Source organism: Tamandua tetradactyla, chromosome X, assembly GCF_023851605.1.
Source record: "Tamandua tetradactyla isolate mTamTet1 chromosome X, mTamTet1.pri, whole genome shotgun sequence".
Taxonomy (NCBI): domain Eukaryota; kingdom Metazoa; phylum Chordata; class Mammalia; order Pilosa; family Myrmecophagidae; genus Tamandua; species Tamandua tetradactyla.
The window spans coordinates 94,322,374-94,466,552 of NC_135353.1; the positions used below are offsets into that span (position 1 = coordinate 94,322,374).

The 144,179-nt window shown below is 38.3% G+C and overlaps 1 long non-coding RNA gene across 8 annotated transcripts; it reads left to right on the forward strand.

Moving 5' to 3' along the window:
- The first annotated feature begins 7,047 nt into the window (after positions 1–7,047).
- LOC143671519 (uncharacterized) lies at positions 7,048–77,344 on the forward strand. Of its 8 annotated transcripts, XR_013169578.1 has the most exons (8): positions 7,048–7,192; positions 7,289–7,354; positions 9,681–9,744; positions 12,558–12,677; positions 18,818–18,997; positions 45,800–45,844; positions 67,896–67,928; positions 77,058–77,344. It is a non-coding gene; the product is annotated as an uncharacterized LOC143671519 (long non-coding RNA). The 8 variants fall into 8 exon arrangements; XR_013169579.1 differs by lacking the exon at positions 67,896–67,928; XR_013169576.1 differs by lacking the exon at positions 77,058–77,344 and having other exon boundaries at positions 67,896–69,290.
- The last annotated feature ends 66,835 nt before the right edge of the window (positions 77,345–144,179 follow it).

Below are 144,179 nucleotides of genomic sequence, written 5' to 3' on the forward strand. Positions count from 1 at the left end.
TCAGTAAAGAGTACTTAAGAGAAAGGGCAACTTGGAAAATAAAGACTTCAGAGTCCATAATCCAATTTCAGAGCATTTTAGTTATTAGCAGTGGTTACCAAATAAGCTGAAGGTACATCTCTTCAAGGAGCTGCTCATAATTTGCATTGTTGAGAAGAGGTGAGGAACTATGTGATTAACCCACTCTAAGATGATGCAAGTTTTTTTTATCCTTGAAAGGGTTTTCTGAGGTTGGAATCCCTATCAGCAAAGGGCACTCCTGGCATGCTCTTCACAGTAGGACATGCGGTCCGAAGAGGCCTTTGAAACCTTTATTCTTTTAATAGAAGCCTCTGTCTTAACTGCTGCACAGTTCTCCTTGCCTGGGCTGTGTTGTTGGTGCTTGCTATTTTGCTGGTCATCTTCAATGACTGTTTTCACCTGAAATCAGAAAGACTTTGAGTGACTCAGTGTTTCAGGTTTTACGTGGTAGGATAAATCTACTAGCGTGCTGCCCCTGCTACCACCTCAGCCATTGAGGACTCTGTCTCTAAGGGCTCCTGGAGACCATACAACAGTATTATCTTAAGTTTCTTTCATCAACAGTAAGAAATGTACCAAATAACCTGAAGGTATATCATGCCTTCAAGGATAAACCTTATCTTGAGCAATGCTAGGGATCAAGGATGGAAGGTGGGGTAAGGGGTATAGCTTGTTTTGGATTTTCTCTTGTTTTTTTGTAGTAATGAATATATTCTAAAATTGACTGTAGTGATAAATGTACAACTAGGTGATGATAATATGAACCATTGACTGGTACTTTATATGCTGTATGAATATCTCAATAAAATTGCACTAAAAAAGGTCAGGAAAATATTCTGTTGCTTTAGTCATCTATAATGTGGTTCAATTATCTCAGAAACAAGATTTTGTTGGAAGTTAAGTTGATCTCAATTTGACTAGGGTAGAGTGAGTGGAGGGGAGCAGGGAGAGTATAGGAGGGGAATTAAATTGGATAGGTTCTTAGGTTTTATTCTGCGTGAAATCAAAAGGCATTGGAGGGCTTTGAGCTGAGGAATCACACATCTTACAAAGTGCATCAGTACATCAATACGAAATCAATACCAAAATCAAAGTTTTAAACTCAAATCTTAAATTAAAAAAAAATATATATATATATAAGGTGAAGCAATCTAGTCCAAATTAAAATGAAGAAGTCTAATCAGATGACTGATTAGATCACAAAGTGATAACCATAAGGTTCTATACACTTATCACTGGCCTGGCCACAGATGTGGGTCTAAGCATTCCAGCCGTCAAAAATGTAAAGAGGGAAATGTGATCACCTCTGGGAGTCACAGTGTCCCCGAGCTCCAACCTGAGTAACTGCTCAGGTTTTCCCCAAGGTAAGTTTTCTTTATGATTCATCCCAAGGAGGATACTCTGTAATGAGTGAACTTCCTTTTCACCATTGTCTTTAACACTAAAATACAACAGCGAGATTCATGGAGATAATTTTTACAACACCCTCAGTGTGAGCACAGTTAAGCAAAAGCAGTTTCTTTCTTTATCCTCACCATGCCACCAAATCATGGACATTGTTCTTTGATTTACGGGTGTCTTAATGTTTTTGTCATTGTTGTTTTGCTGTTTGCTGTGTTATCTATTGTTTGTCTTTGGTTCTTAGGGTTATTTACGTTTTGCCTGCTATACATGTTAGGAACATATTTTTCTTTGTCTTGGGGTTTTGTTGTTGATGTCTAAGCTATATTTCAAACTATATTTGAAAACAGGGTCTGGCACCTGATTTCTCTCTTCATCACCTTTATGTTTAGGTAAGTATTTGAGAATGATAAACAGAGTGGGGGGGGGGACTTAATTCTATGGCCTGTCAGCTCTCAGGAATCAGGACGTAAATAGGCTGAAACAGCATCTATTCAAACAGCCCTGCTAACCAAACACACACGCAGAACTGCATTATGGTATAGAACCAGGGTGCTTGAAGTATGCTCACGGACAAGCACCCTGACTCTGCAGGTGATTTTTTAAGCATATTGAAGTTTGAAAAAGTCAGCTTCAGTGATTGAGAGCTGGGGCATTGACTACAGCAGTGGTTCGCAAACTTGAATATGGATCAGAATCACCTGGGACATATTTTAAAACAGAGCTTTCTGGTCCCCAACCCCAAAGTTTCTGCTTTGTTAGTCCTGGGGTAGGGCCTGTGGATTTGCATTTCTAACAAGTTCCCAGGTGATGCAGATGCTGCCAGTGGGGGGACCACACTTTCAGAAACACTGGGCTAGAGACAAAGTTGGAATGAAATTATGACATTAGTTTAATCTTGGCTATGTCACTTACACTAGTTAAGTCTTCGTTTCCTCATGTGTAAAATGGAAATAAACAACAGATGTTTCCATGTTTCTGTGTGTATTAAATAAGGAAATATAGAGAAGGCCCTTGGCACAAGATCTGGCACATGGTAAATATCAAATGAATGTAGGCAATAAATATCATTATGGACCAAAACATACCCTGACAGACATTTTATCCTCTTTCCTGTCTCTACAGGGAATTCTGACCACAAAATAACATACCTAGATTACATGCAGATTATAGATAATCAAAATCTCAGTACTCAGACCAGAGAGGCCAAATCCTGTCATGGCCTGTGCTGGGAGAATAGACAGGTGCTGATGGTAGAAAGAACTGAAGATCATAGTCACCTGCAACCCACCAACCAGTATAACAGGATAAAGACTTCCCATGGGCCTAGCCGAAACCAGCTGGGCGTCCTCAATATTCCCACTCAAGGCAAGGTGGTAAGTGCTTACCTTTTGTCTAGTTACTATTATTTTATCTCAGGTCCAATTAGAGCAAGTCACTCTGGATATTGCCTTAGACAGTCAAACTCTGATCTTATTGTGGCCATTGTTTCTGGAGGCCCATTTTCCCAATTTCCTTCAATGCGCACCCCCTCCCCTCATTTACAAAGCAGAACCACAGCTACGGATGGATCTATAGCTTTTCAACTCCCCTCTTTCCTCCAGGCCCAGGATAACTGAGGGAACCCTATCGCTGTCCACCACAGAATATGCTTTAAAAAAAAAATCCTAGTAGTGATGTTGTTGTCATCATGATTTCAGCCTTGTGCTAAACTATAGGATTCCTCAAAATGGCACCACTTGGTCACTTGTACCAATTCTATGAATCCTTCAAAACTAAGTAGGACATACTGTACCATGTAGTGCACCATGCCACACTCTTATCCAGAATTAAAATTCCACTGGCATTCCACTGTTAGTACTGGTACATGTACAGTACATGGTAGCAAACTCCCATAGTCACTTCGTCTGAAAGGATAACGTCTGAGGCCCCATAGAGAAAAGAGAGCAGAAGAGAAGGCAGGCCAAAACAATAATGGAACCAAGCGTCCCCACCCTCTAGACATCATGGGGTTCAGTGGAAAGAGGTCTAGACGAAATGCTCAAGGCCAGGGCCTAACAGCTTTTGCTGCCCACACTAGTGCGGGTACTTCCTGATCCTACTAAACCCTTCATTTTTCTATTCTGATGCTAGTTTTGAGAGTCTAGGAGCTACTGCAGGGAACGAAGCCACGTATATATGTGCATTTTGTGGTAATCTAAGTGTCATAATAAGGCATGAAACAGTGTAAAATCAGGAAGAAGGCTTTACCCTTATGTCATCAAAGGCAGATGGGACTATTCCCAAGGTCTTCAAATGTCATTTCCTCAAAGAAACCAGATCCAACCACCTATCCTAAATGAGTGTACATACCCTGTATTTCTTTCTGTCAAATAGCCCCATTTTTTTTCCTGAATATCACTTATCAGTATTTGAAATTAACTGGGTAATTCATTTCATTTTAGTCTTCTGCACTCACTAAAATGAATGAGCCCTGAGAATAGGGAGGCCACTTGTGTTAAGTATCTTGGATCCCCAGGGTTGAAAACTGTTTCTGATACATATGGTTGCTCAATATTTGTTTTATTAATGTACAGACGTATGGATGGCTGACGCCCTTAGAAGGGATTCTACTGATAATTGGCTTTACCTTTCTCCAAAAAGCACACCCAAGTCCTGACCCCCAAAGTAAAGGAGAACAGGGGAAACTTCCCACCAAATACCTTCAAAGCATAGAAGATACAGCTGTCTTGGGAATTCCATACAGTTTCAATGAGCATACCCAGCCAGGGCGTAGCGTGCACAAGTTTGCATTGCTCACCAGGATAACACTTAGAATGGGTCCAAGGACTAACGTCTTCCAACTCCTGACTTTCATTCTTTCTAGTAATGTCCAATTCCATGGGGTACAAAAGAAACGATCTACAAAGAAAACTCAGACCCGGGGTAGAAAAGCCCGTGTCGCATTACATACAGCCCTTCGAACCACGGAATAGTCAGGCTCTGAATAGCAAGAACTTCTTGCCGCTGTTGCTAAGGTTCTGGGGGCTGGAAACCAGGAGACCTGCCTCTCAATTACAAATGGACCCCCGTGACGTCCCCACTAGCTGCACAGTGGGTAACCTGCTTGAACTACTTGTTTTGCCCTTGTCATTTGTCTTGCTTAGTTCCCTTGGTGAACTATTTGGAGTCTAATAGCAGAAATTCTGTCACAAGAACATTGTCCCAGGCTTTTTTCATCACTCAGTTAAACTTTGGCCATTTGGTGGCAGTATGGCTCCATGAAGAACTGCAGTTTCGCTCTTCCCCCGCCCTTCAGGTTTGAAAAAAATAAAATTAAAACCCATTCCTCAGGGTTATAACAAAAATTCCTCTTTCACCAGAGCAGGGCTCTTTAGTGAGGCCTTGTAGCTCTGTTTTTCCTTTTCTTTAAATCTCTTTGTCAATCTGATGAACAAAGAGTGAAAGAAAAGTATTTTAAGGTGCATTTTGTTGTTTACTAGCCTGCTTGTAAATTTTATCATAATGACCTCTTTTAAAAATGTTATAACTTCAAAACATACCTGAAGGTATTTAATGAACAAAAAAAGCACAAGGGCTAAAAAACCAGGCAGATGCAAAAAAATTACAAGCAGGCTACTAATCAACAAAACACACATTAAAAATATTTTTCTTTCACTCTTTATCCATCAGATTGACACAGAGACTTAAGGAACTGAAAAACTGGGAGCTAGAAGGCCTCACTAAAGAGCTGTGTCCCACTGAAGAAAGAATTTTTGTTCTGACACTGAAGAGCACTTTTTATTTTGTTTTTTTCTAAACACAAAAGGCGGGGGAAGAGTGAAGCTGTACTTATTAATGGAGCTCTACTGCCACCCAATGGCCAAAGTTTAACTGAGAGAGGAAGAAAGTCCAGAAGAATGCTCTTGTCACAGTATTTCTGCTATTAGAATAGTCCACTAAGGGAACTGGGCCAGAGAAATGGGAAAGTGAAAAATGACAGTAATTAGAGCAGTAAGTCCACTCGGGAGCTAGTGGGGACACCACAGAAGTCAATTTCCAATCAAATCTCCGCCTGCTTGGTCAACTCTACCTGCATGTCCCAGAAGCTCTTTAAACTCAGCTCTTCACATTAATCTCATCATCTCTCCCCCAAATCTGGCCCTTCTCTGGTGTTTTCTAGCTCACTGATACTCATCTTCCCAAATTCTATTCTGAAACCTGGGAGTCATACTGGAATCCCAATTTTCCTTTATCCTCTGATACTGCACAAATGTGCAGTTGTCTGTCCGATGTACACAACAGCCAATCTATGACCAGGGTTTCAAAGAGAGAAAGAGTTTAATGCTATGCATAAAGCAGGTCAGATGGCCCATGGGCCCCAAAATTTATCTCCTAGAGTCTGAGTTGAGAGGTTTGATGGATTCAAAGCAGGACGGTGGTGGAGTTGTTACCATTACAGTATTAAGTATACACAGTGTTGAGACTAGGCTAGAAAAACCATTAAAGATTAACAGTAAACAGGGTTGAGATCAGGCTATAATAACAATTACAATATTAACTGTGCACAGGACTGAGGCTAGGCTAGAATAACAATTACAATAGTAAGTATATCTAGGCTGAGACTAAGCTAGAATAACCATTATAATAGTAACTGCAAACAGGGCTGAGACAAGTCTATAAAAACCATTACAATATCAAGTATACATATAGGGCTGAGACTCGTTGAGTTTCAGTAATTTCAGGTATTAACTTCTGTCTATTCTACAATATAAAAAAAATCTATAAATGATTCAGTAATCATAATCATTTAATTCTTGACTTCTGTTACACCTCCACATCCAATTAGTCAAAAAGTCCTACTAATTCTATTTCCCTTAGTAATTCTCCAATACCATATCAACTGCCACTGCCTTGGCTTAGGGTTTGATCACCCACTGCCTTCTAGCTGGGCTCTCTGCCTCCAAATTTGTCTTTCTCAAATGCATCTTCCATATTGTGTTAGAATGCTCTTCCTAAAACCTAAGTCAGATCATGAGGCTGACCTTCAGTAGCTTACCATTGCGTTTAGGGTGATGTCTCAAGGCCTTAATAGTCACCATACAATGCCCTTCTCTTCCCCAGAAGAATCATAGATGAGTGCACTATTGCTCTGGCTATGCTACTTTTGCACTGCCCCGCAAGGTGTCATGATGATTAATTCATCAATGCCTTTGCACACCCGGTTCCCTCTGCCTGGAGTGTCTTTCCCAATCTACTTTGGCTACCTGGCTAAATGTCCTTCTCATAAAAGCTTAGGTGTCCCTCCTTGGTGTTGCAGAGCATATATGGTGCTATGCTGTGATCACCACTTTCATTCCCTCACTACATCTAGTTCTTACAAGGCAAGAACTTAGGTTTTCATCCCTCTGCCTCGCCTAGCGCCATGCCTGTTTGTGATGTATTCCTTTATTTCGGGTGTGAATTCAACTCTCTGTGGACAGACTGCGCGCTGGGGCCAGGAAAACCGCATTAAATGAACTCGGGCTCCTCCCGCAGTCTCCCCCCTCCTTCTCTGCGGCAGCAGCGACCGCCCAGGAAAGCAACTCTTCTGCGCCTGCGCAGGGCGCGTGAAGCCGGCCAGCGCCTACCGCCACCCGGCGGGGGAGGGGACGGTGCACGCAGACGCAGCAGCTCCAGAGCGTCCCTTGCCTGTCCCTCCCTTTCCAGGAAAAAAAAAAAATCACTTCCGGAGTTGAAGTCACGCTTTCCGGGCTGCAACATGGAGTCGGCAAGTGGAGCAGATGAGCTGGTGAGACGCTGCTGTGGGGCCGGGTGAGTGGGGAAGTCGAACCGGAGCGGTGCTTGAACTACAACTACCCCCTTCCCATTTTTTTTTCTTTCCCAGGTTTCGGGGGAGCTGGTGTCTGTGGCACAGGCTCTTTCTCTCCCAGCAGAGTCTTATGGCAACGATGTGAGTATCGGTCAACCTCCCGGCCAGCCGGGGGTCTCTGTAGGGCCTGTCACTAAATTAGAATCCCCCTGCTCCGATATCTTCTGCAGACTCTTCCCGGTTCCGCCAAAAACAGCACCGTCTTTCAGTTTATCTTAATCTTTTTGGTCCAATTCATCCTCATCTTTTTGGTCCACAAACGCGGGTCTAATGCCTATGCAAGTGACTTCCAAACTTCCTGCACTTGAGAATCACCAGGGGAGCTTTCAAAAATCCCTGTGTCCAGGTTGTAATCCATACCAATTAAATCACAGTGTCTGGGTGTGAGAACTAGGAATCAGTATTTTTTAAGGTTCCCGGGTGAGTCCCACGTGCAGCAAAATTGCACTGGCTTAAGGTGTGACTGGTTCAGAGCGTTAAGGAGAAAGCACATGATGTATTTTGAGAAACAACACCCAGGGATGTGAGAATAGTAGTAACACCCAAATGAGAATGTCATGCCTGCTAGATGAAGGGGTCAGGCCATAAGATCCAAAGGAGTTTAGCCGAAGGAGAGATCCCTAAGGACTGGGGCAGTAGGGGAAGGCTGCAGGGAGGAACTGGAGCTGGAGCTGGATCCTTAAAATGTAGGTGGACAAAGGATGTGGGTTGGCTGAGAGGAGAGTGGATTGCAGGCAGGAAAAGGCATAGAGGCAGAAATGCAAATGGCCTTTTCTGGCATGAGTGAAATAGAATGGGAGATTTCAGTGGAGCAGGTGGTGGGCCAGGCTTGGTAAAGATTGTTTATAACCTGGCCTGCTTCCTAGCACTGATTTACTGACTTGGTGCTATGGGATGGGGAATTAATTGGCTGTCTGATAAGCACAAACAGATAGGAGGTATAGCAGTCTTGAAGATGAAAGGTAGTTCCACTTCCGTTATCTTCCTTTGTCCTCACAAAACATGAAACATGTCTCTTATTTACTTCCACACATTATTCTTGTGACGGCTAGCTCCATCCTCCCAAAGTACTCTTTTGAAATGTTCCATAGATTTTTTTCATTAGGGTTCCTCCACATACTTGGATATCTCACTGTGTGAAACAGGCTCTGTTGCTGGCTCGTGCTGTGTTTCCAAAGTTTACAGATGTTTAGTTTTATTTCTCTTTAGAGATCAAATATCAGCCCAAGGACCATGTCCTTGGACAGATACAGAATTTTCTCCAAACCCTCCTCCAGATGAAATGTAAATGCTCTTCTCCTGGTTTACAGTTACATAATCGGTCTATTCCACATAAGATTTAGCTTTCACTTTGAAATTTTCCGTAAGCTTTCACTGTGAAATTTGTCCCTCTGAACCCCCATCTACCTAATGAACTCCAGTATACCTTTTGCATCAGGTTTGAAGTCACCCACATTCCCCGCAAAAGCTGAAACAAGGGCCCATACCTTCCGTGGCATCTTTTAGCTACCTGTTCCCAGGCCTTTTTGCTCTTGCTCCTGACATAGTTCAGAATACACTCAGTATTCTGGTTGCGGCCTCAAAGCTGCTCCAGCCTTTTTGTGTTCCCCTTAAAATGTGCTCAGCTTTGAGTACCATACTCCTGCTTTGCCATGATACCTAAGAAACAGAGAGGGCCTATTGCCACACTCTTCCTGGATATGGAATTTCTGTCCATGCAGCCTGTCACAAGGCTGACTGACATTGGCCCTGCTAATTAAGAACTGCTTTAGAAGATGTGCATATAATAGGGAAAACAATTTATGTGCCCTGAGAATGTCACAGTTTACCCAGCCTATTCATTTCTCTGCTTAAGCGATTATCACCCTGAGCAGAATAACTCCCAGTATTGTTAAGCTTTCCTGAGTTACCAAATGTCTAAGCTGGAAGGGGGCTTAAGAAACAGGGGGTCAGGGAGGTGAAGTTTTCTGGCCGAGGTCATGCAGGGAATTAGTGGCTGTCCATAGTCTGTAACTCAGAGTCTTTGAAGTCCAGGCCAAAGCTCCTTTCAAAGCTGGGATCTCTTCTAAGCTTGTAAAAAACATTACATTGGGTGTCAGGGGACTTCTGTAATACTAGTTTACTTTGTGATTTTGTGCAAGTAGCTGCCCCTTTATCTGCTTCAGTGTCCCTATCTGTAAACCATTTCCTTCTCTGACTTCTGAGACTCTGAGGTCAAAGAGGGTAGAATTGGAATTTGGAGGGGCAGTCAAGCATGGGTAGAACTGGATGGGATCACAGAATTTATTTGCTTAAGACACTGGCCCTAGCTGTACCTCCTTTGCCTCTGCTCTGCTTCAGTCCTTCCCCATTGCTTCTGCTCCTTTTTGGACCTATTGCCTGAGCTCCTTTGTTTTTTTTCCATCAGTTGCCGTTTAAAAATCTGGGAGAGCCATGCATGATTGCCAGTCTGTCAAGGAAGTGATATCGTGGTAAGGCTTCGTTTCCCAGGAGGGTTTTGTTTCCTTCCTCTGGTGTCTACTTGAACTTCCTCAAGAGTTAATGATCTTGGAGATTGGGCCTGGCATCACTCTACAAAGCATGGGACCAATTAAGTGCCGTGTGTCCTAAGGAGTATCCACATTCCTGGAGGCAGCACTTTTGGCACAAGCTATGTTTCCCTAGTGTCTGTTAGTCCTTTTATTAATGCAGCCTGAATTTCTCCCATAATTTGGTCCCCGGGGAAGCCAGGCAGTAGTATGCTATGTATAGAGAAATTGTCTAGAGAGAAATATTTGACAGTTTTTGGAATCTGTGGTTTCATTGTGAGCTATGACCTGAAAGACTGGGCTGTTGAGTAACCTGAGGTTGACCTCTTACTATATGGCCATAGGCAAGAAAGTCACTTGAGCTATCTGAACCAGTTTACTTGACAAACAGCTGATAATAACAAAAGGATCATTGTGAAGATAATGGGGAGAAGGTGTGTGTGTATGTATACACATATTTTTCTCCACATTTAGTAATACTTGGAAACTATCTTACTTTAGAGTTATTGGTAATGTTTAATATTCTGACAATGGATTCCTTGTTAGTCCTACTTTTCAGAGTTGTTGCAAACTTTTCTCCTCTTCTAGATCTTAGTCATTTTAGTCAGAAGCTGGGAGTGGCAGCATCAAGGACTACTAATCAAACTCCAATTTAAATTGGAAATCCATAAACAGAAATAAAAGACTGTTTTTTTCCCCCATCGTAGTGACTACAAAATCCAAAAGTTTGATTAACTACCCTATTAGCAAGGTTGTGGGAAACAGTCATGCATTGTTGGGCGTATGAATTGGTGCCCCTGTGGTTGGTAATTTAGGGCACTCTTTCAAAACCATGAATACATTAAGCATCTAGCCCAGCAATTCCATTTCTGGAAATTTATCCTACAGTTTTGTCAGTACTTGTACATGTTTGAAATATATGCCGGATTATTCACTGTAGCATTGTTTGTAATAGCAAAACCCAAATGTTTATCATTAGAGCACTCATGAGAAATAAATTATGGTACAGTCATACAATGAGGCTCTAGAAATAAGTGAGGAAGTGCTCTATATTCTGATGTGGAAAGACTGACAAGATATCGTTAAGTGATTAAAAATGCACAGAAAAGTGATATTGTGTACCACCCTTTGGGCAAAAAGATATGGGGGGTCCATCTTCATATTTGAACATATGTGTGCACTCACACACACGCACACACACACTTGAAGTTTACAGAAGAAACTAAATGATAGTGAACTAGGTGGGGGGACTGGGTAGATGGAGATTAAGTTGGGAGGGATACTTAACTGTATTTTGGTTTTTGGAATAAGTTTCAATAAATTTTGTTTTAAAACACAGTGGTGATATTGAAAATGTGTTTGCAATAAATATGTCAAAAAGTTAAAATCATTATTGTGCAGCTAATATTACAAAATAAATAAAAGTATACCCTAAAAGAATTATTTATAGGTACTATGTTTTATTAATAATAGTAACTTAGAGTGAGTAAATGTGTAATGAGTGATTGAATAAATGAGAATATGTGGATCTTTAGTAGATGGGTTTTTTAAATTAACTTTTTATTGGAGAATTTGTAGGTTTACAGAAATATGTATAAAATATAAAATACAAAGTTCACATATACTACCTTATTATTAACACTTTGCACTAGCGAGGCGTATTTGTTATAATTCATGGACGATTATTTTTATAAATGCACTATTAACTGAGTCCATTATTTAAAATAGGGTTCATAGGGTGGGTCATGGTGGCTCAGCAGGCAGAGTTCTCACCTGCCATGCCAGAAACCCGGGTTTGATTCCCGGTGCCTGCCCATGCAAAAAAAATAAAATAAAAAATAAGGGTTCGTTGTGTTGTACAGTTCATTGTTTTCTCTTTTAATTTTTGTTCTAGTAACATATATATGCTCTAAAATTTCCTTTTGATCATATTGGCAGATATAATTCAGTGATGTTAATTACATTCACAATATTTTGCTACCATTACCACTGTCCACTATCAAAATTTTGCAATATACCCCTGTAGAAATTCTGTACAATTTAAGTATTAACTCCTCATTCCCTGTCCCCATCTCATCCTCTCATAACCTGTATTCTAGATTCTGACTCTTATGAGTTTGTTTATTCTAATAATTTCATATCAGTGAGACCATACAATATTTGTCTTTTTTTTTTTTGCATGGGCAGGCACCGGGAATATTTGTCATTTTGTGTCTGGTTTATTTCATTTAGCATGATGTCTTTAAAGTTCATGTTGTCACATGAACCAGAACATTCCATATACTTTTTAATTCTGGAATTTCTTTTTGGTACTTTTTTATAGTTTCTGTCTCTTTATTGATACTCTTTATTTGGTGAGATATTGTATTATTGTATTATTACTTTTACTTCTTTAGACATAGATTCCTTTAGCTCTTTGAATTATTTAAATTGCCTATTTCGTTTTTTTTAAATTTATTTTATTTATGATACATAACCACATACATACACATTCTTATCATATGATCATTCCATTCTTGTTATATAATCAGTGACTCACACTATGTGATATAGTTGCATTTTCATCATCATGAGCATTTCTTAGAACATCTTCATCAATTCAGAAAAGCAATAGAAAGAAAACAGAAAAAAATTCATACATACCATACCCCTTACCCCTCCCCTTCACCAATCACCAACATTTCAATTTGTTAACATTTGTTCCCCCTATTATTTATTTATTATTAATCCATATGTTTTGCTTGTCTGTCTATAAGGTAGACAAAAGGAGCGTCAGACACAAATACAATTATCTTCAAGAAACATGGCCACCAGAGCACAGCTTCACATTTTCAGGCAGTTCTCTCCAGCCTCTCCATTACAGCTTAACTAAACAGGTGAGGTCTATTTCATCTTGATTGAGTTTTGATAGTTTGTAGTTTTCAAGGAGTTGGTCCATTTTTTTCTGCATGTCAAATTTTGAGCACAAGCCTGTTCATTGTATTATATCATTTTAGTGGTTGCAGTATCTGGAGTGGTATTCCCTGTTTTTTTTTTAAAAAATATTTTTATTGATAAAACTGAACATACAAACATTCTATTCCGTACATGGTATATAATCAGTGGCTCACAATATCATCACATAGTTGTGTATTCATCACCATGATCATTTTTTTTGAACATTTCCATCATTCCAGCAAAAGAAAGAAAAAAGATAAATCTCATACATATTATACCCCTTACCCCTCCCTCTCATTGACCACTAGCATTTCCATCTACCCAGTTTATTTTAACCTTTGTTCCCCCTATTATTTGTTTATTTTTTTATCCATATTGTTTACTCATCTGTCCATACCCTAGATAAAAGGTACATCAGACACAAGGTTTTCACAATCGCACAGTCACAGTGTAAAAGCTAGATCATTATGCAATCATCTTCAAGAAACAAGGCTACTGGAACACAGCTCTACAGTTTCAGTTACTTCCCTCTAGCCACTTCAATACACCATAAACTAAAAAGGGGATATCTGTATAACACGTAAGAATAACCTCCAGGATAGCCTCTTGACTCTGAAATTTCTCAGCCACTGAAACTTTATTTTGTCTCAATTCTCTCTTCCCACTTTTGGTCGAGAAGGTTTTCTCAATCCTTTGAGGCCAGGTCCCAGTTCATCCCAGGATTTCTGTCCCATGTTGCCAGGGAGATTTACACCACTGGGAGTCATGTCCCACATAGAAGGGAGGGCAGGAAATTTGTCTGCTGAATTGGCTTAGAGAGAGAGGCCACATCTGAGCAATCAAAGAGATTATCTGGGGGTGACACTTAGGCATAATTTTAAGTAGGCTTAGCTTTTCCTTTGCAGGAAAAAGTTTCATATGGGCGAACCCCAAAATTGAGGGCTCAGTCTAATGATTTGGTTGTCCCCACTGCTTCTGAGAATATCAGAAATTCTCCAAATGGGGAGTTGAATATTTCCCTTTTCTCCCCATTCTCCCAAGGGGACTTTGCAAATACTTCTTTATTTACCGTCCAAATCACTCTGGAATTTATCAGGGCATCACACTAACCTGAACAAACCAAAAAAGTCTCTTGCCCTATTCAAGTTTCCACGTACTTATTTATAATAAATATAAATATATTCCATGTGTTTAGTTCAACTAAACTGACCATACAAGTTGAATAGGAAACGCATTACCCAAAATATAAATTTTGCATCAAATAAACATCTCTCCCTTTAGTATCACACAGAAGTTGAAATTTTAAAGTATGGATGACATCATCTTTTATCCAGTCTTCTGATATAACTTAGTCCTATCCAGATCAGCTTCATTCATATCTTTAGTCGAAGTCTGATCCCTTTTCAACAGTTCCTGTATGGGGTACTGTTGACTTTCATAGCTTCAGAGCTCTGAGTCTTGGGTGTCACAGAAATACCCAAAGTTTCTGGGAAAGACCAGGTTATATACAAACAGCTCAGTATCTCAGAATTTAGAATTTACAGTTACACCTCCTGAGTATATGTGACGGCTGTGAGAGCTTATATTCTAGGACTTTACAATAAGCTCCAACCTAATAACCCATTCTCTCTACTTTAGTTCACCGAATTTTTATATTATAGTTAGTCTGTATGATTGAGGCCTGATAGTATTTGTCTTTTTGTTCCTAACATTTCATTCAACATACAGCTCTTGAGGTTCATTCATCTAGTTGCATGCCTCACAACTTCATTCCTTCTTGAAGCCACTCAGTAGTCCATTGTATGTATACACCATCCCAATTCCATTCCTCAGTCATTGTACCCTTAGGCCACCTCCATTCATTGTGGACCAGGAACACTGCCACCATAAACCAATGTGCAAATGTCCATTAGCTTCCCCACACTCTGTTCCTCCAGGTATATACTGAGCAATGAGGTTCAGCGTCGTACTGCAAACCCACCCCAGGCTCCTGTGGAACCACCACACTGTCCTCCACGGTGCTGTACCTCTCATTTCCCTACTGACAGTGAATAGGTACATCTATTTCTCTACATTTTGTCTAGTACTTCTTTCTCTCTGTTCATTTTTTTTGTGTGTGCTATATGCCCAGGGTCACATTTCATTCTTTTTCCATGTGAGTATCCCATCATTGCAGCACTATTTGTTGAATTTTTGTTTGTTTGTTTTTTCTTTCTTTCTTTGACTTATTTGTTTTGGGGATGTGCATAGGCTGGGAATTGAACCCAGGTCTCCCATATGGCAGGTGAGATTCTACCACTGAACTACCCTTGCACCTCTCTGTTCATTTTTAAATAGTTTTATTCACATATCATACAATCCAGCCTAAGTGTATAGACATACTGTTCTAGTTTGCTAGCTGCCAGAATGCAATATACCAGAAATGGAATGGCTTTTAAAAAGGGGAATTTAATAAGTTGCTAGTTTATAGTTCTAAGGCCGAGAAAATGTCCCAATTACAGCAAGTCTATAGAAATGTCCAATCAAAGGCATCCAGGGAAAGGTACCTTGGTTCAAGAAGGCCGATGAAGTTCAGGGTTTCTCTCTCAAATGAGAAGGCACATGGCAAATACAGTCACAGTTTCTCTCTCAGCTGGAAGGGCACATGGTGAACAAGGCATCATCTGCTAGCTTTTTCTCCTGGCTTCCTATTTCATGAAGCTCCCCGGGAGGCGTTTTCCTTCTTCATCTCCAAAGGTTGCTGGCTTGTGGGCTCTCTGCTTCTTGTGGCTTTGTCGTTCTGCTCTGCTCTCTCTGAATCTCCTCCATTCTCCAAAATGTTTCCTCTTTTATAGGACTTCAGAAACTAATCAGTACCCACCCAAATGAATGGAGACAGGTTGTCACCTAATCCAGTTTAATAACCACTCTTGATTAAATCATATCTCCAGGGAGATGATCTAATTAGTTTCAAACATGCAGCATCGAATAGGGATTAGAAGAAATGGCTACCTTTGCAAAATGGGATTAAGATTAACACATGGCTTTTCTAGGGTACATACATCATTTCAAACCAGCACATGTGCCTTGGCCACCATAATCTATCTGAAGACATTTCCTTTTTTTCTACAAAGAATCCATACCCTTTTCCCAGTCCCCTGCCTGTTGACATTTTGTTTTGGCATAATGCCTTTGTTACATTCAGTGGAAGCATATTACAATATTGCTGTTGACTGTTGATGATACTTTTTCTATGGTATCCCCTGTTTTATGCCTGGTAATAGTAAATTATACTTCTCTCTCTCTCTTTTTTTTAAATTTGTTTCAATCTTCCTAGTAGTTTATCAATTTTATTTATCTTTTCTTAGAACTAACTTTTGTTTCATTACTTTTCACTATTGTGTTACTGTTTTCTGTTTCGTTGATTTCTGATCATATCTTATGTCTTTCCTTTTACTTATTTTGGGTTTAATTTGTTTTACTAGTTTGTTGTGGTACAAAGTTAAATTATGGATATTAGCTCTTTCCTGTTTCTAATGTAAGCAGTTTGTGATAGAAGTTTCCCGCTCAGCATTTTCATTCTCATTCATGTCTACTTATTCTTCATTTTCTTATAGACTTCCTATTTGACCCCACTGATTATTTATGTTTATTTTTCAAGTGCTTCAGACTTTCCTGTTGTCTGTTAGTTTTCTTCTTCAGTTCCATTCTAGTGAGACAACGTATTCTGTATTATTTCAGTTCTTTTAAATTTGTTGAGGTTTGTTTAATGGCCAAAGAAATGGTCAGTATTGCCTATCCTTAACTATCTTGTTCTTATTTTCTCAGTTCCCTCTTTGCATTAATTTGATAATTGTGCATTTGGAGAATAAATATAAGGACTTTCCAACTCATTATATTCGATTTACTTATTTAGCTACAGGAGAGGCAAGGTGTTTTTTTGTTTGTTTTTCTATTTTATGTTTTATTATTACTTAAAAATATTTTTATTGACAAATCTTCACACATGTACAGTTCATACATAGTATATAATCAATGGCTCACAGTATCATCACATTGTTGTGTATTCATCACCATAATCATTTTTAGAACATTTGCATCACTCTAGAAAAAGTAGTAAAAAACTCATATATCCCATATCCCTTACCTTTCCCTCTCATTGACCCCTAGTATGTCAAACTACCTCATTTATCTTACCTCTTATCTCCCCTATTATTTATTTTTAAGCATATTTTTTTACTCATCTGTCCATACCCTAGATAAAAGGAGCATCACACACAAGGTTGTCACAGTCACACAGTAACATTGTACAAGCTACATCATTATACAGTCATCTTTAAGAATCAAGACTGCTAGAACACAGCTCAACAGATTCAGATACTTACCACTAGCCATTGCAATACACAGTAAACTAAAAAGGTGTATCCATATAATACATAAGTATAACCTCCAGGATAACCTCTAGACTCTGTTTGAGATCTCTCAGCCACTGAAACTTTATTTTGTCTCATTTCTCTCTTTCCCCTTTTGGTCAAGAAGGCTTTCTCAGTCCGTTCATCATGGGTCCCAACTCATCCCGGGAGTTCTGTCCCATGTTGCCAGGGAGAGTTACACCACTGGGAATCATGTCCCACATAGAGGGGAGGGCAGGAAGTTTGTCTGCTGAGTTGGCTTAAAGAGAGAGGCCACATTTGAGCAATCAAAGAGATTATCTGGGGGTGACACTTAGGCATAATTTTAAGTAGGCTTAGCTTTTCCTTTGCAGAAAAAAGTTTCATATGGGTGAACCCCAAAATTGAGGGCTAATGATTTGGTTGTCCCCACTGTTTGTGTGAATATCAGGAATTCTCCAAATGGGGAAATTGAATATTTCCTCCTTTCTCCCCAGTCCCCAAGGTGACTTTGCAAATAGTTCTTTATTCAGTGCCCAAATTACTCTGCGATATATTGGGGCATCACACTAACTTGGACAAACCAACAAGATCTCAGGTCCTAGTCAAAATTCCACTTATTTCTGGTGTTCAACTAAACTGATCATACAAGTTAAATTAGGTAATGCGGCTACCCAAAATATAACTTTTGCACCAAATAAACATCTCTTGCTTTGGTCTCACATAGAAGTTGAAGTTTTAAAATATTGTCTATGTCATGCTTTACCCTGTATTCTAATCTACCTTAGTCATATCCAGATCAGCTTCATTCATATCTCTAGTTGAAGTCTGATCCCTTTTTCAGCTTTTTAAACAGTTCCTATGGGGTGCTGCTGACTTTCATAACTTCAGAGCTCTAACTCTGAGGAGAGACAAGGTATTAAGAGGAGTATCAAGTGTCTTCTGTTGCTTATTTATTTTAAAAATATTTTTATTGAGAAATCTTCACATACATACAGTCCATACATAGTACACAGTCAGTGGCTCACAGTATCATCACACTGTTATGTATTCCTCATGATGATCATTTTTAGAACATTTGCATCACTACAGAAAAAGAAATAAAAAGAAAAAACAAAACTCATCTTTCCATACCGTAGATAAAAGGAGCATCAGACACGAGGTTTTCACAATCACACAGTCACATTGTAAAAGCTATATAGTTATATAATCATCTTCATGAATCAAGGCTACTGGAACACAGCTCAACAGTTTCAGGTACTTCCCTCCAGCCACTCCAATACACCATAAATTTAAAAGGAATCTCTATATAATGCATAATAATAACTTCAGGATAACTTCTTGACTCTGTTGGAAATCTCTCAATCACTGAAACTTTATTTTGTCTCATTTCTCTCATCTCCCTTTTGGTCAAGAAGGTTTTCTCAATCCCATTAATGCCAGGTCTGGCTCTTCTTAGGAGTCCTGTCCCATATTGCCATGAAGATTTACACCCTGGGGAGTCATGTCCCATGTAGTGGGGAGGGCAGTGGCTTAGAGAGAGAGGCCATATCTCTATTGTTGCCTGTTTATTTAGAGGTAGGTTTGCTTGCTGTATCAGATCAAGGGGATTATAAGTGGAGAAGAAAATTATTTCTTAGTTGGTTTTTGTTTTTATTTATTTATTATTTTTTTAAGGAAGTTTTTTTTTTTTTTTTTGGCATGTGCAGGCTCTGGTGATCAAACCTGGGTCTCCAGCATGACAGGTGAAGATTCAAACATTGAGCTACCCTTACATCACAACTTAGTTGTATTTTAAATGACTTCCTATAGATGGCAGCAGAGAATCACAAAAAAGAAAATCAACTCCTGTTCCTCTATTGTGTTTGAAAAAAAAGAAAGGAAGAGAAGTGAGTTTTTTTCTGTTGCCTTGGATCCTAGGATCCTTTTATTTCTTGTTGATCTTCTACCTAGTGCTATCTGTTATTGAAAGTGGGTGTTTAAGTCTTCAAATATTATTGGTGAATTAACTATTTCTATCTTTAAATCAGTTTAAAAAAAATTTTTTTATACATCTTCACACACAAGCATATTATACAACTAATGGCTCACAATATCATCACATAGTTATGTGTTCATTATCATGATCATTTTTTAGAACATTTGCATCACTCCAGAAAAATAAATAAAAAGAAAAACTCATACATACCATATCCCTTACCCCTCCCTCTCATTGACCACTACTATTTCCATCTATCCAATGTATTTTCCTGTGTTACCCCTATTATTTATTTTTTATCCATATTTTATTACCCATCTGTCCCTACCCTAGATAAAAGGAGCAACAAAAGCACGGTTTTCACAATCCCACAGTCACATTGTAAAAGTTATCTTCATACTGAATCAGTTAGTTTTTCTTCATGTGATTTGGGGTTCTGTTTGTTGCATATATGCTTCTGTTCTTTATTCCTAATGATGAATTGACCTTCTTATTGTTATAAAATCCTTTTTTCATGAAGTAAAACATTTATGTCTTAAAGTCTCTTCATTACATATTCGTATAGCCACCACAGCTTTCAGGTTATTGCTTCAAATTACATTGTTTAAATTTTGTTACTTTCAACCTAACAACATCATTGAAAATAAAAATGTGTCTCTTCTGGACAATCTATAGTTGGATTGTTTTTCATGTCAGTCTCCCAATTTCTGCTTTTTAATGAAGATGTTTAATGAATTTGCATTTAATGTAGTTAATAAACTAGGCTTTATGTCTGTCATTGGCAGACAGACAGACATGTTTTTTGCCTTTTTTGTTCTTCAATTTCTGCCTTTTATTTTATATGGATATCTTCTAGTGTACATCTTTAATTCCCTTACTTCTTTTACTATATTTTTTAATGGTTTTTTTTTTTATTTAAAACAACAGGAATTTATTCTCTCACATTTGTAGAAGCTAGGAGTCAGTCCAAAATGAAGGTGTCGGCACAGCTGGTTCCTTCCAGAGTCTCTGAGGGAGACTCTGTTACCTGCCTCTCTTTTCTACCTTGTGGTAGAATGGCCTCCAGAGTCCATTTTTTAATTTTTTTTGTTTATTTTTTTACTATTTAGATCATTCCGTTCTACATATATAATCAGTAATTCACAATATCATCATATACTTGCATATTCATCATCATGATCATTTCTTGGGACATTTGTATCAATTCAGAAAAAGAAATAAAACAGAAAAAAATTCATACATACCCATGCCCCTCCCCCTCCCCCTCACCAGTCACCAGCATTTCAATCTAAATTTATTTTAACATTTGTTCTTCTATTATTCATCTTTATTCCATATGTTTTACTCGTCTGTTGATAAGGTAGATAAAAGGAGCATCAGACACAAGGTTTTCACAATCACACAGTCACATTGTGAAAGCTATATCATTATATAGTCATCTTCAAGAAACATGGCTACTGGAACAGAGCTCCACATTTTCAGGCACTTCCCTCCAGCCTCTCCACTACATCTTGAATAACAAGGTGATATCTATTTAATGTGTAAGAATAACCTCCAGGGTAACCTCTCCACTCTGTTTGGAATCTCTCAGCCATTGACACTTTGTCTCATTTCACTCTTCCCCCTTTTGGTCAAGAAGGTTTTCTCAATCCCTTGATGCTGAGTCTCAGCTCATTCTAGCATTTCTGTCCCACATTGCCAGGAAGGTTCACACCCCTGGGAATCATGTCCCATGTAGACAGTGGGAGGATGGTGAGTTTGTTTATTGTGTTGGCTGGAGAGAGAGGCCACATCTGAGCAAATAAAGAGGTTCTCTTGGGGGTGACTCTTAGGCCTAATTTTAAGTAGGCTTGACCTATCTTTTGTGGGGTTAAGTTTCATATGAACAAACCCCAAGACTGGGGGCTCAACAGCCCCAGTTTTTGTCCTCTATTTTTCCTTCTGATGTCATATATGCCCCTAGCCTTTCTCTTTCAGCCTTACTCACACTCAGCTCTGGTCTTCATACTTAAAATATTAGCTACCATCAGATAGTTTTATGCTATCCATTTCTGGTTCTTTACACTCAGTCATGGTTAACATTCTGTATGCTTTTAGCATCAAATACCCAATCTGTACCCTCTTTTTATCTCCTGATAACCTATGTGCCGGTTTGAAACTGTTGGGTATCCCAGAAAATCCATGCTCTTTAATCCTCATTCGGTATTATTGGATAGAATCTTTTAAATTAAGTTGCTTCACCCACCCAATTTTGGGTGGAACATTTTTTTTTTTGGCATGGGCAGGTACTGGGAATTGAACCTGAGTCTCTGGCATGGCAGGTGAGAATTCTGCGACTGAGCCACCGTCTCACTGCCTGTGGTGGGACATTTTGATTAGGTGGTTTCCACAGAGATGGTATCCACCCATTCAAGATGGGGTCACTTACTGGAGCCGTTTAAGAGGGAACCATTTTGGAAAAAGCTTCAGAAGCCACAGAACTTTCAGAGCCTACATGAAACCCAGACATTTGGAGCTGTAGAAAGAAAATGCCCCTGGGGAAGCTGTTTGAAAGAGAAGCCAAATGATGAGCAAACACCAGCCATGTGCCTTTCCAGGTGACAGAGGTATCTGGACCCATTGGCCTTTCTTTTTCTTTTTTTTTTTTTGGCTTTTAAAAGGGGGAATTTATTAAGCTGCAGGTTTACAGTTCTAAGGCTGTAAAATTGTCCAAACTAAAGCAGGTCTATAGAAATGTCCAAATTAAGGCACCAACAAGAGGTTACCTTCACTCAAGAAAGGTCGATGAAGTTTAGGGTTTCTCTGTCAATTGGAAAGGCATACTGCAAACATGGCGATGTCTGCTAGGCTTCTTGTTTATGAAGGTTTCCCGTGGGCGTTTTCCTTCTTCATCCCCAAAGGTCTCTGGCTGCGCAGGCTCTGTCATGGCTCTAAAAGGGGACTCTTTCTAAAATGTTTCCTCTTTTAAAGGATTCCCACCAATGCCCACCTGGAATGGGTGGAGTCACAACTCCATGGAAGCCATCTAATCAAAAGTTACCACCCATGGGTGCATGGGTGGTTCAGTGGTAGAATGCTTGCCTTTCATGTGGGACACCTGGGTTTGATTCCCTGACCATGCACCCCAAACAACAACAAAATGTTACCACCCACAATTGGGTGGGTCACATCTCCATGTGAACAATCAAAAAGCTCCCAGCCAGCAATATAGAATGAGGATTAAAGGACATGGCTTTTCTGGGGTCCACCACTGATTCAAACTAGCACAATGACCAAGTGAGCTTTATCCCGGGAGTGTAAGAGTGATTAAACATAAAAATCAGTGTAATACTCTACATAAATAGAAGGAAGAAAAATCCACACAGTTATCCAGTAGATCCAGAAAAGGTATTCAACAGAATCCAGTGCCATTTCTTGATAAAAGTACTCATAAAAGTTAGAATAGAAGGGAACTTTCTTACCTTGATAAAGGCTGCTTATGAAAAACCTAAAGCTAATGTAATACTCAATGGTAAATGACTTAAAGCTTTCCCCATAAGATCAAGAATGAGATAAGGATGCCTACTTTCACCATTGCTGGAAATCTTTGCCAGAGGCAATCAGGCAAGAAAAAGAAATGCAAGGTATGAAAAATTGGAAAGGAAGAAATGCTATTCTTAAACATTTTCTAATGTTTAAGATACAGGATTAGACATAAAAGTAAGGTCTGGAATGATTTGAGTGATATCATCCCATTTCCTTAAAAAATGATAAATATCTGTCAATATGCAAGGAAAATTCTGAAAGGATACATAAGAGTTTAATAGTAATTGCTTCTGGAGAGTGGAAATGAGAGGTCAGGAGACAAGTTGGAGAACTTTTACGTTCCACTTTATGCCCTTCCATATGTTGACATATTTTACATCTATTTGTACCGACATAAAAAGATTTCTAAGATATCTTCTTTGGTGAAAAATACATTGTTGCAATGTAATAGCTAAACTATCAGCCCATTTATGAAAACAACTTATATATGTGTGTATATTATGTATATGAGAAAAAAGAAAAGATAGCCTGGAACCAAAGCATCCAATTCCTCTGCTTGTGAGGTCAGCTAACATGTGAGAGACCTCTGAAAAGCCTCCCAGCAGTTTACATAATTTAATTTTTAATAATGGCCATGTTTAATAACCAGTTTACAAAATTTCTAAAAATTTAACAATGGGTTCTCACAAGCCAGTACATGCTGGATCCAGCACATCAAAGGATTTAGAGGAAGAAAAAAGGAAGGACAAAGAGGAAGAGATTTCCTCTGGGTTGATTCCAGGAGACTAGAAATGGGGCCAGGCCTCTGGGGAGACTATAAGGGACAGAAAAGGGACAAATTGAAGGAAAAATTATTTCAGAGGCAGAACACTGGAAGCTAAGGTCTGGAGCCAGGAAACCTTGGGCCAGGAGAGCGAACCTACTTGTTCTAGTTTGCTAGCTGCCAGAATGCAATATACCAGAAACAGAATGACTTTTAAAAAGGGGAATTTAATAAGTTGCTAGTTTACAGTTCTAAGGCCGAGAAAATGTTCCAATTAAAACAAGTCTATAGAAATGTCCAATTTAAGACATCCAGGGAAAGATACCTTGGTTCAAGAAGGCCGACAACGTTCAACGTTTCTTTCGCAGCTGGAAGGGCACATGGCGAACATGGCAGCATCTGCTGGCTTTCTTGTGCCAAAAAGTCTCCGAAAACAGGACTCTCTCCAAAATGTTTCCTCTTTTAAAGAATTCCAGTAAGCAACTCCACCTTTAGTGGGTAGAGACACACCTCCATGGAAATCATCTAATCAAAAGTTACCACCCACAATTGGGTGGGCCACATCTCCATGGAAAATATCAAAATGCTCCCACCCAGCAATGTTGAATGAGGATTAAAGGGCATGGCTTTTCTGGGGTCCACCACAGATTCAAACTGGCACACTACCCATTCACATGGAGAGAGTGAGTTTGCCCTGGAAGCAGAGGGCAGGCCTTCTACTTCATTGCTTAGGAAGAGATTTGGTGCCCCAGGCCTTAAAGAGGGTGGAGCACATAAACCAGGGATTGGGGGGAACCTGGTGATCACCCCATTTTTCTGAAGAGGTTGAGTATATGTCCCAAAGATGGCAGAGAGGCCTGCTGCATAGGCCTTTGGAAATGGCTGCTGTCTAAAGCCCCAAGACTCTCAGTCTTTGAAATCTATTGGAGTTTTCCCTGCAGATTTTTGGAACTGTCTGTTGATGCCTGTTTTCCTTCCAATTTTCCCTTATGGCAGTGCGATTGTCTATCCTATGACTGTTCCTCCTTTTTGTGTTGACAGCAGAGAACTTATTCTGAGTGTTACAGGTCCAGAGCCACAGAATTTTGCCTTAAGACAGACCATGCCTATAGTTGACCTTGATGAGATTTTGTACTGGTTTTAACTTTTTGTTGTATTTGTATTGTTACTGAAATTGTTTAAGGTATTGTGATATTGTGATGGAATGAATGCATTTGGAAAGAACATGTCTTTTGGGGATCCAGAGGGTGGAATATATCAGTTTGAAACTGTTGTGTACCCCAGAAAAGCCGTGTTCTTTAATTTTCATTCAGTATTGCTGGGTGGGATCTTTTTGATTGTTTCCATGGAGATGTGACCCACCCAATTGTGGGTGGTAACTTTTGATTGGATGGTTTCCATGGAGATGTGTCTCTACCCATTCAAAGTGGGATCACTTACTGGAGCTCTTTAAAAGGGAACCATTTTGGAAAAAGCTTCAGAAGCCACAGAGCCAAAAGAGCCAATTTGAGACCCAGACATTTGGAGTTGCAGAAAGAAAATGCCCCTAGGGAAGCTGTTTGAATGAGAAGACAGAGGACCAGCAGATCCTAGCCGTGTGCCTTCCCAGCTGACAGAAGTGTTCCAGACTCATCAGCCTTTCCTTGAATCAAGGTATTACTCTCTGGATGCCTTAATTTGGACATTTTTATAGCCTTAGAACTGTAAACTAGCAACTTAATAAATTTCCTTTTAAAAAACTGTTCCATTTATAGTATATTGCATTCCAGCAGCTTCAACAAACTAAAGCAACCTGTGTTCTCTACTTTAACTCTCAGAGTTTGCTCATTATTATTTGTTCATATTAGTGAGACCACACAGTATTTGTCCTTTTGTTTCTGGATAATTATACTCAACATAGTGTCCTCAAGTTTCTTCCATATTGTTGTATGCATCATGACTTTATTCTGTCTCACAGCTGCATAATATTCCATCATATGTATGTAGTACCCATATATACATATGTATGTATATGCCACCATGAATATATATATATATATGTATATGTAGTATATTCCACCATATGTTTATACCACTCATCCTTTGAAGGACAGTTGGGCTGTGTCCATTTCCTCACAATCACGAATAATGCCACTATAAACATCAGTATGTAAATTTCCATTTGTGTCCCTTTCTTCAGTTTCTCTGAGTATATACCTAGTAATGGTATTATTGGATCATACTGCAATTCTATACTTAGCATCCTAAGGAATCACCAAACTGCTTTCCAGAGCAGTTGCACCATTCTACCTTCCCACCAACAGTAAATAAATGTACCTCTTTCTCTACATCCTCTCCAGGATTTGTAGTTTTCTATTTTTTATTTGTTTATTTGTTTTGATAATGGCCAGTGTAGTAGGTCTGAGATGATGTCTCATTGTGGTTTTGATTTGCATATCCCTCATAACTAGTGAAGTTGAGCATCTCTTCATGTTTTTGAACCATTTGTATTCCTCTTCTGAAAAACATCTGTCCATTTCTTTTGCCCATTTAAAAATTGGTTTTTCTTTTTGTTTTTGAGTTGTAGGATCTCTCTCTATATATTCTGGATATTAAACCTAGCCAAGACTCAGGAGTAGGGTGTAATCAGTATCAAGTTTCCCTCAGTATGGGATGCAACAGGTTGCCAGTCATTCCTCTGAAGTTCTTGACTTTGTGCTTTTTCTATCCTGTCCAGCACGGTGGCACTTGTCGGCCCACAGCTCCCCACAAGTGTGCAGGGGTATGGTACATGTAATTCTCAGCAGACCCTGTCCCTGTCTGGGGCATGGTTGAAACAGAGGCTCAAGTAGAAGGCAGGCTTAAGCTGTTTCTGTTTTCCAGCCCCTGGGGTCTGAATTCTCTGAATGACAGCCACCACTGTGCTGGGCCCTGGCCCCCTTTTCTTTGGGAATATAGACCCTTAAGGGAATTATGTCTTTCACCTGACTAGTTTCTTTGCCTCTCAGAGGTACTTGATATCTGCTCCTGCCCCTTGCTGACAACTGAAAATACCTGAAGCTTTATTTAGTAGAGTTGCTTTAAAAGTTAAAAAAATATTCATTTTCTGAGCTGGTCCCTAGCGCCCCTCCCTCCCGTTTACCAATCATGAGCCAGAGTTGTTACCCAGCTCTCTGTGCCACTTTTCTTGGGGCGCAACCCTTTTCCAATATTCTGAGCTCAGCTGACTCCAAAAGCTTTTTAAAAAAAGATTTAACTAAAGTGAAATTCACATATACATGTTAAAGCCAACAATTCAGTGGCACTTAGTGTATTCACAACATTGTTCAAGTATCTGCTCTCTCTAGTTTAAAAATGTGTTCATCACCCCATAAAAACACTCCAGACCCATGAAGTAATCACTCCTTGTTCCCCCCTTCCCCACCCCCTGATAATCTCTAATCTGCTTCCAGCCTCTATGGATTTAGCTGTTTTCTGCATTTCATCTTTCAGTGGACACATAGGTTGTTTCCACCTTTTGGCTGTTCTCAATAACTGCTATGAACATTTGTGTACAAGGAGCTACATGGATATATGTTTTCAATTCTCTTATGTATTCCAGTGGGATTGCCGGGTCATATGGGAATTCTGTGTTTAACTTCCTGAACAACTGCCTGTATTCCACAGTGACTGCAGCATTTTACGTTCCCACCAGCTATGTACTCTGCAATCTTTGTCTGAGTATGCTCTACATCAGTTTATATGTAGTGGCCATGAAACTTTTTTAATGGCTTAGTGCTTAATTCCAAGTGTCTTCTCCAGCTGCTGAACAAATTCATTGGGGAAGATGAGTTACAAATCTAAATTTCCTGGCTCATATCCTTCCCCTCTCTTTTCACCTGCAAACTGCAGTTATTATACTTCCTGGGAAGGAATCCCACTGAAGAGAAAAGACATCCTTCATCTCGAATCATGCATCTTTTCTGAACAGTATCATATAGAACCCCAAATTCAGAATCAGTCTCAAAAACTCCACACCCAGTAGTCCATTGGATTCTGTAACAATGATCAAGTACTAAATAGGGAGACATTTTGAAGGTCCATGTTGACTTAGACCAATCCAAGTCTTCTAGCTGCATTCCTTATCCCATGGTTACAGACATCCCCCCAAATTCTGCCTCCATCCAGGCTGGAGAGGAATGCACTCATGTACTTTTTTTTGTCAACCAAAATGTTTTATTTTTGTTTTGTAAAAAACTTTGACAATCTTGCTTTCTTTTTTGATATGTAATAAACTAACCATTTATATAACAGCCTCACCTATACAATTAGTCTAATTAAACTGTGTTTCTGGCTCATGATACAGTTGAATTATGATTCAGATAATTATCAAATTCTCAAAGCAGTTACTTTTTTGGGATAGGGACCACTAAACTTCTGTGGGTGTCTCTCTCTTTTTAGCATCTGTGTGTGTTTTATCCTTGTATAAAAGACTCCAGTAAGATAAGACGATTAAGATCCACCTTGAATGAGGTGGGTCACATCTCAATTGGAATAACCTAATCAGAAAGTCCCACGTACAATAGCTCAGCTAAATTAAAAGAAAATGATACTTTCTGGGTCACATAAAGCCTCCAAACTACCCTACCTCCCTATTATTAACACCTTCTAATAGTGACATATCTGTTCTTGTTCATGTAAGAACTTTCTTATATCTGTACAATTAACCATAGTCATCATCCACAATAGGTTTTGCTATGTTATTCAGTCAAATGTTTTATCCTCTAGCTTTCCTTCTAGTGACAGACATGACCCTAGACAACTCCTTTCAGCCATACTCACACTCAGCACTGTTAATTACACTCATGGTATTGTTCTACAGTCACACTTATCAATTTCCAAACATTTACTCAGTTAACCTTAAAATTAAAAATTCTGTATCCTTAAACATCATCTGCCCATTCTCTACCCTCATTATCTCCTGGTAACCTATACTGTAGATTTTTTTCTTTTCTTTTTTTTTTTTACTTTAACATTTGTTCCCCCTATTACTTATTTATTCTTAATCCATATGTTTTACTTGTCCATCAATAAGGTAGACAAAGGGAGCAGCAGACACAAGGCTCTCACAACCACACAGTCACACTGTGACAGCCATATCATCATACAACTATCTTCAAGAAACATGGCCACTGGAGCACAGCTCCACATTTTCAGGCAGTTCCCTCTAGCCTCTCCATTACACCTTAACTAAACAGGTGATATGTATTTAATGCATAAGAATAACCTCCAGGATAACCTCTTGACTCTGTTTGGAATCTCTCAGCCATTGACACTTTATTTTGTCTCATTTTGCTCTTCCCCCTTTTGGTCGAGAAGGTTTTCTCAATCCCTTGATGCTGAGTTCCAACTCATTCTAGGGTTTCTGTCCCATGTTGCCAGGAAGGTCCACACCCCTGGGAGTCATGTCCCATGTAGAGAGGGGGAGGGCAGTGTATATTCTAGATTTTTAACTCCCACAGTTTGCTCATTATAATTACTCCATATTTGAAAGTCCATATAATATTTGTCCTTTTGTGTCTGGCTTATTTCACTCAACGTAATGTCCTCAAAGTTTATCCATGTTGCTTTATGCATTGGAACTTCATCCCTCCTTATAGCTGCAAAATATTCTATTGTATTTATATATCAGTTTGTTTATCCACTTATCAGTTGATGGACACTTGGACTGTTTCCATCTTTTGAAAATTGTGAATCATGCCACTATGAACATTGGTGTGCAAATATCTGCTTGCCTTCTGGCTTTCAGTTCTTCTGAGTATATATGTACTGAGGAGAATTTTGGATCACATGGCAGTTCTATACTTAGCTTCCTGAGGAACTGCCAAACTGCCTTCCAAAGCAGCTGCACCATTCTACATTCCATCTATCAGTGAATAAGTGTTCCTATTCCTCTACATCCTCTTCAGAACTTGTAGGTTTCTGTTGTTTTTTATAATAGCCATTCTGATAGGTGTGAAATGATATCTTATTGTGGTTTTGATTTGCATTTCCCTAATAGTTGGTGACATTGAGTATCTTATCATGTGCTTCTTAGCCATGTGTATTTTCTCTCTGGTAAAATATTCAAGTCTGTTGCCCATTTCTAAAATTTGTTGAGTTATTGCATTTCTTTATATATTCTGGATATTAAAACCTTATCAGATACATGGTTTCCCAATCTTCTCCCATTGAGTAGGTTGTTTTCACTTTCTTGACAAAGTCTTTGAAGTACAAAATTTTTAATTTTGCAAGGCCCCATTTATTTATGTTTTCTTTCATTGCTTGTGCTTTGAGTGTAAAGCCTAAGAAACCATTGCCTACCACAAGATCTTGAAGATGCTTCCTACATATTTTTTTCTAGGAGTTTTATGTTCTGGTTCATATATTTAGGTCTTGGATCCATTTTGAGTTAATTTTTGTGTAAAATATGAGAAAGGGGTCCTCTTTCATTCTTGTGCCTAGGGAGATCCACTTCTCTCAGAACCTTTGTTGATGAAATTATTTTGTCCCAGTTGAGTGGACTTGGTAGTCTTGTCAAATATTAATTGGGTATAGATGTGACAGTCTACTTCTGGACTCTCAGTTTGATTCAATTGTTCAGTATATGTCTTTATGTCAGTATCATGCTGTTTTGACCACTGTAGTTGGTAATATGCTTTAAAGTAAGAATGTTTGAGTCCTACAACTTTGTTCTTCTTTTGCAAAATGTTTTTTGTATATTTGGGGTCCCTTACCCTTCCAGATAAATTTGATAATTGGCTTTTCCATTTCTGCAAGGTATGCTGTTGGAATTTTGATTGGGATTACATTGAATCTGTAAATCAATTGGGTAGAATTGACATCTTGACTATATTTATCTTCTAATCCATGAACATATTACATCCTTCTATTCATTTAGGTCTTGTTTGATTTCTTTTGGCAATGCCTTGTGGTTTTCTGGATATATGTCTTTTACATCCTTGGTTCAATTTAATCCTAGATATTTGAGGCTTTTAGTTGCTATTGCAAATGGAGTTTTTTCTTGGTTTCCTCCTCAGATAGCTCATTCCTAATGTACAGAAGCACGGCCTTTTGCTTGTTGATCTTATATGCTGCCACTTTGGTGAATTCCTTTATTAGCTCTAGTAGCTTTGTTGTAGATTTTTCAGAACTTTCTATGTATAGGATCATGTCATCATTAAAAAGGGAAAGTTTTCTTTCTTTCCAATTTGGATGTCTTTTATTTCTTTCTCTTGTCTACTTTCTCTGGCTAGAACTTCCAGTATAATGTTGAATAATAGTGATCATGCACATTTTTGTCTTGTGCTGGGTCTTAGAGGAAAAGTTTTCAATTTTTCACCATTGAATATAATGTAAGCAGTGGGTTTTACATATATGCTATATATCGTATTGAGGAAATTTCCTTCTTATTTTAAGTTTTCTAAGTTTTTATCAGAAAAGCATGTGGATTTTGTCAAATGCCTTTGGTCAAATGCCTTCACTTGTTCTTGTGGTTTCTTTCCTTCATTAATATGGTATATTACATTAATTGATTTTCTTATTTGAACCACCCTGCATAACAGTGATAAGTCGCATAGGACCATTGTATTTGTTTCCTAGGCTGTTTAAGCAAATACTATGAAATTAGTCAGGTAAACAATGGAAATTTATTCACTCATTGTTTTGAGGCTGCTAATATACTCAAGTCATCATCAAAATGACTTTATCCCCACAGACTGTCATTCTGGACCTGGCTACTGGTGATCCTTGGCTCCTCTGTGTCATTTGGCAAGGCACATGGCAGTGTCTCCTGGTCTTTCCCTTCTCTCCCAGGTTCATTGATTTTAGCTTCTGCCTGTTCCCTCTGTGACTTTCTGGTCTGAATTTCATTCTGCTCACGAGGATGCTAGTAATAGGATTAAGACCCATACTGGTTGTGGTGGGTTACACCTTAATTGAAGTAGCCTTATCAAAAGTCCTATTTACAATGGCTTCACACCCACAGGAATGGACTAAATTTAGTAACATATTTTTCTGGAGTACATACAGATTCAAACCTCAATCATGGATTATAATTCTTTTAATGTGCCTTTTTTTAATATGATGGAATTCTATTTATTTGAGTTTAATATTTTTAAAAGGCTTCCTAACTTATTTTATATTTTAGTATGGGTATATGATTAAATATCATTTAAATTGAAAACCCAAGAAGTGTTTAGATTGTTTTGGAAAACCCAAGAAATATTTTTCTTAGATACTTTGGGCAATATGTAGAGCAATATATATCTCAAAGAAAATTTCAGAGGACACAGCATATAATATGTAACATTCTTATTATAATTTCATGTTTTCTTCCATTCTCCTTTATTGAAACTTGATTGAAATGCACTGAATATAGCATTTGAAAATTTGTGTGTGTGTGACCTGAGGAAACTAATTTGCTTCTCTTTTTTAAAAACTTTTTTATTATATAGTATAACATGTATACAAAGCAAAGGAATAAAAAAGCAATAGTTTTCAAAGCACTCTTTAAAAAAATGGTTACAGGGTGGGCCACGGTGGCTCAGCAGGCAAGAATGCTCACCTGCCATGCCAGAGGACCCGGGTTCAATTCCTACCCATGTAAAAAAATAAAAAAATAAAAATAATTAAAAAATGGTTACAGGATAGATCCCAAAGTTTGTCATGGGCTACCATACAATCGTCTCATATTTTTCATTCTAGCTGCTCCAGAATATACAAGGCTAGAGGGCTTAAATACTTTTTTATCATCACAATCAACTTTTTTTCCTTCTTTTTGTTAACAATAACATATATACAAAAAAGCTATAAATTTCCAAGCACAGCACCACAATTAGTCGTAGAACATATTTCAGACTTTGACATGGGTTACAGTTTCACAATTTTAGGTTTTTTCTTCTAGCTGCTGTAAAATACTGGAGACTAAAAGAGATATCAGTTTAATGATTCAGCATTCATATTTATCTGTTAAGTTGTATCTTCCATGTATAATTCCATCATCATCTTTGATCTTTCCAAACCTCTCACTGGGGTTCTTAGAATGACAATTCTAAACTTTTGATTTTGGAAGGGTCTGTCACTAAAATGGGGTAGGGAGATAGAACTATCTGATGTTCTGGAGAGGCTGGGCTAGGTTTTGGGACTTATCTGAACCAAGGGTCTTTTATTGATCTCTCTCTCTCTCTCTCTCTCTCTATTTATGTATTAAGCATAACAACATACAAACACCAATATTCTTACCATATGATCATTCCATTCTTGATATAATCAGAAACTCACAATATCATCACATAGTGTATATTCATCATGATCATTTCTTAGAACATTTGCATCAATTCAGAAAAAGAAATAAAAAGGAAACAGAAGAAAATTCATACATATCATACCCCTTACCCCTCCCTTTCATTGATCCCTAGTATTTCAATCTACTAAATTTATTTTAACATTTGCTCCCCCATTATTTCTTTATTCTTTAAAAAAATTTTTTTTAATTTTTAAATTAAAAAAATATATATAACAAACAAATGCAAGCATTCTTAACTTTTGATTATTCTGTTCTGCATATATAATCAGTAATTCACAATATCATCACAGTTGCATATTCATCATCATGGTCATTTCTTAGAACATTTGAATCAATTCAGAAAACGAAATAAAAAGGAAACAGAAAAAAATTCATACATACCATACCCCTTACCCCTCCCTTTCATTGATCACTAGCATTTCAATCTACTAAATTTATTTTAACATTTGTTTCCCTTATTATTTATTTATTTTTAATCCATATGTTTTACTCATCTGTCTATAAGGTAGATAAAAGAAGCATCCGACACAAGGCTTTCACAATCACACAGTCACACTGTAAAAGCTGTATCATTATACAATCATTTTCAAGAAACATGGCTACTGGAACACAGGTCTACATTTTCAGGCAGTTCCCTCCAGCCTCTCCATTACATCTTACTAGCAATGTGTAAGAATAACCTCCAGGATAACCTCTTGTCTCTGTTTGGAATCTCTCAGCCATTGATATTTTATTTTGTCTTATTTCGCTCTTCCCCCTTTTGATCGAGAAGGTTTTCTCAATCCCTTGATGCTGAATCCCAGCTCATTCTAGGATTTCTGTCCCACATTGCCAGGAAGGTCCACACCCCTGGGAGTCATGTCCCATGTAGAGAGGGGGAAGGCAATGAGTTTGCTTGTTGTCTTGGCTGAAGAGAGAGGCCACATCTGAGCAACAAAAGAGGTTCACTTGGGGGTGACTCTTAGGCCTAATTTTAAGTAGGCTTAGCCTATCCTTTGCGGGGTTAAATTTCATATATATAAACCCTAAGATTGTGGGCTCAGCCTATTGCTTTGGTTATCCCCACTGCTTGTGAGAACATCAGGAATTCTCCTACTTGGGGAAGTTGAATTTTTCCTGTACCAGGGATCTTTTAATGTGCTTTTGCATTCAATTTTCTAGTATTTTGTTGAGGAATTTTGCATGTGTATTCATAAGGAAAATTCAAGTGTAAGTTTCTTTTCTTGTGGCATACTTTTGGTAATAGGTTGATATTGGCCCGATAGAATGGTAGATAGTGTTCCCTCTTCAATTGTTTGGAAGATTCTGAGTGAATTGGTATTCACTCTTCTTTCCACATTTGATAAAATTCACCAGTGAAGTCATGTGTTCCTGGGATACTTTGGGTATATATTTTTTACTAATTAAATCTCTTTACTATTTATCAGACAGTTGAGATCTTCTATTTCTTCTTGAATCAGTGTAGGTAGTTAATGTGTTCATAGGAATTTATCCATTCCATTTTGGTTATAATTTGTTGGTGAACTGTTTTTCATAGTATCACCTTTTAGTCTTTTCTTATCCTGTGGTGTCAATAGTAATTTCCCCTTTTCATTTCTGAATTTAATTATCTGTGTCTTGTTTCTTTCCTGTCGCTCCTTTTTGTTATTCTAGCTAAATGTTTGTTGATTTTATTGATCTTTTGGCAGAACCAACTCTTGTTATTTTTAATTGTCTCAACTGCTTTTTTGTTCTCTATTTCATTTATTTCTGCTCTACCCTTTGTTATTATTTCCTTCTGTGAGCTTTCACATTAGTTTGCTTCTTGTTTTCTAGATACTACATTTGTGAGGTAGGTCTCTGATTTGAGACACATGTTCTTTTTCAGTGTAAGCATTTAGTTATAAATTTCCCTCTCATTACTGCTTCTGCTGTAAAAGCTTTTGCTATGTCATATTGCCTTAGATATTTCCTAATTTCCCTTGTGCTTTTAAATTTGACTCATTCATTGTTTAAGAATATGTTGTTTAGTTTCCACGTTAGTGAATTTTCCAGTTCTTTCTTTCTATTTATTAATTTCCTAGCTTTACTGTTTGGTATAATTTTTCCATTCTTTTACCTTCAACCTTTTTCTTTCTTTCAATTTAACGTGACTCTTTTGTAAACAGCCCATAATTGGGTCATGCTGTTTAATCCATTCTTCCAACCTATGCCTTTGATGGGAGAGTTTAATCTATGTACATTTAATGTAAAGACTGATGATACAGGAATTTCTCCTTCCATTTTGCTATTTTGTCTTCATAATTTTTATACCTTTTTCCTCCTCAATTCTTATGTTAATTCCTGCTTTCATAATTATTTGACTTTTATAATGTACCATTTTCTGTCTCATGTCTTTAAATACATTTTTCATACGTTTTCTTTGATGTTACCATGGTGTTAAATTTCACATCATAAATCTATAACAATCCTACTTAATTTGATAACAACTTAACTTCAATAGCATATACATATACACTTTTATATCCGTCTGTCCTACCACCTTTTTGTTGTACTTGTTACAAATTTTGCCTTAGACATTATATTTACAAAACCACAGCTTTATCATTACTTTTTTGTCATTGCATTTTAGAACCTGTAAGTAGTACAACATTGAGTTACCTACCAAAAAATACAATACAATAATACTGGCATTTGTAATTACCGCATATGGTTCTCTCTACCGATGGTCTTTATTTCTTTGTGCCACTTTGATTCACCTCATAGTTGCCTTTATTTTCAGTCTGAAGAGAAACTGTTTTCTGCAGTTTTGAAGAAGATGGCTCTGCCAGTTTTTGATAGTTCAGATTCTGTGGGGGAATAGAACCCTAGAGGAGCTTATATTGCCATCTCTGTTGAATTGCAATTAAGGCTTGTTTCCTCAATTTCATCTTGACTCTGTAGGTAATTTGCGTGTGTCTAGGAATTTTTACATTTCATCTAGGTTTTTAAAATTGTTGGTGTATAGTTGTTTTAGTATTCTCTTACAATTTTTTTTTTTTTTCTCTGAGGTCAGTTGTAATGTCCCAAGTTTTTTGTGAGTTTTGTAATTTCCATTCTCTCCCATTTTTTCTTCATTGGTCTAGCTAGAAGTTTGTCAAGTTTTAGTTTCATTGATTTTTCTTTGGATTTTCTATTCTCTATTTCCTTTATCTCTGTTCTAATCTTTATTATTTCTTTCTTTCTCCTCACTTTAAGTTTAGTGTACTCTCTTTTTGTTCTTTCCTTCCAAAGAGGAAAGTTAGGTCTCTGAATTTAGACCTTTCTTGCTTTTTCTGTATAAGCATTTAGAGCTATAAATTTCTCTGCCAGCACAGCCTTTGCTTCATCCAATAAATTTTGGTATGTTTAGCTTTCTCTTTAATTCATTTCAAGATATTTCCTAATTCCCCTCGAGATTTCTTCTCTGACTAATTGATTGTTTTAGAGTCTTTTGTTTGATTTGCATGTATTTATGAATTTTCCAGTTCTCTTTGTATTGATTTCTAACTTCATTCTGCTGTGCTTGGAGAACACTAATTGTATGATTCCAATATTTTAAAATTTATAGACCCACATCTCGTTGCATAAAGTATTCAGTATATGTCTGTTAGGTCTAGTTCATTTATAGTACCATTCAAATCTTCTGTTTCCTTTTTGATCTTAGGTTTAGATGTTATATCCATTATTTAAAGTGGTGTAATGAAATCCCTTAATGTGAGTGTAGAGCTGTTTATTTCTCTCAATATCTGACAATATGTACTTCATATAGTTTTAGCTGTGCTGTTAAGTACATATATATTTACAGTTTTTATATCTTCTTGTTGAATCGGCCCTTTATCACTATACAGTGTCCCTCTCTGTTCTGTGTACCAGGTTTTTAGTTAACATCTATCTTATCTGACATTTGTATTGTATTGTTTGCATGGAATATTTTTCCCATCCATTCACTTATATCTTTGATAAGGTGAGTCTTTTTTAAACAGCATATAGTTTGGTCATGCTATTTTATCCATTCTTCCAATTTCTACCTTTTGACTGGAGAGTTTAGTCCAGTTTTATTTAAAGTAACAACTGATAATGCAGGACTTTCTTCTGACATTTTAGTATTTGGTTTTTGTAAGTCTCATATAGTTTTTTGCCCTTCCATTGTTCTATTTGTGCCTAGTTTCATATTTATTTGATTTTTTGTATCGAAACATTTTGAGTCACTTCTCATTCACTTCTGTGTATGTTTTTTCAGATAATTTCTTTGTGGTTATAATGGGACTTTAGTTTAACATCTCGAAATCTATAATAATTTTCATTTAATACTAACTTGGATAATATACACAAACTTTGTTCATACCTCTCCATACCCTTAACTTTTTGTTATACTCATTACAATTCATATCTTTATACATTGTGTATCCAAAACCATGCATTTATCATTTGTTTTTATGTGTTTGCATTTTAGACCCTGGAAGAATTAAAAACTGAAGTTATATTCCAAAAATACAATAGTTTTGATTTTTACAATTACCGATATAGTTACTACTAACTTACATCTTTAATTATTTGGCTGCTTTGATGTACTATCTACTGCCCTTTCCTTTCAATCTGAAGCACTCCTTTTGACATGTCTTATATGATATATTTCCAGTGGTGATGAAGTCCATCAACTTTTGTTTATCTGGGAATGTTTAATCTCATTCTCATTTTTGAAAGACAGTCTCTCCAGATTTAAAATCCCTAATTGGAAATTTTCTTTCAGTATCTTTAAGCCCCTTACTTTTCTTGCCTTGATGGTTTCTAATGGAAAATCAATGCTTAATCTTATTGGGACTTCTTTGTACATGGCATTTTACTTTTCTCTTGAAGCTTTCATAGTTCTCTCTTTGTCTTTGTTATTCACCAGTTTTATTATAATGTGTTAGCATGGTATTCTGTTTGGGGTTCGTTGGCATTCTTGAATATGTGTGTGCTGGTTTGAACCTGTTATGTACCCCAGAAAATCCATTTTATTTCAATCCCAATCCAATCTTTAAGGGCCAGACCTATTGTTTAGGGTGGAACCATTTGATTAGATTGTTTCCATGAGAATTGACCCACTCACTTGTGGGCAAGGCATTTTGAGTGGATTACTTCCATGGAGATATGGCATACCCACTTGTGGGTGTGACCTTTTGATTAGACTGAGATGTGACTCTGCCCATTCAAGGTGGTTCTTGATTAGTTTACTGGAGTCCTTTAAAAGGGGCAGTATTTTTGGAGGAAGCTTAGACATTGGGAGAGCCATTAGAAATCAGAACTGACAGAGACACAGACATTTAGAGTTGCTTAGATTGCTGACAGAGAGAGCAGATGCCTTGACACAGACATTTGGAGATGCAGAGCCCAGCAGATGTTGCCACATCCCTTGAGATGCTAAGCAAGCCAGAACCTAGAGTTTTGCCCCAGAGAAGCTAAATGAAGGCCCACAGATGCTTCAGATCAGAAGCTGGAAGCAACAGAACCATGAACAAGGACCTGCAGACACCAGACACATGCCTTCCCCTGTGACAGACGTTAGCTTTTCTTCAGAGTCAAGGCATCTTTCTCTGGATGCCTCACTTTGAACATTTCTATTCCTTAGAACTGTAACCTTGTAACTTAATAAATCCCCTTTATAACAGCCATTCCATTTCTGGCATATTGCATTCCACCAGCTTTTTCAAACTAAAACAACATGTATTCATATCTTTCATTACATTTGGGAAGTGTTTTGCCATTAATTTTTCAAATATTCCTTATGACCATTTCTCTCTTCCTTCTGGAACTCCCATAATGCCTATATTGGTATGCTTGACAGTGTCCTTCTAGCCTCATGCTTCTCATTTTGTTCATTTATGTTTTTTTTCTGATACCCTTTACTCCTTTCTCTGTGTTTTCTTTTAGGTCTTTTAGCATAATGAGGATAATTTTTTAAAAGTCTTTTCCAGGTGCATCCAAAGTCTGTTCTTCTTCATTGATAGATTCTGTTGTTTTAGCTGTACCTCTGGATGGGCCATCATTTCCTCTTTGTTTTATAATCTTTTGTTGCACAATGCACATTTTACATTTTTAATATATTACTCTGAAATTTTGACCTTCAGCTGTGTGTTCCTTGAGTTTTTATCCAGATACTGATATGACAGATATTTCCTTGAGAGCCTGGAGGGCACATTAGCTCTGTGTTGGCTGGTGCTTTCCTTTAGAGTTAATCCTCCTACCAAGAAGATTAGCCTGAGGCAAATGTCTGGTCATATCTGAGGAAAATAGTGCATGCTCTCAAGTCCTAAGGAATTTTCCCATTAACAGGGGTTTGAAATCATCCCCTACTTCTTATGAAATACATTCCATATCACTGCATGCTCTGTTGTATGTCTTGAAGCCAGTAATTTTTTTTTTGCCACAGGCTGCTTTGAATTTATTGTATCTACGTTGCTCTAGTTGTCCACAAGCTGTTTTCGTGTGCAGAGTAAGTTCTGGGACCGCAAGCTAGATAAGAATTCCTGATTCTTACCTTCAGGCTGCTGTCTGATAGGTTGCCAGTGCCATGCAGGCACCCAAATATACACATAGGGGTACTGTACTCCCTCTAAAACAGATCCACTTGCCCACAATGAGGTCATGAATTGGTGTCACAGTGTGCCAAGCAGGGGCTGGTAGCAAGGGTGACTGAAGGCATCATGAAATTTACTTATTCAGTGCTTGCACCTTTACTGCATTCCTTTATCTGTCCCCCTGTCCCCCCTCTCTCACAACTCAAGACAATGCAAATATATTATTCTAGAGTCCTGTAGGTCCATAGTGTGATGTGGTTCTCACTGGGCTAAAATCAAATGTCAGAGTTTGTGTTCCTTTCAGGAACTACCAGGGGAGACTCCTTTTTCTTCAGTTTGCTGACCAAATTCATTTCCTTTTGGTTGTAGGACTGTGGTCCCAATTGCATGCTGTTTCAAGCTTGTAGAGGTGACCCACATTCCTTAGCTTCTGGCCCCCTTCTTCCATCCTCCAAGCCAGCAACGGCAGCCTGAACCAAATTTTGGCTTTGTTGATTCTCTCCATTTATTTTTTACTTTTTTATTGATATGTATTATATATTCACATACCATCTAATCATCCAGAGTATACAATCAATGGTCCACAATATCTTATAGCTGTGCATTTATTATCACAATCAATTTTTTTTCTTTTTTGTGAAAAATAACATATACAAAAAGGCAATAAATTTCAAAGCACACAATAACAGTTGGCTGTAGAACAGATTTCAGAGTTTGGTATGGGTTACTAATTGTGGGTTACAGCTCCACAATTTTAGGTTTTTCCTTCTAGCTGCTCCAAGACAATGGAGACTAAAAGAAATATCAACACAATGATTCAGCAGTCATACTCATTTGTTAAAGCCTATCTTCTCTGTTATAACTCCACCTTTTCCTTTGATCTTTCTCCCAATCCTTAGGGGTATTTGGGCTATGCCCATTCTAAATTTTTCATGTTGGAAGAGGCTGTTGATAAAATGGGATGGGGAATAGAACTAGTTGATATTCTGGAGCTGCTGGCCCTTCTGGGTTTCAGGACTGATCTGGCCTAGGAAACCATCTGGAGGTTGTAGATTTCTGGAGATAATAAAATAGTGCATGGAACATTTGTAGTACCACAGATAAAGCCCTAGGTGTTCTTTAGGGTTGACAGGAATGGTTTTGGTTGGGATTTGGCAGACTATGATAAATTGCAATATGTGGCTAAAGCTTGCACACGAGTAGCCTCCAGAGTAGTCTTCCAACTCTATTGAATTCTCTCAGCCAGTGAAACCTTATTTATTAAATTTATTTTCCCTTTTGGTCAGAAAAGCATTGTTGATCCCATGGCGCCAGACCCAGGTTCATCCCTGGGAGTCATGTCCCATGTTTCTAGGGAGACTTTCACCCCTGGATGTCATGTCCCACATAGTGGGGAGGGCAATGATTTCACTTGCAGAGTTGGGCTTTGAGAGAGAGAGGCCACATCTGAGCAACAAAAGAAGTCCTCTGGATGGAACTCTTAGGCATAATTTTAGGTAGGCTAAGTTTCTTTACTACATAAATAAGCTTCACAGAAGAAAGCCACAAGATTAGGGTCTTGGCCTATTGACTTGGTAGTCCCTAATATTTGAGACGGTATCAGGGGTTTCCCTGATGGTAAAGGGACTTTGCCAATACTTTTTAATTATCTGTTCAACATTCTCTGGGATGTATCTGGGTATTACATTAAGCTATACAGAATTACAAGCCCTCATTCCCATTCTGGGCTCCCTGCATTTGGGTTGTTTAAATGATCTGTCCAAACAGGTTAAGTTAGATTAAGTGCTACAGAAAAAGGTTCTGGACAAAATAAACCTCTCTTCCTTTGGTCTCATAGAGTAGGTGAAGTTCTAAATCACAGACAATGTCTTTCTTACCCCTGTATTCTGATTTACCATAGTTATAACCTGATTGGCTTTGTTCTTACCTCTAATTGAAGCCTTATCTCCTTTCCAGTTTCTTTAACAGCTGTTGTATGTGGCAATGCTGACCTTCAGAACCGCAAAACTCCTACTCTGAGTCTTAGGTGTCATTCAGGTACCTAAAGTTCCAGCAAAATACCAGTTTATACATATATAACACAGCTGCTCAAAATCTAAAAATAACAATTACAACTCTGGACTAAATATATGACTGTTATAAGAGTTTACAATTTAGGCCCCTATTTTCTTATATGTATTTTATATATGAGATCATACAATATTTGCTCTTTTGTTTCTGGCTTATTTTGCTTCATATAATGTCCCCCAAGTTCATTCACCTCATTGTATACCTCACAACGTCATTCCTTTCTGTAACAGCACAATTGTCAATCATATGTATACACCTGTCTTGTAATATTTTGATGCACACTGTACATTTCAGTATTTTAAGATGTTAACTGGGATTTATTGCCTGAGCCATCTGTATCTTGAATTTGTTTCTAGCTAGTGATATAACTGATATTTTCTTAATTTTCAGGAGCTAACGAACCATACAAACCAATACAAATATCACCTTTTACAGTTTTACAAATTGGCTTTGCTTTGGCTTTTGCTCTCCTTCTGAGTTTAGCCCTTCTGACAAAAACATCAGCCTAAGTGGATGCAAAGTCCAGGTCCTCCCTGTATTTTCTGGGCCTGTGTCTTTGCCTAGGCTTGTGCTTGCTAGTGGCCTTAGGTGTTCCCCTGTTTACAGCAATTTGAATGTTTACTCTACTCCCCAGTAAACAGATCTTCTCCCTCTCTGAAATGTTTCACTGCAGGACTTAAAGCTGCTAACCTTTGCCCCAGGCCTCCTTATTTGGTTGTTTCTTACACTGCTTTTGTTGTCTCAAGCTGCTTTTGCCTGGATGGCAAATTCTGGGAGGGCATGGCAAAAGGGAAATGAGTTTCACAACTCAGTCTTTCCCACCAGGAACAAGGCCAGGGACTCTTAAAGGGGACACAAGAAGCTCCAAACTGCTATGTGCGAAGGGATGAGGTAAGGCTAACAAGGGTTTTAGAAGCTTCTCCTCTAGCTCTTCAAAGCCACATTCTCTTGATTCAGCACTTGTGCAGTAAATGCATCCCTTTAGCTGTTTTCGATAGTTTTTGGGAAGTGGACTGTCTTTAAGTCTCCCGGGCAACATTTTCCCGGGGCTGTTTGGAAGAATACCTGCCCTCAAAGCTGGGTCCCCAGTGATCTGAAGTAGCTAATCAAAAGCAGTGATCAGACCACACACTCCTGGACCTTGGGAAACAAGGTCTTTATATCCCACCATAGCACCAGCAAGCTGCAACAGGGGCCAGGGTTGAGTACCTCAGTGCTGCCTGCTGTGAGTTGGGGGGTGGGGAATGTTAGTCACTGTTCAGAGAGTGTAAACACTGGTATTTACCACAAATTTTCAGCCTCTTCTCTTTGCCTTTTCCTGAATGCTGCACAGTATTCTACTAGACCCCATTGATTTGAAATAGTTGATTTGAACAATTCCTGCCTGTTTCATAGTTTTTTCTGTGTGTGTGTGGGGTGCTGATTCCTGAAATTCCCAACTCTGCCTTCTTCCCACAATCCTCCAACTCTCTTTTCCCTAGCTCTGCCAGTTTTTTCTAGTTATTCAAAGATTTTGTGACAAAAACAGAACCCTGAAGCATCTTACACTGTTATTGTGGTTGACTTGAAGTTACAGTTGGCAATAATTTAATCTGTGAGAGCCTGGTTTTACATTGAAACCCCTTTCCCCTTTTAGGTTCTTCAAGTGACACTTCCCCAGGTAGCAGGCCCCATACCTGTGTAGTAACACGCTGTCTTTTCCCACAGCCACCTCCAGCACCTGTAGTGGCCACTGCCAGGACTCTAATCCTAGCCTACCACTTTGATTCCATATAAATTTGATGATCATCTCTTCTATTTATCAAGGAAAGCTGCTGTTTTTAATGAGATTGCATTGAATCTGTAAATAACTTTGGTAGATGTATATCATAATGATATGAAGTCTTTCAATCCAGTAATTTTGGTTATCTTTCCATTTTTGTAGGTCTCCTTTAATTTCTTTTGACATTGTTTTGCTTGTACAAGCCATTTACATCCTCATTTAAATTTATTTCTAGATATGTAATTCTTTGTTTCTATTATAAATGGAATTATTATCTTGATATCCCTTTTGGATTTTTTACTGCTGGGTTATTTTTCCACATTGATCTTATATCCTGCAGATTTGCTGAATTCATTTATTGGCTCTGGTAGATTTCTTTTAGATTCTTTGGCATTTTCTATATATATATGATCATGTCACCTATAGATAGGGATAGTTTTACATATTCCTTTCCAATTTGGATGCCTTTTTTTCTTTTTCTTGCATTATTGCTTTGATTGGTACTTCCAGTACAATGCTGAATAGCAGTGGTAAAAGTGTGTGTCCTGGCTTGTAACTGTTGTGTAGCCCAGAAAGGCCATGTTCTTTAACCACGATTCAGTATTGTTAGGTTGAATCTTTTGATTAAGTTGTTTCCATGGTGATGTGACCCACCCAATTGTGGATGGGACCTTTTAATTAGGGGGTTTCCATGGAGATGTGTCTCCACCATTCAAAGTGTGGTTGTTTACTGGAGTCCTTTAAGAGGGAACCATTTCGGAAAAAGCTTTAGAGCCCACATAGCCAGAGACCTTTAGAGATGCAGAAGGAAAATGACCTCCAGAAAGTCGTTTAAAGAAGCCTGGAGAGAAAGCTAGCAGATATCACCTTGTACCTTCCCAGCTGACAGAGGTGTCCAGAAGCCAAAGACCCTAGCAGACACCAGCCATGTGCCTTCCAGCTGACAGAGGCATTCTGGACAGCATCAGACTTTCTTCAATGTATGTATCCTCTTGTTGGTGCCTTAATTTGGACATTTTCATGGCCTTATATATGTAAACTTGCAACTTAATAAATTCCCTTCTTAAAAGCCATTCTGTTTCTGGTATATTGGATTTCAATAGCTTTAGCAAACTAAAACACTGGGCATCTGTGTTTTGTTCCTGATCTTAGGGTAAAAGATTCCTTGTTTCAGCATTGACTATTATATTAGCTGTAGGTTTTTCACATATGCCCTTTATCATGATGAAAAAGTTCCAATCTATTTCTAAATTTCTGAATGTTTTATCAAGAATGGGATGATGGATTTTGTCAAATGTCTTTTCTGCATCAATTGAAATGATCTTGTGGTGTTTTTTTCCTTCATTCTATTAATATGCCATATTACACTGATTTTCTTATGTAGAGCCACCCTTGCTTTTGTGAAGTAAATATACCTCTGTCACGGTGAATAATCCCTTTAATTTGTTCTTGGATTTTATATGCTAGTATTTTATGACTATTGCATATGTATTCATGAAGGACTTTAGTCTGGTATCTGTTTGACTTTGAAATTGAGATGATGCTGGCATTATAGAGTGAATTAGGAAGAGTTCTCTTCTCTTTGGTATTCTGTAAGAGTCTGAGGATTGTTGTTAATCCTTTGAATATTTCAGAAAATTCATCAGTGAAGCCATCTTGTCCTGGAGTTTCATATGTTGGGTTTTTTAAAAATATATTTTTATTGTCAAATCTCCACACACATACAGTCCATACGTGGTGTACAATCAGTGACTCACAGTAACATCACATAGTTGTGTATTCATCACCATGATCATCTTTAGAACATTTGCATCACTCGAGAAAAAGAAATACAAAGAAATAAGAAAAAACTCTCACATCCTATACCTCTTATCCCTCTGTCTCATTGACCACTAGTATTTTAATCTACTCAATATGTTTTACTCCTATCCCTATAATTTATTGATTTTTTTTTATCCATACTCTTTTGCTCATCTCTCCATATTCTGGATAAAAGGAACATCAGACACAAGTTTTTCACAATCACACACATTGTAAAAACTGTATCTTTATGATTGTCTTCAAGAATCAAGGCTACTGGAACACAGCTCAACAGTTTCAGGTACTGAACTTGAGTTTTGGTAATTTGTATGTTTTTATGAATTTGTCCATTTCACCTGTTTATCTAATATGATGGTGCACAAGTGTTCACAGTATTGTCTATTAATGTTTTTCCTGTATTGTCCGTGTTAATGTCCCCTTTTCATTTCTGATTGTAGTTTTCTACATCATTTTTCTTTGTTTCTTTGCAGCCTAACTAAGAGTTTGATATTTTATCACTCATATTGAAGAACAAAATTGCATTCATTGATTATCTAAATCACTTTTCTATTCTCTATTGTCATTCTCTTCACTCCAGTTTTATTATTTCTATTTGTTGCTTTCTTTATTAATTTGGACTTCTTTTTCACTTCCTACAGGTGTGATGTAAAGTTACTGATTTGAGATGATTTTATTTTTTAGTGAAATATTTTCTAAGCATTTAAAGCATAAAATTCCCAGTTTCTGCCTTTCTTGCATTGCATATCATTTTGTATGGTGAAATTTTGTTTTCATTCATTTTGAAATATTTCTAAATTTCCTTGGTATTTCATCATTGACTTGTTTGTTTAAAAGTATATTATTTTTCACTTATTTGTGAATTTTCCAGTTCTCCTTGTGTTATTGGTGTTTTTTTTTTTTTTTTTTAGGAGGTCTGTGGTCTGAGAAGTGAGCACAGGTCTCCCGCATGGCAGGTGAGAATTCTACCACAGAACTACCCTTGTACCGCCCTGTTATTGATTTTTTAATGCAGTTTTATTTAAATATATTCACATACTATAAAATCATCCAAAGTGTACATTCAGTGGTTCACAGTATCATCATATATTCATGCATTCAACCCCACAATCAATTTTCGAACATTTTCATCAGTCTAAGAAAATAAACATAAGAATTAAAAATAAAAATAATGTGACCTCTCTCCAGCCAACACAACAAGCAAACTCACCACCCTCCCCCGTCTACGTGGCACATGACTCCCAGGGGTGTGGACCTTCCTAGCAATGTGGGACAGAAATCCTGGAATGAGCTGAAACTGAGCATCAAGGGATTGAGAAAACCTTCTCGACCAAAAGGGGGAAGAGAGAAATGAGACAAAATAAAGTCTCAGTGGCTGAGAGATTCCAAACAGATTCGAGAGGTTATCCTGGAGGTTATTCTTATGCATTAAATAGATATCACCTTGTTAGTCAAGATGTAGTGGAGAGGCTGGAAGAAACTGCCTGAAAATGTAGAGCTGTGTTCCAGTAGCCATGTTTCTTGAAGATGATTGTATAATGATATAGCTTTCACAATGTGACTCTGTGATTGTGAAAACCTTGTGTCTGATGCTCCTTTTATCTACCTTGTCAACAGATGAGTAGAACAGATGGAACAAAAATAAATAATAAGGGGAGCAAATGTTAAAATAAACTTAGATTGAAATGCTAGTGATCAGTGAAAGGGAGGGGTAAGGGGTATGGTATGTGTTAATATTTTTCTGTTGTCTTTTTATTTCTTTTTCTGAATTGATTCAAATGTTCTAAGAAATGATCATTATGATGAATATGCAACTACATGATGATATTGTGAATTACTGATTATATATGTAGAACAGAATAATCATAAGTTAAGAATGTTTGCGTTTGTTGTTACATTTTTAAAAAAACTTAAAAAAAAATCCCAGACATTCCATATGCCCTATCCCCACCTACCATTATTTATTTATTCTGTCATTATTTTCTTACTCATCTGTCCATAGACTGAATAAAGGTTGTATTAGTCCAAGGTTTTCACAATTCACACGGTCACATCTTCAAGAATCAAGACTATTTGATTATAGTTCAACATTTTCAGGTATTTCTTTTTTTTTCTTTTTAAGTGTTTTTATCGTATAGTGTAACATTTATACAAAGCAAAGAAATGAAAAAGCAATAGTTTTCAAAGCCCTCTTCAACAGGTAGTTACAGGAGAGATCCTCGAGTTTGTCATGAGTGACCATATGATCCTTTCATATTTTTCCTTCTAGGTGCTCCAGAATATAGGAGGCTAGAGGGCTTAAAAGTTTTTTATCATCACAATCGACCTTTCTTCTTTCTTTCTTTTTTTTTTATGAGAAATAACATATATTCAAAAAAGCTATAAATTTCAAAACACAGGACCATATTTAGTTGTAGAACCTATTTCAGAGTTTGACATGGGTACAATTTCACAATTTTAGGTTTTTAGTTCTAGTTGGTCTCTAAGAGTATGTGTGGTTCTGAAATATAAACACTGTCTTCCTTACCCTTATGTTTTGAATTATTTAAACCCAAACTTGTTTGGCTTCATTCTTATCTCTGAATATCAGGTTATTAATATAAAACAGCCTCTCAAAATCCAGAAATAATCACCACTGTGGACTTAATGTGTCTGCTCTAAGAGCTTACAATCTAGGCCTGTGTTTTCTTATAAGCATTTTCTGAAGGTGACCATACCATTGTTGTTGTTTTGTTCCTGGCTTATTTTGCCTCACCAAATGTCCCACATGTAAATTCAGATCATTGCATGCCTCATGACTTTGTTCCTTTTTGTCACAGCACAACCTTTGTTCATAAGTATACACCATCGTTCACCAGTCTACTTCTCCATCAGTGCATCCTTCAGCCACCTGCATTCATCAGGCATCATGTAGAAGGCCCAAAGTCCACAGTCCATCAACATTCTCAAGTTTAGATAATTTCATTGTTCTCAACAGAAAGAAAACCAATCTAAACCTCCTCTTAACTCTTGTCCCTCCCCCATATTTACCTCTGCTGTTGCTGTGGTAGTGCTGATGGTTTCATTCTGAACATAGCTCATAGCATGCAATAGCAGGTTTCCCCCTGTACCCTGGACTTAAACACTCTTTATCCAAGAATCATATCTTTTAAGTTATTCTTGCAAGAATTCATATTTCTAGTGCTAATCAGTGGGACACGTAGGTCTATGCAACCCCTTTCAATCTTGTTCAGCTTCAATATGATAATATTACTTATAGACCCAGTAGAGAACCACCTTCACTCCTATCTATTCCCTTAAATTGGAATTCAACCTCATTAGCTAATGGTTCACCCATCTCTAGCTACTATGTATCTCTAAGTCCCCTGTATTCTGTATTATAAGCCTCTGATTATACCTTTATGCTGGTCATAAAAGTGGAATCATATAGTATCTATTCTTTTGTGTCTGGCTATCTTTACTCAGCATTATGTCCTCAAGGCTCATCCATCTTGTCATGTGCTTCAGGATGTCATTTTGTCTTATTGCTGCATAATATTCCATTATATGTATATACCACATTTTGTTGATCCACTTGTCTGTTGATGGGCATTAGGTTTGTTTCCATCTTTTGGTGATTGTTAATAATGCTGCTATGAATATTGGTGTGCAAATGTCTTTTTGCTTTCAGCTCTTCTGGGTATATACCAAGTAGAGCTATTGCTGGGTCATAGCTGGGTCATAGGAAAACTTGATATTTAGTTTCCTAAGGAACCGCCAAACAGTCTTCCATAGTGGCTGCACCATTATACATTCCCACCAGCAGTGCATAATTGTCACAGTTTCTCCACATCCTCTTGAACATTTACAGTTTCCTGTTTGTTTAATAGCAGCCATTCTTATAGGTGTGAGGTGGTATCTCACTGTAGTCTTGATCTGCATTTCCCTTATAGCCAGTGAAAATGAGCATCTCTTCATGTGCTTTTGAGCCATTTGTATTTGCTCTTCAGAAAAATACCTATTCATATCTTTAGCCCATTTAATAATTGGGTTGTTTGTTCTTTTGTTGTTGAGTTGTATAATTTCTTTGTATATACAGGAAATCAAACCTTTGTCTGATATGTGATTTCCAAACATTTTCTCCCATTGAGTTTGGCTGCCTTTTCACCTTTTTGACAAAGATTTTTAAAGTGCAGAACATTTGAATTTAAGGAGTTCCCATATATCTATTTTTTCTTTTGCTTGTGCATTTTCTTCTAGAAGGTTTATAGTGCTAGTTCTTATATTTAGGTGTTTAATCCACTTTGACTTAATTTTTGTGTAGAGTGTAAAATAGGGGTCCTCTTTCATTGTCTTGGCTATTGATATCCAGTTCTTCCATGCCCAATTATTGAAAAGATTCTTTTGTCCTAGTTCAGAGGATTTGGGGGTCTTGTCAATAATCAGTTGACCATAGATTTGGTGGTCTATTTCTACACTCGATTCGATTCCATTGGTCAATGCTTCTATCTTTGTGCAAGTTCCATGCTGTTTTGACCACTGTGACTTTATAATAGATTTTAAAGTCAGGGAGTGTTAATCCTCCCACTTCGTTCTTCTTTTTTAGGATGGTTTTACTATTCAGGGTCTTTCGCCTTCCAGATGAATTTGGTAGTTAGCTTTTCCAGATCTTCAAAGTTGGTTGTTAGAATTTTGATTGGTACTCTGTTGAATCTGTAGATCAATTTAGGGAGAATTGACATCTTAACTATATTTAGCCTTCCTATCCATGAGCAGGGAATGTCTTTCCACCTGCTTAGATCTTTGATTTCTTTTAGCAATGTTATGTATTTTCCTGTGTACAAGTCTTTTACATCTCTAGTTAAGTTAATTCCTAAGTACTTGATTCTTTTAGTTGCTATTTTGAATAGAATTTTTTCCTTCACCGACTCCTCAGCTAGATCATTGCTTGTGTATAGAAATGTTACTGATATCTGCACATTAATTTTATATCTCGCCACCTTGCTGAATTTGTTTATTACCTCAAGTAACTTTTCAGGCATTTCTTTCTAACCATTCTGAGACACTAAAAACTAAAAAGGTATGTATGTAATACATAAAAATAACCTCCAGAGTGACCTTTCTACTCTATTTAAAGATCTCTCAACTCTGTTTAAAGATTTTTTAGCCAATGAATCTATTTTGTTTCATTTCTGTTATCCCTTTTGGTCAAGAAGGCTTTCTGAATCACACAATGCCAGGGCCAGACTCATCCCTGGGAATCATGTCCTGCCATTGCCAGGGATATTTACACCCCTGGGAGTCATGTAATGAGGAGGGTAGTGAGTTCACCTGTGGAGTTGGCTTAGAGACAGAGGCCATAGCTGAGCAACAAAAGTGGTTCCCTGAGGGTGACTCTGAGTCATAATTATAAGTAGGCTTACCTTCCCCTTTGCAGTAATAAGTTTCATAATTACAAGCCCAAGATGAGGGATTGCAGTATTAAATTGGCAGCCCCCAATGCTGGCAAGAATAACAGGAATTCCATAGTGGGAAAGTTATTTCCACATTTTTTCCCTAGCCCCTCGAGGGTGGTTTGCAAATATTTTTATTTTCTGCCCAAATTACTCTGGGATGATTGGGAGCATCACACTTGTTTGTACAGGCCAAAAGATCTCACTCCCTATTCAAAGTTCCATATAATTACAGTGTTTCAATAAATTGTCCATACAAGGTAATTAGTGTGCTATAGAAAATATAAATTTTGCACCAAATAAGCATTTCTTCATTTGGTTTCACCCAGAAGTTGAATTTTTAAAACTCAAGTCAAACCATCTTTTACCCTTTAGTTTGGTTTACCTTATTGCTAACCAGATCAGCTGCCTTCATATTTCTAATTGAAATCTTTTCTCTCAATTTTTTAAACAGTTGCTGTATGGACTAATGTTGACTTGTACAGCTTCAGAATTCTAACTGGAGTCTCAGGTATCACACAGATACCCGAAGTTCCAGTGGATAGCCAGGTTATACACAAAAAGCCCAGTATCTCAGAATTTAGAAATAACCTTTATAACTCAAGAATAGATGTGACTACAGTAAGAGCTTACAATCTAGGAACCTTCACAATATGCCTTCCCCTGATAACTCTGCTGTCAAATTCAAATCTCAGAGTTTCCATATTGTAATTAGTCCATATCAGTGAGGTGTTATATTTTCTTTTCCTTTCTGGCTCATTTCACTCCACACACTGTCCTTAAGTTTCATTCAACTAGTTGCATGCCTCACAAATTCATATCTTCTTGCAATCACTCAATGTTCTGTTGTATATATATACCGCAGTTCCCACTTACGTTCGTCAAAGTACCCTTAGGCTACCTCCATCTATCGCAAATCATGAATACTGCCACCATAAACACCAGTATGCAACTGTCCATTCATGTCCTTGCTTTCAGTTCCTGAAGGATATACCTCATAACAGGGATGCAAGATCATATGGCAACACTATATTCAGCCTCCTGTGGAATAACCACACTGCCATCCAGAGGGGCTGCACCATTATACTTCCCTACCAACAGTGAATTGGTACATTTCTCTCTCCATATCTTCTCCAGCACTTATATCTTCCTGTTTATTTTTAAATAGTATTATTTACACGCTATACAATCCATCCCAGGTAAACAATCATTGGATCCTGGTTTAATGACATAATTATGCATTCACCACCACAGGTCTATATGAGGACATTTCCATTTCTTCCACAAAGAAGGAAGGGTGAAAAAAAATGAAGAATAAAAATAACAGAAAAAGGAGAAACAACAGTGAGAATCTCATACCCCTCCCTTGTATCACCCTCTTATTGACATTTACTTCTAGTATATTGCCTCTGTTATGTTTAATGGAAGCATATTACAATGTCACTGTTAAATATAAACCCTATTTTGTACTGATTATATTTTTTCCATCTATTATCCCATTTTTAACACCTTGCAGTGGTGACATTCATTTCTTCTCCCTCATGCCAAAACTTTCTTATATTTGGTACATTTGATCACCATCATTGTCCAGTCCAGGTTTTGCTAAATTATACAGCCCCAATTTTTATCCTCTATCTTTCCTTCTGGTGTCATACATGCCCCTACCCTTCCTCTTTCAACCATACTAAAGCTCGGCTTTGTTCATTGTACTTACAATATTGTGCTATCATCAGATTATATTGTGCTATCCATTTATGGATCTTTACAATCAGTCGTGTTGAAAATTCCGTACTCCATCAGCATCATATGGCCATTTGCTACCTTTTTTTCTATTTCCTGATAATCTGTGTTCTCAACTTTAACTTTTTTTTTTGGTATGCTATATGACAGGGTACACATTTCATTATTTTCCCAAGTGCTATCCCACTATTGCAGCACATTTGTTGAATTTGTTTGTTTTGATTTTTGTTTGTTTGTTTTGGGAAGTGCATGGGCTGGGACTCGAACCTGAGTGTCATGCATCCCAGGCGAGAATTCTACCACTGAGCTATTCTTGCACCCCCTCAACTTTGACTCTTATAGTTCACTCATTAATATTAGTTCATATTAGAGAAAACTTACAGTATTTGTTCTTTTGTTTCTGGCTAATTCACTGAACATAATGTCCTCTTGGTTTATCTACATTGCTGCATGTGTCATGACTTTCTTCTGTACCCTTACTTTAGTCTTCATTTCTATACTCTTTTACCAACCTATCTCTCCTGTCTTTTCCTATTTGCCTGTAGCATTTCCTTTAGTATTTTCTTGTAAAGCAGGTCTCATTTTCACAAACTCTGTCAGTATCTTTTTGTCTAAAAATATTTTAAACTCTCCTTCATTTTTTAAAACTTTTTTATTATATAATATAATGTATATACGAAGCGAAGAAAGAAAAAAGCAATAGTTTTCAAAGCACTCTTCAACAAGTAATTACAGGACAAATCCCAAAGTTTGTTATGGAGTACCATACCATCATCTCAGATTTTTCCTTCTAGCTGCTCCAGAATATATCTCCCTCAGTTTTGAAGGACAGTTTTGCTGGATATAGAATTCTTGGTTGGCAGTTTTTCCAGTTCAGTATCTTAAATATTTCATGCAACTGCCATCTTGCCTCCATGGTTTCTGCTGAGAAATCCACACATAGATTTATTGAGCTTCCCTTTTATGTGATGGATTACTTTCCTCTTGCTTCTTTCAGAATACTCTGTCTTTGATATTTGACAAACTAATTTGTACTCAGATCTGTTATATTTCGGGTGTGCTGTGCTTCTTGGATCTATAATTCTATATCTTTCATAAAAGATGGGAAATTTTCAGTGATTATTTCCTCCTTTATTCTTTCTTTCCTGTTTCCCTTTTCTTCTCCTTCTGTACACATGTAACACATATTTATGCGCTTCATGTTGTCATTTGTATCCCCAATACCCTGCTCACAATTTTCTGTTTTTTTGCCTATCTATTCTTTTGTGCATAGGATTCAGATGTCCTGTCCTGCAGTTCACTAATGCTTTCTTCTGCCTCTTTAAATCTGCTGTTTTAAGTCTCCATTGTATTTTACATCTCTTCAAATGTTCCTTTCAGATAGATGATAAAGACTGAGATGGTGTAATCTGGGAATGCCTAGAGTGTATAATGATAGTGACTAAATGTACAAATTTTAAAAATGTTTTTGCATGAGGAAGAACAAAGGAATGCCATTACTGCAGAATGTTGAAAATAGATGGTAATTAATATCTTAAAATTTTAACTTATGTGTGAGACTAAAGCAAAAAATCTTTGTTTGGTACAAAATTTATATTTTGACTAGTGCATTTCCTAATATAACTTATGTGGACGCTTAATTGAACACCATAAGTACATGGAACCTTGAGGAAGGCATGAGATTTTGTTGGTTTGTCCAGAGTGATGCCCTGATAAATCCCAGAGAGATTTGAACAGTGAATAAAAAAGTATATACAAAGTCCCCTTGGGGGAATGGTGAGAAAGGGGGAAAATTCAACTTCCCCAAGTTGAATTCTTGATATTCTCACAAGCAGTGTGGACAACCAAAGCTATAGGCTGAGGCCCCAATCTTGGGGTTTGTTCATATGAAACTTAACCCCACAAAGGATAGGTCAAACCTACTTAAAATTCAGCCTAAGAGTCACCCCCAAGAGAACCTCTTTTGTTGCTCAGATGTGGCGTCTCTCTCCAGCCAACACAACAAGCAAACTCACTGCCTTCCCCCTGTCTACGTGGGACATGTCTCCCAGGGGTGTGGACCTTCCTGGCAACGTGGGACAGAAATCCTAGAATGAGCTGAGACTCAACATCAAGGGATTGAGAAAACCTTCTTGACCAAAAGGGGGAGAGCGAAATGAGACAATATATAGTATCAATGGTTGAGAGATTCCAAACAGAGTCAAGAGGTTGTCCTGGAGGTTATTCTTATTCATTAAATAGATATCATCTTGTTAGTCAAGATGTAATGGAGATGCTGGAGGGAACTGCCTGAATATGTAGAGCTGTGTTCCAGTAGCCCTGCTTCTTGAAGATGTTTGTATAATGATATGTCTTTCACAGTGTGACTGTGTGATTGTGAAAACCTTGTGTCTGATGCTCCTTTTATCTACCTTATCAACAGATGAGTAAAACATATGGAATAAAAATAAATAATAGGGGAAACAGATGTTAAAATAAATTTAGATTGAAGTGCTGGTGATCAATGAAAGGATCAGTGTAGGGGATATGGTATGTATGAATTTTTTTCTGTTGTCTTTTTATTTCTTTTTCTGAATTGATGCAAATGTTCTAAGAAATGATCATGATGATGAATATGCAATTATGTGATGATATTGTGAATTACTGATTATATATGTAGAATGGAATGATGATAAGAACGTTCGCTTTTGTTGTTTTATTTTTTTAAAAATTTAAAAATTAATAAAAAATATTTAAAAATGCTCCTTTCATTCCCATAGTTCTTCCATTTGTTTTTTCAAGCTTTTGAATTCTTTATGATTGACTAAAGTACTCTTTATGTCCTTCATCTCTTTTGCCATATTTTCTCTTAATGCATTGATTTGATTTTTCATTTGATTTAGTAATTTTTTTTTCCTCTGGACCATATCTTCCTTTTCCCTAATATGATTCATAATTTTTTGCTGGTGTCTAGGCATGTTTTCCTTGATTAATTTACTCTGGAGGCTGTATTCGCTCTTTTACATAAGGTTATCTCGTTGGTTAGCTTTGTTCTCTCTCTGTTCTTTGGCATTCAGTTTTACTTATTCTAGATTTCTAGCATAGCTTCTTTTCAACTGACCAGAGTTTTTCAGCTTTTGTTTTTCTGGTTCTTGCCCTGCCTATATGGAAACTCTTTTCTTCAGGAGGGTCTCTCCAGATATGATCAACTACAACCAAATTTTCCCAGACTGTCCTAGATCTCAGGTGGAGGGTTTAATCATAATCAAGTTTCCCTGAGGATGAGACCCAGCAGGATGTCGGACTTTTCTATGAAACCTTTAGACTCTGCTTTTCCTGTCCTGCCCAGCAGGTGGCAGTTGTCAGCCCACAGCGCCCCACCAGCATCAAATAGTATGGTACCTTTAGTTCTCAGTGGACCCTGAGCTGCCAGGGGCATAGTTGAGACTCAGCCTGAGTTAGAAGGCAAGCTTAAGCTGTTTCTGTTCTCCAGCCCCTAGAGTCTGTACTCTGAATGAGGGCCACCAGTTGAGCTTGTCCTGCCCCTCCCCCTTTTCCTGAGGAAGATACACCCTGTAGGGAATTATCTCCTTCACTTAACTAATTACTTTGTTTCTTCAATCTGTCTTAACTCCACCACTGCCTGGGTCAGTGCTGACAATTGAAAATGCCTGAGGCTTTCTCTAATGGACTACCTAGAATAGTTAATAAAAAAAGAAATCCCTTTTCAGAGGAAGTCCTCAGCCCCCAAGGTTCCCCAGCTCACCCAGCTCTGTGTTCCCCCTTTTTGGGGGCAGAGCCCTTTTCCAGTATTCTGAGCTTGACTGATTCCAAAAGCCTCTTTTTCTCCTCCCTACCCCAATCCGCTGTGCCCTTTGCTGGGAGAGACCTCAGGTATCCTGGCCTGATGATTTGGGTGCCTCTAAAGTTTAACACAGTATCAGGGGATTCCCTGGATGTAAGTGTTAATAGTTCCATAGTCTTTGTCCCCTCTCTCAGGTGACTTTGCCAATACTTTTGATTATTATCTGGTTAATATACTCTAGGATGTCTCCAGGCATTACTAGATAAAGAATTAAAGGACCTCTTTCTTATTCTGTGTTTTCTGTGTTTCAGTTGTTCAAATGAGCTATGCAGACAGGTTAATTAGATTATGTACTACAGAAAATTTCAGTTCCAGATCAAATAACCCTTTCTTTGTTCTGAAAGAGTGTGTTTAGTTCTAAAATATAAACACTGTCTTCCTTGCCCCTATGTTCTGAATTACTTTAACCCTGACCTGTCCAGCTTCATTCTTATCTCTAAATATCAGGTTATATATATAAAACAGCCTCACAGAATCTAGAAATAATAATCTTAATGTGTCTGCTCTAAAAGCTTACAATCTAGGCCCCTGTTTCCTTATACGCATTTTCAAAAGGTGGCCATAACGTTTTTTTGTTTCTGGCTCAGTTTGTCTCACCAATTGTCCCACATGTTCATTCATATCATTGCATGCCTCATGACATTGTTCCTTTTTGTCAGTGCACAGCCTTTGTTCATAAGTACACACCATCGTTAGCCATTCTACCTTCTCCATCAGTGCATCCTTCAGATACCTGCATTCGTCGGGCATCATGTAGAGGGCCCAAAGTCCACAGACCATCAACATTCTCAACTTTAGATAATTTCATTGTTCCTGAGAGACAGAAAACCAATAAACACACCCTCACTGAATAGGAAATCTAAACCTCCTCTTAACTTTTGTCGCTCACCCCATTATTTACCTCTGCTGATGCTGTGGTAGTGCTGATGATTTCCTTTTGAATGTAGCTCTAGCATGTGATAGCAGTTTCCCCCCTGTACCCTGAACTTAAACACTCTTTATGCAAGCATCTTACCTTTGAAGTAATTCTTACAAGAATTTATTCACATTTCTAGTGTGAGTCAGTGGACATGTAGGTCTATACAACCCCTTTCAATCTTGTTCATCTTCAGTATGGTAATATTACTTCTAGACCCACTAGAGAATCACCTTTGCTCCTATCTATTCCCTTACATTGGAGTTCAACCTCATTAGCTAACAGTTCACCTATCTCTTGGCTCTTATGATGTCTTTACATTTAAAGTCTATTTTGTCCAATAGTATTGCTACTCCTGCTTTCTTTTGGTTACAACTTGCATAGAAGATCTTTTTCCATCCTTTCACTTTCAATCTATTTGTATCCTTGTGCCTAAGATGAGTGTCTTCTAAGTAGCATATAGCTGGATTATGTTTCTTAATCCAATTCTGCCAATCTGTATCTTTTAATTGGTAAGTTTAGTCTGTTAACATTCAGAGTTATTACTGAAAAGGCATTTCTTGATTCCACCATCTCATCTTTTTAATTTTATTTGTCAGAGCTATATATTTTCCCTCTTGCTCTTTGTATTCTTTAAATTACCCTTAGTGGTACTCTTCAATTCTGTGCCCTTCTCTACACCTCCCTCTCCTGTCTTTTTCTTTTTCAGCGGGCAGAAATCTTTTTGGTATTTCTTGTAGGGCCACACTCTTGTTGACAAACTCTTTCAGGACCTCTTTGTCTGTGAAAACTTTACTCTTTCCCTCAATTTTAAAAGACAGTTTGGCTGGGTACAGAATTCTTGGATGAAAGTCTTTCTCTTTCAGGATCTTGAATATTTACTGCCTTCTCACCTCCAGAGTTCTAGTTGAGTAGTCTGAACTCAGTCTTTTTTTATTTCCCTTGTATGTAGTAGATTGTTTTTCTCTTGCCACTTTCAGGATTTTCTGCTTCTCTTCAACATTTGACAGACTGATTAGTATGTGCCTTTGGGAAGTGCCTATTTGGATTTATTCTGTTTGGAGTTCTTTGGTCTTCTTTGACTTGTATATTTATGTCCTTTTTGAGGGTTGGGAAGTTTTCCCATATTATATCCTCAAGTACTCTTCCTAGCCATTTACTCCTCTCTTCTCCTTCTTGGATACCAATGATTCTTATATTTGCATGCTTTGTTTTGTCTGTCATTTCCCTGAGTTCCTATTGATTTTTTCCATGTTTTCTGCCATTTGCTGTTTTGAGTCTTCGAAGTCAGTTATCCTGTCTATATCACTTATTCTTTCTTCTGTCTCTTCAAATCTGGTGTGTGCATCTCTAGTATGTTTCTTGTTTGGTCAACAGAGTCTTTAATCTCTGTGATTTCCGCTATTTTTCTATTTATTCTTTCACATTCCTCTTTGTGCTCTTCTACTGTCTTCTTGATCTCCTTTATATCATTTGCTATCCCACTTATTTTATTAAGTAAAGTTGTATGAACAACTTTGATTAGTTGTTCCAACATATGTGTCTCCTCAGGTGTTTTAGTTTGGTCATTAGGCAGGGCTATATCTGTCTGCATTGTGATATGCTTAGTGACCTTCTGGTATCTTTGTTACATATAGATATCTTGATTGATTTACTTTGGGAGTTAATTTTTTTCAGTAGTCTAAGGCCTTGTGGTTGCAGTATGGTTGTACAGCAGGTAGCAGGGCACAGGTTGGGGCACTCAGTATGATGATTTTTTTCGGGGCAGGTATGGGCTTAGGTTGGAAATGTTATGCTGGTGCTTGTGAACTTGGGCTCCCAGCAGCCAAAGAGAATGTAGCTGTGGAAGTGCACTAGTCTGGGGGGTGTAACCCTGGTGTGCGCTGGTCTGCTCCACAGGGCCCTCTGTGGCAGCAGCTTGGTGTTATGCCATCATGGATTGGGGGCTGATGTGAATTGGCTGTGCAGGTTGGCACTTTTTCAGACCTGGGAAGTCTGAGGTTGAGGGCTGTGTACATGCGCAATTCTAGGACTGTTGTAACGTGCTGATCCCAGAGCTGAATGACGGGATTGGGGGCCTATGTGCATGCATGGGTCTCAAGTGCCATAAGTGGATGCACTGAGCTTAGGAAGGGTGGGGTAAGATTGTGCGACACTATGGGTAGTGGTGGGGTAGCCCAGGTATGGAGGTTAGTGCCTGCAACCTTTATGGGCTAGTAACAGTAACAGCTTGCAGGGAACAGGGAGGGGTAAGTAGTGCTTGGGAGGGGTGTAGGAGAGGTGGGTTGGTTTGCACTTGGGGTGGCGATATGGAGCAGTATGTGCACTGGGTGCTGATGGGGTCAGGGTGCCTGTAGTGTGGGGAATGGGAGCAGGTAAGGGGGTTCAGGTGTGTGGGGTGTGGGGTAACCGCTGGTCACGGGGCTGTGCCGGTGAGGGTAGTGTGCTCAAGGAACACGGCCTGGCTTATGTCCTAGTCCTATGTACCCATCCGTGCACTCCTGCAGGCTCTGCTGCTCCATGCCAGGCTAGACTCCAGCTTTTTGCCTCAGTTCCTCAGCCTCTGCAACCAGGGCTGCCACATGTGGTGCAGAATGCTCTCTTCGGTCAGGCACACTCCCAAATTGCTGCCTCAGTTGTACTCCTGTCCCTTCTCTAACTTTTCTGTGGAGCAGGGCTAATGTCAAGGTGCTCTAGTTGGCTCTCTTCCCGGAAGTCCCCTGTTATTGTTTTTTAACTTTGTTCCTTCATGACTAGAGAAGATAGTTTATATGATTTCTGTCTTTTCACTTTTTGATACTTGTTTACTCACCTAACATGGTCTAATCTAGAGAAAGTTCCATGTTGCACTTGAGAAGAATATGCATTCTGCTGTTATTGGATAAAATGTGCTATATATGTCCATGAGGTAGTTTATGGAATTGTTCAAGAACCCTATATCCTTTCTTATCTTATTTCTAGATGTTCTTGTATTTTAAAAATACTTGAGAAACAGCCACACATGTACAGTCCAACCATATTATACAATCAATGATTCACAGTATCGTCACATGTTTTTGTATTCTTCATCATGATCATTTTTAGAACATTTGCATCACTCCATATAGAGAAATAAAAAGAACTCATACATCCCATACCCCTTACCCCTCCCTCTCCTCGACCCACAGTATTTCATCCTACCCAATTTTTACACTTTATCTCCTCCTATTATTTATTTAATTTTTATCCCTTTCTTTTTTTTTTTACTCATCTGTCCATACCCTGGATAAAAGGAGCATCAGATACAAGGTTGTCATAATCACACAGTCACATTATAAAAGCTATATAGTTATACAGTTGTCTTCAAGAATCAAGGCTACTGGAACACAGTTCAACATTTTCAGGTATTTCTCTCTAGCCACACCAATACACCATAAACTGAAAAGGGATATCTATATAATGTGTAAGAATAACTTCCAGGATAACTTCCGCACTGTTCGAAATCCCTCAGTCACTGAGACTTTATTTCATCTCATTTCTCTCTTCCCCCTTTTGGTCAAGAAGGCTTTCTCATTCTGATGATGCTGGAGGGAGGAAGGGAAGTTCATTATAGTCCTTCAGCCATTCAGGGTCTCAGGTCCTAATGTAGAGGGATCAGATTAACCCCTATGTGCATGCTGGGGTGTCTTTATGTCTATGCCATTCTATCAGGTTGCTGCCTGAAGAAGTAGATGAGAACACATTTTGATTTGCCTTACCAGAGCTTGTTCTGCAGGTAGACACAGCTTGTGCACAGCTAAAGCAGTATAAGGAGCTATAAAATCAAAATTGCCAAGCTTAAAGGGTAATGGACTTTAAGACATACAGTAGAACATCTGCGGGGGGGGGGGGGGGGGAGGAGTCTATTTCATAAGGAGAAGAGGCAGCATTTAGATTCCTGAACATGGGGTAATTCCTAAGGTCAAGAGCACAAACATGAAACAACAAGCAGACTCAGAAAAAATGGAGAGGACACACATTCACCTTGGGATGATATTCGTGATAGGATGTCTCACTCTGAAAGAGAGCACCAGTCAATATAGAACCAATTTGAAGACATTGTGAAATATATTTTTCACATTTGTTTGTTTTTCTTAGACCCTGGCACTCAAGGAAAAATTTGCTCATATCACTAGCTGGAAACAGACTTTAACATCAGGAATATCAGAGACTAAATCCCATAGTTAACATGTTAAAATACCAAAATGCACAATGTGCAACAAAAGATTACAAAGCAAACAAAGAAATAGCACCTCATTAACCATCAAAGAAGAAGACCAAACTTTGGACTTAACAAAGACTTTAAAAATTATCTTCAATAGGATAAAGGAAAACACAGAGAAGGAATTAAAGGAATTCAGGAAAATGAAGAATAAATTATATAAGACTTTCAATAAGGAGATAGAAAACACATAGTGGAGTTAAAGACCACAATAACTGAAATAAATTCCCTGAGGGTTTCAAAGCAGATTAGAGCTGGCAGAAGAAAAAAAATCAATGAACTAAAAAAATTAGACAATTGAAATGATTCATACTGAGGAGCAGAAAGAAAAAAACATGAAAAAAATATGAACAGAGCATAAGGGACCTGTGAAACACCATCGGGGTACCAGTATACTATTATGGAAATCCTAGAAAGAGAAGAAAGGAAGGGGCAGAAGGAATATTCAAAAAATATATATCAAGAAATTGAGATCTCTTATAAACTATACATACCAGTAATATTGTATTGCAATTTTTATATGTAACTCCACTTTTTAATTCTCACATGTTTTTAAATGCAGATGCATGGAAAGTAACAATTCCTTAAGTTTGGACATAAAATATATAAAGATATAATTTCTAACAAAGACAAAAAAAGTGAGGAATGGAGGGGTACAGGAACATTGTGTATGCTATTGAAGATACATTGGTATCAAATCAAACATCATTGTTACAGATGTAGGATGTTAAATTTAAGCCCCATGGTAACCAGAAAATAATCTGAAAAATTATATGAAAAAAGATAAGTGACTCAAAATGGTACACATAAACAATCATATAAATCTGAAAGTAGACATTAATGGAAGGATTGATGGACAAAAATGTATAATGCTAGCAGAATGGAAGAAGAAACCCTGCATTATCAATAATTAGTGTCTGTAAATAGATTGAACTCTATTTAATATGCTGTTTAAAAGAAGTTCACCTTAAATTCAGAGACAGAAATATTTTAAAAATGAAATAAAGGGGATAAAATTTCATGCAAATAGCAACCAAAAGAGAACTGGGGTATGTATACTAAAGCAGATAAAATGGACTTTATGTCACAAAATGTTATAAGGGACAAAGAGGGACACTATATCCTGACAATGGTGTTAATTCAACAAGAAGACATATCAATTAGGAATATATATGCAGCTAATAGCAGAGGCCCAAAATATATGAAGCAAATGTTGACAGATTGAAGGGAGATATAGATCATTCTACAGTAGCAGGAGGAGATTTCAATACACTACTTCCAGTAATGGATAGAACATCTATCTAGACAGATCAGTAAGTGAATGTAAGACTTAAACACAACTATGCATCAGATAGACTTAGTAGAAATATAGAATACATTACCTGACAAGAACATAGGACTCATTCTTTTTTCATGCACATAGACCATTGTCCAGGATGGACCTTATGTTAGGTAACAAAAGAAGTCTCAATAAATTCAAACTATTGAAACAATGCAATATATCTTCTTTGACCACAGTGGAATGAAGCTAGAAACCAATAGCAGAGAGATAGGAAAATTCATAAATATGTGGAAATTAAACAACACAGTCATAAAAATCCAATGGGTCAAAGAAATTTACAAAGGAAATTAGGAAATATCTTGAGGTGATTGAAAACAAAAACACTACATTCCATAAGATGGAATGTAGCAAAACCAGTTCTCAGTGGGAAAGTTACAAATCTAAATGCTTACATTAAAAAAGGAGAATGATTGACATCAAAGACATTATCTCAGAACTGGAGGATCTAAAAAAGGAAGAACAAAGTCAACTCAAGGCAGGGAGAAGGAAACATATAGCAAAGACTAAAGGTAAATGATATAGAAAATAAAAAATAGAATTAACACAACTAAAAGTAGTTTCTTTGAAAAATCAATAAAATCAAGAAACATTTAGATGTACTGTCAAAGAAGAAAAAGGAGAGGGTGTAAATAACTAGAATCAGAAACAAGAATGAGACATTACTACCCCCAAAGAAATAAAATGGTTTATAAGAGGATCTGTGTACAATTGTATGTGAACAAATTAGGTAACCTAAATGAGATGGACAAATTCCTAGAAGCACAATACTACCCTGACTAACTAAATTAGAAATAGATCTCAACAGAACAATAACAGGTAAAGAGACTGTTCATTTAATAAAAACCTCCCAACAAAAAAAGTCCAAGACAGGATGGCTTCACTGGTGAATTTTACCTAAAACTCCAAGAATAATTGGCAGCTATCCTGCTCAAACTCTTCCAAAATACCAAAGAGAAGGCACTACTTCTTAAATCATTCTATGAGGTCAGCTTGAAACCAATAATAGCAAAGCCAAATAAAGATGCCACAAGAAAAGAAAGTTACAGACCAATATCCTTTATGAAAATAGAAAAATCCTCACCAAAATACTAGCAAACTGAATTCAACAGAAAATTAAATTAGACCCCGTGCTTAACTGGCATTCATCCCACATATGCAAGGGTGATTCAACACATGAAAATCAATTAATGTAATACACCGGTAATGGCAGAAAAAGTTATATTTGGTGTCTCACCATCCTAACTAGCCTGGCCGTAATTCCTCTTTTGAGTGAATACCCTAGCTAGCCCTACCCTGGGCATAACCATGACTAGCAAGGTCTGAGCATCTGTATGGTTTGGATGATGAGTTGCCCCTAGCTTCTAATGACCCCTTGCCACTTCTGCACTTTTGCACCACATGATTTGCTAGCAGAGCAGGTACTTCCATATGGCTTGGATAATAAGAAATTGCCCTCAGCTTTTCCAAACAACCCTTGATGCTTCTGATATCCACACCTATAGTTTGAAACTGCCAATCCCCAGTATCCGTGGATAAACCCTATCCCTACCCCCGTCTGGGTCACAATAAAGGCCAGAGGCCTGGACCCACGTGTACGGTTATTCCCCCTCTTCCAAGGAGCCTAGGTTAGGTAATCCCAGTCAGCACCTCTGCTGCTGCTTTCTCCATTCTTCCCTTCCAGGGCTTTTAATCTAACAGTGCTGTCCTTTAATGCATTATCAGGTGGCAGGCTATCTGTGTTTAAGCCGCATCACCTATTCTAGTTTGCTAGCTGCTGGAATGCAATATATCAGAAATGGAGCGGCTTTTAAATAGGGGAGTTTAATAAGTTGCAAATTTACAGTTCTAAGGCTGTGAAAAACATCCAAATTAAAGCAAGGCTATAGAAATGTCCAATCTAAGGCATCCTGGGAAAGTTACCTTGATTCAAGAAGGCTGATGAGGTTCAGGCTTTCTCTCTCAACTGGAAAGGCAAGTGGTGAACATGGTGATGTCTGATAGACTTCTCTCCAGGTTTCTTGTTTCATGAAGCATCCCTGGGGGCATTTTCCTCCCTCACCTCCAAAGGTCTCTGGCTGCATGGGCTCTCATGGTTCTCATGGAGCTTGTGGCTCTAAAATTTTTTCTGTTTTAAAAGATTCCAATAAAGTAATTAAGACCAACCTGGAATGGGTGAGCCACATCTCCATCTAATCAAGATTAATACCCACAATTAGGATGCACATCTCTGAGGAGATAACTAATCAAATTTCCAATCTACAGTACTGAATAGGGACTAAAAGAAATGGCTGCCTCCACAAGAATGGATCAGGACTAAAAACGGAATATAGTTCTTTCAAACTGCCAAAATACCCAAATAACATTCACATCACATCTAAAACAACACAATATTAAAAGAACAAAGGGTAAAAATACACATTGTGATCTTAATTAATAGAGAAAACATTTGATAGAATTCAGCATCCCTTCTTTATGAAAATGAAAAAAAAAACTAGAATTAGAAACTTCAACATGTTAATGGCATGTATGAGAAACCCACAGCTAATAGCATATTCAGTGGTGAAAGCCTGAAAGTTTTTCCCCAAAGATGGAACAAGACAAGGATGCCCACTATCAGCACTGTTTTTCAACACTTTAAGTCTAAGAACTAGTCAAGAATTGAAGTCTTTATTTTGGAAGAGGTGTCTATTTCTTCCTTCATTGTTGTCAGTGTTTGCCTCATGTACTTTGGAACACTCTGGCCCAGTGCATAAATATGATTGTTATGTCTTCTTGCTGAATTGTTGCTTTTATTAATGCATAATATCTTTCTTTTTCTCTTTCAATTGTTTTATATTTGAAGTCTAATTTGTTGGATATTACTGTAGCTACTCCTGCTCATTTCTGATTTTTTTTTTTATTTTTAAACATAACAACATACAAACATGAACGTACTTACCATATGATCATTCCATTCTTGGTATATAAATGATAACTCACAATTCATCACCTCTAAGAACATTTGCATCAATCCAGAAAAAGAAAGAAAGAAATACAAAGAAAAAAGAAAACAATTTGTACATACCATACCCCCTCCCCCTCCCCCCACCGATCACCAGCATTTCAATGTACTAAATTTATTTTAACATTTCTTCCCCCTATTATTTAGTTATCTTTAATCCATATGTTTTACTCGTCTGTTGATAAGGTATTTAAAAGGAACATCAGACACGAGGTTTTCACAATCACACAGTCACATTGTGAAAGCTATATCATTATACAATTGTCTTCAAGAACACAGCTCTACATTTTCTGGCAGTTCCCTCCAACCTCTCCACTACATCTTAACTGACAAGGTGATATCTATTTAATGTATAAGAATAACCTACAGGATAACCTCTCAAATCTGTTTGGAATCTCTCAGCCATTGACACTATTTTGTCTCATTTCACTCTTCTCCCTTTTTGGTTGTCCCTTGATGCTGAGTCTTGGCTCATTCTAGGAGTTTTCTGAATCCCTTGATGCTGAGTCTGAGGTCTTTCTAGAATTTCTGTCCCATGTTGCCAGGAAGGTCCACACCCCTGGGAGTCATGTCCCATGTAGATAGGGGGAGGGCGGTGAGTTTGGTTGTTGAGTTGGCTGGAGAGAGAGGCCACATCTGAGCAGCAAAAGAGGTTCTCTTGGGGGTGACTCTTAGGCCAAATTTTAAGTAGGCTTGACCTATCCTTTGTGGGGTTAAGTTTCATATAAACAACCGCCAAGATTGGGGGCTCAGCCTATAGATTTGGTTGTCCACACTGCTTGTAAGAATATCAAGAATTCAACTTGGAGAAGTTGGATTTTCCCCCTTTCTCACCATTCCCCCAAAGGGACTTTGCAAATACATTTTTATTAACTGTTTAAATCACTCTGGGATTCATCGGGGCATCACTCCGGACAAACCAACAAAACCTCATGCCTTACTCAAGATTCCATGTGCTTATGGTATTCAGTTAAGCTGTCTACATAAGTTATATTAGGAAATGCACTGGTCAAAATATAAATTTTGTACCAAATAAGCATTTTTTGCTTTAGTCTCACACATAAGTTAAAAATTTTAAATATTAATTACTCTATTTTCAACACCCTGCAGTAATGACATTCCTTTGTTCTTCCTCATGCAAAAACATTTTTAAAATTTGTGCATTTAGTCACTATCATTATACACCCTAGGCATTCCTAGATTATACCATCTCAGTCTTTATCGTCTGTCTTTCTTTCTGATTTCATTTGTGCCCCCAGCCCTCCTCCATCCTTCTCACATTCAGCTTCATTCAGTGTTCTAACATAATTGTATTGCAGTTAGGTAGGATTGTGCTATCTGTTTATCAGTTTTTACAATCAGTCCTGTTACACAATGTGCAACTCCAATTCAGCTCCAATTACCCCATATCTTACCCTATTTCTATCTCCTCATGGTCTCTGTTACCCATGAAATTCTCCAAGTTTGAAATAGGGACTTTCATTCATTGATAGTGGATATGCAAAATGGTGCTACCACTGTGGAAATCAATTTGGCAGTTCCTCAGAAAGTTAAGTATAGGATTGCTATAGGACACAATAATCCCCCATCTAGGTATACAACCAAAAGAATTGAAAGCAAGAACTCAAATGGATATTTGCCCATCAATGTTCCTAGTGTCATTATTCACAATTTCCGAAAGAAGGAAGCAACCCAAGTATACTTCTGCAGGTGAATGGATAAACAAGGTTTGGTATCTATATTCAATGAAATGTTACAAGTCATGAAAAAAGAAATGAAGGTCTGTTACATGCTCCAAAATGGATGTACCTTGAAGACAACATGTTGAATGAAATAAGCCAGTCACAAAGGAACATATGCTGAGATCTCACTAATATGAAAAAAGTAGAATATACAAATTCATAGAGTCATAAAGTGGAATACAGAACACCAGGGGCTTGGGTGGGGGTTAGGGAATGTGCAGTTAATGCTTAATTGCTTAATGAAGAAGTTATGGTAATGGATGGTGGTTATGATAGCACAACACTGTGAATGCAATTAACATCACTGAATTTTATGTTTGAAAGTGGTTAAATGGGCAATTCTGTTTGTATATATATTGCCAGAGTAAATATTTTAAAGGACCATAGAACTGGAAGCAGAAAAAGTGAACTCTAATGCAAACTATGGACTTTAATTAATAGTATGATTGTAATAATATTATTTCAACAATTGTAACAAATTTGCCATACTAATGGAAAATGTTAATAATTGGGAAAACTACATGGATTATTGGGGTTTATGAGAATATACTTTCTCATATACTTGCTCTGTACTTTCTACATGGTTTTTCTATAAACCTAAAACTTTTTCAATAAGAATATCACTCCATTGTTATCCAGGCTCCTTAGTTTCTGATTCAAAGTCAGTGGTGTACTTGCCATTATTCCCCTATGTATAAGGCAATGACCTCATAGCCTCTTTTAAGTTTTTTCTTTATCTTTTGTTTTTAGGAGTTGAACTATAATGTGTCTCTTTATGGTTCTGTAAGTATTTATCCTGATGAAATTCCCTATTTGATCATGTATATTGTCAAACTTTCCCACTAAATATTTTAATATTTCATCACAGATTTTATTAAAATCATTCTTATAATGCCAACATCTGAGCCATGTCTTATCTGTCTATTAGACGGTTAGCTCTATTGACCTTGAGACACATTTGTTTACATTTTATATATCTACTAATATGAAAATATATGTTGTTGTTATTAGTATTACTGAATTATAAACTTGAAAGTTGTAAAAATGGGAAAGTTTAAGTTGTATATATGTTACTGCATTAAAAGATGGCTCTACATTAACAGTCAGAGATGTCAAAATACCACTTTCAGCAATTGATAGACTATCTAGACATAAAACCAGTAAGGAAATAGAGGACATGAACAACACTATAAACGAACTAGGCCTAGTAGACATATACAACACTTTACCTAACTACAGCAGAGTATACTTTCTTTTCAAGTTCATTCTCTAGTTTGGACCATATTTTAAGCCAGAAAACAAGTCTTAATAAATTTAAAAGTTTGAACTCATACAAAATATCTTCATTGACTTCAATGGCGTGAAGCTAGAAACCAATGACATGGAAAACTGGAAAATTCATAAGTATGTGGAAACCAAACTATACATTCTTAAACAACCAAAGAATAAATCGGGGGAAATTAGGAAATATTTTGAGATAAATGAAAACAAGAATGCAACCTACCCAAACTTAATGGGATGCAGCAAAGGCTATGCTAAGTGGAAAATTTATAGCTCTAAATGCTATTTTAAAAAAGTAAAGATCACAAATTAATAACTGAATTTACCTCACATCTGGAGGAACTAGAAAAGAAGAGCAAACCAAATCCAAATTGAGCAAAAGGAAGAAAATAATAGAGATTCAAGTGGAGAGAAATGAAATAGTAGAATATAAAAACAATAGAGAATCAACAAAACCAAAGGTTGGTGCATTGAAAAGATCAATAAAATCGGCAAACCTTTGGCTAGACTAACAGAAAACGAAAGAGGTTGAAATAACCAAAATCAAAACTGATGGGCAAAAATATTACCAACCTTACAGATATAAAAAGCATTATAAGAGCATATTATGAACAATTGTACACCAACAAATTATACAAACTATTGGAGATGGAAAATTCATAGAAGTAAAAATTACCTAAGCAGACTTAAGAAAAAAGAAAGGATCTCAACAGACCAATACCAAGTAAAGAAAAGTCCAGAGTCAGATGGGCAGAACATTTGGAAATCATATATCTGATAAGTGTTTGAAGTCCAAAATATATAAAGAAGTTCTAAAACTCAAAGACAAACAGCCCAATTAAACCTTTTTGTTTTTTGCCCATTAGCAGCAGACTTGAATAAACATTTGTCCAAGCAAGATATACAGAGAACCAATGAGGACATGCACACAGGCTCAGTATTATTAGCCATTATGGTAATGCAAATCAATACTACTATGAGATACTATTTTACACCCTCTGGAATGGCTACTATTAAAAAAAAACCAGAAAATTACAAGTGTTGGAGAGGATGTGGAGAAATAGCAACACTCATTCATTATTGGTGGGAATGTAAAATGGTGCAGCCTATATGGAAGACAGTTTGGTAGGTCATTGGACTGTTAGGTAAAATTACCATATGACCCAGCAATCCTCTTTCTAGGTATATATCCAAAAGTTTTGAAAGCAAGGACTCAAACTGATATTTGCACACCAATGTTTCTAGTGGCATTATTCACAATTGCCAAAAGATGGAAGCAATCCAAGTGTCCACCAACTGATCATTGAATAAATGAAATGTGGTGCATACATTTAATGGAATGTTATTCAGCTGTAAAAAGGGATGAAGTTCTGATACATGCAGCAACATGGAAGAACCTTGAGGACATTATGTTGCATGAAATAAGCCAGACACAAATGGACAAATATTGTATGACCTCATTGATATAAAATAATTAGAAAAGCAAACTTATAGAGTCAGAATCTAGAATATAGGTTACCAGGGACCTGGGCAGGGTAGGAAATGGAGAGTTAATGCTCAATTGGTAAAGAATTTCTGTTTGGGGTGATGGCAGAGTTTTGGTAATGGATGCTGGTCATGGTAGCACAACATTTAATTATCAGCACTGAATTATATATTTGAATGTGGGTAAAAGGAGAAATTTGGGGTTGTATATATGTTACTAGAATAAAAATAGATTATCAGTGTATATGGAAAACTGCCATATACAGGACATTGATTAAAAAGTTCAGTCATGTAAAAAAGAAAACTAGAGTGAAGTACCATTTCACACACACTAGAATGGCTGCCATTAAAAAAAAACTGAAAATAAGAAGTGCTGATGAGGCTACAGAAAAATAGGAACTCTCATACATTTTTGGAGGAAATGTAAAATGGTACAGCAGCTGTGGAAAACAGTTTGGAGGTTTTCAAATGGTTAAACATAGAACTACCGTGTGACCCTGCAATTCCACTTCTAAGTGCAAACCCTCAACAAATTTAAAACAGGGATTCAGACAGGTATTCATACATCAATGTCCATAACAGCATTATTCACAATAGCCAACAGGTGGGAACAACCCAAATGTCTATCACCAGATAATTGGATCCACAAAAACATGATATATACATCCAATGGACTATTACTTAACCTTAGAAAGGAATCCAGTTCCAATACCTGCCACTATATGGAGGAACCTTGAACAGATTGTGTTGAGTGAAATAAGTCAGACACAACAGGATGAATATTGTATGACTCCACTCACATGAAATAGCTAGGATATGCAAACTTATAGAGATAGAAAGTAGAGTACCAGTTACCAGGGCAGGAGGCAGGGCAAATGAGGAGTTAAGGCATGATGGGGATAGGGTTTCTGTTTGTGGTGACAGGAAAGCTCTGGTAATGAATGATGGTTAGGGTAGCACAACACTGTGAGCTATATTTATCCCATTGAATCATATGCTTGGGAGTAGCTGAGATGGGAACCTTTATGTTGTATGTGGTTTTTTCACAATTTAAATTAAAGAAAGATAAACTTGAGACAATGACAATTAAATGCAATACATTATTGTGAAAGGGAACTAAAAATGTAGAGGCAAAGCCTCAAAACTGTTTTATTGGGGCGTAAAAAAATTTGTATTATAGAGTATAAACTGTGTATCAATGATAAATTTCTTGAATTTGATAACTGCTTTAGGTGAGGTCCTTGTCAGGAAATGTACATGGAAATAGTATACATTCATTTAGCATGAGGTATACAACCTACTCTCAAATGTTCAGAAAATAAATAAGTAGTTACATAGCAGACAGACAGATGGACATATAGATTCATGGAATGATACAGTGAATTTGACAAAATGTTAAAATTGGTGGATCTGGGTATCTGGGTGGGGAATATATGTTGCAGTTCCCTTATGGGTTTTGTATTATTTTTACACCTGTCTGGTAAGTTTGAAATTATTTCAAAATAAAAATGTTTAAAGAAAAAAATAGCAAAATATTTCAAATAATGAGAGTAATTTTAATAACAGATGTGCTAAACAGAGATTGGTCAGCCACCTGTGGCCTGTGAGTTAAATCCATCCCACATCATGTTTTTGTAAATAAAATTTTATTGGAACACGGTCATGCTTATTTGTTTGTGTATTGTTTATGCCCACTTTACCACTATGACACCAAGGTACTAGTTGTGACAGAGGCCCTGTGACCTGCAAATCCTGGCCCCTTACATAAAAATTTGTTGACACTTGTGCTAGAACACTGTTTTAGTTTGTTAATACTGCCAGAATTCAACATACCAGAAATAGACTGGCTTTAAAAAAAAGGAATTTATTAAGTTGTAAATTTACAATCCTAAGGCCACGAAAATGTGCAAATTAAGGTACCAACAAGAGGTTACCTTCACTCAAGAAAGGCTGATGCCTTCAAGAATACCTCTGTCAGCATGTGGATGGTGTTTGCTGGGATGCTGTTGCCTTCTGGACACTTCTGTCAGCTCAGAAGGCACCTGGCAGCGCCTGCTAGCTTTCTCTCCCTGCTTCTTCATTGCTTCCCTGGAGGGACTTTCTTTCATCTCCAAAACTCTCTGGCTGTGTGGGCTCTAATGCTCTTTCCAAAATGGTTCCCTCTTAAAGAACTTCAGTAATCAACCCCACCTCAAATGGGTGGAGACACTTCTCCATGGAAACCACCTAATCAAAAGGTAACACCAACATTTAGGTGGGTAACATCTCTATGAAAACAATCAAAAAGATCCCATCCAACAGTATTGAATTAGAATTAAAGAACATGGCTTTTCTGGGGTATACAACATTTTCACACCAGTACAACCAGAATGCTGAAAACTAAAAAATTATTTCTGAGGTAAATTATGAAGACATAGAAACAGAGAGATGTCCTATGCTCATGGAATTAAAGGATCAATATTATTATTAAGATATCTACTCTGCCTGATAGGTATATAGATTCAAGAAATAAAATCAAATCAGGCTTTTTAAAGTGATTGTCAAGCCTATTATAATATTTATGTGGAAATGTAAAAGATGCACAATAGCCAAAATGATCTTGAAAAAGAAGAGCACAATTATCAGACTGACATTGCCTGATTTCAAGATTACCATAAAGCTATAGAAATCTAGAGGAGGTGATATTGGTATAAGGACACAAATCTGCCAACTAATTTTGGATGCCCTGTGAGCTAAGACTTGTTTTACATTTTTAAGTGGTTGAAAAATTCAAAATAATATTTCATGTCACATGAAGATGACATGAAATTTAAATTTCTGTGTCTACAAATAAGGTTTTATCGGAACACAGTCAAATAGACAAAAAGAAACACTCTTTATTACTCTCAATCCTCTGCTTCCCCAATCAAATTTCTTGGCTTTGGGGTGTGTTTTAGTTTGCTACCTTGGAGAATGCAATATACCGGGAACTCAACATCTTTTAAAAAGGGGAATTTAATAAGTTGAAATTAACAGTTTTTTAGGTTGTGGAAATGTCTCAATTAAACCAGGTCTATAGAAATTACCAATCTAAGGTATCCAGGGAAAGATACCTTGATTCACAAAATCAGTGAAGTTCAGGGTTTCTCTCTCAAGTGGAAAGGCACATGGTGAACATAGTCAGGGTTTCTCTCTCGGTTGGACAGGCACATGGTGAACACACATCATCTGCTAGCTTCCTCCCCAGCTACCTGGGAGGTGTTTTCCTTCTTTATCTCCAAACGTCACTTGCTGATGGACTCTGCTTCGTGGTTCTGTGGCATTCTGTTGTCCTTCTCTGCTCTCTCTGTATCTCATGCTTTCTCCAAAAAGTTTCCTTTTTAATAGGATTCCAGCAAACTAATCAAGACATACCTGCAATACAGCCACTCTTGATTGAGTCACATCTCCATGGAGATAATCTAATCAAAGTTTCCAGCATACTGTGCTGAATAGGGATTACAAGAAACGGCCGCCTTTACAAAATGGGATTAGGATTAAAACATGGCTTTTCTAGGGTACATACAACCTTTCAGACCAGCACAGTCCACCCTCTGGACCCTAAAAAAGATGTGTTTTTCCCATATACAAAATATATTAATTCCATCTCAATATCAGAAAACTTAAGCCATTTCAGTAATAATACAAATGAAATACAAAATTAGAAACAGTACAAACTCCTATCAAAGTTAGGTAAACGCATGTTCTGTTCTAAGGCAAAATTATCCTCTGGCTGTGAACCTGTAAAACTGAGAACAAGTTATTTACTGCCATCATATAAAAGAGGAACTTTCATAGGATACACATACCCATGTCCATAGGGAAGAAGGAACACAGGGGTCACCGGTACCATACAGTTTCAGAAACCCGCAGGGCAAATTCCATTAGATTTCAAGGTCGGAGTCATTTATCTTCAGGGCCTTAGAAAGAGGCAGTCCTTCTCTTTCCAAGGGCCTACACAGAAGCCTGCCTTTCTCTGAATACAACCTTGGGGGATATTGGGGAGACCACCTTTTCCTTGGTTCCACCCTCTCCAAGGATCAGGGATGCACCCGGGCTCTCTGCCATCTCCGGATCTCATGCTCAACCCCTCTATGTGGTGGCATCCAGGCTCTCCCCAAGCCCCTAGGAGTGTGCTTCACCCTTTCCAACGCCTGAGGTGGCATGACTCTTCCACTATAAGTTTGAAGGCCCATCCTCTGCCTTCGGGGCAAACTCACCCTCTCCATGTGCTTGGGTGGGTCCACTCTCCTGGCCAAAGGCTTCTTGACTTCAGACCCTGCCCTCCATGGTTTTGTCTCTGAATTTATTTTTCCTCCAATGTGTCCCTTCTCTGTCCCTCTCCCTGACTGGCAGTGGTTCTCTTTATACAGATCCCATAACACTCTCGTTTGCTTTCTATGCAGTAGCCTTGGATCATGCCCACCAGACATAAGGAGTTTCCACAAATCTTTCCTGGATAACTCTATATCCAATCCTGGTTTTCTTTGAAATGGTTGACTTGTTTTGCAGGTGGCCAAACCCTCAAATGGGGCACCACTCTCTGGGTTCTCCCTTCCTGGAGGCCCAGAAATTTCCAGAACATCAATTTCTGGTTTCTTGGCACCCAAGAGCTCAGTTCTCAGCTTGTCTCTTTCCTGTCACATTTCACTATAGGCTGTGAGAAGAAACCAGACTGTACTTTCCACATTTAATTTGGTAATCTCCTCTGCTAAATATCCAAGTTCATGGCTTTTAAACTCTGCCTTCCAGCCAAAGCCACTAGTCAATTTTGTCAGATTATCTGCCATTTTAAAATGAGGATCGACTTCTAGTTTGCAAAAACCTGTGCCTCATTTCTGTCTAAGCCCTTACCAGGAGTGTCTTTAGAGTGCAAATTTCTATCAACAGTCTCTTCAAACCATTCTAGGCCTTTTCTCTCAGGCTCCTTGCAACTCATCCAAAATCTTCCCCTTATCCATTTAAAAAGCCGTTCCAACATGTTTGGTATTTGCAAACCACAGCAGCACCCCACTCTCGGTGCCCAAATTTGCTTTAGTTTGCTAGCTTCCAGAATGCAATATACCAGAAACTCAAAGTTTTTTTAAAAAGGGGAATTTAATAAGTTGCAAGTTAACAGGCTGTGGAAATGTCTCACTTAAAACAAGTCTATAGAAATTTCCAGTCTAAGGCATCCAGGGAAAGATACCTTGATTCAAGAAGGTCGATGAAGTTCAGGGTTTCTGTCTCCAGTGGAAAGGCACATGTGAGCATGGTCAGAGTTTCTCTGTCAGCTGCAAGCGCACATGGTGAACACACATCATCTGCAAGCATCCTCTCCATTTCCCAGGAGGCGTTTTTCTTCTTCATCTCCAAAATTCGCTGGTGAGTGGACTCTGCTTCATGGTTCTGAAGCATTCTGCTGTCCTTCTCTGCTCTCTCTGAATCTCCTGCTTTCTCCAAAATGTTTCTTCTCTTATAGGATTCCAGTAAACTAATCAAAACCCACCTGGAATGGGTGGAGACACATCTCTACCCAATCTGGTTTAACATTCACACCTCCGTGGAGATAATCTAAGTAAAGTTTCCAACATACAGTACTGAATAGGGATTAGAAGAAATGGCTGCCTTTACAAAATGGGATTAGGATTAAAACATGGCTTTTCTAGGGCACATACATCCTTTCGAATGAGCACAGAGTGTGAACTGCTCACTGAAAGGATGAGGAACTGTGCTGCTTAAAAATAATTTGATGAGATACATGGACACATGGAGTTTGGACTTCAAATGCATCCCTAATGGTTTGTATATCTACAGTTTATATTACCTGTGTTTCTCTTTGAAAGGTATGGACTAATTCAGTGATATATTCATTTTCTCCCTTCCTCCCTTCTTATTAATCAAACTACATTAATCTGGACAGTGTGATATTAGCTTACAGATAGACAAATGCTCAATGGAACAGAAAAGAGGGTGCAGAAACAGATATGTGTATTTTGGTTAATTCATTTTTGATCAAAGTGCCCAGCCAATTCAATGAGGAGCATTAAGTTTTTTTCTACAAATGATCCTAGAAGCAAACAGAGAAAATAAAGAGGAATAACCAAATCTATATCACTCCATATACAAATGATAATTCGAGATGGATCTTAGAATTAAATGTAAATGCTAGAAACGTGTCTTCTAAAAGAGAACCTGCAACCTATGCCTCGGTCAAGTTGTCTTAGACATAAGGAGAATGGACTACAAAGAGCACAATAACTCTTCTAGATGAGGTGGAATTGTTCTGTATCTTGATTGTGCCCATTCTTTCATGTGATATACAACCAAGATGATAGAGCTAGAGGTGAGGTAGGTAGGTTATCACTGAGAAAGGTCATGTGTTCATAGAAACTCTATACCTGGATCTGTGCTTGGCCTGTAGAGGACTTTTACACAGTGTAAAAAATCTGTAAATATGTAGGTAAAGCAAGGGGAAGAGAGAGAGGAGTAGAGGAGAGGGGAGCGTGAGTGAGCTCAGAGTTCACTTGGGATATAGACAAACTACCACAGTTGAAAGGGCTAAAATCAATTCTAGAATCACAAGTTTCCCATTGCCAGTGAAGCCATGGTAGTACTGGGAAGAATAACTAGTTTCAAATAGAACCATGAAAGTGGTGTCCATGGGCTCATCAGGCACAGACCTTGGAGTGGCGCAAATAGGAAGCAAGAGAATGGTACCATATCAACCCTAACTGAGCAGAATTGACCATCTGTGATCCAGGAACCAGCACGAAGTCAGCGTGACCCCCTTCCGGTAGCAACATGAAGTCTATTAAGCCAGGCACCATAACCAGTTGCCATCTTAGAGGAGAGCAGGGGTAAGACAGAATCTAAAAGATCAAGAAATTAACAGAAGGAGATAAAAGATTCCTTTGAAAATACCATAACTCACAGAAATGAAAAAATTCTGTGGTCATTTAACATGTCCACTGATTTTTTGATCCTCTCTTCAAGACGTGGAGTCTAATTTCCCCACCCCTTGAACATGGAGTAGACTTAGTGACTTATGTCTCATGAATAGAATGAAGTGGAAGTCTCAGTGTGTCACTTGCAAGACTAGGTCATAAAGTAAATTGTGGTTTCTATCTTGATCTGTCTGTCTTTCAGATGAATTGCTCTAGGTAAAGCCAGGTGCCATATGGAGAAGCCACTCAAGCGGCTCAGGATGAGGCCTATGTGACAAAGAACTGAGACTTCCTGCTAATAGCCATGTGGTTAGCCACCTTAGAAATGGATCCTTCAGTCCCAAACAAGCCTTCAGGTGATTGTACCCCTGGACAACATCCTCTTATGAGACTACAATCTCATGAGAGGCGCTGAGCCAGAACCCTAGGTAAGATGCTCTCGAATTCCTGACTCACAGGAATTGTAAGATAATAAATGTGTGTGGATATAAGGCACTATGTTTTGAGCCACTTTGTTACAAAGCAATAGATAACTAACATGGATGCCAAAACATTTATTTGCAGTATGGAAAACATCATTTGGTTAGGAGCTTGGATATATGCAAGAACCAACAGGGATTACTTAAATTAGCAATAATCAGAAGTGGATATGGAGAAATGAATTCCATGAATTTTGAGCTCTTGGAGAAGGAAGACAGCTTCACCATTACTTCTGTATTTCCCCACTGGGCCTAACCAAGGGCCTTATCTTCATTAGTGGCTCAGTAAATGCAAGAGAATCATAGGAATCTAAAATTGTAAGTGATCCGTAAGAGCATGTACTTCAACTTTTTTTATCCTATGATAACAATGAGGTGCAGAAATGCAAGGAGACTTTCTCAAGGTCATAACTGGTTAGAAGTAGAAGCTTATTGGCTTCTAGTCCGTCAGGCTTAATCTCTCACCAGATGTTTCTACATCAGGCAAAAGCCCCTAGAGGATTGTGGAGATGATTGGAAATGTTTAGGTTCATGGGCAATTTAGGAGGAAAGAGTGAAGAGGATAGCTTAAGAGGAGGAGGATCTGGAAGATCCCTGTGACCCTTCACTTCTCTTCTATATTTTTGAATATATATGTGAATTTGAGGGCAGGACCAGGACAGAAAAAACCGTTGACCATTCAGGCCATTGAAGTCCTAGAGTGTCTGTGAGTTACATCACCCTATTCTTGTGGGGACTCATGCCCCATAAGTCTTTCTTCCCCTGTGTTTGGCTGTGTCTTTATTTTGCCACAAGGGACTAGAGCAAGGATGGAAACCTGTATCATAGGCAACCATATGTGAGCTGGGACATAAGTTAGGGTGCTAGCCTCTCAGGGAGATTTTCACAGAACTCTGCCACACCAGGGCCACCTTCATTTTCAATATGTGCAATCTTACTCAGTGAAAAATACTCTTCTTTTTGGTGAAATATGAGGGCAGGGTTTACTGATATGGGCTGGGATCCTAGGGCTAATGATGTTTCCCAAGCTATGATGGATATTTTTTCTGGTTCCTTTGGTATCTGCTGAAAACAACCAAGACTTGGGGCCGGCAGGAACACACAAATGAAAAGATCAATCAAGAAATGACCACTCAGAATAGGGTTGCAGTGAAGATTGTGGCACAGGAGAGAGTGGGTGTAGGGAGGGGGTGTAAAGAGCTCATTGCCCTATAAAGCACTGTTGCTTGTCCATGGTTTGACATGTGGCCTCCCATCCCTGGAAATTCGAGAACATGTAAACCCAAACTGCAATGGTTAGGGGAGTTCATGGTGTATCTGTGTGGTGTAGGTGGTTACCACTTGCCTCCCTAAGTACATGTGAAGAGAAAGAATGAGCTCAGGTGCCAGAAGAGCTGTCTAAAAGCAGCTGGAAAATACACACTCCCCTGGATGTGAATGCATATTTTGCTTACAGCTGTTGACTTCAGACCCTGGAGCCTAGGTCCAGAAATGGAAGATGCTTCTGTCTAACCATCACAGTAGCCAAATGCACAAGTTTGTTGGTCACCTGGGAATTTACTCATTTTTTAAGTCTTGCCTCTTCTGTGGTCCTTTCTTTCCCAGATTCCCCCCTTAAATTTCCAACTGCTCGGTGGGCCACTGTGACTCAGCAGGCAGAGTTCTTGCATCCCATGCTGGAGACCCGGGTTCTGTTTCCCAATGCATGCCCATGCAAAAAAATAAAATAAAATCCAACTGCTTCCCCTGACCTAAACTATGTTCTCTGGCACCTTGAGCCTCGCCAAGAACACTGCCATTTCACTCTGTGGTGGCTGCAGGAGTGAGGATAGGGCAGGGAGTGGCACACCTTAAAGAAAGAAAGGTATAAACTCTCAATTCTTAGTCCTTCCCCATTGTGGTATTTCAAGAGTAAACTCTGCTTGGCTTTTGTGTTCTTTTGGATGCTTTCTGCTACTTTTAAATGTGTGTTTTTCCTATTATTATCTAGAATTCATCATTGTTATTTGTGGGAAGGTGCACATGGCTTTTCATTACTTTCACTCTTCAATGATAACCAGTTCTGGACTGCATTTTAATAACCCCCCAAAAAGACATGAAATTGGTGCAAGCCATGTTAAGGGACAAGAAAGGGAGATTTGACATACGACAGTGCAATTTTCCCCTATGGATACCCCATTCAGTTGAGAATCCTCAATAGATGTTACATCAACATACAGGCTCACACAAACATAAGTACAACATGTATATAATGTTGACAGTATTAATGCCACATTATAAGTATTACTCATCCTTGGAGAGATTTTCTCTTTTCCTCCCTAGCCCACTTGAGTCCAATCATATTAAATGTGAGCTAGGGAAAGAGCATTGCGGATGTGGAATATGGAAAGTGCATTCTCCTCTCCATGTCCTCAGTCAGTCCAGGAAAAAAGCTGGATCCCTGGAGCTCTGAGTCTTTATAGGCCCCTTGATAAAGAAACGTTACATGACGTGGAATGAGCTCTATTTGCACCAGTCTTTGGCTCCTGGCTGTGCTGCACTGTGAGAGGCCTTAAAGAGCTGGGTTAGGTCTTGGCAAGTATCTTTGGGACACTGGGAGCACTCATAGCCCTGTGCAAGAACACGTGGTCTTCATGCTCTGTTTCCTGAAGTTAGAGTTGGGGTGGGGAACAGTTCCTGCATGGTAATTTTATGAGTCTTCCTGACCTCTGCCTCTGTGTATCTGTCCTTGTTTGATAGGCAGTTCCTCCATTTAGACACATTTATTCCATACAGGACCCCTTAGGCCCCATCGTGTTTGCTCATCCCTGGGCCCATGGACACATTTCCTCCATCCAGTGAGATATTCCAAGGCAAGAGTATGATAGGTTTGTTAAAATATTATGTAGACAGCTCAGTGTACATTTACATATAAAATATTTTGTATTGATAATACAATACAAAATCAATATAATACAATTATTGATAAAAATATACAAGTACAGGACATTTGCACAAAGAGTGAGCACAACAAACAACTAATAAGTGTTTTATCCCCTTCCAATAAGTGATTTATCCCATGAAAACAGAAAATCAAGAAATTTCCCATATTCCCCAGTTGTGATGTTTTCCTTGAAAACAAAATTGTTATATTTTCCTTGAAAATATAATTGTTACTTGCACATTGATATCTCATCGTTTATTAAATTTACGGAGATAGAAAAGTTTCATATGGCCTTTTCTGTGGAAATGCCCTTTGAATAGTTTTTTATAGGGGTTGTGCCTTTTCCTTATTGATTCATTAAAACATTTTTCTCATAGGAGAAATATTAATCTTTTTCACACATTTCACAAAAAGTAGTTTCCTTGACACTGATATGTAAAGATCCTATCATACTTTTAAATGCTTTTACAGTTTCCAATGTGTGACAGTTCCTATGCCTCTACTTTGTGGCCTTATCTCAGTAAAAATGTGATGAGGATCCGTTTTTTTCAACATTTCTTATTTTGAAATATATGTGCAGAAAAGTGATACATTTCAAGGTACAGTTTAACAAGTAGTTATAGAGCAAATTTCGAAGTGTGGTATGGGTTATAGTTCCACAGTTTCAGGTACTTCCTTCTAGCTGTTCTGATACACTAGAGACCAACAAGAAATATCAGTATAATGATTCAGTAGTCACAAACATCTGTTAAATCCTATCTTCTCTACTACAACTCTTCCCTCTCATCTGATCCTTCTCTGAATCTTCACGGGTATTTGGGCAGTGACCATTCTAACATCTTCATGTTGGAGAGGGGCCTGTACCTGTTTTTGCATGCTTTGTATTCGTTGTGCTTTTCTTTGTGTTCGCAGTTGTGATTATTGGATATTTGAAAGAATATGTTCTCCATTGTAGGGTACAAAGTGTCTAAGGGACTAACAAGGGAGTTGCTAATATCAATCTCAGGATCAAATAAATTTATCCAAAGCTTAATGGAAAGAAAGATGCTATGTGGGTTATTCCCTTAGGGCCACATAATCCATTGTTTCTATAAATATGCTGCTTGCTGCTTCTGTATTAATCTTCTTTGTAGTTATCTCTGGGTCTGAAATATGTGGAACTGCTTCTCCTGGATTTCTCCACCAAGCACTATCACAGGATGCTGCAATAATTTTCTCTAAGAAACTGCACCTTTTGTCCTATGCACCAGTCCTGGGATCATAAGCTCTACTCACACACTCAGCTTCTGTGATGACTCCTGTTGCATCCTGTTTACCTCACAGCAGATGCTGTTTCTCAATTGCAGTTTCACAGCATAGAAATTATAGCTGTAAATAAATTTGCAAAATTTCCACCCAGAGACAAGGAAGGACAGAGTTTTTTTTTCAAGATGATCCCCTTGCCCCTGCCCCTTTGTGGGCCTGTTACTTTTTACCCTGCAGATCAGAAGATCATCCATGGTTGGGAGGGAGGCTGTAAAATGGCAATGTTGGCAGGTGTGGAATTTAGCTCATCCTCTAGGGAAGCTAGTAAATAACTAGAAACTGTCTGGAACAATGGTTTGGGCGACAGCATGATCAGATGCACACCATATCCCAGCCTGGAAGGGGTGGAAAGGAGGACATTACAGCACAGAACTCTAAGTAAATGTCCACACTGTGGCGGCTGATGCCGCTCACTCATGGGCATAACAGCATATCTCAGAGTCTCCCCCCAGTGGTGAACAGAAGCTCTCTCTACTAGGAGCAAGAGAAAGAGAACTCAACCAAGTTCAACTGGGGATTTGAGTTAAAAAGCTGATTGATAAAGTCAAGTTCTGAGCATAGATAAATCCTTAGGGCAAATACAAGAGAAACCAGGAGGTCTCCTCACAGCAAGGAGGAGGCAGGGCTGCCGAAAAAGAAATCGAATTGAGTGTTCAGAAATAGACCCTCTCATCTGTGAATAATTGATTTTTTTTTTAACATGGGCATGTACTGGGAATTTAACCCGGGTCTCCAGCATGGCAGGCAAGAACTCTGCCTGCTGAGTCACCATGGCCTACACAAATAATTGATTTTTTATAAAGCAGTCAAGTCGAGTCAAGTGGGACAGAGCAGCCTCTTCAACAAATGGTACTTGGAGAACTGGAGATCCACAGCAACAAGAATTGAAAGAGAACCCCTATCTCACAACTTATACAAAAATTAACTCAAAATGGATTAAAGACCAAAATATTAGAGCTCAGACCATACAAATCCTGGAAGAAAATGTAGGGAAATATCTTAAAGAAATTTTAGTAGGGGCTGGTTTACTAGGCCTTACACCCAAAGTGTGAGCAATGATAGAAAAAAAAAGAAAAAATTGAAAATTCAATTGAAAATTGAATACTTTGCACATCAAAGGATTTCATGTAGAAATTAGAAAGGCAGCCTATACAGTAGGAGATAATATTCAGAAACTACATATCAGATAAAGGTTTAATATCCAGAATATTTAAGGAGATCTTACAACTCAACAGCAAAAAGACAATCCAATTTAAAAATGGGAAAATGTCATGCAGCCACTTCTCCAAAGAGGAAATAAAAATGGTTCAAAAGCATAGGAAAGGATACTCAACTTTACTACCTATTAGGCAAACATAAGAAAAAAACCTCAATGAGATACAATCTCACACCTACTAGAATGACCATGATAGGAAAAACAGAAAACTAAAAGTGCTGGAGAGGATGTGGAGAAATAGGTACACTTATTCACTGTTCATAGGAATGTAGCATGGTGCGGTAGCTCTGGAAGACAGCTTGGCAATTCTTTAGAAAGCTAAGTATAGAATTGCCATATGATCCAGTAATTCCATGACTAGATACATACCTGGAAAAACCGAAGTTTCAGACATAGGTATTTCTTCACTGATATTTGTAGCAGCATTAATCACCATTGCCAAGAGATAGCAATAGCCCAAATATCAATCAATGGATGAGTGGATAACAAACTGGGGTATATGCATGAGATGAAATAGTATGCAGCTGTAAGACAGAATAAAGTGCATGAACCTTGAGGACATTATGTTGAGCACAATAAGTCAGAAACAAAAGGACAAATATTTTATGGTCTCACAAATATGAACTGTCTATAATGAGCAAATTCTGAGAGTTAAATTTGAGAACGCAGGTTATCAGGAGATAGAAAGAGGGTAGAGATTGGGCATTTGATGTTGAAGGAGAACAGAACGTTCAGCAGAATCGGTTGTAAAGGTTCAGAAATGGATAGCAAAATACTGTGAGATGTTAGGAAGATATTGCGAGTGAAAATATGGTTGAAAGAGGAAGGCTAGAATACCAGAAGGAAAGACAGGGGATAAAAACCGGGGCTGTATAACTTAGCAGAAACTAGAATGGACAATGACGGTGATTAATGTACAAATATAAGAAAGTTTTTACATGAGGGAGAAAAAATGACTGTCACCATTACAAGGTGTTAAAAATGAAATGGTACATGGAAAAATACAATAAATGTAAACTAGGGTTTATGGTTAACAGTGACATTGTAGTGATGTTTCATTAATTGTAAGAGAGGGATATAAGGTAGAGTTGGTGGATTCTTGTGATTTCTCTCCTCTATTCTTTTCCTCTTCTTCCTTGTTAGTGGAAGAAATGTAAATGTTCTCAAATAGTTTTTGGTGGTGAATGTATAACTATGTAATTATACTGGGAGTCATTGATTCTACACTTAGGATGGATTTTATGGTGTGTGAATAAAACTATTTTTAAAAGAAACAGAAAGATGCAAGTGCTGGAGAAGATGTGGAGAGAGATAATTATTCATTACTGTAGAGAACTAGAATGGTACAACCCTCTGGGGGGCAGTGTGATGGTTCCACAGGAGACTAAATATAGGATAGCCATTTCTGCATCCGCATTATTAGGTATATACATGGAAGAAAGGAGACACAAACAGACATTTGGACACCAGTGTTAATGGCGACAGTATTTATGATTTGCAATGGATGCAGGTTGCCTAAGGCTATATCGACTGATGAATGGAAGGGCAAACTGTGTTGTTTACATACAAAGGAAATGTGAGAGGCTGCAGGAGGGTATGAAGTTATGTGGCATGCCGCTAGTGAATGATCCCTGAGGATATTATTTTGAGTGAAATGAGGCTGAATCATAAGACCTATATTGGATGGTCTCACCAGTATAAACTAACCATAGTGAGCAAACTCTGACAATTGATTTTGAGGGCATAGGCTATCAGGGGGTAGAAGTGGGCAGAGATTGGGCAATCAAAGGAGTACAGAATGTACAATAAGACTCATTGCAAAGGCTCCTATATTGTAAGCTCTTACAGCAGACACATCTATTCCTGGATTTTAATTGTTCTCTCTAAATTCTGAGATGCTGTGCTGTTTGTGTATAACCTCGTAGTTACCTGGAAATTTGGTTATCTGTGTGACACCTGAGGTTCGAGTTTTGCAGTTCTGAAACTCAGCATTACTTCATACAGCAACTGTAAAAGAAGTTGAAAAAGAACTCAGACTTCAATTAGAGATGTGAAAGAGACAGATGTGGTTAGGACCAAGGTAAAATACAATGCACGATAAAGGCTGATGTGGTCTCTATTTTAAAACTTCCAATTCATGTAAGAAATGGGAAATATACATATATTAGTTTAACTATTAACCTTTCCCACCTGGGAAATGCCAGGTATCCTTTCAACCATTGGGGATCCCAAAGAAAATAGGATAGGCCCTTGATTTTGAGGCTCACCTTATAAAATTTACTTTGAGTGGTGAAGTGAAGACTACCTAGAAAGAGACCTGAGTGTTGCTTCCAGGAAAACTCTTTTGTTGCTCAAATGTGGCCTCTCTCTCTCTCAGCCTAGCTCTGCAAGGAAAATCATTACACTCCCACCTATGTGGGACATGGCATCCAGGTGTAAAAGCCTCCCTGACAGCGTGGTTTGTGACTCTCTGGGATGAGTCTGGCCCTGGCACTGTAGGATCGACAATACCTTCTGGACGAAAAGAGGGAGAAGATGTGTAATAAAATAAAAAGCATCAGTAGCTAAGAGAAATCAAATAGTCAAGAGGCTGTTGTGGAGGCTGCCCTTATGCAAGCTTCAGTTAGATAGTGCTAATTGCCATGGTTTGCTAAACCCCAACCAACATCACTCCTGTTAACTCTTAAGAATACCTCAGGCCGAAAGTGAGGCTCTATAAATGTTCCATGCACTAGGTTTGCCCTCCGGGAACATGTAATTCCTGGAGGGGTCCTAAGTTAGATGAATCATGAAACTCAGAGGGGCCCCCTCTCCAAGATTATCAATTAATTTCATCCACCTATACTTTAGTGTCGACACCCCTTCTCAACATGAGAAAGTCAGAACAGGTATTTCCCAAAGATCCCTGTAGATTGGGAGAAGGATTAAAGGAGAAGGAGGCAGTATAACAGAGAAAATGTGATTTAACAAAAGAGTATGACTGCTGAATCACTATATTAATACTCCCTCTAGCCCTCAGTGTTTTGGAGCAGCTAGAAGGAAAAATCTGAGATAGTGAAATGGTAGCCCATGAGAAACATTTGGATCTGTTGTTCTCTAAGTACTTGTTGAAGTATGCTTTGAAAAATTATTGCTTTTTTTCCTTTAGTTTGTATATATATTTTACAATAAAAATCTTTTTAAAAATTCCATGTGAGAGCAAAGGGAGAGATGTTTATTTTGCTGAAAATTTAAATTTTCTGTAGCACACTATCTAATTTAACCTGCCTGGTCAATTTATCTAAACAACCTAATTACATGGAACATAGAATAGGGAATGAGCTCTTGTAATTTTGCATAGGTTGAGGTAATACCCTGATACATTTCAGAGTATTTTGGGCAGAAAATCTTTAAAAAGTATTTGCCAAGTCCCCTTGTGGGACAGGTGAAAAATTTGGCACTATTAATCTTTCCCACCTGAAAAGTTCCTGATATTTTCACAAGCTTTAGGGCCTCCCAACTTAATAAGCCGAGCCCTTGATCTTGAGGCTTGCCCTCCTGAACCTTATCACTGCAACGGCAAGGCTAAGCCTACTTACAGCTATGCCTGAGAGTCACTCCCATAGAACCTCTTTTGTTGCTCAGATGTGGCCTCTATCTAAGCCAACTGCAAATAAAAAATTACCCTCCCCCCTACATGGGACATGACTCCCAGTGGTGTAAGTCTGCCTGGCACCATAGAATGTGATTCCTAGGGATGGCCCTGGCCTTAGCATTGAGGGATTGAGAATGCCTTCTTGACTGAAGGGGGGAAAGAAATATTACAAAAGAAAGTTTCAGTGACTAAGAGATTTCAAATTGAATCAAGAGGTTATTATGCAAGCTTCAGCCAGGTATTGTAAATTGCCACAGCCTGCGATCTCCAACCAAAAGTGTTCTTGAAACCCTGAAGAATAACCCCAGGCTCTATATAAGACCCCATAAATGCTTTACTTATTAAGTTTACTGTTTTCAGAAGTGGAGGCCTCCAGATTTTTCCTATGCCAGGTAAGCCCTGACATCCAAGTCTCTCCAAGAACATCAACCAGTTGCATAACTGTACCCCATAAGGTCAACACCTCTTTCCAGCATGAAGAAGTTAAAATAGTCATTGTTTAAATATCACTGAAGATTGAGAGAATGATTAAATGAGAGGGAGAAGGTGTAACAGAGAAATTTGGATTTAGTAAGTGATTAATACCACTGACTCATTATATAGATATTTCTTTTTAGTTTCTAGTGTATCAAAATAGCTAGAAGGAAATAACTGAATTTGTTGAGCTGTAATCCAGTAGCCTTGATCTTTGAGAATGTCTGAATAGCCATATAGTAAGACAAAAATTCAGTTGCCCATGTTTGTATGGATCTGCTTCTGGATGCTTTATTCTGTTCCACTGATCTATATGTCTATCTCTGAAAATACTACACTGGCTTAGTTTACTTACCTTTACTTCATGTCCTTAAATTGAGTTGATGCAATACTAGGGGTCAATGGAGGGGGTGGATAAGGAATACAGAATGTTTGGGGTCTTCTTTTCCCTTTTTTCTGGAGTAATGGAAATGTTCTAAGTTTGATCACGTTGATGAATGCGCAACCATGTGATGGTACTGCGAAGCATCGATTGTATACTTGGGAAGGATTTTATGGTACATGAATATATTGCAATAAAATTAAATTTGAAAAAGGAAGATCATCCATGGGCCTCACCCTGGCAGAAGATGTATCAGTACCCCCACTGGGTGTGTCTGCAGCACAGTTACCACCTTGCCATCTTAGGGAATGGAGAGGGGATAAAGGCCCAGCTCGGGTGAGCAGACTATCATTCAAGGTCAGACACACAGTGGCCCAAAATCCCACTGGTGGTTCTAGGGGAGCACAAAGTTCCCCCATGCCCCATTTCACTGACAATTTCAGGGTTTGCAGGGAGGGACAGGCTGACAGCGACCCATGGTGGATATTTGGGTTAGGATTTAAAAGTAAGACAGTGAGACAACCCCTCACAGGCCTTTACTTGAACAAATCTTGTCACTGCTGCACAGTTGACCATGTCTATATCTACCCCACTTCCAAGTCAGAGGGAAAGAGGAGCTCCTGTCATTGGGGTCTTAGTAGCTCTGATACCATGGCTTCCCCAGAGGAAGGACTGAACTGGGCAAATGAGGCTGTTCAGCTGTGCTGAGGAGAACGAGGGGGAGGCAGCTACTGTGTGTTGTCCAGTGGACCCTCACTGCCCACCCACCATGGGCCAGCAGCTCGATCCAGATCTGTCTGGCCCTCATTTACATGACTGCTCATGGGGTCTCCAGAACATCCTTTCCAAGTATGGTTCTTCTCTGTGTCCAAAATAAGCAAGGCTGCCTCTCAGGAGGAGGAGAGATCCAGAACCTGATGGAGATATTCAGAAAGAGGCTGTATGGAGCACAGTGTGGGAATTACTGTACAGAGAGGGTGTGGCTTTCCTCAGAGAGAGAAGTAATAACCAGGTGTCATCTGTACCCTTCTTACATCCTGCCTTTCATATCCATCTAAGGAGATAGCCTAGAAAAAATATGTACGCATATGTGTGTGAGAGTATGCACACATACACCGGAAAATCAGCTCTAACTGCTGTGGGGGTGGGCAGTAGTGTGTATCTAGCTTTTTCAAACTAATATCAGAGTAATAGACAGGGTTCTTCCCTCCTCTCCTTCCCCTTCCACTTCCCCTCCTCCTCCTCCTCTCTGTCTCTCGTTGTGCCTCTGTATCTCTGTCCCTCTGTCCTTTCTGGTGCTTTCTTCCTATGTTGACAGCCACAGCCCTCTTTGAGCTAGCCACTTTGGACCTCATCCCACCTGACTCACACTCCTCCCACTCCCCACCCAAACACCTCTCTTCTGCTAATTCCTGCAAGTCCTTTTGTGTCATGTCTCCTCCTTCCCGTTGTCATCATTTTCCTGGTCTCCTTCAAAAATCTCCTAAATCTGAACCTAAATTTAAAACTCTCCCCACCACAAATGTCTCTGACAGCTTTACCAAAGTAATCCTTATGAAACCTTCTGGTCCTTTCCAAACAGTAGCAAAGTCCTGTACTATCTTCTCATCTTTTGCTGCTCACTTTCTATGCCAGTTCTGACTACAGTTGCATTTTCAGCTGCTCTACTTTGAAATCTTCTGTAAAGCCATGCAACCTTTTCCCACAGGCCAGAGGGAGAGGCACTGGGTCCCTCCAGGAATGTAAGTGGGGAAGCCTCTTCAATTACCATGTCTCCTGACACCCAGGTGTGAACATAACCTCCCCAGGTTTTATTTCTTTAGGTCTAGGCTCAGTACATAGAGCAGTGCCAGGCACAGTAGTAGGTGCTCTTACTGCTGCCTGGCAGTCCTACTAGACAGAACACTTGACATGATCATCGCAAGTCGTGGTATCTACTCACATCACTGTCAGTAACCCAAAGTCTGATTTGGGGGGATGTTGCTTCCTCACTCTGGATACACTAGATTCCCTACCTCTACACTGGTAGGGGCATTTTATCCCTTTGTAATTAAGTATCATGCTCCTCTAGGTTCTCTAGCAAAATATCCTGGAAAAACATCTCTGCAAATCACTTCCAGCCACTTTAGAAGGAAGGGTCTTATTCTAAAGAAAATGACAGTAATAGACAGGGAGGTATTTGTTCCTTCTCTTTTTAATTTCTTCCTCTGCTATTGGCACCGGTCTCCTCCCATGACTTAGATGAGAATCTTTGTCGCCATGGCTTGGCTTGTAGATCCTGTAGAATCCCTTTTGAGTAGGCTGTTCCCTTCTCTGTTCCTATTGTCCCCGAACCTAATTCTCAACCCACTCACCATTTACTTGGTCAACATCAAAAGTGTATGTCAGTAAAATTGAAGGAAAAAAAAGCCAAGGAAGCTGGATTCTCATCCCAGTACTGCCAAACAGGGACTGCATGGCCAGGGGAAAGTTGCTTCCCCTCTCCGGGCTTCATCTCTTTGTCTGTAAGAGGAGTGGTTTGAGCAGCCTGGTCTCCAGCTGGAGGTAGTTTGGGGTCATAGAGACAGCCCTGGCCTGATCATCAGCAAAGCTGGACTCAGTCACAGCTCTGCCACCAATTCAGTATGTGATTTGCGTACAGTCCCCACTCTGAACCTGTTTCCCATCTGAACAGCCCTGACTGACAACTGAGAGGTCTGGCACCCCTGTGAATGAGGGCCTTGATCCCCTCACCTACCTGTGTTTTTCCAAAACCCATACTCTGAGATCCTGAGTGGATGGAGCCTTTTCTTATCCTCTGGATTACTTCTGGGAAATGTCTGCAATGAAAGCCTTTTGCTTTGCATTTGCTGCCTCCACCTCAGTCTGCCTTAGACTCTGGGGGCGTATATTTATGGGCATTTAATCACAAAAGAATATCAATTAGTATAATTAGAGTGTTCTCATCTTCAATCTTGCTTCTCTCCCTGTGCTGTCCCCCTCCCACCTAGGTTTCTCTCTTATTTTAACTTAGCCAGCAGAGCTCCTTGCTGCATCACCATGGCAACTAGCAGCTAGGGCCAATTAAGCCATGAATGAGTCAGTAGACAACTAAGCTGATTGTAGAGTCCGGAATATTGTATGGAGGAGAGGGGCTGACAGGAAGGAACACAAGGTAGTCCTTAACTGGAGAGAAGCGAACAATTAGGTAGCTGAGTGCTGCACACACACACCCCCACCTTACCTCCATGGGAGGCATCGGCCTGTGTGTCCACACCGTGGCATGTGCCCTCCACCACGAGTCTAGAGGGAAGGAATTTGGACCTGGATTGAAAAATAAAACTCAAAATAGCAGAGAGTCTATTACTGAGACCTCCCAGAGTTCTAATAAGGTGGAGACTTTCCTTATCCTCTGGATTACTCTTTGGAGAAACCCTTTTCCTTCCTGTTTCAAGTTTCCTTTTCCCAGTCAAGCCCCATGCTCCCCAGACCTGTGTTTAAGGGCTCTTAATCACAAAGGGCTATCAATTAGTGTAATTGGGATATTCAAACTACAGTTCTTCCCCCTGCCCCAGGAGGTTGTGAATCCCCCTTCCAGCCCCCATTTAATGAACTCTTGACAGGTTAGCCATAGCAACCAGACATCAGGCAAATTAGGCCCCTGCGTTTTTGGATCCTGACTCTCAAAGCTGATTATGGGTCTGGAAACTTGGATGGCAGAGCAGAACTACTAGAATGAAGACAAAGTGGTTCTTAGCTGGAAAGAAGGGGCAGCTGAACTCCTCATGGCTCCAGTCGAACCCCCACCCTCTCCCTACCCCTGCCTTCATCTTTGCTGCCTATATCCATCAGAGAAGGAGGGGAAGAATATGGGGTCAGGGGGCACCCCAGTTAGGATGAAGGCCTGAGTTTGGACACCAGAGCTTGTGCCCTTAGGCTGATCCCGACCATGTCCCCAAACCCACCTCTAATAAATGTTCCCTCCCCATTGGATATCCCGTTCCTGAATCATTACCTGGCACACAGTAGGGTTTCCTCATGTTTGCTGCTCTGCAATCTCACCAGAGAGAGCAAGAGCAACTCCCTGGAATGTGAGCAAGCAAAGGCTTCCTAATCCAGGTGATTCCTCTGTGGAAGAAACCACTCTAATTAAAATCCCCTGCCATCTGGTTTAAGGCTCCCTCTGGTTCATAATCTGGCTCCCCTGCCTTCTGGGGATGCTAGTGGTGCTGGGTTGGGGTGAGGGTGTAATCATCACCAAAGGCACTAAGTGTCTGTATTAGGTTGTTCTCACCTGTAAGAAATCCCTCCTTCCCTTCAAGCCCCTCTCTGCATTCACAGGCCCCCACTCATTTTCACTGACAGAGGAGAGCTCCTGGTCACGTCACCATAGCAACCAGAAGCCAGGCAGAGTAGGGGGATGAGACAGTCATTTGACACCAAGCCTTACTGTACAGTCTGGAGAAGAGGCCCTGGTGGGGATGTGTGCTGATTTGAAAGGATGTATGTCCACTAGAAAAGCCATGTTTTAATCTAAGTCCCATTTCATAAAGGCAGAATAATCCCTGTTCAATACTGTATGTTTGAAACTGTAATCAGATCATCTCCCTGGAGATGTGATTTAATCAAAAGTGGTTGTTAAGCTGGATTAGGTGACAACATGTCTCCTCCCATTTGGGTGGATCTTGATAAGTTTCTGGAGTCCTATAAAAGATGAACTATTTTGGACAATAAAAGAGATTCAGAGAGAGCAGAGAATGCTGCAGCACCACAAAGCAGAGAGTCCACTAGCCAGCGACCTTTGGGGATGAAGAAGGAAAACACCTCCTGGGGAGCTTCATGAAACAGGAAGCCAGGAGAGAAAGCTAGCAGATGACACTGTGTTCACCATGTGCCCTTCCAGCTGAGAGAGAAGCCCTGACCATGTTCACCATGTGCCTTCTCACTTGAGAGAGAAACTCTGAACTTCATCGGCCTTCTTGAACCAAGATATCTTTCCCTGGATGCCTTAGATTGGACATTTCTATTAAGACTTGTTTTAATTGGGACATTTTCTTGGCCTTAGAACTGTAAACGAGCAACTCATTCAATTGCCCTTTTAAAAAGCCATTCTGTTTCTAGTATATTGCATTCCGGCAGCTAGCAAACTAGAACAGGGGGCAAATACATTAACTCCTAGCTGGAGAGAAATGGGCAGCTAGACTCCTCAGTGCTCTAACACAGCCACTATCACATCATCCAACCCTGTACCTCCAAGTGGGGAGGTATAAAAAGAGCAGGTTTTGCTGTCTGTGGGACAAAGACCTGTGTTTGGCTGCTCGAACTTATGTCCTTAGCCCCAGCACCTGCTAGAACCCCAGGCACTAGATCCCTCACCCCATGCCTTGTTTCCAAACTAACAGGTAGGAGTGGACATATCCTCCACTTGCGTGTTCCCGTGGCTGCATATCATGCACCTAGAACAGTGTCAGATATATGTCAGGTGTCCTTGGTACAACTTCATACATTCCCCCAGTCCATTCACTCCATCTTAGATATTGAAGTGCACACCTTATCCTCTCTCCCCAAAACTCCAACTACCACTCCACCAACCCCACTCTGAGCTGTCTGACCCTGATTCCTCTTTCAGTAAGTACACAGCAGCAAGGGAAAAACCTTCCAAAAATTCCCACCTACCTGAATCTGTGTCTAGATACTCTGCCTTTCCTCCTTTCACTATGGAAGAACTGTCTATTCTGCTATAAAAATCCAGCCGTATGCATGAACACTAGATTCCAGTCCTTCTTGCCTATTCAGTACGTGGCCCAGCAGTGTCCCCTGTGCTCCCTCCCTCATCACCAGTTTACCCTTCTGTATTGGATGATTCTCATCAGTATACAAACATTCTGCAAAGTCCCCCCATCTTAAAAAGAAAAGCAAATAACAACAAACCCAACCTTGAATGCACCACCCCCTCCATCTACTACACAATCATCTGTTTTTCTTTTGCAGCAAAATTCCTAAAAATTATTGTTCTTTCTCGGTTTCTCTGCTTCCTCTATTCGCATTCTCTTTTTAAAAAAAATTTTTTATTAATTTTTGAATTTTTTTAAAAAAATAACAAGAAACACAAACATTCTTAACATATGATCATTCCTTTCTAAATTTATAATCAGTAATTCAAAATATCATCACAGTTGCATATTCATCATCATGATCATTTCTTAGAATATTTACATCAATTCAGAAAAAGAAATAAAAAGGCAACAGAAAAACATGTATACATACATGTATACAAGATGGTTTTTCCCATGACCATATGTGCACATGAAATGACAAGAGACTAACATGATGTTAGATGTCAGGTTTTATGCACACACACGAGGACATGTATGTACATATTATGGAAGCGCAAACACACATACAGCTGCTCCATGCCAGCACACTCTTGAACTCCGGCCTCATCTTTGAGTTGGTCAGGTCTGAGACAACAGGGAGTGGTGAGGACTGTGGTCAACTGTAAAGACCTTCAAATTCAAACTCTTTAGACTTATTCTACAGGTAAAACCAAACTCATCTTCAACCAGGTCTAGCCTTGAGGTCACGAGTTTTCCGACCCCTATTAAAGCAAAGGAAGCTGGGTTCAGACAAGGTATGAAAGCTATACAAAGGCATTTTTATAGCAAAGACTCAACGACTGGCCCAGTAGACTGGTCTTGTGAATTCTTTCCTCCCCCTTTCCCATTGATTCCAAGACATAGGTCCCCATCCTTCCTCCTCCTCGACTGTATTGTGGGAAATGACAAATAGCCCTAGATCGTTGGAATCATAAGCTATAGCATTGAGTGAGCATGAGGATGAGCATCAGAGGTCTTGGGTTTAAGTCTTAAAGCTGCCACTGCTGCTGCCTGTAATTTCAGGCATTTCAGTTCACTCCCTGGATTCTTGGCCTCCCCACTTGCAAAGGGAGAGAGCAGGGTCATTGTGCATTAGATACAGTGACCTCCAAAGGTCTTCTACAGTGCTAACATTTGCTGAGCCAATGAGCTATAGCTTGATGGGAAATTCTGGCAGGACTGGAATGCTTTGGACATTCAACTCTGTTAGAACGTGTTAGGCAAAATATTAGTTCCTATTTATAAATCTAACTGGTCTGAGCAGCTCAGGATTGTGATTGTCAGAGCAGAGACCACTTGGGCCTTAACATAGTGACTGCAGAAATTTACCTAAGGAAGAGATAGCATCAGAACCCAATAACCTTCAGGTTGAGGAAAGATCCCAAGAGCCGCCTCTGGTCACTGAGGCCATTCCCTGACTCACCTGCAGCAATGTGAAGGGGAAAGGTAATGGGTTGAACTTGTAGCTTGCCACTCCCTTACTATCCACACTCTTCCCTTCGCTCTAGAGGCGCTAAGTGTCTAGCAGAGGCAAAAGACCCAGAAACAGAGTCTAGTGTGGGAAGTCCTAAAACACTGGGAGAGGTGAAGCGGGTGGACCTGTAAGAGGAGGCAGCTCTTTGACAGCTCCATCGCACTGTTCCCTGGCTTCTTATCGAGTAAGAATGTTTAACTGTTAAGCGTTCAATTTGTCTGATTTACATTTTCCTCGATAATCATTCTTTTCATGCAGGTTTTCAAATGCATTTGCAGAACACTCTTTTTATTCTGTCAATTTCCTGCCCAATGGTGAATCAAAATGAAAGAAACAAAAAAATCTGTGTAGCCCAATTATAGAAAATTAATATGGATGAGGGGAGAAAGCACGGTTTGAAAGAATGGAAATTAAATTCTGAATTGAGATCCAAGTGATAGGATCCCATTTGCCTCAACTCTCTAACTGTAACAACATTTGGATCCCCAAGTCCAGGTTCCAAAGTAACCCTTATTCAGGATGGGTAAAATATCTCAGATTTCTGATCCCATTTAGCCCCAGGGCCCAATTGGTGAAATGCTATGAGTGGCCAGAAACAGGGGCAGGAGAGTCTCCCCTCTCCAATGCCAAGGCCTATTTCAGCCAAAATCCATTGCCATTGAAGTCCAGTGATATCCCCAGAGTCGTAGTCCTCTCCTTCACTCTCCCTGACTCATCGAGTTCTTTGACATTTCCAGGGTGAGGCACAGGAGTTTAACCAAAATCCCAGATGAGCAAGGCATTTGGGGGCTCCATTCTTGGGTGTCCCCCTCCTTCAGTTATCACATAAGAAAAGTTCTGAGATTCTGCGAGAGCAGAGAATGATGACAGAATGATGAGAGCCACAAAGTAGAGAGCCCACGCCACAGAGACCTTTAGAGATGAAGAAGGAATACATCTCCGGGGAAGCGTCATGAAAGAAGCAGCCTGGAGAGGAAGCTAGCAGACATTGGCACGTTTGCCATGTGCCTTTCCAGTTGAGGGAGAAACCCTGACCTTCAAGGGCTTTTCTTGAGTGAAAGGAACCTCTTGTCAGTCCCTTAAATTGAATATTTTTATAGACTTGGTTTAATTGGGATATTTTCTTAGCCTTAGAACCATAAACTAGCAACTTAACAAATTCCCCCTTTTTAAACGCTGGTCCATTTCTGGTATATCACATTCCAGCAGCTAGCAAACCAGGACACCCTGTCTTCCTCTGAGCCTTGCTTTGACATCCAAAGCCTTAAGGCAAGCCCAGCTGCAACCAGTGATCAGTGAACTGCTGTGAAATCTGCAAGACATAGTCCTGTCAACCCTCAGTCCTTAATCAGTCAAGTCCTTTGGGTTCTCAATCCTAGGACACAGTCTGCCTCCATTCCCTGATTTGTAGAGTGCTTTCAAATTCTTAGCTCAGTGCCAAGTCCGGCCTCCTTCCTGACCTGTGACTCCCTTCAGAATCAGAAGCCAGGGAGCACCCTGGGCCCACTCCTGATCAGCACAGCACTTTGAAGATCCCACAAGCCAGGGAGAGAAGAAATCCAAAGCTCCTATTCTATAAACTGCATTGAGATTCAATGTCCATTCCCTACCTTACCTTGAATTTGCCCACCTGGCACCTGGTCTGCTCCAGCCTCTTTTCAGACAACTGTCCTGAAAGCCTTGGTTCCGAGCCCAGTCCAGTCCTAGTCTAAGAGGTACAGTTCTTTGTACATTCACCCTATGTTGTGAAAGAGTTCTCCCACTTAATCATTCTTTTGGTTTCTAGGAATGTCCATTCTACTTTTCAGTTTTCTTTATTAAATAATTAAATTTTAATTAAAAATTCTCCCAGGTCTCAGATACATTTCTCTGCAAAATCCTCTCATATTATCCTCATTAGTACACATTATGGTTTGTGTTTGTGTGTTTCGTAATGTACCTCTCAGGTTGTGTCATTGCATCTGCCTCAACAAGGACTACATCTTGTCTTTTTCCAGTTTGACGTTTGGGGCAGAAGTTGTGTGTGTTCCTCCACCACCAGCATAGAGATAAGGAAGGAATTATAGCAAAAATGAAAATTATTAATAGCCATGAGAAATACTGTTACGATTTATCATCTTCTCGTGTTGAATTCCATTTTCTGATATTTCTCCAACCAATGTTTTTATGTGTAAGAAATGATATTTAAAACGTTATTTAAAATTTCAGAAAACCTCAAGTCCCAACAAAGAGATACCCGAACAAATGAAGAGTAAAATGGTTAGCTCTGGGTGCGGGCTTGAAAACTGGCCATCTCAAATCCTGCTGGTAGAAATGCAAATGCATATGAATCACTGGGGGTTGCTCAAGAGAAAATGTGCCAGGGCCTTAAAACCTGGCACATCTTCTGACCCTGTGGATAAACCTTACGGAAGTGATTCTAAAGCAGTAATTCTTCATGAGCACGATGGGGGCATTTACCCCCATTCTGTTGATCAAAGTGATTATCACAATTACAAAATTTTGAAACACACCCACAGTCCTGCATTTACAGAACAGGTATAAAATGTCACAATGGGCACCGTTGAAAAGGCAGCAGTCAGATGAAATAATATCTTTGCTTTATCCGCTTATCCATCCATTCTCCTTCCAGCATTTCATATTAATATTTGGATGCATTTTAAAGTAAGCTGTAGACAACAGTACCTTCCAACCCTAAATAATTCAGCATGCAAATTATGAACTAGAGTTGCATACTGTTTATAGATCTTTTCTTTACTTTTGAGGAAAAGTTTACATGGAGCAAAATGTCCAAGTAGTAACTGTACCATTCAATGAGTTTTGATACTTACAAACACCTGTGTAATCCAAACCTCTATCAATATTCAGAACATTATAATCACCCCAGAGAGTTTCCTCACCTCTCTTCTCAATCATTCTACAAGCCCCCAACACTGCTTCTCACAGACAAAGACTGGTCTGCTCACTGTTTCTATTGATTAGTTTTGCTATTTCCAGAGCTTCACATAAATTAAATTCAATAACAGGTCCTGTTCTGTGTTAGTCTACATTTCACTGAGCAAAAGGGTGATGGGACTCATGCATGTTGCTGTGTGTATTAGTGTTTTTCCCTTTTGTTGTCCAATAGTATTACACAGTGTGGACATACTACAGTTTGTTTATGGATCTTGTTTTTGAACTGGAGATGAACAAGGAGAAGGAGGAGAAGAAACAACAGCCACAGCCTAGGTATTTCCAGAGGGGAACAAGTAGACTGTGTTATGCCGCACCCAGGTACTGACAACAGTTATATGTAGATGATGGCCTTCATGTGTCATCTGATAAACTGACCCTCAGAAACACTCAGTCCTCTAGATTGAGGAGTGTACTGCTTAGAATAACTCAATCCCTCAGTGATGTCTTTTGTTAATTTATTCCAAATGGTGTCATTGAATTAAAGGTGTGCTAAACAGAATTGATGAATTGTTAACAAAATATTGGGATGTCACTTGTGGAGACATTCTGTGCAAAGGAAATGAATCCAAAAGTCCTGTGCATAGCACTCAGGATGATAGTTCAGTTGTTTTGGGTGGGGTCAGGTGCAAAATGGAAGGGGAATAAGAAAACTCCAAAGTTCTTGCCATGCCACAGAGACATTAGTTTCTCAGTCATAAAAAAGGAACAGGAAGATATTTTGCACAAATGTGCAGAGGAATATGTGTAGTCAAACATCAGAGAATTCGCAAGCTTGACCAATTTGCAACTTCTTTGTGTCCAACTTAGAAAATAAATGCACATCAGAGCATAAAGCCATCATGTCCACTGGGTGCATCATCCCACAGGGCATGGGAGCCTGCATTGGATGGGTGCAGAGGTCCCAGACTCATGCATCCAAAGGGCCTCTGAACATCTCCACTTGGATATCCCCTCATACCCTGAACCTAATATTTCCACAAGGCAACTCAGGGTGGGTTGTTATTCTAATAATCCTTGTGAGACACTGTACTAGGAAATCACACTATTATACAATTATTTCCACAAGTGGAATGTGATGTTCATATAATGTTAATGTCGATAATATTTTAAGCATTCCCACAGTGGCAGGGCAAGATGGTGGCTTAGTAAGGTGTGGAATTTAGTTCGTCTTCCAGAGCAGCGAGGAAATAGCCGGGAAGAGTACAGGACAACTGCTGGGGCCACGTCAGTGACAGGACATACTGTGTACATGTGTCTGGACAAGCTGGACTGGCTGAGACCCCACAAAGAACTCTCATTAGATAGAACTGGAAGGCTTCTCATGCCACAGCACTGCCCCTGGCCAGTGCAGAATTAAGCTGGTCTGAGAGACATTGCAACTAGTCAAGTGAAAGGAGTTAAATCTGAAAAGGCTGTGCCCTCCCCAAGAGAAAGGTGGGATAAGGATAAACCGAAAAAGAAAATATAATTAAATTGGAATAAAAGCAAAATTACCTAAAATCAAACCAGCTTGAGATAAAAACTGTTAAGATATAGATCTAACTGTGAGGCTTTGTGTGCATACATGTGTCCATGCATGGTTGTATACATCCTATGGCATGATTTTTATATAACATTTTAAGAGAAATAGAATCATATTCTACGTGCTTTTAGATTTTATTGTCTTTTCTTCATTCCTGTCTTTGTTCATACTTCTTACAAATGTGCAATGGTCTTTGCTTTTAATATGATGGAGTAGGCTTTGTTTTCCTCATTTCTCCCTATAAGTACAGCTTAAAACTATAGATTTTACATATAGACAAATATAAAGTGCACTCTGTATTTGAGAGAATTGGCCAGCTGGCTAGGGACCCCTAGATGGTTATCCCCTGAGAAATACTATAGTGATTTGTTTCCTGTGTTTCCTTTTTGCCTTTCTATCCCTGACTGGATGCTGAGGAATCCAGCAACCCAGAGATGCCAATGAATTGAATAAAAGCATAAAAAGCCCCACCCAGATCCAGCTCTCTAGCCAGAGAATGATGAAAAGAGCAACCTAGCAAGAGAGAGACCTTTTAGGCAATAGCCACTCTACTCTTGCCAAACACTGTAGAGGTGAAGGCCCACCCACTCCCAACTCCCCTGGAAAAGAATGAGTGGAGAGTTAGAACTCTGCCTTTGCAAGGCAGTGTTAATCCACCCCAACCATGCATCCTATGTGGTGTCAGAAGAGGCACAGTGGGGATCCATGACTTCATCCCTGCCAAGTGGTAAGAAGGCTTTTGTAGTTGGGATGTCAATGAAGACTGTACCATGGACCTAGACTTCTACCTCCTCTCAGTGATAATAAGGTGTCCCTACCCTTCCTCACAGGGGTAACAGAGACCATCAGGACATAGAAATAGGGTAAGTTATTGGATAACTGGAGCTGAAGGGATACAGATTGTGCGACAGGACTGGATATAAAAACTCAGAAATGGACAGCACAACACTACCTAACTGTAATACAATTATGTTAAAACACTGAATGAAGCTGCATGTGAGAATGATAGAGGGAGGAGGGCTGGGGGCATAAATGAATCACAAAGAAAGATAAATGATAAAGATTGAAATGGTATAATCTAGGAATGCCAAGAGTGTATAATGATATTGACTAAATGTACAAATTTAAAAATGTTTTTGCATGAGGAAGAACAAAGGAAAGTCATTACTGCAGTGTGCTGAAAATAGATGGTAATTAATATTTTAAAATTTCAGCTTATGTGTGAGACTAAATCAAAAAATGTTTATTTGGTACAAAATTTATATTTTGACTAGTCCATTTCCTAATATAATTTATGTAGATAGTTCTTTGAACAACATAAGTACATGGAACCTTGGGTAGGACATTAGATTTTATTAGTTTGTCCGGAGTGATGCCCCAATGAATCCCAGAGTGATTTGATCAGTGAGTGGAGAAGTATTTGCAAAGTCCCCTTCAGGGAATGGTGAGAATGGGGGAAAATTCAACCTCCCGAGGTTGAATTCTCGATATTCTCATAAGCAGTGTGGACAACCAAAGCTATAGGCTGAGCCCCCAGTCTTGCGGTTTGTTCATATGAAAATTAACCCCACAAAGGATAGGTCAAGCCTACTTAAAATTAAGCCTAAGAGTCACCCCCAAGAGAACATCTTTTGTTACTCAGATGTGGTCTCTGTCTCCAGCCAATACAACAAGCAAACTCACCATTCTCCCCCTGTCTATGTGGGACATGACTCCCAGGGGTGTGGACATTCCTGGCAACGTGGGACAAAAATCCTAGAATGAGCTGAGACTCAGCATCAAGGAATCGAGAAAAACTCTAGAATGAGCTGAGACCCAGCATCAAGTGATTGAGAAAACCTTCTCTACCAAAAGGGGGAAGAGTGAAATGAGACAATATAAAGTGTCAATGGCTGAGAGATTCCAGAGTCGAGAGGTTATCCTGGAGGTTATTCTTACGCATTAAATAGATATCACCTTGTTATTCAAGATGTAATGGAGAGGCTGGAGGGAACTGCCTGAAAATGTAGAGCTGTGTTCCAGTAGCCATGTTTCTTGATGATGATTGTATAGTGATATAGCTTTCACAATGTGACTGTGTTATTGTGAAAACCTTGTGTCTGATGCTCCTTTTATCTACCTTATCAACAGACAAGTAGAACATATGGAATAAAAATAAATAATAGTGGGAACAAATGTTAAAATAAATTCAGTTTGAAATGCTAGTGATCAATGAAAGGGAGGGGTAAGGGGTATGGTATGTAAATTTTTTTTTCTTTTTCTGTTTTTGTTTCATTTTTCTGTTGTCTTTTTATTTCTTTTTCTGGATTGATGCAAGTGTTCTAAGAAATGATCATGATGATGAATTTGCCATTATGTGATGATATTGTGAATTACTGATTATATATGTAGAACAGAATGAGCATATATTACGGATGTTTGCGTTTCTTTCTTTTAATTTCTTTTTAATTAATAAATAATTATTTTAAAAAAAAGATGTAATGGAGAGGCTGGAGCAAACTGCCTGAAAATGTAGCGCTGTATTCCAGTAGCCATGTTTCTTGATGATTGTGTAATGATACAGCTTTCACAATGTGGCTGTGTGATTGTGAAATCCTTGTGTCTGATGCTCCTTTTATCTACCTTGTCAACAGACGAGTAGAACATATGGAATAAAAATAAATAATAGGGGGAACAAATGTTAAAATAAATTTAGTTTGAAATGCTAGTGTTCAATGAAAGGGAGGGGTAAGGGGTATGGTATGTATAATCTTTTTCTTCTGTTTTCATTTTATTTCTTTTTCTGTTTTTTATTTCTTTTTCTGAATTGATGCAAATGTTCTAAGAAATAATGGATATGCAACTAAGTGATGATATTGTGAATTACTGATTATATATGTAGAACGGAATGATCACATTTTAATGTTTTAATTCGTTTGTTCCTTCCAAGAACCACAGCGTTGTACCACTTTACAATCCCATCAACCATGTATAGGAGTTACAATTGCTCAGCATCCTCATCAACAATTATTTCTATATTTTTTATAATAGCCATCTTAGTGAGTGTGAAGTGGTATCTCATCATGGTTTTGATTTGCATTTTCCTAGGGCTAATTATGTTTAGCAACTTTGACGTCTTTATTGACCATGAGGAAATGTCTATTCAAGTACTTCACCCACTTTTTTTTTATTAAGAAGTCATGGGTTTACAGAACAATTATGCATCGATTACAGGATTCCCACATACCATCCTTTTATGAACATTGGTGTGGAACATTAATTACAATTGATGATAGCACCTGGTTGTAATTATACTATTAACAATAGTTCATGGTTTAACTTAGTGTTCACTGTTTCTTGTAGTTACATGGATTTTCTTTTTTTACTCTAACATTTCCCTTTTATTTTCTAACATTTCCCTTTTTAATCACATTGAGATATATGTTTCAATGCTGCTAATTACATTCTCAATATTGTGCTACCATCATACCATCCATTACCAAAATGTTTCCATCATTCCAAATAGATATACTGTACATTTTAAGCCATAATGGCCAATTCCCCATGCCTAGGCATAGGGAATTGATAACCTATATTCTATATCTTAATTCTGTGAGTTTGCTTATTCCCTTGGTAACCTATATTGTAGATTCTGAGTTTAAATCAGTGAGATCATACAGCATTTGCCCTTTTGTGTCTGGCTTATTTCACTCACTTTGATGTCTCCAAGTTTCATCTATGTTGTCACATGTGTCAGGACATCATTCCTTTTTACAGTTGATTGTTATTAATATTAATTAATATTTAATTACAGTTGATTAATATTAATATTGATTAATATTCCATTGTATGTGTATATTACATTTTGTTTACCCAGTCATTGGTTGATGGACAGTTGAGGTGCTCCATCTTTTGGCAATTGTGAATAATGCTGCCATGAACATTGGCGTGTGAATATCTATTCAAGGCCCTGCTTTCAATTCTTATGGATATATATACCAAGTAATGGGATTGCTGACTCAAATGTTAACTCTATACCTAATTTTGTGAGGAATGGCCAAACTATCTTCCACAGAGACTGCACCATTTTACATTGTCACCAGCAATGAATGAGTATTCATATTTCTCTGCATCCTCTCCAACACCTGCTATTTTCTATTTCTTTAATGACAGCCATTCTAATGGGCATGACATGGTATCTCATTGTGCTTTTGATTTGCATTTTCCTGATGGCTAATGATGTTGAGCATCTCTTCATGTGCTTTCTGGCCATTTATATATCTTCTTTGGAGACATGTCTATTCAAGTCTTTTGCCCAATTTAAAATTGGGTTATTTGTCTTTTTGTTGTTAAGTTGGAGGATTTCTTTATATATTCTGGATATTAAACCCTTATCAGATATGTGGTTCCCAAATATTTTCTTCTGTTTTGTAGATTGCCACTTTAATTTCATGATAAAGTACTTTGAGGTACAAAATTTTAAAATTTGATGAGATCCCATTTATCTATTTTTTTTCTTTTGTTGTGTCTGATTTGGTTGTAAAGACTAAGAAACTGTTCCCTAACAAAGTCCTGAGGATGCTTTGCTATGTTTTCTCCAAGGAGTTTGATAGTTCTGGCTCTTAAATTTAGGTTTTTGATCCACTTTGAGTTGAATTTTGTATATGGAGTGAGTTAGAGAATCCTCCTTTTCTTTTCTTTCTTTTTTGCAAATGGAGATCCAGTTTTACCAGTATCATTTGTTAAAGATACTATGCTTTCTCCATTGAGTGGTCTTTACTTCTTTGTCAAAAATCAGTTAACCATACATGTGAGGGTTGATGTTTGAGCTCTCAATTTTATTCAATTGGTCTACATTTCTGTCCTTGTGCCAGTACAGTGCTATTTTGATTACTGTGGCTTTGTAATAAATTTTAAAATTGTAGGCTGTGAATTTCTTCAACTTCCTTCTTTTTCAAGATGGCTTTAGCTATTTGGGTCCCTTGCCCTCTGTATACATTTGATTATTGGTTTTTCCATTTATTCAAAGAAGGTTATTGGAATTTTGGTTGGGATTGCATTGAACCTATAAATTGGTTTGCATAGGATCAATATCTTAGTGATATTTAGTCTTCCAGTCCATGAATATGGAATATCCTTCCATTTATCTACGTCTTCTTTGATTTCTTTTAACAATGTGTTAAAAGTGTGTAAGTCTTTCATATGTTTTGTTAGATTTATTCCTAGATATCTGATTCTTTTAGTTGCTATTGTGAATGGAAATTATTGTTTGATTTCTTCTTCTGATTGTTCATTGCTTGTGTATAGAAACACTACTGATTTGGGGGTGTTGATCATGTACCCCACTACTTTGCTGAATTTGCTTATTAGCTCTAGGAACTTTGTTGTGGAGTTTTCATCTTTTCTGAAAATATTTCTGCTGGACATAAAATTATAGGCAGACTAATTTTCTTTCAGTACTTTAAAGATGTTGATGCACTATTTTTTGCATTGTATCTACAGAGAAATCTGTCACTATTATATTTGCCCCTCTATATGTAACATGTATTTTTACTCTAGATGCTTTTAATATATTCTCCTTTTCATTTGTTTTGAATAAGTTCATTTTGATATGACTTAGTTTAGCTTTCTTTGTGTCTCCTATTATTCTGGTTTGCTAGATGCTGGAATGCAATATACCAGAATCAGAATGGCTTTTAAAAGGGGGAATTTAATAAGTTGCTAGTTTACAGTTCTAAAGCTGAGAAAATGTCCAATTAAAACAAGTCTATAGAAATGTCCAATCAAAGGTATCCAGGGAAAGATACCTTGGTTCAAGAAGGCCGATGATGTTCAGGGTTTCTCTCTCATTTGGAAAGGCACATGGTGAGCACAGTCACAGTTTCTCTATTGGCTGGAAGGGCACATGGCGAGCAAGGCATCATCTGCTACTTTCTCTCCTGGCTTCCTGTTTCGTGAAGCATCCTGGGAGGCATTTTCTTTCTTCATCTCCAAAGGTCACTGGCTTGTGGGCTCTCTGCTTCTCATGGCTATGTCATTCTGCTCTGCTCTCTCTGAATCTCTTTCATTCTCCAAAATGTTTCCTCTTTTATAGGACTCCAGAAACTTATCAAGACCCACCCAAATGAGTGGAGACAGGTCGTCACCTAATCCAGTTTAACAACCACTCTTGATTGAATCACATCTCCAGGGAGATGATCTGATCACAGTTGCAAACATACAGTATTGAATAGGGATTATTCTACTTTACTGAAATGGGATTTTGATTAAAATGGCTTTTCTAGGGGACATACATCCTTTCAAACCAGCACACCTATGATTAGGGTTCATTAAGCTTCTTGGATATATTTTCAACACATTTGGAGAACTTTTATCCACTATGCTACAAATAGTTTTTCTTCCTTATCTCACTTCTTCCCTCCTTCTGGGGCTCTAATTATATCTATATTATAAAATTTCTCTATTTGTTTTATTTCAGATAGTTCCTTTACTATGTCTTCAAGTTCAACTATCTTTTCTTCTGCAATTTTCATATGCTGTTAACCCGATCCAGTGTGTTTTTCATCTTGGGCATTGTAGATTTCATTTCTTAAGTCCTAATTTGATTTTTTTTTTAATAATCTTACATAGTTCTACTTAATTTTGAACAGGTAGACTAACAGTTAAAATAACTGTTTAATCCCCTTGCTTGTTAATTCTTAAATGTGTTAATCTAAGGCAGATTCAATGACAATTTTTTCCTCATTTTAGGTCATATTTTCCTACTTCTTTTCCTCTGATAATTTTTATTGTATGGCAGAGCTTTTGGACTTTATGTTTTGTATATGGAATATTTTTATATTCCTATATATATGATTCAGCTCTGCTCTGTGATGTGGTTAAGTTATTTGAAAACAGTTTGAGCCTTCTGGTCCTGCATTGATGATCTGCTAGGTGGTACCTGAGGTAAGATTAATAATTTCCCATAACTAAGGCAAGCCTTTTCTGAATACTCTACTCACTACCCTGTGAATTATGTGGTTTTCTACTGTATCTGGTTAAAAAGAGGCACTATTTCTGAGTGAATATGGTTACTCTTCCTTTTAATTTTTTCATGTGATTCTTTCCCATGTCTCAAGCACTTTCTTCACATGCAAGCACTTATCAGTAGTCTAATACTTAAATGAATCCCTTTTTTCTCTGTTGTTCTCTCTCTGTGCAACTAGCTCTCTCTCCTCCTTCACTTTATCTTGCAAATTCTATTTGCCTTGGTTTCCCTGAAATGTCCACTTCATTTCTTCAAATTTAGGAGTCTATCTTGTTCCTTACCTGTACAAAGCCCTGGAAATTCTCTCGGGGAAGTAAGATGAGGTGATTTTAGGGCTCACTTATCTTTATGATTCAAAGATATCATTGCCTTTCATTGTCTGGTTTCTGTGTTTTGAAACTGTTTTTCCATATATTTTTGCCTGGTTTTCTTATTGTTTCAGGTGTTAGGGTAAATCTGGTTCCTGTTACTTCATCTTGACCATAAGTAAAAGTCTCATGAATGGTATATTTGCATAGTTTAGAAGCAGAATAAATACTAGTGGAGACATCCTTTTCTTCCCACAGCAGCAGCACTAGCAACGCTCAGGGGTCCAATCCATTGCCCTCCCCAATCTTCCCATAACAGTGGTGCCACCAGAGCATGAAAGAAGCAAACGATCTCTCAGCCAATCTACCTATAGCAGTTGTGTTAGTTAGATTCAGTTGTCAACTTGGCCAGGTGAGCATACCTAGTCTTGTTGCTGCGGACATAAGCCAATGGTACGTGAACCTCATCTGTTGCTAATTACATCTGCCGTCGGCTAGGAGGCATGTCTGCTGCAATGAGTGCCGTTTGACTTAATTGGCTGGTGCTTAAATGAGAGAACGCAACATAGCACAGCCTAAGCAGCTCGGCATTCCTCATCTCAGCACTTGCAGCTCAGCCCAGACCCCTGGAGATGCAGAAAGAAGTCACTCCGGGGAAAGTTGTTGGAACCCAGGGGCCTGGAGAGAAGACCAGCAGAGACCATCCTGTGCCTTCCATGTAAGAAAGAACCTCAGTGGAAAGTTAGCTGCCTTTCCTCTGAAGAACCAACAAAATAAATCCCCTTTTATTAAAAGCCAATCCGTCTCTGGTGTTGCATTCCAGCAGCTAGCAAACTAGAACAGCAGTGAAAATAATGGAACCCATCCCATTATCCATCTATGGCCACTACCAGCAGCAGGCCACTCTTCCCACAGTGAGCAGTAAAGAAAAAAGTCAAATTAAATTAACCAAGGTGTCAACCCCCCCCACCATCAGACAGTGCCACAGGTCCAGTGTCTCCTAGACCTCCACCCAGTTGTAGAGACCCACATAGACTCTGTGGCTCCTGGTCCTTCACTCCGTGGCTGCCTCTCAGATGCCATAAGCATAGGTAGCAAAGGAAACCTACCAGTACGGGTGACTCGATAATAAGCCAGTCCCACTCTATCCAATGGGACCATTATCCAATACTCCTCACTTAATAACATCAAGAGGCCCAAGAAAGAACTTAGTGTCCTCACAAGTGGCACTGGCAGAGATAAGCAATGATAAATAAAACCCAAAGAATGAAGGAGACAAGAATAGCATTTCACAATCTCTGAAGTTGTCATTGAAACTACAGCCTACAAAACTAATCTATAACAGATACACTAAATCAAAACAGGGTAACTGCCTGATAAAACAGAATATTTGATCAGGATCAACAGTCTCCTAATTTACTATCAGAAACATCTAAGATATAATTCAAAATCACTTGTCATACCATGAACCAGGAAGATGACAACTTGAAAGATAATATGCAATCAACTTCTGGCAACACCAAGATGAATCAAATGTTCATATTATCTGACAAGGATTTTTAAAAAGCAGATTTATTGTACAGTTCAAAGTCTTTTATATTCACAAGGTTGCGAATCATCACCAACATCTAACTTTAAATATTACATCCTCCTCCCCAGATGTTCAATCAGATTGAATATACTGATAAATGTTCAATTACCATCCCCATCCCACCTGTAATCCAAAGCAACTATTAATCTTCTTTCTGTCTTTGTAAGTTCACTTATTCTGTATACTTCATATAATATGTGGGCCTTTGTGAAGTGCTTCTTTCACTTAGGATCATGTTTACAGTGACATTCATAAAGTAATGTGTATTTGTACTTCATTCCTTTTATTGGTGAATAATATTGAATTTATGTATATATCACATTTTATTAATCCACTCATCAATTGATGGGCACTTGGATTGTTTAAACCTTTATATTATTATAAATAATGCTGCTATGAATATTTATTTACAAGTTTTGTCATGGATGTATGTTTTCTTTTCTGTTTCATGTCTACCTGAGAGTGGACTGACTGGGTTAAATGACATTCAATGTTAAATTTTTGAGGAACTGCTGAATGTTTTCCAAAGTGGTTGCACCAATTTATATTTATGTCAACAATATAAAGGGATTCTAAGGGGTGTCACAAGAATTTTAAAGCAGTCATCAAGAAAGTACTTCAATGGTCAATTACAAATTCTCTTGAAACAAATGAAGAATTAGAAAATATAATCAAAGAAATAGAAATTATAAAAAAGAACCAACTGTACATTATAGGTTTGAAGAATAAATTAAGCAAACTTTTAAAACATACTGATTGGCTCAATGGTACAATAGAGATGACAGAAGATGGAATTAGTAAAATTGACATCAGAACAATAGAATTTATTCAGTCTGAACAACAGGGAGCAAGTAGACTGAAAGAAAGTGAACAGAGCCCTAGGTACCTGTGAGACAATAAGAAAAGATAAATATTTTATATCAGCAAAGTCCCTGAAGGAGAAGAAAAAGAGAGTGGGGCTGTAAAAGTGTTTAAAAGTTGCCTAAATTCCTGAAAACCTAAAGAATACCCTGAGTTCTATTTAAGACTCTATAAAATTTTGCTTACTAAGTTAATTTTTTCAGAAACTTAAAATCTCCAGTTTGTTCCTATGCCAGATAATCCCTGAAACCCAGAGGTACCAGTCTCTTCAAAAATATCAACCAATTTCATTCCACTACCCTATAAGGTCAATACTCCCTTTCAGCATGAAGAAGTTAGAATGGTCATTACCCAGATATCCCTGAAGAGTGAGAGAATGATGAAATGAGAGGGTGGAGTTCTAACTGAGAAGTTAGGATTTAACAAATGATTATGACTACTGATTCATTATATAGATATTTCTTTTTAGTTACTAGTGTATTAGAACAGTCAGAAGGAAATACCAGAGATTGTTGAACTTTAACCCAGTAGCCTTGATCTTTGATAGTGATGCAAAGCTATACAGCTTTTATGTTGTAACTGTGTGATTGCAAAATCCTTATGTCTGATACCCTCTTTACCCAGTGTATGGGTAGATGAGTACTAAAATAAAGACATGCATGAATAAAAGGACATAAGAAATAATCGAAACATCCAGGTTATAATTAAATTATTCCCAACTATATAAATGAAAAAAGTGTTAAGCGTCAGACTGGCTACTTGTCTTTACATAGTCTTAGAAAAATTTTTCAAGAGTTAATTCAACTTGAACAAACAAGGAAATACTATTAAAAACTTGCCTAAAGCTTTCCAAATATGGCCTAAGTTGCCAACGAAAAATAGGAATCAACCAAAAGAAACCAATGCTAAGACACATCATAAACTTTTGAAAACTAAAACTAAGACAACTATTAAAAGCAGACAGAGAGAAACCTGTAGGGAAAAGACAATTTGAATGACAGTGCACTTTCATGGAAGCCAGAAATAAGCGGCACACAAATTTTCAAGGGCTGAAGGAGAATTATTGTCAACCATGAATTGACTATCAGGCAAAACTATCACTCAGGAATGAAAGAGAAATAAAGACATTTTTCACATGGGAGAAAGTAGAGAATTGTTGCTAGCAGACCCATATTTAAAGAATAGCTAAATTAAGTTCCCTAAATGGAATGGAAATGATAACAGAAAAAGGCTCAGACCTTCAGAAAGGTAAGAATAATGGAATGGGTAAAAAATAGGGTAAATATAATAGACTATTCTGCTTCTCATGAGTTTCTTGAATCATGTGTAGATTGAAGTTAAATTATAACAATATCTGTCATGGTGCTCAATGAAAGTAGAGAAAATACAGTCCATTTTTTAAATGGGAAGATAAAGGGACCTAAATAGAAGAAATATTTCAATACTTCGCTCAAACGTGAAACATTGATTTTAGTAGGTTGTGTTACATCACATATGTATATTGTAACTATGAGAACAACCTAAACTAAAAAGTTATAAATTGTGGGGCGGGCCGCGGTGGCTCAGCGGGCAAAGTGCTTGCCTGCCATGCCGGAGGACCTCGGTTCGATTCCCGGCCCCAGCCCATGTAAAAAACAAACAAACAAACAAAATACAATAAAACAAGAAAATGTTTAAAGATGTTTCCCTTTCTTCCTTCCTTCCTTCCTTCTCTCTGTCTTTCCTTCCCTTCCTCCCTCTTTAAAAAAAAAAATAAATAAAAAAAATAAAAAAGTTATAAATTGTGATATCCTAAAGTACATTATAAATGAAACAAGATGAAATTATTTAAATGTTCAAATAACTTGTATAAAATAAAGAGAAACAGAAGAATTAAAACAAATAATAAAGTGGCAGACCTATATCCAAACATATCAATAATGACATTAAAAGTAAATGATCAAATATACCTATTAAAAAACATAGATTGGCAGAGCACATAGAATACCAAACTATATGTGGTCTATAAGAAACACACTTCAAAAATAACCATGTAGGCAGTCTGAAAATATACAAATGGAAAATGATACATCACACCAAAATTAGTAAAAAAAAAAAAAAAAACATGAATTTTTATAGTAGTTTTGTTCTTAATAGCCCAAAACTGGAAACAACCCATATGTCTTTCAATGGATGAATGGTTGAACAAACTGTAACACATCTATACCTAGAATACCCAGCCATAAAAAAGAATGAACCATTAACATGCACAAGAAATTGTTTGAATCTCTTGGGATTTATGTTGAGTGAAAAAAAAAAGCCAATCCCCAAAGGTGGTGGCCACGCTGGTTTGAATCTGTTATGTACCCCAGAAAAGATGATGTTCCTTTAACTCATTTTTGTGGGGGCAGATCTATTGTGGTTGAGAACTTTTGATTAGGTTGTTTTCATGGAGATGTAATCCATCCCATTCAAGGCGGGTCTTAATCCCCTTGTTGAAGTCCTCTGTGAGAGGGTAAAAGATAGATGAAACAGAGAGAGCTTAGAGAATCTGAGAGAAAGAAACACCCAGAAACATTTGGAGACAGCCATTGAAACAAGAACCAGGAGAGAAAGGCCTATATGCATTGCCTTATTCCTTCCCATGTAACGGAGGAACCCGAGGTGATAGCAGGCTTTCTTCAGAGAAGTTATCTTACTATTGATGCCTTAATTTGTACATTTTCATGGTCTTAGAACTGTAAACTTGTAACTTAATGAACCCCACTGGAAAAGCCAACCCATTTTTGATATATTGCATTCCAACAGCTTTAGCAAACCAACAGTTGCACACTGTGTGGTTCAACTTAACCACAATCTTTAACGAAATTATAGAAAAGGAGACTGGATAGTGGTTGCCAGGGCTTAAGGACAGAGTGGCTTTGGGTGGAAAGTAAGTGTAGCTATGAAAAGCCAACATGACAGATGCTTGTGGTGATGGAAATGTTCTGTATTCAGAGTGTATCAATGTCAATAACATGATTGTAATATTGTATTACAGTATTGCAAGATATTACCGTGGGGATAATTTGGGTACAGTGTACATGTGATATCTCTGCATTCATTCATACAACTAAATGTGTATCTACAGTTGTCTCAAAATAAAAAAAAAACTTTTATTTTAAAAGTGAGGTAACTAAAGCGCAAAGATGTTAGGTGATAAAAGCATTTTATTTTCAGCTTCAGTGGAGAAAATATTAAAACTACATTAATTTTGACATAAAAAAGCTAAATATCTTTTCATTGCAAGTTCAAATATTCATTTAACGCACAGAAAAATGGTCCAACTTAAAACTAGAGATGATTTCAAGAAACATGTTAAAGAGAAAGTTTGTAATGAACGTGGTTTCTGGATGGCAAAACAATGAGCACCAACATTAAAATAAAAATCTCAAACATAAACAAAGAAGAGTAAAAACTATTCAAGGCTCCTTGGTAATATATGGCTACTAGGAGCTTCATCATTAATTATACATCAATAAAATAGTCTTAATTTGTTGCCTTAAGAGTACTAGGCAGATACACAGTTGAGAACAAAGAATCAAACTTGGAGTCCTCTAACATTTGCTTCATGTATATTTCCATATTGTAATAATCATCGAAATTCACAAAGAAGTTATTCATTGTAGTCAATGCTCTCAACCTAACTTTAGATTCTCATTTACCAATATACTTCAGTCAAAGACCACAAGGAACACACTTGTGGTTGAACAAGGTGTAAATTTATTATTCTTTCTTTTGAGGAAGAATGCACACCAGAGGGAGCCATGGGACAGCTCAGCAAGGGATTGTTGGAAAAAACTATTATAAGATTTGATGTTTGGTTGGGTAATTTGTGGGAGGGTCTGAGGAAGCAGAAGTTTGTATTAGATTCAGTGTTGTCACAAAGTAGATAATTTTGATAGTTATAAACAATAGGGAGAATAGACTAAAGTCGGGATAAAGAAATAATTGGTAAAAAAAAAAAGTCACAGTCACTCCTTTAGAGAGGGGATGTCAAAGTAACCTTGTCTGAAGTGGAAGGACATTCTGTGAGATTGATTATATCCAATAGGAGGGCAATATAATTTCACTGTAAGCATCAGATCATTTTGTAATACATTGAAGCTCAGCTATGTGAATTGGGTCAGGTTTCAAATGTGAGGAGCTGCTTTTTGTTCTTTTCAGTCCCCCATTTTGGCTCAAGAAAGAGGTTAGACCACAGACCTTTATTCCATGATGACCAGATTTATACCATCGTGAAGACCGTGTAGATAAAAATAATGAGTGTCCATTGAACATAGTCTGTAGCTGAACCAGAGTTAATCCTTCCTTCTCCTTCTGTTGTAAGATGAGTTGTTGGAACACCTGAGATGACAATGGCAATGAAATAGCATTTGGGACTCAATAGGAAGAGGATTGTAGGAAGATGAGAGAAAAGGAGGTGCCTGGATTAAGTCCCTCCAACAGAGCAACTATTAAATAGGCAGGAACTGGCTGAAACAATTATTTTGAAACTTGAGAGTTCAGTAGAACACTGCACAGCACCCAGAGAAAGAGGAAGAGGAAGAACCTGGTAAATTATGGTAAAAATTAGTAAACTGATCTCTCCACACAGCAGTTACCAGCATTCATCTGCCACCCTCACAGCAGGCCACTGTGGGGTTTGAACCCTGGCTAGCTCCCTGATGACAGAAAGGGATGTAAAAATCCACTCCACGAAGAATGGGAGTGGGCAGCGTCAATCACAGGTCATAGCTTTTGATTATCAAATTCAGAGCACTGGGGCCCAGCTCTGAGGGCAGCCATTATTCCAACCCACCCCAGATGATACAGATGAAGAGAATTAAAGATGTTATGTTTCTTTGAGCTGCAGGGGACCATTGAAAAGCTAGCTTTCATGGGCTGGTGAAGGAAGTGCAGCTTTGGAGAGCTGTGGAAGAAGTTCCTGATACCATTACAGATCCCCTCCCCAGGCCAGAGTGGGGCCAGCCTGCATCCCCATAATAGGTCCCTGACCTTGTTCCAGCTGTGAAAGACTGACTTGGGAAATTCCTCTACAGCATGTTCCCCCACCCACCCAGAAGTTGCCTTCCAGGTGAAAACAGCTTAAGACAACAAAAGCAGTGCAAAAAATCATGAAGACAGATGACCTGGGCAAAAGATTTCCTGCTTTAAACACACAGGAGAGGCAGGAGAGGGATAATGTTTGTGTTTTTGGGTAATAGGGGGCATAAAACTTCTGTAAACATGGGGAACATAAAAGAAACTAACACAAGCACATGCTCAGGACAAGACAGAGGCCCAGAAGAGACAGAGGAACCATGCCCCTTACATTTGCCTTGGGCAGACCTTCCTGATAAGAGGACTGGCACTCGAGAAAATCTCTGTCCTATCACCAAATGGTCACAAACCAAAGAAACAGGTGCCTGAGGGAATAAATTTCAGAAGTAACATTTTTAAATATTAAAATGTACAGTGTGCAACAAAAGAGTACAAGACATACAAAGATACACGAAATGATGTCCCTTCCAAAAGAGGAGGAAAAAATCCAGAAAACTCGCGTGAAGAAGACCAGACTGTGTGTGATGATTTGAAGCTGTATGTAAGCCCAGAAAGGACCATGTTCTTAACATTAATGCATTCCCGTGGGTGTGGATCCATTGTGAGTGGGATCTTAACTTCAGTTGAGATGTGACCCACCTCATTCAGGGTGGGTCTTAGTTCTCTTACAGGAGGTGTTTATAAGAGGATAAAAGAGAGAAGACAAAAAGCCAGAGAAGCTCAGAGAGAAAACCAGAGGTGTGGAGAGAGGACACACAAAAGGCATAGAGAAAAAGTCAGAAGTTGAAAGCAACAAAACCCAGGAAAGAAGGACCAACAAATACCTGCCATATGAAAGAGGAGCCCTGCATCATCATCAGCCTTTCTTCAGGAAGAAAGCATCATCTCTTGATGTCTTGATTTCAACATTTTCACAAGCTCAGAATTGTAAGGTTGTAAGTTAATAAATCTCCATTGAAAAAGCCAACTCATTTCTGGTATATTGCATTTTGTCAGCTTTAGAAAACTAAAGCACTGGATATACTGAACAAAGACTTAAAATTATGCTAAAACTGCTCAAGGAGATGAAGGAAAATACAGAGATGAATTAAAGGATATCAGGAAAACAAAGAATATGCAAGATGATAATTTTAGTAAAGAGACAGAAATTTTTAAAAGGAGCCAAACAGAATTACTGAAGTTGAAGGCCACAATAACTGAAATGGAAAATGCCCAGGACACTTTCACCAGGAGACTGGAACTGGCAGAAGAAATAACCAGTGAACCCGAAGGTAAGTAAGTTGAAGTGAGTCAGGCTAAGGAACACAAAGAAAAAAGCATAAAAAGCTAAAATAGCCTAAGACACCTCTGGAATACCATCAATCATACCACTATATGCATTATGGGAGTCCTAGAAGGAGAGGAAAGAAAGAGTCAGAAGAATATTCAAAGAAGTAATGACAGAGAACTTCCTAGACTTACCAAACGATGTGAATATGCACATCCAAGAAGCCCAGAGAACACCAAACAGGATAAAAAAGAAGAACATACCCGATCATATATCAATCAAACTCTCAAATTCGAAGCCCCTGAAGAGAGTTCTGAAAGCTACAAGAAAAGAAAAAAGCAATGTGTTATGTACACGGGAGTCCCAATTAGGTTGAGTTGCAATTTCACATAAAAATCTATGGAGACAGTGTAAGTACCCCTTATGGAGGCAGAGAATGAATCCTATAGCCCTCCATTATATCCTATTTTTATTGACATTTGGTCTTGGTATATTGCATTTGTCACAATTAAGGAAAGAACACTAAAATGTTACTGTTAACCATAGGCCCTAGTTTGCAGTAATTTTTTTTCATATACTATCCCACTTTTAACACCTTACAATGGTGAAATTCATGTGTACTTCCTCATGTAGAAATTTTTTTTTATTTGTACATTTAATGACCATCATTGTCCACTCTAGGTTTTGCTAAGTTATACAGCCCCAGGTTTTATCTCCTATCTTTCCTTCTGGTGACCTAGACTTTCTCTTTGTACCATACTCTCATTTAATTTTGTTCACTATACTTACAATATTGTGCTACCACCTCATAGTGTTGTACTATCCATTTCTGAATTTTCAACCAGTTCTGCTGAATGTTCTATACTCCTTCAGCATTAAATGACCAATCTCTACCCTCTTTTCATCTCCTGATAACCTGTGTTTTCAACTTTAACTCTCAGAGTTTGCTCATTTAGTTAGTTTATACTAGTGAGACCATACAGTACTTGTTCTTTTGTTTCTGGCTTATTTTGATCAACATAATGTCCTCAAGGTACATCCAGGTTGTTGCATGCATCATGACTTTATTCCATCTTACAACTGGGTAATATTACACAGTATGTATATACCACAGTTTGTTTAGCCATTCAACCAATCATGGATATTTGGGCTGTTTCCATCTCTTGGCAATCATGAATAATGCCACTATAAACATCAGTGTGCAAATGTCTATGACCATGTTTTCAGTTCTTCTAAGTATATACATAGTAATGGGATTGCTGGGTCATACTGTAATTTTATACTTAGCTTCCTGAGGAACCACCAAACTGCCTTCTAGTACAGCAGCACCATTCTACATTCCCACCAATAGCAAACAAGTGTACCAATTTCTCCACATGCTCTGCAGAAATTGTAGTTTTCTGTTCTTATATAATGGCTAGGATGGTGCAACATGTCTCAGTGGCAAGAATTCTCACCAGCCAAGCTGGAGACCCGGGTTCGATTCCTGGAGCCTGCCCGTGAAAAAAAATAATCCTAGTTAATGGCCATTCTAGTAGGTGTGAGATATCTCACTGTGGTTTTGATTTGCGTTTCCCTAATAACTAGTGAAGTTGGACATCTTTTCATATGCATTTTTTTTTTTGCATGGGCAGGCACAGGGAATCGAACCTGGGTCTCTGGCATAACAGGTAAGAACTCTGCCTGCTGAGCCACTGTGGCCCACCCATATGCTTTTGAGTTATTTGTGTCTCTTCTTATTTATTTGTTGTATAATATAACAGGTATACAAAGCAAAGGAAGAACAAAGCAATAGTTTTCAGTGCACTCTTCAACAAGTAGTTACAGGACAGATCCCAGAGTTTGTCATGGGCTACCATACCAAACACTCAGATTTTTCCTTCTAGCTGCTCCAGAATATAGGAGACAGAAGAAATAAATATTCTCTATCACAATAGACTTTTTTCTTTTTTGTGAAAAATAATATATATACAAAAAAGGTATAAATTTCAAAGCACAATACCACAATTAGTTGTTGAGTATAATTCAGAGTTTGACATGGGTCACAATTCCACAATTCTAGGTTTTTTGCCTTTAGCTGCTCTAAGATACTGGAGACTGAAAGAGATATCAATTTAGAGATTCAGCAATCATATTCATTTCTTAAATCCAATCTTCTATCAATAACTCTACCATCACCTTTGATCTTCCTATGCCTCTCTTTAGGGGTGTTTGGTCTATGGCCATTCTAACTTTTTCATGCTGGAAGGGTCTGTCAATAATATGCAGTAGGGAGATGGAACTATCTGACATTCTGGAGAAGTTGGGCCCTCTAGGTTTCAAGACTTATCTGGTCCAGGAACCATCAGGAGGTTGTAAGTTTCTGGAAAGTTACTCTAGTGCATGGAACCCTTGTGGAATCTTATATATTGCCATAGGTGTTCTCTGGGATTGGCTAGAATGTGGTCCTTGTTGAGGTTTGGCAAGTCATGACAGGTTGCAAGGTCCAACTGAAGCTTGCCTAAGAGCAGCCTCCAGAGTGCCCTTGCTAATTTATTTTAATTCTCTCTGCCACTGATAATTTATAATATAAACTTCCTTTCCCCCTTTTTGTCAGGATGGAATTGTTGATCCCATGGTGCCAGGGATGGACTCATCCCATGAAGTCATCTCCCGTGTTTCCAGGGAGACTTTCACCTTTGGATGTCATGTCCCATGTTGGGGGGGGGGGGGAGGGCAATGATTTCACTTGCAGAGTTGGGCTTAGAGAGAGAGAGGCCACATCTGAGCAACAAAAGAGATCCTCCACAAGTAACTCTTAGGCATACCTATAGGTAGGCTAAACTTCTCCACTACCTACATAAGCTTCACAAGAGTAAGCCTCACGATCAAGGGCTTGGCCTATTGGTTTGAGTATCCCTAAAGTTTTACACCATAACAGGGGATTCCCTGATAGTAAAGTTTAATAATTCCATACTTTTTCTCCTATTCCTCATGGGACTTTGCTGATACTCCTAGATTATCCAGTCAACATCCTCTAGGATGTATCCAGGAGTTACATTACGCTATACAGGATTAAAGGACCTGTTTCTTATTCTGGGCTCCCTGTGTTTCAACTCTTCAAATATATCAGCTTCTCAAAATCCAGAAATAATAATTAACACTGGACTAAATGTGTCTGCTATAAGAGCTTACAATCTAGGCCTGTATCCTTATAAGCATTTTCTAAAGAGACCATACCATAACTGTTCCTTCATTTCTGGCTTATTTTACCACACCAAGTGCCCCACACATTCATTCACATCATTACATGCCTCATCATTTCATTCCTTTCTGTACAGCAGAACATTCAATCATATGTACATAACCATTGTTCACCAATCTACTTCTCAGTCAGTGTATCCTTCAGCCACCTGCATTCATCGGTCATTTTGTATAATGTCCAAACTCCACAGTCCATCAACATTTTCAATTTTAGATAATTTCATTGTTCCCAAGAGAAAGATAACCAATAAACACCCCCTCATCAAATAGGAAATCTAAACCTCCTCTTAACTCTTGTTCCTACACCCATTATTTATCTCTGTTGTTGCTGTGGTGGTGCTGATGTTTTCCTTTTAAACATAGCCATAGCATGAAATAGCAGTCTTTTCCCTATGCCCTGGACTTCAACATTCTTTGTAATGTAATCATACCTTTTAAGTAGTTCTTGCAAGAACTAATTTATATTTCTAGTGTTAATCAGTGGGACATATATGTCTATACAAGCCCTTTCAATCTTGTTCATCTTCAATATGGTAACATTATTTATAGATCCACTATAGAATCATCCTCACTTCTATCTATTCTCTCTAGTGGAGTTCAACCTCATTAGCCAACTATTCACCCATCTCTAATTTCTATGTATCTCTAAGTCCCCTATATTCTGTATTATAAGCCTCTGATTTTGTCTTGACCTTGGCCATAAAGGTGATATCATACAGCATCTATCCTTTTGGATCTGGCTTATTTCACTCAATGTTTTGTCCTCAAGGGTCATCCATTTTGTCCTGTGCTTCAGGATGATGTTTCATCTTACTGCTGCATAATATTCCACCGTATGTATATACCACATTATGTTAATCGACTCGTCTGTTGATGGGTATTTGGTTTCTTACCATCTTTTGGCAATTGTGAATGATGCTGCTATGAACATCAGTGTGGAAATGTCTGTTCATGTCATTGCTTTCAGCTTTTCTGGGTATTTACCAAGTAGTGCTATTACAGGATCATAGGGTAACTGTATACTTAGTTTCTTAAGGAACCATCAGACTGTCTTCCATAGTGGCTGTACCATTATATATTCCCACCAGCAGTGCATGAGTGTCCCAATTTCTCTACGTCCTCTCCAACAATTATAGTTTCCTGTTTGTTTAATAGCAGCAGTTCTTATAGTTGTGATGTGGTATCTCATTGTAGTCTTCATCTGCATTTTCCTTATAGCTAATGAAAATGTACATCTCTTCATGTGCTTTTGAGCCATCTGTATTTGCCCTTCAGAAAAATGCCTATTCATATCTTTAGGCCATTTTAAAATTGGGTTGTTTTTTCTTTTGTTGTTGAGTTGTATGATTTCTTTATGTATACAGGATATCTAATCTTTGTCCAATACGTGATTTTCAAATATTTTCTCCCTTTGAGTTGGCTGCCTCTTCACTTTTTTGATGAAGTCTTTTGAGGTATAGAAGTTTTTGATTTTCAGAAACATATGATGTTGAGGAGTTCCCATTTGTCTAATTTTTTTAATTTGCTTGTGCTTTGGGTGTAAAGTTTAGGAAGCTTCCTCCTATTACTAGGTCTTGAAGATGTTTCCCTATATTTTCTTCCATAAGTTTTATGGTGCTAGTTGTTATATTTAGGTGTTTGATCCACTGTGAGTTAGGTTTTGTATAATATATAAGGTAGGGTTCCTCTTTCATTCTTGTGGCTATTGATATCCAGTTCTCCCATGCCCACTTATTGAAAAGACTATTTTTTTCCCCAGTTCAGAGGATTTGAGAGCCTTGTCAAAAATCAGTTGGCTGTAGATTTGGTGATCTATCTCTGCATTCTCATTTAAATTCCATTGGTCAATACTTCTATCTTTGTGCCAGTATCATGCTGTTTTGACCACTGTGGCTTATAATAGGTTTTAAAGTCAGGGAGTGTTAATCCTCGCACTTCATTCTTTTTTTTAGCATGCTTTTAGCTAGTCAGCATCTCTTTCCCTTCCAGATGAATTTGGTAATTAGCTTTTCCTAGTCTTTGAAGTAGGTTGTTGAAATTTTAATTGGTACTGCATTGAATCTGTAGATCAATTTGGGGACAATTGGCATCTTAACTATATTTAGCCTTCCCATCCATGAACAGGAAATGTTTTTCTGCCTATTTAGATCTTCTTTCATTTCTTTTAGCAATGTTATGTAGTTTTCTGTGTACAAGTCCTTTAGGTCCCTAGTTAAGTTCATTCCTAAGTACTTGATTCTTTTAGTTCCTATTTTGAATGGAATATTTCCCTTAGCTGACTCCTCAGGTAGGTCATTGTTTGTATATGGAAGCATTTCTGATTTTTTCACATTAATTTTACATCCCACCAACTTGCTGAATGTGTTTATTAGCTCAGGTAACTTTGTTGTGGATTTCTCAAGGATTTTCCAAGTATAGTATCATGTCATCTGCAAATAATGAAAGTTTTATTTCTTCCTTTCCAATTTTGATGCATTTTATTTCTTTCTCCTGCCTAACTGCTCTAGCTAAAACTTCTATCAAAATGTTGAAAAATAGTGGTGACAGTGAGCATCCTTGTCTCATTCCTGACCTTAGGGGTATAATCTCCATGGGGATATGTCTCCTGCCATTCTATGTGGGTGTTGATTAGTTTACTGGAATCCTATTAAAGAAGAAGTATTTTGGAGAAAGCTTCAGAAGCAGAGAACAAGAAAGAAAACTACAAATTTCAGAGAGATCAGAGAAGGATGACAGAACAGTGCAGAATCACAAAGCAGAGGGTTCACCAACCAGCGACATTTGGAGATGAAGAAGGAAAACACCTCCTGGGGAGCTGGAGAGGAAGCTAGCAGATTATGCTGTGTTCTTCATGTGCTTTTCCAGCTGAAAGGGAAACCCTGACTGTGTTCACTATGTGCCTTTCCACTTGAGAAAGAAACACTGAACATTGGTCTTCTTGAATCAAGGTATCTTTCCCTGCATACCTTAGATTGGACATCACTATAGATGTGCTTTAACTGGGACGTTTCCATGGCCTAAAAATTGTTAACTTGCAACTTATTAAATTTCCCTTTTTAAAAGCCATTCCTTTCCTGGTATATTGCATTCCAGCAGCTGGAAAACTAGAATATTCCTTATGTCCTGAACTTAATATTTCCACAAGGCAACTCAGGGTCTGTTGTTATTCTAATAATCCTTGTGAGACAGTGTATTAAGAAATCACACTATTATACAGTTATCTCCACAAGCAGAATTTGATGCTCATAGAATGTTAATATCGACAATATTTTAAGCATTCCCACAGCAGCAGGTCAAGATGGTGGCTTGGTAAAGTTTGAAATTTAGTTCCTCTTCCAGAGCAACTAGTAAATTGCCAGGGACAGTACAGAACAACTGTTGGGGCCACATCAGTGACCAGGCACACAGCATACACCTCTCTGGGAAAGCTGAACTGGCTGAGACCCCAAACAGACTCTCATTAGATAGAACTGGAAGTCTTCTCATGCCCCAACACTGCCCCAGGCAATGGCAGAACTAAGCTTGTCTGAGAGACAAAACAACTATTCAGGTGAAAGGAGTTAAATCCCTAAAGGTTGTGCCCTCCCCAAGGGAAAGTTGGGGCCCAGCTCAAGTGGAGTCCCTCCCTCAAGGAATTCAGGCCCCAGGGACTGGAAAATGGAAGCAATTAATGCTACAACCTCACCTCTGTGTCAACCATGCCCCCAGCAGGGAGAGTCTGCTGAAGTGAAAGGTGTGACAGACACAACCTTATGCTGGTGGGAAGCCACAGGCAGATGAGCGCCACATACCAGGCAGGATAGGAAAAGCACAGAGTCTAGAGGCTTCATAGGAAAGTTTCTCAACCTGTTGGGTCTCACCCTGAGGGAAAACTGATGCAGGCAACTCTTTCCTCCTGAGAGAAGGCCAGTCCTGTCTGGAAAAATCTGACTGGGGTCTATATAATCTGAGGAGACCATCCTAAGAAAAAGAGGCTCCATATAGGCAGAGCAAGCAACAGGAAAACAAGAACAGAAAAATTATGATCATTTAAACAGAACCTGTGCTAGAGGTCTAGAATAAGTTGAACTGAATGTCAAAGAACAGATAGAGAAAAAAGCCATCCAACAAGAAAATCCTAAGTAAAAAGAATGAAAATAACCCCCAGATTAAACTAATTAAGGGAATCAAATGCATACATATGAGCAAAAAATAATGAGTCATACAAGGAAAACTGAAGATATGGCCCAGTCAAAGGAACAAAGCAACAATTCAAATAAAATGCAGGAGTTGAAACAACTAATTCAGGTTGTTTGAACAGGCATGGAAGATCTCATAAAAAAATCAAATCAATGAGGTGAAGGAGGGTACAAAAAAGGCATTGGAAGAACAAAAGGAAGAAATAGAAAGTTTGAAAACACAAATCACAAAACTTATGGGAATGAAGGGCACAACGGAAGAGATTAAAAAAATACAATGGAAACCTACAATGATAGATTTGAAGAGGCAGAAGAAAGGATTTGTGAAATAGAAGACTGGACATCTGAAATCTGACACACAAAAGAAAATATAGGGAAAAGAAAGGAAAAATATTTCAAGCATTCCTGATAAGTCAGGTACCATGGTGTGGCACAAGTTTGCATTCTGGCTGGCATTTATGAAAATACCCTTTATTTGAATCTATTTCCTATGGTAAGTATCAGAACACTTGTTATATTTATTCTATTCCATAAGCTGTCTAGTTATTTTTAAACTTTTCTTGCTTGCATCTTTATTTCATAAATATTCGAGTTCATAGATTCAAATCAGTAAATGAAGATAATAAAAAAAAGATTAAATTGGAATAAAAAGAAAATAAGCTGAAATCAAACAATATTGAGATAAAACATGGTAAGATTTTGATCCAACTCCTTCTCCATGTGTGTATATACATCCTATGACTTAGCTTATATTTATAATATTTTAAGAGAAAATCACTCTCTACATGCTTTTAGATTTAACACTGTTCAAACTACCTGAATTAGGTTTCTCCCTGTAAGTATAGCTTAAAACCCTGGACATTACATATAAAACAAATATACAAAGAGAGAGATATTCATTTGGTGCAAAATTTATACTTTGGGTAGCACATTATCTGATTTAGCTTCTATGCTCAGTTTCCTTGAACACCTTAATTACATGGAATCTTGAATAGGGTATGATATTTTGTTGGTTTGTACAGGTTGGTATGATGCTCCAACATATCCTAGAGTAATTTGGACAGAGAATAAAAAAGCATTTGTAGAATCCCTTCAGGCATTGAGGAGAAAGTGGGAAATATTCAGCTTCCCCATCTGGGGAATTCCTGATTTTCTCTCAAGCAATGGGGACAAAAAAAATTCAATGAGCTAAACCCTCTGTCTTGGGGCTCACCCCTGTGAAACTTATTGCTGCAAAGGAGAGGCTGACCCTACTGATAATTATGCCTAAGGATCACCCACAGAGTACCTCTTTTGTTGTTCAGATGTGGCCTCTCTCTCTAAGCCAACTTGGCAGAAGAACACACTGATTTCCCCCCCCCCCCCACACACACACATGGGACATGACTTCGAGGGGTGTAAATCTCCCTGGCAACATGGGAACTGACTCCTGGGACTGAGCAAGGACCCAGAATCATGGTAATGAGAAAGCCTTCTTGACCAAAACTGGAAAGAGAAAAATGAGACAAAATAAAGTCTCAGTGAATTTCAAACAGATTCGAGAAGTTATCCTGGAGGTAATTCTTCTGCATCACATTGATATTGTTTTTTAGTTTGTGGTGTATTGGAGTGGCTACAGTGAAGTACCTGAAGCTGTTGAACTGTGTTCTAGTAGCCTTGATTTTTGAAGAAGACTGTATATATAGCTTTTACAATGTGACTGTGTGATTATGAAAATCTTGTGTCTAATGCTCCTTTTATCCAGGGTATGGAAAGATGAGTTTTTTTTTTAATGATAAAAATAAATAAATAACAGGGGGAGATAATGGGTAAAAATTGGATAGATTAAAATACTGCGGATCATGAGAGGGAAGGGTAAGGGGTGTGGGATATATGAGTTTTTATTTCTTTTATTTCTTTTTCTCGAGTGATCCGAATGTTCTAAAAATAGTCATGGTGAAGAATATACAATTATGTGAAGACATTGTGAGTAATTGATTGTATAATATGGTTGGATTGTTCTTGTCTGGATATTTCTCAATAAAAATATTTATTAAAAAAAAAAGACCGTGTATATTCAAGAGAATAAGGCTAGCTAGCTAGAGATCTGTAGATCATTTTCCCCTGAGCAACAGCATGTAGTGAGTTTCCTGTTTCCTTTTTGTCTTTGTATCCCTGCCTAGGTGCTAGAGAAGCCAACAACCCAGAGATACCAATGTATGAAAGCATAAAAAGCCCCTAAAAGAATCCTGCTCTCTATAGCCAAAGGATGAGAATAGAGCAGCCTAGCAAGAAAGAAAACTTTTAGACAATAAGCACTCTACTCTTGCCAAATACATAAAGAAGTGAACCCCCCCATAACCCCACCAGAAAAAGACTGAGTGGAAAGTCTAGACTTCTACCCTTGTGATCTAGTAATGAGGTACCCCAACCACCTATCCTGGTTGGTGTCAGAGTAGTCACATAGGGTATCTGTGAACTTCATCACTACAAGTGGTAAGCCCCCTGCAAGTGTTGTATTAGTGGACAGTATATTGTGAACCTTGACGTCTACCCCCACCAAGTGATAATAAAGTGCCTTCCCCCTCCTTAGTGGATAGGTTGAGGTGGCCTAGTGGAGATTCATGGCATTCACAATCATTCAGCATTGTTTCCTTTCCCCACTGAGTCATAGGAAGCCTAGAGGAGAGGTATAATGTATCCCCCCTGCCACTCTTTGCCAGTATGGTAACACCAGAGACCTATTAGGGAGCTTAATTTCTCATCCTTTCCCTAGATTTTGTGGATATCCAAGGCCCAGGCCTACCCTTCTCCCCATATTGAGAATAAGTTACTGTATGTAGCAGCCAACGATGACCAGGAAAGAAGTTAAAGGTCATTAGACCTCCTCAGAGGGAGAAAGAATTCAAATGTTATCATAAGCAATGTATTAAAACTCCCCTCCCTTGCTTACTCTTGACAAAAAGCATACAGACCTCTGTGTCAAGACACCCTGCTGAAATTCTGTTTTCACACTCCATGGAATGTTTTCATCTTAAACCCTTATAAACTGTCCCTTGTCCTCCCTGCGCCCCCCCCCCCCTTTTTTTGAGCACTGGCTTCAATTTTTCCATATGGCCACCACTGAGAAAGATCTCTTGTTTATAAGCCCCTATAAAATCCATGCATAATTCTCTGCCTAGCCTGTTTTTTGGTCAAGGGGCTGCACTGACCAAAGTTGGGTTGGAACAATTGGTAAGCCAGCCAGGAGACCAAAGAGCTGCAGACCATAGCAGACATAGGGAGAATCCATGGGGAAAATCCCATGTTGCCTTATATTGCTACATTTTTAGCCCTCCTGGACAAACGTGGACCACCACAGGAGTATGGAGAGCCTAGAAAAGTCCTGCAGGGTTGCTCAACTCTTTGCAACAGATAGCAAGAAAACTGAATTTTAGCAAAAAGAAAAAAAACATCAAATTGCTGTGGCCATAGCCTGGCCCCCTTTTTGTAGCCTCCTGTATGGCCACAGAGGAATAACAGATAGCAAAGCAACAGCCTGCCATCTGGAGGAGGACTTAAAACTGAAAACAGATATGCGCGTTGCCAGGTGGAAATGACAGACTCTTCCTGATTGCCTGCACCAAGTGGATGGTCATTTAGAGACTCTGGCATGCAGATATGCCCAAGTCAGAGGCAATAAATAGCCTCAGATTCAGGGCCAGAGAATTTTAGCTACTCCAGGATGAGATCTTCAAGCATGGGACACCACAGACTCCTCAGAAGAGGAAGGGGAGGAGAAATAGGAGGTACAGGAGGATGAAGATCCCCAATAGCCATACCCCATAATACAACAGAAAGGGTAGGTGCCACAAGACCAACCTCCTGAGGTTCAGTAACCCCAACCCCCTAAGCAGAAAATGCACATTACTATGAGAGATTATACTGCTGCTGAATTGGGTGATTTAGGGCAGCAGTATAGGCAAAATCAAGGGACTCCCTACCCAATTGGCTTCTAGGTTATGGGACACCAGAGCAGAGAGAGTAATGTTTTCTAGAGTAGAGATGAGTCAGTTGGTATCTATTACCACCTACCCTTCTCTAGGACAATGCTTGCATGCTACTTCAGCTGATGCAAAAACTGTCTCCCCATTGGTATGGCTGATTAATGAGTGTAAGACTATGTGGTCTAATGAAGGGGATCTACCACACAATACCTCCCATTGGCAAAATATAGAGGAGCTAAACACATTTTAAGAGTCTTGGAATGAAACATGCCGCTTATGCCATGGCTTTTGTATGTCCTTTGCCACAGAAATGAAAGGCATGGTATTGCATACTGCCCTCAATGGGTCTCTCCTGTCTATCCTATGCCTGCTAGTAGGACAGTCCATTTCTCTTGTTGCTCAGGATATAACAAACTTTGGAGAATTGGAAAAGCTGTGGAAAAGAGGGTGGGAGTGAAGGAAATGGGAACGGCTCCCTGTGAGCATGATGGCCCTAATCAGGTATCCTGCAAGTGGATGTGAGTGGATATATTTTTTAATTATCTTATGCATTTTTTTAATTTTGTGCCTTGAATTTTATTGCTTTTTTACTGTATAATATAGGATATCTCCAAAGCAAAGAAATAAAAAAGCAACAGTTTTCAAAGCAGTCTTCAACAAGTAGTTACAGGACAGATCCTAGACTTTGTCCTGGACTATAATAACATCATCTCAGATTTTTCCTTCTAGCTGCTCCAGAACATCTAATCTTAGTTTTAAAAGTTTCTTTTAAATTGATGAGTAGGTGTTGCATTTTTTAACTTTTTTATTGTATAGTATAACATATATACAAAGCAAATAAATAAAAAAGCAACAGTTTTCAAAGCACTCTTCAACAAGTAGTTACAGGACAGACTCCAGAGTTTGTCATGGGCTACCATATGATCCTCTCAGATTTTTCCTTCTAGCTGCTTCAGAATATAAGAGGCTAAAAGGCTTGAATATTTTTTATCCTCACAATCGACTTTTCTTCCTTCTTTTTTTGTGAAAAATAACATATATACAAAAAGAGCAATAAAATTCAAGACACAGCACCACAATCAGTTGTAGAACATATTTCAGAATTTGACATGGGTTACAATTCCACAATTTTAGGTTTTTACTTCTAGCTGCTCTAAGATACTGGAGACTAAAAGAGATATCAATTTAATGATTCAGCATTCGTAGTCATTTGTTAAATCCTACCTTCACTGTATAACTCCACCATCACCTTTGATCTTTCCATCCCTCTTGTTAGAGGTGTTTGGGTTATGGCCATTCTAAATTTTTCATATTGGAAAGGTCTGTCACTAATATGGAGTAGGGAGATGGAGCTAGGTGATGTCCTGGAGAGGCTGGGCCCTCTAGGTTTCAGGACTTATCAGGACCAGGAACCCATCTGGAGTTTGTAGGTTTCTGGAAAGTCATTCTAGTGCATGGAACCCTTGTGGAATCTTATATATTGCCCTAGGTGTTCTTTAGGATTGGCTGGAATGGTCCTGGTTGGGGATGGGCAGGTTATGATAAGTAGCAAAGTCTAACTGAAACTTGCATAAGAGCAACCTCCAGAGTAGCCTCTTGACTCAATTTGAACTCTCTCTGCCCCTGATACTTTATTAGTTATACTTCTTTTCCCCCTCTTGGTCAGGATGGAATTATTGATCCCATGGTGCCATGGCTGGATTCATCCCTGAGAGTCATTTCCCACATTGCCAGGGAGACTTTCACCCCTGGATGTCATGTCCCATGTATGGGAGAAGGCAATGATTTCACTTGAAGACTTGGGCTTAGAGAGAATGAGGCCACATCAGAGCAACAAAAGAGGTCCTCTAGAAATAACTCTTAGGCATGCATATAGGTAATCTAAGCTTTTCCACTACCCATATACGCTTCACAAGAGTAAGCTGCATGATAGAGGGCATGGCCTATTGATATGCATGTCCCTAAAGTTTGACACAGTCTCGGGATTCCATGATGGTAAGCTGTATTAGTCCCATATTCTTTCTCCCATCCCTCAAGGGACTGTGTCAATACTTTTTGATTATCAGCTTAATATACTCTAAGATGTATCCAGGCATTACAATAACCTATATAGGATTAAAGGACCTCTTTTTTATTGTGGGCTCCTTCTGTTTCAATTGTTCAAATGAGCTATACAGAGAGGGTGAATTAGATTATGTTCTACAGAAAATTTCAATTCTAGACCAAATAAACCTTTCTTCTTTTGGTCTCAAAGAGTATGTGTGGTTCTAAAATATTGACACTGTTTTCCTTGCCCCTATGTTCTGATTTACTTTATCCTCAACCTGATCAGTTTCATTCTTTTCTAAAGCATTTTCTAAAGGTGACGATAACATTGTTGTTCTTTTGTTTCTGGCTTATATTGCCTCACCAAATATCCCACATGTTCATTCACATCATTGCATGCCTCATGACTTTCTTTTTTTGTAGCAACCCAATCTTCATTCATTAGTGTACACCATCATTTGTCAATCTACTTCTAAGTAAGTGTATCCTTCAGTCACCTGCATTCATCAGGCATCATGAGATGTGGGTGGATCTTGTTACTACAGATACAGAGATAGAAGATTGTGCTGGTTTGGAACTATTATGTACCCCAGAAAAGCCATGCTCTTTTAATCCAATCTCGTGGTTGCAGACTTACTGTGATTAAGTTGTTTCCATGGAGATATGACCCACCCAATTGTGGGTGGGATATTTTGATTAGGTTTCCATGGAGAGGTGACACACCCAATTGTGTTGTTTCCATTGAGATGTGACCTCTGCCCATTCAAGATGGTTCTTAATCCTTTTACTGGAGTCCTCTATGAAGAGAATAAAAGGAAGAAAACATTGAGAGAGCTCAGGGCCAACACAGAAGGCTGAGAGATGAAACTAAGAGACACAGACATTTGCAGATACTAAACTAAGAGATGAAAATCAGAGTTTGCCCTAAAGAAGGTAAGTGAGGACCCACATACACTTAGAGAGAAAGCCATTGGAATTAAAAGATGAAAGCAACGAACCGGAAGGAAGGATCGGTAGATGCCAGTCACGTTCCTTCCCAGCTATCAGAGGTGTTCCAGATACCAGTGGCCTTTCTTCAAAGTCAAGGTATCTTTCTATGGATGACTTAATTTGGACATTTTCATAGCCTTAGAACTGTAAATTTGTAACCTAGCAAACCCCCGTTTTAAAAGCCAGTCTATTTCAGGTATATTGCATTTCACAGCATTAGCAAACTGAAACAAAGATGTAGATAAGCAGTTAATGCAGTCCTGTTAAAACTATGGGGCAAATGGTCTAAGGACTAATGATTTACTAAAGTGAACTTCCAAGCTCTAAGGGAGAAAAGAAGTCAAGAAAGAAACTGCCATTCAAAGCCCAAACCTGGGAGCCCTTCACTTCCCTGGGAGAGGCTTGTCATACCCTTTCACTCTTCTGTAAGGGGGAGGCTGTGATCCCTGTGTGTAAACAAAAGCAGGGGATCCTAGGGATGAGAAGCTACATGTAGAATTAACCATCTACTGGTCCCCTACTAATCAACAGCAAGTGTCAGCACTAGTAGATAAGGAACTGAATGTAACTTAGTCTATTAGAATATAGATCAATTCCATGTGCAAGTAATGGCTATAGACAGCTATCAGGGGGCAGGGGAAATGATCCAGGCAAAGCAGCAAAGTCCAAATTTACAAATTGAGAGATTGCTCCCCCAAGTGTGTGTGGTATATATTTTCCATATACCTGAATACATTTTAGGAATTGATTCTTCTACTGAATGCCACATTGCAGACCACTATAGGAGAATTCTGCCTCTGGTGTAGAGTGTTCAAAATGGTCTTAAGGGGGTAGGCAAAATGGTCCTTTGTAAAAGTACCCCAGCCTTAAGGTGTCATGGCTACAAAACAATATAAACTACTGGAAAGGAACCAAGAAATCTCAGCCGCTATCAAAGACTTGGAGTGGGTGGGGGTAATAATAACATACCATAGCCCCTTCAATAGTCCTGTATGGCCAGTAAGAAAGCCTGATGGAATATGGTGTATGACAGTAGATTATCAGGAGTTAAACAAAGTAACACCGCCATAGTATGCCAAAATCCAGAACATCACTGGTTTATTATAAGAGATTCGTACCCAGTTGTGTCGGTATCATTTTGTATTGGATCGTACTACTGCTTTCTTTAGTATTTCCTTGGAAAAATCAAGCCAGCCTGCATTCACTTTCACTTAGGGAGGCAAACAATGGAATTTTGCTGCACGTCTACAAGGCTATGAACATAGTTCAACCATCTGCCATGGTCTCGTGGCAAAGGATTTGGCGAAATGGAAAAGTCACTCAAGTGTAATGCTATTTCACTATATTGATGATGTCATGTTAACCAATAACTCTCTTTCAGAATTAAAAGAAGCCTCAGGCTCACTACAGTCTCACCATAAGAGTCAGGGATGGGTAGTCAATTGCATCAAGCTACAAAGACCTGGCTGCTCTGTCAAATTCTTGGGTGTCGTATCATCAGATAAGACAATAACAATACCTTGTGATGTAATTGATAAGGTACACTGTTTCCGCGCACTACAAATGCCAAAACAACTAGTAGATTTCCTGGTGTTGTTGGGGTATTAGAGACATTTTGTTCCTCAATTAGCCAAAATGTTAAACCTTTGTATGTTTTAATTAGGAAAGCCATCCCTGGGAATGGAATACCTCTGAACAGGCTGTGTTCTAAAAGGCAGAAAGGGCAATAACAAACACAAGCACTGGAGAGGGGATAGATCCAGACCTGCCCTCTGAGTTGGATGTAGCCAGCACTGATAATTGCTTTGGGTGGAGTCTGTGGCAGAGGCAACATTCTAAACAAATGTTCCTTGGCTTTTCATCACAATTATGGAAAGGGAAGGACTAAAACACAGCCCCATGAAAAAACAATTGTGTACTGCATATAATGCCTTATTGTAAGTAGAGGGACTGATGCAAAGATGCCAAGTTACCTTGAAAATAGCCATCCCTATTCAGGGGTGGGTAACGGACACAGCTTCTAAGCCATGCTCTGGCAGTGCCCTACTGAGCACACTGAGCAAATAGAAAGACTACCTGCTCCAGAGCAGTATTTTCAATATCAGCCCTATGAATGCAGAACTGCATGAGATTCCCAGACCAGTGTCCTATATAGAAGATTCAACAGTTAAAGTTGCTACATCTGAAATAGCTATTGAAATGCCCAATATGGAAGGCACAGGCACCATACCTGAGTCTGCTTGGTACACTGATGGATCCACTAGAAGGTAGCCTCCCACACGGACAGCTGTGTCAGTACAACCCAGTACTGACATTATATGGTGGGCTGAGTTAACAGCAATATGGAAGACAGATGCCATCAACATGGCCAGTAAGAAGATACTGAAAATATCTCCTTGGAGGCTCAGAGTTAAAAATAAAAATAAAAATTTCCTAATTATTCAGAAATTTTTAGCGGATATAGATTGGACTGGGACCCTACAAATCCCAAATTGTAGAAGTAGAAGTATATTAGGTATGACATTTATGTCCCAGAACAGCCAGTCCTCTACCTTCACCCTCACTCAGTCTCACAGAGCAGGATGGGACAGAGAAACAGCAAGGGATAGACTCACCTTTTGGAGACCTAGGGGACAGAGGAGAGTATGTTAAGGCCCAGATCAGTGAGATACAGAGAGTCTGAGAAAACATAGACAGAAGCTGTTTTTCCAGCTCTGGATCCTAAAGTTCTCTTCCAACCCCTGTGAGACAGGGCACTGAGAGACCTGATCCCTGCCTGGGGAGAGGCTAAAAACTGATATTGCAGGGGGTTTCCTCTGCCACAAATAAAGGGAGGGACTCAGATCTATGTTGAGCAAGATTTTAGCCAGCAAAAAATGGAACAGGAAAGCTGCACTTTTACCCAAACCTGGAGAGATGCAATCAGTGCTCTGAGGGCTATTAGCAATTAAGATACTTAACAGCACCATATTCTGGGAAGAATATGAAGTACCACAAACTTGAAGGGCTTTTTCACAGACCACACAGCAAATTACTTCAGGCTGACTGGAGTGGGTCTAGACCCCCTGCACAGGAATCTGCCTTGTCTTCATTGAGAAACATGTATGACCCAAATTTTAAAGCACTGCCCTAAGCAAACCCAGACCTTGCAGGACAGTGAAAAACAGAGCACCACTGGGAAAGAGCCGACTTGTTTTACCTGCACACAGAGACATTTCTGTGGTGCCCAATGCCTACTCACATCCCTGAGGCAGGTCAGTGTAGGTGCCTGGCTTTGGGAGGAACCAGGGGGCAGAACAGATATGACAACTGGCTGGTGAGAAAGATGAACAGATAGAGAACAAGTTCAGTGAACAGGAAAATCCTAGGCAAAAGAGATAAAACAATCTCCAGAATAAACTCAGTAAGAAAATCAGATGCCTCAACAGCAGAAAAAAATCATGAGTCATACCAGGAAGAATGAAGATGAAGATATAGCCCAAACCAAGGAATAAACTAACTCCTCAACTGAGATACAGAAATTAACACAACTGATTAATGATTTAAAACAGATCTTCTAAATTAATTCAACAAGTAGAAGGAAAATATGAAGAAAGACGTAAGATATAATGAAGATACAGAATATTCATAGAGAAGAGCTTGAAACTTAAAAAAAATGACAGAACTAGTGGGAAAGAAAGGTATAACAGAAGTGCTAAAACAAAATGGAGACAAATAAGAGCACATTTGAAGAGGAAGAAGAAAGGATCAGTGAACTAGAAGACAGGACATCTGAAATCCAACACACAAAAGAAAATATAGGGAAAGGAATGGAAAAATATGAGTACGGTCTCAGGGAATTGAATGACAACATGAAGCACACCAATATACATGTTATGGGTATCCCAAAGGGAGAAGAGAAGGGAAAAGGAACAGAAAGACTAAAGGAGGAAATAATCACTGATATTTCCCCTCTCTTATGAAAAACATAAAATTACAAGAAGTGCAGCATACCCCAAACAAAATAGTTCCAAATAGACCTACTCCAAGATATTTACTAATCAGATTGTCAAATGACAAAGACAAAGAGAGAATCTTGACAAAGCAACAAGAGAAAAACAATCTGTCATATACAAGGGAAGCTTGATAAGCCTATGTGTGGATTTCTTAGCAGAAACATGGAGGCGAGATGGAAGTGGTATGATATATTTAAGATTCTCAAAGAGGAAAAATTTTCAAACAAGAATTCTACACCAGTAAAACTGTCCTTCAAAAAATGAGGGGGAGAATAAAATATCTTCACAGAAACATTCACAGAGAATTATGACTAGGAGTATGGCTCTGAAAGAAATATGAAAGGGAGCACTACAGGCAGATATGAAAAGACAGGAGAGAGAGGTCTGGAGAAGAGTGTAGAAATGAATACTATCAGTCAAGATATAAAGAGAAAAAAAGTTATACATGACATAGAAAATCCAAAAGACAAAATGGTAGAAGATATTACTGTCCTTATAGTAATAACATTAAATGTTAATGGATTAAATTCCCCAGTCAAAAGACAGTCTGGCAGATTGGATTTAAAAACAGGACACATCTATATGCTGTCTACAGGAGATTCACTTTAGACACAAGGACAAAAATAAGTTGAAAGTGAAAGGTTGGAAAAAATATATGTCACACAAAAAACAATCAGTAATGAGAAGGGGTAGCCATACTAATACTTGACAAATTAGACATTAAATGTAAAACAATTAAAAGAGACAAAGAAGAACACTACATATTAATAAAAGGAACAACTCAACCAACAAGAAGATATAACAATCATAAATATTTATGCACCAAGCCAGAGTGCACCAAAATGCATGAGGCAAACTCTGTCAACACTGAAAGGATAAATAGACACCTCTACCATAGTAGTTGGAGGCTTCAATTCCCCACATCTATCTAGATGATAGAACATCTAGCAGAGGATCAAAAGAAAAAAGAAATTTTGAAAAATACAATAATTGATCTAGATTTGGTTTTCAAGTGCTCATGGATCATTCTCAAGGTTAGGCCATTTTCTGTGTCACAAAGCACATGTCAATAAAGGTTAAATGATTGAAACTGTGCAAAAACACTTTCTCAGATCATAATGGAATGAAGTTGGGAACCAATTACAGGCCAAAGGCCAGAAAATTCACAAATTTATAGAGGCTAAACAACAAACACTCAAACAACTTGTAGGTCAAGAAAATAATTGCAAGAGAAATCAGTAAATAGCTTGAGGCAAATGACAATGTAAACACTACATATTAAAATATATGGGATGCACCAAAGACAGTGCTGAGAGGAAAATTTGCTGCCTTAAATGCTTATATTAAAAAAGAAGACCCCACAGAAATAGAGGAGGTAATGAAAGAATACTATGAGCAACTTTATGCTAATAAAATAGACAATGTAGATGAAATGTCAACTTTCTAGAAAGGCATAAATAACCAACATTGACTTGATAAGAAATAGATGACTTCAACAAACCAATAACAAGTGAACAGATGGAATCAGTCATCAAGAAGATCCAAAAAAAAGAAAAGTCCAGGACCAGATGGTTCCACCTGTGAATTCCACTAAGCATTCAAGAAAGAATTAGTAGAAATCATGCTCAAATTGTCCAAAAATTGAAGAGGAGGGAAAGCTTCCTAACTCATTCTATGACGCCAAATGATGCTAATACCAAAGCCACACAGAGATATTAAAAGAAAATAAAATTAGTCCAATCTCTTTAATGAATATAGACTTAAAAATGCTCAACAAAATACTTGCAAATCTAATCCAGCAATACATTACAAGAATTATATACCATGACCAAGTGGGATTTATTCCAGGTATGCAAGGATGGATCAACATAAGAAAATCAATTAATGTAATACATCATATCAACAGAAAAATCACATGATCATCTCGATTGCTGCAGAACAGGTATTTGACAGAATTCATCATCCTTTCTTGATGAAAACATTTCAAAGGATAGGAATAGAAGGGAACATCCTCAACATGATAAAGGAAATATATGAAAAGCCCACAGCTAACATCATCCTCAATGGGGAAAGATTGAAAGCTCTCTCTCTAAGATCAGGACCATGACAAGGATGCACATGCCGCCATTGTTATTCAATATTATGCTGGAAGTTCTAGCAAGAGGAATTAGATAAGAAAAAAAGGTAAAAAAAAATAAACATCCAATTGGAAGGGAAGAAGTAAAACTCTCACTGTTAGCAGATGATATGACACTATATGTTGAAAACCCTGAAAAATCTACTGCAAAGCTGCTAGAGCTATAAATGTGTACAGCAAAGCAGCAGGGTATAAGAGTAACACCCATAACCCAGTACTGTTTCTATACAGTAGTGATGAGCAATCTGAGGAGGAAATCAAGAAAAAAAATCCATTTACAATAGCAACTAAAAGAATCAAATATTTAGGAATAAATGTTACAAAGGATACGAAAGACCTATACACAGAAAATTCTAAGAAATTGCTAAAAGAAGTCATGGAATACCTAAATAAAGGTAAGGGCATACCATGTTCATGGATTGGAAGACTAAATATAGTTAAGGTGTCGATTTTACCAAAATTGATTTATAGACTCAACACAATACCAATTAAAATCCCAACAACTTACTTTGCAGAACTGCAAAAACAGATAACCAAATTTCTTTGGAAGGCCATGGTACCCTGAATTGCTAAAAATATCTTAAGAAAGAAAAATGAAGTGGGAGGTCTCACACTTCCTCACTTTAAAGCATATTACATGGCTACAGTGGTCAAAAAACATGGTACTGGCATAAAGATAGATATACTGAATGGAATCCAATTAGGTGTTCAGAAATAGACCCTCTCATCTATGGACAACTAATCTTTGATATGGTGGTCAGGCCAACCCAACTGACACAGAGCATCCACTTCAATAAATGGTTTTTGGAGAACTGGACATCAATTTGCAAAACAATGAAAGAGGGTCCATATGCCATATCATACACAAAAATTAACTCAAAATGGATCAAAGACATAAACATTAGAGCTAATACCATTAATCTTTTAGAAGAAAATGTAGGGAAGTATGTTATAACTCTTCTGATACATGGTGGTTCCCTAGACTTTACACTCAAAGCACGAGCAATGAAAAAAGAAACACATAAATAAGATCACCTCAAAATTGACACTTTTGTGCATCAAGAATTTGCCAGGAAAGTAAAACAGCAGCCTATGCAATGGAAGACAATATTTGGAGTCCACATATCAGATAAGGGTTTAATATCCAGAATCTGTAAAGAGATTCTACAACTCAACAACAGAAAGACAAACAATCCAATTAAAAAATGGGCAAAAGACATGAGGAGGCACTTTCTGAAGAGGAAATACAAATGGCTAAAAGGCACATGAAAAGATACTCAACTTCACTGAGTATTAGGGAAATGAAAGTCAAAACCACAATGAGATATCATCTGACACCCACTAGAATGGCCATTATGAAAAAAAAAGACAGAAAATGACAAGTGCTGGAGGGGATGTGGAGAGAATGGCACTGTAATCCACTGTTGGAGGGAATGTAAAATGGTGCAATCACTCTGGAAGGCAATTTGGTGGTTCTCCAGGAAGCTTAATATAGAATTGCCATATGATCCAGCAGTCCCATTACTAGATATATATTCAGACAAACTGAAGGTAAGGTCACAAACAGATATTTGCACACTGATGTTTATAGCAGCATTATTTATGATTGCCAAGAGATGGAAACAGCCCAAATGTCCATCAGTGGATGAGTGACTAAACAAGCTGTGGTATATACATACGATGGAATATTACCCAGCTGTAAGACAGAATAATGTTATGAAGCATATAACAACATGGATGAACGTTGAGAACATTATGCTGAGTGAAATTAGCCAGAATCAAAAGGACAAATACTGTATAGTCTCATTAATATGAACTAACATTAACGAGTGAATTGTGAGAGATAAAGTTAAGGGCACAGGTTGTTAAAATAGAAAGAGGGTAGAGATTGGACATTAGGTGCTGAAGGAATTCAGAATGTGCAACATGACTGATTGTGACAATTCAGAAATGGATAGCACAATACTATCTGATGGTAGCACAATAATATAAGTAGACTGAATGAAGCTAAATATGAATATGGTTGACAGAGAAGGGCTGGGGGCATCTATAACACCAGAATAGAAGACAGAGAATAAAGATTGAGATGGTAAAACTTAGGAATGCTTACATTGGACAATGATGGTCATTACATGTGTAAATATAAAAACGTTTTTGCATGCGGGAGAACAAATGAATGAAAACATTTCAAGGTGTTGAAAATGGGATGGTGTACAGGAAAAAATACAGTCGATGCAGGCTGGGGCCTATAGTCAACAGTAACACTAATATGAATCTACTGAATGTAGGCATTATGCCCAAACTAACTGTCAACGTGGGGGATATGGGGTAGGAGTATGGACTGTTTGCAGAAGAAAGGGAAATTTTTTCACATAGATTATGTTGGTGAAGACATGGCTATTTACTTAGGTTGGATTGTATGATGTGTGAATAAAACTCTTTAAACTGAACAGAGAGAAACAAGTACTAGAGAAAATGAGGAGAAAGACATGTGCCTATTCATTATTGGTAGCAAGCAAAGAGGTGCAGCCCCTTTGGAGGGCAGCACAGTGGCTTGACAAGAGGCTAGGGGCAAGGTTGCCATATGATCTGCAACATGTAGTTAGGTGTATACTTGGAGAAACTGAGAATGGGGGCAAGAATGCACATTTGCATACTGGTGTTTATGGAAGCAGTGTTGCAGATTCAAATGGAGGAGGTGGCCTAAGGATACAAGGACTGAGCTATGGAAGAAGGTACTGTGGTGTGTACATACCACAGTGGCTGCAAGAAGCAATGAAGTTGTGAAGCATGTAACCGAGTGAATGAATCTTAAGAACAGTATGTTAAGTGAAATGGCTGAAACAAAAAGGCAAATATTATCATGTCTCATGCATATGGACTAATTATAATGTACAAACTCAGAGAACTTAGGTCAAGAGCATGGGTTATCAGGTTAAGGCCTATTGTAAAGCATCCTAGATTGTAAGCACTTACAGCAGTCACATATATTCAGTAGTTATAACTGTAATTTCTAAATTCTGAAATACTGAGCTATTTGAAAATAAATTGGTCATACCTTGAAATTTCAGGTATATATGTGACACCTGAAACTCTGAGTTAGAGCTCTGAAGCTATGAGAGTCAACATGACCCCATACAGTAACTGTTTAAAAAGTTGAAAAACTGATCAAATTTCAACTGGAGATATGAATGAAGCTTATTTGGATAGGACTAAGGTAAATCAGAATACATGATAAAGGATGATATGGTCCATATTTTAAAACTTCAACTTCTCTGTGAGATCAAAAGAAGGGCTTTTTATTTGGTTCAAAATTTGTATTTTATGTATCACATTATCTAATTTAACTTGTATGATCATTTTATTTGAACACCAAAATAAAAAAGAATTTAAATAGGGCATGAGATCTTGGTGGTTTGAGCAGATTAGTGTGATGTCACAATATATCCCAGAGTAATTTGGGCAAAAAACAAAAAAAGTATTTGCAAAGTCCCCTTGGGGGACTGGGGAAAAAGAAGGAAATATCACACTTCCCCATCCAAGGAATTCCCAATATTCTCACAAGCAGTGGGGACAACCAATTCAACAAACTGAGCCCTTGATCTTGGGGTTTGCCCCTATGAAACTTATTCCTACAAAGGAGAAACTAAGCCTACACATAATTGTGTCTAAGTGTCACCTCTAGAGACCCTCTCTGTTGCTTAGATGTGGCCTTTCTCTCTAAACCAATCAGTAGGTGAACTCACTTCCCTCCCACATACATGGGACATGACTATCAGGGGTGTATATCTCCCTGGTAGTGTAGGACAGGACTCCTGGGATGAACAAGGACTCAGCATCATGGGATTGAGAAAGACTTCTTGATCAAAAGAGGTAAGAGGGAAATGAAACAAAACAAATTTTCAGTGGCTGAGAGATTTCAAACAGAGTTGAGAGGTCATCCTGGAGGTTATTCTTATGCCTTATATAGATATCACCTTTTAGTTCATGTTGTATTGGAGTGGCTGGAGGTAAGTACCTTAAGCTGTTGAACTGTGTTCCAGGAACATTGATTCTTGAAAACAATTGTAAACTATATAGCTTTTACAATATGACTGTATGATTGTGAAAACTTTGTATATGATGCTCCTTTTATCCAGGGTACGGAGAGATGAGAAAAAAATGATAAAAAATAAATAATAAGGGGGTAAAGGTAAAAAATTGAGTAGATTGAAATACTAGTGTTCAATGAGAGGGAGGCTAAGGGGTATGGGATGTATGATGTTTGTCTTTTTTATTTTTCTTTCTTTATCTGGAGTGATGCATGCAAATGTTAAAAAATGATAATAATGATGAATATACAACTATGTAATGATATTGTGAGCCATTGCTTTTATATGATGTATGATCTGTATGTGTGTGACTATTTCTCATTATAAATATTTTAAACATATGAACTGAAAGAAACAAATGCTAGGAAAATTGTGGAGAAAGAGATGCACTTATTCACTGTTGGTAGGGAAGCTGAGAGGCACAGCCTGTCTGGAGAAGAGTGTTGTTGTTCCACGGGAGGCTAGAGGTGAGTTTGCCATATGATCCTGGAACCCTATTGATAGGTATATAACTGGAGGAGCTGAGAGTGGGGGTACAAATGGACATTTGCACACTGATATTTATGGCAGGAATATTCATGATTCACAATGTATGGAGGTAACCTAAGTATACAATGATGGAGGAATGGAAGGGGGTACTGTGGTATACATATACAATGAACTTCTGAATGGCTGCAAGAAGGAATGAAGTTGTGAGACAAACAACTAGTTGAATGAACCCTCAGGACAGTATGTTGAACGAAATGTCAGAAACAAAAAAAATATTATCATGACTCACTCATGTTGACTAATTATAATATACTAACTCTCAAAACTGATGTTGAAAGCATGGATTATCAGGTTGGGGCCTATTGTAAAGATTCCTAGATTGTAAGCTTTTAAGTGGTCACATATATTTATGAGGTTTAACTGTTATTTGTAAATTGTGAAATGCTAAGCTATTTGTGTATAACCTGATTGTTCCCTGAAACTTCAAGTATTTATGTGACACCTGAGATTCAGAGTTAGAGCTCTGAAGCTATGAAAGTCATTATTATCCCACCAATCCTGGTGGGTCTTAATTTGTTTACTGGAATTCTTTAAAAGAAGAAACATTTTGGATAAAACTTGAGAGCCATGAGAACCATGAGAGCCCATGCAGCCAGAAACATTTGCACCCGAAGAAGGAAAATGTCCCTGGGGGAGCTTTATGAAACAAGAAGCCTGGAGAGAAGGCTAGGAGATGTCTCCATGTTCACCGTGTGCTTTTCCAGTTGAGAGAGAAACCCTGAACTTCATCAGCCTTTCTTGAATGAAGGTTACCTCTTGTTGGTGCCTTAATTTGACATTTTTATAGACCTGCTTTAATTTGGACGTTTTCATGGACTTAGAACTGTAAATTTGCAATGTAATAAATTCTCCCTTTTTTAAAAGCTGTTCCATTTCTGATATATCACATTCTGACAGCTAGCAAATGAGAATATCAGGTAATCTTGCAAACAAACTCAGCTTTAAGTGTACCAAATGATGATCTGAAAACGTCTGGAGAGAAATAGAGTCATATATGTTTGAAAATTCAATATCAACATTGTGCCAAGCAACATGATGACTTTACCAATTTACGTAATAACTGTGTAAAAGGAACACAGCAGATGTCTATATTTTGAGAAATCAGTCATACCTGAACAAATGAATATCTCTAATGTTTTTCTACATTAATTCAGATTACTTCATACATTATCTCACCATCTTGTGGGATGGAAACTCAATGAGAGACTGATCAAAAATGTGATGATAAATGATACTAAATTAAAACAGTATTTAGAAATCTAGGAATAAGTGACTCTGATGATGTTTTAAATAAGAGGATATACATGAGAATTATAATTTGTTGTGATCTTGCTGAATCCTAGAATGTTTTTCTTCAAAATTCACATAAAGACACATAAAATGAGAGAAAACCAATTCACATTGTAAATTTACTAAATGTTGACAGCTAAGAATCCATTATAATTATTTGAAAAGGTCTTAAGCTTATAAAACACATTGAATAGGATAGACCTACAGATTACCATAGCCATTTTAAGCAAGACTGCCTTTAAGGGGTTAATACATGGATTAGCTTTAATGCTTTTCAGTTCACAATCACTTTCATTTCTATTATGTTATCTCATTTGATTTCCACACAACCCAGGACATTATGTTGTCACTGTCTTTATTTTACCTCAGGAAACCTGGCTTGGGGTAATCAAGGGTCTAGTCCAAGAAGACTAGCAGAAATCCAACTGGAAATCCAGCCCCCTTTCTAATTTCAGATGCCCATTCTTTTCACTGTACCTACTCTCTCTCACCAGTTACAGTCAACAAAGGTCCTCTGTTATGATTTGAGGATCAACTGAGAAAGTTTTGGACCCAAAAATTTTTCTTGACTCTTCCTTCATATGCCTTGTAATGAAAACAGCCCTGTCAGTTCACTTTATAGCTTGATTTTATCTCTATCCCATAGGTAATGTCAAACACAAGAACCCCTGCTATGTGTGAAATATTAATATTAATAGTAATAAAAATGGAAAAGGAAAAACTTAAAAATTTAGAATACTGCATAGTTTACTGAGTACATCCATTTACATGATTGCATTTTATATTCACAATACTGTGTGAAGTAGACAGGGCAGGTGTCATCTTGTCTAGAAAATTTTACAGTCTAATGCAGGAGATAACACTTTAACAGGGCCCAAATATAATCTACTCTAAATTTTATTTTATCCCTAAATGGAACTCCTGCTTTCTTTGTATTCATTTCTTTTCTCTTGATTGATCAGGTCCTAATTATTTTATGCTGGGTTGGAATAAACCTTATATCATTCCTGAATCACATTTTTGTACAGGAAGAGGTTAATGGAAGTTTTGGACATGTGATACTTTATAGATCACTTATTTGTCAACTTCCAAGTCTGTTGCAAACCATAGATAATTTCCATATCTCTCTTATCTTGTGTGATATGTCAAAGTGGAGTGTTTAATTGAATATATCTATTTTTCAGTACCCACAGTGTCACTAAATACCATGCCAAGAACTGCAAGTTGTATGGGAAAGAACACTGTACCTCACAAAATGACTTCAATGTAAATCTCCTCCATGTTTCTCTGTTATTTTTAAAAACAAAATTTGCTTTATTAACAGGACTAAATATTTACAAATTATAGATATGCATGTTTTGGGAAGGATGTTATGATATTGAAGTTGTTTCTACTTTACTTATGGAAATAGTTAAGGACCCCAAATTAAAAAGGTTATGATAAGAATTTTTAGCAGCTGTTATTTCACCAATGACATTGTTTATTATAATCCATTGACTATTTGCAATATGAAATATTCTTGTTGAAATAAATCCCATATGAGTAAATTATTTCATTTATATTGTAATATTTTTTCAATTTTCTTAGATTTTATAGGCTTTATAGGAGAATGTTACATTTTAATGCATTTAAAATGAAAAATAGTTTGTATTAAAGTTACATCAACTTAAAAAACATATGAAAAAGATGTTTGATGTCACTGACTATTAGGGAAATGCCACTCCAAACCAAAATGAGATATAATCTCACACTTACGAGAATGGCCATTATTTAAAAAAAAAAAACATAGAAAATGACAAGTGCTAAAGAGGATGTGGAGAAAGAGGCACATATTCACTGTTGGTGGAAATGTAGAATGGTGCAGCCACTCTGGAAGGCAATTTGGCAATTCCTCAGGAAGCTAAGTATAGAACTGCCATATGATGCAGCAATCCTATTACTAGGTACATATTTGGAGGAAATGAAGTCAGACACAAATGGATATTTGCTAACTGATATTTAGCAGTATTATTCACAATTGCCAAGAGATGGAAACTGTCAAATGTCCATCAATGGATGAGTAGCTAAACAAGCTATGGTATACACATACAATGGATTATTATGCAGCTGTGATACAGAATAAAGAAATGAAGCATGTAATAACATGGATGAACCTTGAGGACATTATGCTGAGTGAAATTAGCCCCAAACAAAAGGACAAATACTGAATGATCTCACTAATATGAACTAACATTAATGAGTGAACTTTCTTTTAAGTTGAGAACACAAGTTATCAGGAGATAGAAAGATAGTAGACCTTGGGCATTTGATGCTGCAGAAGCAGAGACTATTTACAGGACTGATTGTAAAGACCCAGAAATAGATAGTACAATACTATTGGAAGATAGCATAACATTGTGAGTACACTGAACAAAGCTGAGTGTGAGTATGGTTGATGGAGGAGGGCCAAGGGCATGTAAGACATCAGAAGGAAAGACAAAGGATAAAGACTGTGATGGTATAACTTATTGATGCCTAGAGTGAACAA